The following is a 126,983-nucleotide window of genomic DNA, read 5'->3' as shown; positions in this document are numbered from 1 at the left end:
AATACCTCTGGGCGGTAGCACCCAATTCTCCTCCCTCAGCCCCTTGAAAATCCGAGGGTTATTATTATCACTAACTAGATCTTAATTAACATCAGCCTTCATAAATGACAGACTACATAATTTCTCTTACTAGAAAATTCGATTTGGACAACATAGCAGTTTAGCTTTAATAACCAACATTTCAAAATATGGAGCAATGCCCTTTTCAATGATTTTACAATGCACCATTTACTTTATACTGTTTGTAAATTTTCAACACTTAACATTATTTTTTTTCTTTTTATTCCATCTTACAGCGGCAGATCTAGGGGAGAAGTCTTCCCCCCCCCCTCCCCCCTTATTTTGGGTGTAAGAAGAAGAAATGACAGAAGGAAGAAAAGCCGGCAGGGCAAGTAAAACAAAACCGGGCCCCCTCTTAGCGCAAGGTCTGGATCCGCCACTGTCTTAAGAACAGTACACATTTGTACTTCGACCACCTCCCGAAATATCTCGGATGTAATTTGCATTCGTACAACCGGTACTCGTGTAACACTTTTCTCCACTTGTATTTCAGGAAAGCTGCACTGCACTGTCAGAATTCAAGATATATTTTTAAAAGCACATTTCATATACGGGTCATGCGGATGAAATAAACTTTACATTAAACATACATTGCTGGTGCGTTTGCTACAAAAACGTTTAGGACTCACTGCCACATTTCGCTTGACATTTCAATCAAAAACCTCTCGTATCTCCTAGTGTTTCTGAAGAATCAACCTTGGAAGTTGTACCGCAATCATATTAACACAACAGGGCGCGTAGATAGGATTTTCTGTTAAGCTCACCTCTCTTACACGATATGTGGTGTTACGGCACGTTCAAACAAAAATATCGGATGTGTCAGCTTTTTCAGATCTTTTCAAAAAACTCTCATAGTTACTTTCTGGTAGATTCTGGTATCAATCTTTAATACAACAGCTGGTCTCAAAGATAATGGAATTGAACTTCTTCAGATCTCCACTTGAAGGTCATGTGATCTATCGCGTGCACATGCTAAATTTAACAAAATGACGTCAGTTTTTTATGTGTCTGTCCTCCTATTGATGATAAATTGCGTCATAACATTGTCAAAGTGGCTGTGGAACCACGAGCCGCAGGCGAGTGGTTCTGCAGTAAGCTTTGACGATGTTATGAAGAAATTTATCATCAATAAGAGGACAGACGCATAAAAAAAACACTGACGTCAATTTGTTTCTTACAATAACAAGACCCCAAAGTGGTCAAATGTCGGGAATAAATGTGGGGAAAAGACGCCGTAAACTTGCCCTAAACAAAGATAAGTGAATTTTATTCAAAATGACGCGAACATTTTCAATAGCTTTTCTCGCTTTTTGATTGGCTACTTAAAAAAAGTCCATAAAATCTCATTGGTTAAAAAGCTGACAGTTTGACACCTGAAAGTTGAACTTAAAAGCTTGTGTAAATTAAAATTTTATCCGTCTGTACTCTTACTGACGATAAAAGTGAGCCAATCAGCGTGCGAATAATTGGACAGTTATTGTAAAAATACATTTTAAATTCTCATCCATTTCTAACTGAGCTCGAAACTGTCCAATACCTGATAAAGCGCACCCTTCTCTCCAGACCCCATCCTCGGAAACTCAGGGGCAGCTAGTTGGGACGACGCGATATTTTCCGAGGAAGATATTTTCGGGCGAAAGTTTATTACATCTTAATGTAAACTTTCACCCGAAATTATTGCTTTTCGCGACTAGCTGCCCCTGGGTCTCTGACGATGTCCAAACCCGAAACCTCGATTTAAATCCAACACATTTTGCTGAGTGCTACAAGTTTTACTCGCCTCAGCAAGATGGCAGATCGCAAAACTTATGACTTGTTCCCAGTACCCATTGATGCTTTCACAGGAATGTTCAGGCGTCGGCATAAGGCGATATAACGATGACGCCATCGCCTAGAAAAGTTGTTTATAATTAATGCGTGTAAATAATATTTATGCAATTATCCAAGAAAGATGACCTTATAGTTATTGAGCCTCAAACCGACTGATTTTTATTCCAGAAATGCTTTTAACACATTCAAAACTTGGTGGAAATGGGAGATTGTTCGCTACACTTCGTGTATGGAAAAAAGAAAATCTCGAATTGAAAATAACATCTTAATTTTGGGATAGACTGATACATTTACTTCAAGTGCTTATGAACTTGCCTTAACAAAATCAGAATGTTCAACTAGATAGATCAAGTCCCACTTTTTACCGCTACAAACGCGATGTTTACTTTTTGCACATGGATCAGAAAGTTGAAAGTTTATTTCTTTGTTGCCTTGTCAACAAAATGGCAAATACTAAATTATGCACAAAGCGGAAAACGGCACACAGCAGGCAGGACCGTTATTTTCAGTCCATGGGATGCCAATATGATGTTAATCTGTACTTTCATGCGGAGAAACTAATGAAGCAAGTAAAATTAATCTACAAACAGCTGTATGGAATGCAGAAATTTTACAGATTACCTTTACACTAATTAGTAAGAATCTCTAATACTAAAAGATCCTGATATAAAACTATAATTCATGAATGAGTAAGAATTTGTTCCTTGCTGTTAAGAAATGGCCGAAACAAATTATTTTCTGAATCAGTTTACATTCAAACGGAAACATTATTTCATCACACGTAAATCGAAATAGTGTTAATAACATTCTCTTGAGCAAACAAATTACCATACAAATTACTTTAGTTAATTTGAATTTTGTTCAGTGACATTCATATTACTTGTTATCTAAAGATTCAAAATTTAAAAAATAGAGAAACTTGGTCAGATACCTATTCTAGATATAGTAAACCAGAAAAAATAAAGCCTTTTGAAACGTTGTAAGCATGCATGGGAGCCATGCAGCTATCAGTGATGTTTGTCATGTTGAGAGAGCTGCTTCAACTAAGTGTCCCGAAAATGTTACCTAACGGCATGATAAAGGGAAATAGAGAGTCGACGAGATTTCACTATATACAAAGGTCAAACTCTTAGCTTCTTACTTTGATAACAATGTTATCAAGCTAGTGTTACCAGTTCTGACACAGTTTTAATTACGTGGGTCCTTTTTGGAAATTGAAACGTTCTAATGATGGCTTATTGTTTGAAACTGTTTTAAAAGTGAATAATAATAAGTGAGATCTTAAGAGGTACGATGTTCCACAAACCTTTCAATGATGTTACAATTGATGTATGATATCAGGCTTTTCCGGTCATCGCTGGTTTTCGTACAGAATTGAAAAAAAAATAATAAATAAACAAATACTCTCCTTCCAAACGACATTTGTTGTTACACGTTTGCCTGGGAAATTAATGCACCAAAACTCACACAAAGATTTCAAATATAACTCTTTTTCAAATGAAGAAAAACTTGCAGCAAGATCTTAGTTTTTCCACTTGCCAAATTCAAATTTAGTTGGGCTCCCTTGCTCAAAAATTGTGCTAGATTGTATCTCGATACATGTATACGCATGTATCTCGGGATGGTATTAACCCAGATTTCTACGTTGAATTATGGACAATTTTTTCAGGCTCTTAAATGGCTCATATTTTGAAACTTACCGTTTAATGACCTCTTGTTTGATGCTTGTGTTTCACCTCGTGGAACGGAAATTGGTCTTCTTCTGTCTTCGAATGACCCTCGCTAATTCACCCGAAGAGCGTATCGGTAGAAGGCGATTACCGCTTTGAAAGTCACAAAGCCAAAGTTTTTGTTTATCGCGAGAAGTCACCTGCCAACTTCACCCCTCTTGGCTCAACTCCATGAAAGGAATTAATATTTTATCGGAGAGCATGAAAATGAATATCATTTTACTTCTTTGAGATCCGAAATCACCAAAAGAGGAAGGTCCTCTTTTGGTGATTTGGATCTCAAAGAAGTAAAAGGGAAAACTGGTTTCTGAAAATTGAGTCACTAGGACTGGGAATCAGAAACCATCAAAAAACTGAGTAAAACGTGGGGTGTTAAATGAGATTTGGGAAAAATACAGGCTGGAAGATAGGATTTATAACCACTCCTATCCGCACCCTCACAAAAGAACAGATTTCTATGTTCAGTCTTGATTCCTTTGGCTATCACAAACATGGAATATGGGAAAGATGTCCTGCAGAAACCACTCAGAAGATATCTTCGCTATCAAAGATAAAGTTAACATGTCCTGGCCTTAATGTTTCTGCCGTTCTAGAACGTTGTCGCTAGGCTACGAACATGGCCTGTTATTATAACATAGGCCCCACAAAAAATTAAATGTCCTAGCTTGAGGTTCCAGCCAGGCCTTTTTGCAAGATGGGCATTACCTTTGAGGGAATGAGAGGGGTGCTGCCTTGAATGCACAATACAAGGGCCACATTTTTGGCCTTCTAAGAGCAAATGTCACCAAACATCGAGCAAAATTTAAATTTGGCGAAAGAAGTCGAAAAATCAATTTTATTCTTTTTTCGTCCACAAATAGTCTTAAGGTAGATATATATGAAATGTAATGTAGTTTTTTTTTTAGCTCGAAGCGCTTTAATTTGGAGAAAATCGAGAAAAACTATTTTCGCCCAAACGGTCGCCAAAATGACCGATCGCAAATACCGAAAATTAGAAATCTAAACTTAATTTGCGTTCGCGTATAAAGAAGAACCAAAACTTATCGATACTTTTTTCTTAAAAGACAAAGTATTATGCTATCAGGAACAAGTTATAACAAGACTTGAGCGCCATTCGAGGAAAAAAAAAAAACAGGCGTTGAAAAAGTCCCTTTCTTTACTTGGGTGATATTCCCAATTTAGGAATAAAATTCAGATATATTTTTCGACATGTGCTATTACTCCAAATTCCTTGAAACCTCGCCTTCGGAACACTTTTCTGTTTTGGTAACACATGTATTAAAATCAGCTTGGGTTATTAAAACATCACGACTGAGTAAACAATGGTTGCCGCGTGTTATTCCGGGGGCAAGCGGGTATAGACGTTTAAAGCTGTTGTACAATTAGTTCTTTGTACTAAACACTTTTATGTTATTTTAAAAACATGTATCAAAATCAGCTTGGGCTATTCTTCGCGTGGTTTTTCAGGCGCCGCTGAAATAAATGGATTTTAACGAAAATACCCCCAAAAAGTAAACAATAGACTGCTTGCGTGTTTTTCTGAAGCCAAGAGAGTTTGCTGAAACTCTGCAGTTCTGCAGATCAAGATGCTTCCTTTCAAAATAGAATGATAATGATATAACAGGAGGTGTCTTTTCATCGATTCAAAAGTACCCTCAGTCACAGGAAATATTTCAATATCAGATTACCGACAATGTGTAAATTTCATAGTCACGGCAACACAGTTTTAAACAATTTAACAATTTTTTGCAGCTGCAGAGTTGGAATTACTTCAGTTGAATATAGAAAACAGGCCTTCAAACTATTTGCGAACAGGCGCTGATTTTCTTACTTTCTAATGTAGAACGTGGCCATGTACAGTGTAGTAGGAAGGTAGAACGGAAGGTGAACTAACCTGCGCCGACAAAAACGACAACATTGGCAGGAAAAGATTTGCAGCGACAATCCCGACATGTCTTCGGATGTTTATTCGATTCTTCTGTCCTTCTATCACTCAACCTACATTTTCTCATCATTTACAGCTGCTCGCTGACCTCTGACGCCTTCCCTCCACCACCTCGTTTACTCGTCAATAATGAAATAATTTGGTCCACCCGCATTGCTTAGCGATTCTTCTGATCCGAAAGAACAGCTCTTATTTTTCAAACCAAGGAGGAACGACAGAAACCTTTGAAAACGATCCACATATTGTGAACTTCTGTCGTCTGACCTTTCATGTGACGTGTCACGCCTTCCGAAGCAAACGAAGTATCACAATAGCAGAAGTCTCCAAATTAATTTAGGGTAGAGCTTCGATCATTCTTAGTTTGTAGTTTGTTTTATACGACAGAAAGAAAAACAAAGACAGAAAAAAAAACTAAACAAAAACAAAAACAAAACAAAACAGAATATATTTCTTTTGTAACATGAACATTGTAGCGTGACTTCTAAAATAAAATTTCCAACCTACTTACTGGGTAAATTGGGCGAGTTTGAAATGTTTACATACTTAAATAATGAAATCGTTGCTTAAATATTCTATTCTGCCGACCAACTAACTATTGCAAGCGGGTCTTTCAGAGAATCATGGATTATAATCGAAGAAAGTCAAAACAAAGTGAAATTATTAGCAGAACTTCGCTTCTGACCGAAATTTTAATTGGACTTCGCGAGACCTCGAGACAATTGTTACTCCGATTGGTTTTAATAAAACTTAACATTAATAAAAGTACAAAAGACTATCGGAAACATGTTTTACTTCGGAAATAAACTGCCGGTCTTTTGTAAAACAAACCGCTCTGTGAGAATGGCTAAAATTTGGGTCACGTTCACTAACGATTCGGCGGCGATATTTGGCACACGGTGAAAAGCGAAAGCGTCTACTATATCTCAGTGAACTCTTAGTATATGTTATAGGACTACATGCTGTCCAATCTGGAAATAATTGGATGAAAAAAAATTCCGAGGACAGCCAAAACTGGACGAGGCCGCAGGCCAAGTCCAATTTGGCTGTCAGAGGAATTTTTTGAATCCAATTATTTTCAAATTGGACAAGCATGTAGTCCTGTTACTTATTAATTATATAGCTCGTGAGGTAATACAGATTTGCAAGGAAAACTACAGAACTGTCTCTGAAGAAAAACAGACTGGGCCCTCGATCTTCCGAAACTTGGGAAAGCTTCGAAAATATCCGGTGATCTTCGGTGATCGCCGGAGATTGTCTTCGGAAAAATCCTGGGAAGTGTTCGGGTGATCTTCGGAAATCTTCGGAAGTGTTCTGACGACCTTCGGAAGTACTCTAGTGATCTTTGGTAATCTTCGGAGATGTTCGGGTGATATTCGAAAATCTTCGGAAATATTCGGGTATTCTTCGGAAGTCTTTGGAATTGTTCGGGTGATCTTCGGAAATCTTCGGGAGTTTCGGGGGTCTTCGGAAATCTTCGGGAGTGTTCGGGCGATCTTCGGAAATCTTCGGAAGGTTTCGTGTGGCCTTCGATAATCTTCGGAAGGTTAAAAGCTTTTAAATTTCATTGGCTGAGACAAACTGTCCTATTTTTCCCAAAATTGGACAGTTTCTGCGTTTTTACTCAGTCCTTAATTATTGAAAACTGTCCAAATTAAATCCCAAATTGGACAGTTTTCAGAAATTAAAGGATAATAGCTGTGCTGACAATACTTGAAGTGAAGTGAAGTGAAAGACTTTATTTAATGAGGGTGACCCGTGACAGTAACTTAAGTTACTGATAAACTTGGGGCCCTCAGCTTAAAATAATTAGAGTGCTAAAAATATATTATTTACAATAAAATGCTAAAATACGATATTATTTACAATAAAATACTTAATTAAGTTACTATTAAAAATGGTTACAAATAATAATAATAATAATAATAATAATAATAATACTTGATTAACTGACTGCTACATAATTAAGAGGACAAATACCAACCTCAAAATATAATAGTTTCTAAGTCGTACGAAGTACGCTCAACCAAAGTGGACACATTGAAATTTGAGATCGCAAGAACCCGCAATACAAGAGGCTGTGCGGGAAGTGTCGTTGTAGCAACCAATAGTTTATGACTGTGTGAACTCATGATTACTCATCAGTCCCTCGAAGTTCCTCCCTTTTTTTCTATTGAAATGATGAAAGAAATTTGCAATTACTTCAAAATTGATACAAGCCAAGAAAAGGTGAGACGATCTTTAGGTTGATTTTTCTAAGGACTGTTCCCATCAGGAGTAAGACATGATTCAGTAATCTTGTATGACAGATCTAAATCTGACTCCTCTACTCATGCTCTCATTTTTACTTACCAGTGTATGGGACACCTTCCCTATGAAGCAAATTTAGGAATACATCGTCTTCCCGTGATAAGAGGCCAATAAAACAAGCACATACAGTAAACACCCGCATATAAGAACACATGGATTAAGAACATCAGGCTGAAATTTGGCAAATAAAGCACCACTTTTATAAGAACAATATCAGCCTGGAAAAAAAAATAATGTTCTTATAAAATGGGAAGGGTGTCAAAATTACACAAATTACCATAAACACACCTGCTGACCAATGGTATTAGCTAAGTTTTGGGCACCTTTGTTCTCTTCAGAATATCTAATATCTACTTTAGGCATTTCAAGGGTGGGGCAGCATATGGATCTGCCACAGAACTATACATACACCCTTCTTGTTACTGTTTTGTTACATTACTGATTACAGTAGACCTATTTGAACATTAGGTTTTTAATTATTGTTCCATCAATTTATGTAATTGTCCAAAAACATGATTAAAATTTCTAGCAACATTTTTTATGCTGTACAGCACTGAATTTAAAAAAATTTAAGAACATTTAAGAACATCCTGAGGCTGATTTTTCACTAAGCATCCGATAAATAAGAACACAATCAGTCTGACCTCTGAAATTGTGTGTTCTTATATGCGGGTGTTTACTGTAGTGTAAATTACACGGGAATTAAAGCGTGACTTGGAAATAAAATAAACGGTGAAACTTTTATAATATTTCTTAAGCTCATAAACGACTCAAAGCAACAAACCGAAGTACCGAAGCGCACTTAGTTCTTGAATTTGTTCTTGAAGATAAGATAACAATAGTTTTAGTTCTTTCCGGGCGAATTTTCATGTTTAAGAGTAACCTTTAATTTGTCGCCTCCTTTAATTTCACTGCTTCTCTGGTACTCTTTGATATTTTCAAAGCTAAAGGCCTTGTAATATTCTTTCTCATCTCCAAAGAATCCCACCTCGTCTCTTTGAAACCCTGTCACGGCATTCTTCAGCTTTGCAGATCTTCCACAACCGGGAAAAACTAGACAAAATTAAACCGTTTCCCTCCTGATGAAGACTTCATGGTGGTTTTTTTCTTTAAGTTACAATTGAGTTCATCTCCTAAAAATTACTCTTATGATAATAAAAAAATAACTTACTAAGAAGTGTAACAAACTGGCGGGAAACCGATCAACGCTGCAAATTTACATTTCAAATTAGCTCAAATTATTTCCAAAAGCGCACGCTGGCTTTGATAATTTATTCATCACAAGGTCAGTTTGCCATCACCTTCGTGGAGTTCTTGCTCCGTTTATGCCGCGAAACATAGAGAGTTTTGCCCCGCAAAGTTTATAAAAAAAAAAACAGAAAGTTACGATGTAATGAGAGACAAATACGCTTCCTAAACAAGAGGCGATATTTTGGACCGAAACAGCGATATGTTCAACCTGTACTGATGATTTAACGTACACAGAAGCTGCACGTGTTTAATCCTGGAGGTTCAGTCCGACTTGCTCTGTCCTTCTTCTGCTGTGAAGTCTTCCAGTGGAATACTTTCGGGTTGGTGGCAACTTTTATCACCACTATCGTTTAAGTTTGAACATTAGTTTTGTCAAGACTTTTTTCTATCTTTACCTTGAATATGGGCACAATCTTTTTTTGTGTTTATGCTAAAAGTCAGTAAGCGCTCGATCACTGAAACGCTTGCGGAACTTTTCATTTTCCTCGAGACGAACATGATCTAAATTTCGTTTTACGACTAACTCTGGGCTACGTAAAATTTAAAGCCGAGGTCCACAGTGGGTATTTTGAATTCCTCCAACAAGTTCGCAGCCCCCATTATTTAAACCATAAATTCTAGACTCGCGAGTGAACAATCAGTGTTTGATACAAATATAATTTGCGTGCTCTTTATTTTGAGGCTCACTGTGTTTTAAGTTTTATTTATATTTCAATGTATTTTTGCACTTTAGGCCTGCTATGCAAGAGGATCGAAAGAAATGGCTGCATTGTCACAACCCTTATTTTTGATAGGTCTTCACTTGCTGCCTTAACCAAAGACGTGTCGAACAGGTAAGCATAATTGTGTAGTTAGTTTAAGTGTGTTTGTTTGTCGTGGTTTTAAAACTTTTGTTTGTCAGTGTTATTTTTGTTGTCTATAACAAATAGGGCACCACTGATTTTAGTCATTAGGCTTATTTTCCGTTTTTTTGTTTTCCTTTTCAAGGCAAAACAAAGTTTGCAAAGAAACCTCCAATTGTCACTTGATAACTCAACATCACGCTTGAGCAGCAGGGCTTTTGATGCTATTTTATGGTAGGTATTTCGAGGAATGTTTTTGTTTGTACTGGTCAAAGTATGGCTTGGTAATACTTTTATAAGAACGCATGCTGACATAAACAAGAATCAAATCACGCTACAACGTCACGTGAAACATGACAGCCACGTGAAACATGATAGTCTGTTTACGACGAAAACATTTTCTCCCTGGTTAGATGGCTTCCCTCAATACCGCGATTCTTTCCCCTTCCCCCCTGCCCCCGGCGAGAAAGCTTTTCACACATTTCAATATAAATAGCAGCGAACTGTTTACACGAGAAGTGAGGTTGGTTTAAGGGGAGGGGCTCCCTGGCTGTAGGGGTCACACGCTTGAAGGCAGGGTGACCTTTGGAAGGCATACCAATTACCTCCATGTAATCTTACTCTCATGATATTTGCTTCACCTACCAGGGACAAACTGGGACACGTAGAAAATATGCGAGACTGGGGTACAGGGGCAATTTTTTTGTCTCTTTTCGCTATTATTGCTTCGTAAAAGATGCTAACTACGTTATTAAACAACAGCGATGCACATTTTACGTTTTGGAAGGCACAAGAAAGAAAAACTTCTTTTCTCTTTGTAACTTATAATATTTGATTCCCGCCTTTCAAAAATACTATGAAGTGTGCAGATAAATCAAAAACCAAAGATGCAAAATCCATGCGACTGGGCCAGAATTTTTTTGGCAAAAAAAATATTCAACTCAGTTTTTTTTTTTTTTTCTAGGAACCTATTTGCATGCTGATCGTGCAAAATCTCACGAGGCAGCAAAACGCATTGGAGGAGAGATGATTGGATTTGTAATGAGCTTGTCAGTTTTTGACATCGTGTTTTCAAAAGTAGCTGGCTGTCAACCGGAACCTTCCTTTTTATTTACACTGCTAAACAAGGACTACTGAAAAGGCGTTTCAATTTGCTAAAGATTTCCTGAAAAAAATGGAAGGTTTTTGTAGAACGCAGTACGCCAAATGTATTGTTTGCTTGTGGTTAATTTCACTCAGGTTTGCTTTCGGTCAGCAGTTAGTTATTGGAAAGGACAGCATTATATTGTATTTGGCTCACTCGCCAGAAAGAGTGTTAATTTTGCATTTCGCATTTCAATGGTGTAAGTGATGTAGGTACAATCTTGAAAAAAAGTTTTAGACTATAGCAAACTCAAAACTATTTTTCCGCATACTCGAATTGGCACGGAGAGAGCGGCAAGTTAAAATTACAGATCACTGATTACTGATGATTAGAATTTTGAGGAACTTACAGGACATGGTGTTTATTTTATCAAAAGAGCAATTTCAACTTCTACTGCGCTTTGACATTTTACGAACAAAATTTGTTACGTGCAATGGTATGATCGGAATGTAAACAAATCTTTAGCAAATGAAAGGGGATTCCCAGGGAAGACCAGCCAGACGGTTCATTAACTAATAGTGAACGTGATAAAAAGCTGAAAATTAGTCGTCAACGAATAATAAAAGTTTCGCAGGTTTTCTTTCCTATGAAATTTTTAAACCCAACGAAGTAATGAAAATAGTTTGTTGAAATATTTCGGTTTTAAAAGAAATATGCAAAATGCTAAAGAATGTAGAATTTTGACGCAACATTATGATAATTAGCACGCGTGTTTATGTGGCAGAAACCCGCCAAATTCAAACTCATAGAAAAGTTCAGACATTTTAATGAGGGCAGGGAAGGAAAGTTGAAAAAGTGTTAAGGGTTTATGTTGACAGTGGATATAGAATTTGCAAAAATACAATAATCTTAAAAAGGTCCTGTTTTCACGTGCTAAACTAAAATTCAAATTAGATGTCAAAGTTGATTTTAATAATTTTTGTTTTTCAAAACGTTTTCACCAACGACGGACAACATAAAGTCATGTGTAGAGTCTTTTGCTCTTCGCTTGCGGTAATTGTATTTGAAGCTTTTAAAGTTGTTTTCAGGTTTTTTTTTTTTTTTAATTTGTTTGTTCGTCTTTTTTGTTTTCAATTTTATTCGTTTCGCGCCTGATAGAGATGGGTGCGCAGTCGCGAAACCCTCGTTTGATTTCCAAATTATCCTGCTTCTTAGTTAACTTGTCTGTAATATGATCAAAATCTCACTTCTCCTCGCAATATCAATACATCAGTCAGTTTACCAGTGCGGAGAATAAGGAAGCTAATTTAACTAATGCAACAAAGAAGTGACAAAGTGTTGTTATCACACAACTTCCCTGCCTCCTTGGAAAGGCCAAACTTCAGTTTGAAGTTAATGACGAAAGTACCACAGATAGTAAATCAATTTCACGTAATTCCTGACAATCAATACAGAGACAAAGCAAATTGCCGCATGCTTTGCTACAGCTTCTCCAATTGTAAACAAGTTTCATTTCCTCAGATTTTAACACGCACATTTCCTCTCTTTCAGCGTGAATACTGATTGCTAAATGGTGTGGATCACAATCTAGGAGGGAAGACAGAAGTCTTTACGAACACAACTCGGGAGGACAGGGCAAGATAGTCAGAGATTAATACTAGAGGTAGTAACAGTAATTTAATGGCGGCTGGTACTGAACAATCATTCCGCCTTTGAGACTCCTCGTTAAACGGCAATCATCAGAAGTTTTCGCAAAACCATTGAACAAATTGAAATATCGAGGGACCAGAAATCAAAAGTAAACAAGAACCAAGATTAGTTTTCATCAGGAACTAATTGTCTAGAACCTTGCAAAATCATTAACAAGTGCTTCCGTCAATCTAAATTTTGCAAACTCTGCAAATTAGCAAGCATTTCGGAAGGAAAATACAAATGCTACTCCTTCAGCAAGGGAGGTCAAATTTCAGTGAAAAAGATTTGGTGAATCTTAAGCGTTTTAGAGAAAGTTTCCCATGAATCAATCAATTTCTTATTTCTTAAATTAATCAAGAAACTCCTACAACTTGCGTAATAGACCTTGCAATCAAAACATGCAAAGCGTGTTTTGTTGACATAGTTTATTACGCTGTTTTTTGACAGCAGCAATTGTCGTTACGATCGTCTTATTTTTTTGTTCCAAGTTTTGCATTCACGAATTATTCATTTCTCTTAGTTGGAAATTTCTAATTTGAAAAATGTCTTAAAATGCCAATGCTCATCGAAATGTTTTTTCACATTTTGTCTTAGTTTTTTTTGTATTGGTTAATCAAGAAAGTAGTTGTGATATCCACACTTAGTAATTTTAAGTGTTCTATGATCACTTGTGCCTCGCCCATTGTAAATAACTTTACTTCTTATCGAAGGTGTTGTAATTAGTGAAGGATATTGAATAAACAATAAAAACATTTACAACCACTATTGTTTCTTTTGTTTATTGTCTTTCATTGCATACAAATAAGTAAAAAAATATTTGCGCTTTTAAAAGGGGCCTGGAAACTAGTCGGAATGTAGGCTATCTCTTTTACTATTTTTTGACTATGTAGGGTTGCCAAAAAGAAAAAAAATTCTGCGATTTTGAACAGAGTCTAGCTAGAAAACAAACATATACTTTGAATTTTGATGGGACAAATCCGTTGCACAAGGCAAGATTTTTCCCGCCAAAAGACTTAGTATATTTTTGACTCAAAACCAGACACCATTTAAAAGCACAGACTTTTTTTCCTAAGGACAATTTTCCCGCCAAAAGACTTAGTTTATTTTTTTTTCGACTTTTTTTGGTTTCTTTTAAAAGCGCAGTATTTTAACCGAGAAAACTTTTCCCGCCAAAAGACTTAGTATATTTTTGACTCAGAACCAGACACCATTCAAATGCACAGACTTTCTTTCCTGAGGACAATTTTCCCGCCAAAAGACTTAGCCTTTTTCCGACTTTGTTTTGGTCCCCTTCAAAAGCGCAATAACCAAAAAATAATATTACGTAAAAGACTTACTAGTTTCTTTTTACGGTCGCTTTAAAAGCGCAACATTTTAATCCCAAGACAATTTTCGCGCCGATGGACTTAAATGTTTTAATTTTTTCGCTTTGAAAGAGCAAATTTTTATTTAAAATACACTTTTCCTGTTTTTTCCTCCTTTCTTGAACTCGTCACGTTTTATTTCAACCTGAAAGAAAAAAGGTCGAAAAACATGTTAATGGTACAAGCTTCAGAGTAATTTGTCCAGCTAAAATCTATTTCTATTTGCATCTAGCCATATGCTATTCAGTCCCAAGGTTAAAATATCAATTCTCCCAACGAGTTTCATACATTCCTTTGATGAAAGTTATCTATCAAGACAGTACAAGTATATTCTCTAAGATCATGCTTGTCCTTTATATAAGGACTGGCCGCTATGTACATGTACACCACTTTGATCAATCTCTACAAGTTGCCTTTCTTTTCCTTTCACAATTATTGTTCTGAGAACTTGGTGATAAATGAAGACAATTTCTCTAAAAGAATCATTCATATGCACTTGTACTAGTTGCCATTGTTACGTTAGCTGCATGAAACTGGTGACAGATAACCCCTTGATGAAAGATTTTTCTCCAACTGTATACTTTGTTGTTTGTAATCTGTGTGAAGTCTTTCCTTTCTTTTCTGGTGTATTTAATAAACTAGCATTTGACATTTCTGGTACATTAGCAAACTGACTGTCCCTTTATTGTTTAAAAGGTGCTAGTTGAAGTCTAAACTCGAGTGCAACTACCTGACAGTAAAGAATCCAACAGTCTTGAAAAATAATCACGACTTTTAGAATGCCCTTTTAACCATAACAAACAAGACAGAGTCATTTTTACATCCAGGTACTTTTCAACAGTCTTATGTCAAAAGCATAACAATTGATCAAATTATTTTGAGCAGAAAATATAGAACAGTTGTTTTCATTCTCTTAAGAATGGTGCCTACTAGATGCAAAGGTCTTTTGCCCGAAATAAAGCCACGAAAAAAAAAACTGAACAAGTAGAACTAGTGGAAATAGAAGATTCCAACAAGGGCTATAAGCCTATGGGAATCTCAGAAGAAAAGTGAAAAAAACAAAAGTGGGGAACAAAAATGCTGACATCAACATATTTTCTAAAAAGAAGAACAAAAATTTGTCTTCACAGATTTCCTTAGAATTCGCCTTTACGTACACAAAAGCAATAATGTTTATAGAAATCTTTAAAATGCATAGCAAGTGGTGACACAAAATCACCTTTCCTATGTAACTTTTAATAACAAAAAAATAATCGTAACAACAGCAACATTAATCTCTCTCTGTTTAGCAAAAAATACAGCCTACATAGCTCTTGCACACAACAAGTTAATCACATGTTCAATAGGCTTAAAAGTTAAACTAGTTGGTTTCATCTTTTTGAAATCGTTTTCATAGTCTGTGACATTTTTCCTGTCACCTGCCCAATAAATCAAAGACTTGCATCCCTCGCAATAATTGTGCAATATATGAAAGATCATATATTTGAACTGCGGAGAAAGATATGAAGGCGTGATCAATTATTGCAGTTATACACACAACTTAAGCAGTTGTGAAATTAAAACCTGAAAAAAATTCAGGCTTTAATTTCAAAACTGGTTAAGTTATGTGTATGACTGCAATGATCAATCATGCCTTCATATCTTTCTCTACAGTTCAAATGTATGACCTTTCATATACCGGTATTCACTTGTATTCTTCACCATCTACGGGTATATTACGAACTCACAATGTGATCAGCTCCCAGATGGCTTGATAGCTAAGTTGGTAGAGCACTGCACTGGTATCGCAGAGGTCACGGGTTTGAATCCCGTTCTGGCCTGAATTTTTCTCAGGCTTTAATTTACAACTGCTTAAGTTGTGTGTATAACTGCAATGATCCATCATGCCTTCATAGAGCTATGTAATGTATAAATTATGTATACTTTGTTAATAGCTCATTGCACCTGGGTGCCTTGTTTTCTTGTGCTGTACATTGGCATGAAATTAGCTGATTACAGCCTCAAGTTTAGCAGGCAATCGTTTTCTTCACTTCACAACAGTTTGCAATATACCAGCTGCTATCCTGGTGTTTCTTGTTTTAGCACATTTTCATTAAACTTGATTTGGTCACAGAAGGAAAATGTTTTCTGATATTTTAGTTGTACACTTGGTAGCTTACATGTAGTTGATTCCACCAGTTTCAACCCTAGCAAATGTGTGGCATGTAATCCATGCCTTGTGTGATGCGCAGAACGTGTGGGCACTAACATAAGTAGGCACTGTCCTTAAAAACATTCAAGCTTCTGTAACCAGCTGTTTGTTAAAATAATAACTTTTGCATACAGTTAATGTTGTGAGAAACAGTTATTGAGATTCTACATTTCTAACCGACAGCATTAACTCTAGAAGCGCCATACAGATCTATTCAAAATTACAAACTTATCTTGTAGAGAATCCAAAACGCCACCTACAACTGGTTTTATATCAATTTCAAAACGTTTTAAAATTCTTCTCAGTAATGAGAGCCAAACAGCTCTATCAAAACGTGTACTAGTTCTGAGAATTTGATGGTGGATCAAGACAAGACACTGTATCCATTAACTGATGATTTTCTTAGTTTATTCTTGTCACCAGCTTGCTTGATAATATATTATCGGTATTGTAACCAGAAATTGGGTTTTGATCAGTCCTGGGTTAACCAGGGATAGGGAAAGAGCTTTTTTAATATCAATAAATATAAAGTAAAAGCTGCCAAGCATTGCGACTTAATCTGAAATTTATCTTAACAATTTGGTATGCAAGACATTTCAAAATACTTCAATTATAGCGTAGGTTAAGTGTTATATTGTTGAAAACAGTGGTCATTAAATTATAAAATTTTATTTGATCGTTCTCTCCTGTGAGTTGGCGAGCTCACTGTCTGGGGCTTGGGTCTAACATGTACCTTGACTAGGTTTCAACTGGATATCATCATGAGAGATATTTTCTAATGGCAAATTTAGGAAACCTATCACATCATTTCCTTTCTTAGCTTTTCCTCTAGTATGACTGCAATAAATTATACTTAATCAATATTGAAAACAAACAGCTAAACAGCTATATAACAGCTCTCTCCAGAACTAGTTAGAGGTTTCAAAAAATGATTAGGAAGGCAATTTTACATTCAAAGTGTAGCTCTTTCATCTAAAAATACCACATGAACAATTTTTCTTACTACACTGACTCTACTTTAGTCTTATTCCAACTTGAGTAAGATTGAAGAAATTCTCGTTTATTAAAATTGATCCTGTACAAAAACAATGTGTTATCATGGTTGCTATGGTAAAATACTATTGCTGATGAAACAAAACTATTTTCAATTCACAAAAATCCAAGGCTCCCTTATGATGTACATGAAAAGTTTGGTTATGGAAAGCTATCCAGTTAGTCTGATTGGCATGACTGGTCATCATTTTAGAAAATACCTCAGTCCAAACTTTCCTTGAAGTAACTGACTCCACAATGACCACCTACTGTAACTTTGCTTTGAAACAACACAAATCTGCCCATCCCACCCTTACATTTCCCCCATTTGATGAAAAAGTAGTTCAAAAGTGCTTTTTAATGCTTATTGTGCTGTGCACTGATGAGACATCCAGGATAATGTTGTTTTGTGCTATTGTGTAAACAAAACCATAATTTTTATTGCAAATTATTACATTCAGACGAGCTCAAGTTTAGGGAGTGAGAGATGAGCACAAAGAAATCAAGGATAAGCATTATATTTATAGAAGTAATAGAAATTCTAGATATTCCCCATAGTGAATCTACTGAGCTGGAAATATCAATAAAACTGCCTTATTGACAAACTTTTTAATACATGTACATGTACTTTAGAAAAAAACGTCCATGACCAAGTGAGCAAAAGCAATCTATCAACCAATTATAAATTAAGGCAGTGCAGCCAATTGTATTGTATGTTTGCCAGTATGTAGCCAGCCACAGAGTACTGCTAACAAAGAATACAGTCATGTTTATTGCTAACAAGGAAAACTGAACTCACCAAACTATGATGCATAGAGTTTCTGTTCCATTCCTGCTTTTGTGACTTGTACCATCGATATAGTAATCTTCAGTAACATCAACCAAAAAAATGCAGAAGCTCTTGAGAAAACAAATAAAATAATTTGATAAATGCTCTTTTCCCTAGTATCAGAACATACTGAAATCTGTGCAGCACCAGAAATGATTCCCCGACCAGAAATGCATATATAGATATACTTGAATGATGTCCAATATATGTCAGGCCTTCCTCCTTTTCTCTTCCCCTCCCTAACCTATCCCCAAAGGAAGGCCTGGTGATACTCAGGCAGATTGTTCTAAGGAGCCCAATTCTTCTTGTTTTTCTGAGGATTCTTCCTTGCATTTGGCAGGGCTTGAAATTAAAAAAGAATATATGAAGTTGCAATGTTATGACCTCTTCTGAAAAGTTAGTTGCAAGTTTGAAAATTTTAGTCCCAAACAAACAGAATTTAATTATTAAAAATCAGATTTAATATTTAAAATGTAGACTTGCAAATGATTTTCAAGGCTCCACTTTAATTTTGTCAAGAGCTTCTATGCCATCTAGCATCATTTGCTGTCCAAATCAGGGATCATTTTGAAGTTTGAGATCACTCCATGTAATTTTGCCCTCCAATTTGGAAGTTATTAATTTTCTGCTCTGAGATCATTTCCAGTTGGGATCCTTTCTGGTGCCAATTTTTGGAGATATCTGGAATGTTTCCCACCAAATAGAAATAATTATTGTGCTTCAAATAAGGTTAAAAGTTTGCAAGCCAACCAAAATGGTCCACATTGCCTACTATATTATGCTCCTACAGCATGGGGTAAACAATAATATTACTCCTTCCCGCCCCTGCCCCCTCTCCCAACCCTGGATGGGAGACTCTTATAGTCTATCACAGCTTACGCCCTGAGTGAGTATTCTGTCTGGCTGCCCCCACAATTTACTGGTACACAAATATACCTTTGGTTGGACAGAGGCACTGTGAGAGTAAAATGACTTTATTGTTCACTTTGCAAGAACAGTGCACAATGGGTGATCAAATTGGTTTGCAATACTAGGCCACTGCTAGGGCTCCATGTATGTTTTCTATCAAGTTACAAGACTTTCATACTGGGAGCACCCTTAAGCCTGAAGCATCTTTCTTTTAGCCCACCCATTTTAGAGAACTGCTTAAGCAAGTGGCTCTCTCATGGTTTAATACTTTGGAACATTGGATCCTCAGTTCTGAGCGATACATCACACTGATAAAAGAAAAAGCACATCACAACTTACCTATGTGCTGTGGTGAGTGAAGTTGTTCCATTGTCAGTGAAATCACCCAAAAACTATTTAAGAAAGGAAATAAATAAATAAATAAACAAATAAATAATAAATAGAGTACTTCTCATAAATACATGATTTCTGCTCACAAATCAAAGAGTACAAAGGTAAAGGTCAAATAAGAAACAGTTTACAGTGATGTCATGTTTCAACGCACATTCTTACCTAGCACTGACGAAATATGCACACTAATGGAAAGTAAACTACATAAATTTATGGATAAAACTCTTTATGCCTAGAGGAATAAACTTTGCCCTTACCTGCTTTGTCCTGAAAGTAAAAAATTTCCAATATTATTGTTGCACTGTTTGTCAATTAGTTAAAAAGCTGCTGGGAAAATCAAAATAAATAAACAAACATTTTATCAATAAATCATATAAATATGGATTGTACTGGCAAAGAAATTAATTCAATGCCTAAATTTGGGGAATGGTCCAGATTATGCTTGATGATAAAACACTGACTCATAATTTACATATTAACCCATTGACTCCCAAGCCGCCCGTAACCGGCCGTGACAAGACTTGGGCTTTGATCCACCTCTTACGTCATCACATTTGACCAAAATTGGCATCATCTATACTCAAGTTCTGCAGGAGGAAAAGATCTTTCCAGTGATACCCAGATTACAGTAATCGGCTCAATGGAGCCTGAAATATGTACGAAAATGCTCAGAAATTTGAGTGAAAAACTCAGAGCAAAATTTCCTGCAACTACACGTGGCTGCTCCAAATGAAAAGCCTAAAGTCATAGGTCACTTTCTCATCTCAAAATTGATTTGTGCGCATGCCCAATCAAAAACGTCATAAAACGCGATGCTAGTGGAAGGAAAGGCATGCTGTCATGTTGCAAAGGCCTTTTTGACCAGATTGGAGCTAATTTGGCCCATATCCAGCCTGAAAATCTCCAAAATCTCCAAAAAATGCATTTTTGGCAAAAAGCTCCAGGAGTCGGTGGGTTAAGTAACAAAATATAAGCTTATGTTTTGATTCATACATCAGGAATTCACAAATTGACATCAGTTTTTCATGCACCAGTCATGAATTTTGTCATAACATTGTCAAAGTAGCTGTGGATCTACTTTGACAATGTTATGACGAAATTCATTGTCAATAACAGACCAGATGCATGAAAATCTGACGTCAATTTGTTTTTTACAATAAATTATAAATTCATGTGTCTGTCCGCTTATTGACAATGAAAATAGCCAATGAACAAGAGAGAATTTCGGCAGTTATGGAAGGATAAAAGCATGATTCAAAATTATTTCGTTCTCAGCAACTGTAATCAGTGATTTCAGCTTAAAATGAAGATTAAATTTAAAAGCTTGCTGATTCAAAAACGTCCAGTTCATAAATATTCACAGCTCCTCACAAAGCGATTAGTCCAACAAGGCTGCTCAAATGCTTTTATAAATTCAGTATTGCCATCTGCATCTTATATATGTTTGAGAGTCCAAAACGTTTCTTAAACTCACAAAGAACTATACACAACCGTCAAAATAAAACAGATATAACTTTTGCAGTCCATTACCATGCAAAGAGGCGAACCACGGACATCAGCATGGCTGATTCAATTTTCTTGGTGTGCTTAAATTCTCAACTTAAATCCATCTTGTTGACTTCATTTGACTTAAGTTGCGAAGCATTCTGTATCTGACCATCATGTACCTCGCATGTTAGTGCAAATTTCCAGTTCCGTATTCAGCAGTTCGAAGAGCCTTCCCATGTCAGCGACCAGGCAACCCGACGCAGAAGCTGCTCCACAAGTGGTGTTGACAAAATGCAAATTTTCCCGCTACCCCAGCGCATGAATGAAAAATAGGTACGCAATGCATACATGCGTTCATTGCGAGCAGTCTGGAATACTTAGAGTGGAAATTTATACGGCCACTCAAACCAGTTATGTTCGTATTTCCATGGTTAATATGCATGTACTGATTAAACTTTCAATCTTTTTTTAATTATACCTGCATTTCGGGAGCTTGTTAAAGAACAGCTGTTCAGATGTGCAATAGTCACTCTATTTAGACCAATCAAAAATTTGACACTACCCGGCTGTTTGATAATACGGACACCCTGTTAAAATGGCTATATTTTCATGGCTTGTTGGTGACTGTATTAGCGGAGTTCCACTGTATATTCATATTTCTAAAACAACAATCTATTTTGATTTTTCAACTGTCTCTTGAAGTACACGCTTAGTTTATCCTTTATCTATACTCGAAACACAACCCGCAGCAGTCTCTACCACCAATCCGTTTTGGTCAAGACATAATTCAGCCATCTCAATTTGCTAGAAACATCGGTGTGATATTTGACAGTACCATGACTATGCTTCCGCATATCAGTTCTATTTGTAAATCAGCCTCTTATCATCTGCGCAACATCTCCCGGATAAGGAAATTCTTATCTACGAAAACCACCGAGATCCTGGTCCATGCTTTTGTGTCTTCCAAACTCGACCACTGCAACTCTCTTTTGTACAATGTACCGAAGTGTGCTTTAAAAAAGCTCCAGTCTGTTCAGAACGCCGCTGCCCGACTTATCACCTGTTCCCGAAAGTACGACCACATCACTCCAATACTGAAAGAATTACACTGGCTTCCTATTTCTGAACGCATTAAATTCAAGATTATGTTACTTACCTTTAAGGCTCTTCATCAACAATCTCCTGTCTACATTCAAGATCTAGTAGCGTACTACCAACCTTCCAGAATCCTCCGATCATCACACTTATTACTTCTTAACCCCACGAATTTTCACCTGAAGACATATGGTTCTCGAGCTTTTGCTGTTTCCGCTCCTGAACTCTGGAACAGTCTACCTGTTTCTATCCGCTCATGTGACAATCTAAGTTCTTTTAAATCTAAACTCAAAACTCATCTTTTTAAGAAAACTTATTATTCTTAGCGATTTTTGCTTTCTATTACTTTCTTAAATGCACATTTTTAATTATTAAGATTAGTACAGATCATTTTGGCGAATTGTAGAGCGCCTAGAGCAGGCATGGATAGGCGCTATATAAATATTTATTTATTATTATTATTATTATTATTATTATTATTATTACTAATTAGCGTTTCGTAAATACATAATTAACCGTTTACGTCTCAGGCCATAGCCCATAGCGACTCTTAGAAATTTTCATGTTCTAGAAAACTACTAGACTTTCCAAAAGTCCTCTCCAATAATATTTCCATTTTGTTAGTTTCGCTTGGGTTCGCGACTTAGTCGCTGATCAAAGATCAGCCTCTCGCTACGCTCAAGGGCGATGATTGAGAGAAGATATTTCTACTGGACCCGAACCGGCAGGTTTCTTTCACAGGTCACAGGTCACAGGTCACAGGTCACAGGTCACAGGTCACAGGTCACAGGTCACAGGTCACAGGTCACAGGTCACAGGTCACAATCAAAAATCACTCAGTAAAACTCGCGATGTAAATTTTACCCGAGATTCCCAAGAGGTTTATCGATGTTTCCATGCAACAAACCCCGTACTAAAAATGTTTCACTGTATAATTTTAATGAAAAAAAATCTAGGGGTGATATATGTACGAAATGGGTTGAAATGTAGTTTTCAGACATGTAGTGTTACATATATTTTATCGTAATAAGATAATTCATTATGATAGCAAATTGAACTGTTTTATTTCTATCTTTTTTTGAAATCTTTACAACGAGTATGTACTAAACAGAAACAAGAGGGTCCCCTATACCTCTTCTGAAAGCAATTTCACGCATAAGTAGTAACTGGACTTTTCACGCATCACAAAAAATTCGAAAACAGCTTCTCGTTCACAGAAAAAAAGAAGCAATCACTTTCCACTTTAAAATGCAAAGGCTAAATCATGCGTCAAATAAAAATACAAATTCTATCCACCTTTTGCAAAACATACAGAACCCTCCATTTTGATGCATCAAAATGCCGTGTGTGACACATTGTGACAAACTAGGTTCTAGGGCCCCCTGGTTCACTGTCAACATCAGTGTAAGCCTCTTTCGTTTTCATATTATATTGAAAGGCTACAAACAATTTATGTTTTCAACAGAAATAACTCTTGGCTTTCTTTGGATCAGTTTTTTTTTTTATTTCAGTGCTACAGCTAATTTCCCCTATGCGTTTTTTTTTCCAGAAAAGAGCTGTTATAGTTACACTTGGGACGCACTTGTATGCATCTGTTGGCATATTTTTGTGACCTGTGACCTGTGACCTGTGACCTGTGACCTGTGACCTGTCAAAGAAACCTGTCAGACCCGGACATGGGTAAGGGATAAAAGAAGATTTTAAAAATTTAAAAACCACAGTCTGATGGTGCAAGAGAGCTCACCTTCCTGGAGCAAGCGTGGGGTCCATATTTCATAATACAAGCTATACTTTCTCTGGACTCCACTCACTTTTACATCTGTTACTATTTACTGTTACTTGTAATTTATGCGTCGTTCAATTCCACCCATTACCATCACCCCCGGGCAACTCCCGGGACAAGTCCAGCCCTTCGTGCCCGGGGGTGGAGGATTGTTTAAGGCCGTCTTATCCTGGGGGCAGAGGGGCGGTGCAAATCAAAAAATTGCTTCTTGCATTTGGTTTATCAAACACAATGGTAAAGCACCGCTTGCTGGACATAAAGAGATTTTTTGTAGGAAAGCCGATAGAGATTGTTTCGGCTTGGCTGGAACAAAACAATCTTTCTAAATTAAATTAAATTAATGCCCATATTTGAAGTTAAGTTTATTTAAAACAAATATGAACTGGCAAAAGAGTTATACATTATTTTAGAAATCTACTAGCGTTCTATCACGAATGCCGTTCCCTGATTGGCTACGCTACTCATTTTTGAGTTATTTTTTTGTAAAAGAAATACCTCTTAGTCGGCGCGTCGGGTATGTTATGGACGGGTCAGTGGATGAGTGAGTGAGTGAGTGAGTGAGACATGTATATATGTCACACCAATCAGATTGGATCTACTATAAACAGCCAATCAAATTTCTTGTTGTAAAGGTAAATTGTATGTGAGAAGATTTGATCACGATAGAGTTCAGAACGGCCATAATTATTCTTCTATAAAAGAGGAGGAAGTTTTCATATATTGGATTTACTTCGACATTGTCTGTGGGTTAGGCTGAGGATTTTAGTTATGAACGAGATGGGCCTTGAGGTTTGAAACAGTTCGTGAGTTAGTAGTATGCAAATGAAACGAGATATTTTCATTTTTAGTTACAAAGGTAACTTGATACTTTTGTTTTTCGCAAGGAATAAATTCAATTAGAGGTCACGAATCGTCGCTTCTAGTTCTTAGGACATGTTTTAGAGGAGACGAGACTATTTAGATTTGAAAGAGTTCTAACGTTTACAATAGTAAGTGCAGGATGACGATTGTTTTGTTCTTGTTGCATGCAAATATAACGAGATATTTTTATTCTTTAGTTACAAAGGGTAATTTGACACTCTTGTTTTTCACAAGGGAGTAAATTCAATTAGAGCTGACGAATCGTCACCACTTGTTCCCACGAGATGTTTGCTATCTTTAGTTACAAATGGTAACTTAACACTTGTTTTTATATGGGAGTAAATTCAATTAGAGCTCTCAAGTTATCGACTATTGTTTCCAGGATATTAAAGAAAAAAAGAAGCTTTCATATCTGGACGGTTTTAACGTCTCTGCAGTAGCAGTTTAATGGTTTTATTTGATGCCATTCATTCAGTCCGACATTTTTAAAGGTAAAAAGTATGAAAACTACTCAAATGTTCTTTGAAGACTGCATGGCACCAAGTTAAAGTGCAATTCAATTAAATCAGACTTTCAACGTGTTAGAGAGGTCTTTTTTTTCTCCTTCTTTCTATTTTCAGTGAAGTAGTGTTGTGTTGTGTTGTGTAAAAAGTGTAAACTTACGACTCGTGTAAAATGCGAAAAAGTCTCTTATTTAACTTGAGTATTTTTGGGCAAAAATTCCCCTTGGAGGTTAGAAGGGCTGTGTGATCAGTGAGTGAGGGAGTTATGCATGTGCGCGTGTCACACCAATCACAGTGTGGGTTGTATCAAAGAACGAATCCAATTGCCTGTTAGAAGATAAGATGGTATCCACATTAATCTGGAGACGTGTCAGATTACGGTAGTTTGTTCAGTCAAACATTTTATGGCTTACTATTTAGTTATCTTACCATGACCGATGTAACATCGAATGTACATCATAAATTCCCAGATTCTTTCTTGCTGTACATCGCAACCAAAAAACTTGTCAAATTAACCAAATCATTACTGTAAACAGCTCCATGAAAGCTCGTATCTCAGACACTTCACACAAAAAAAATAACTCTTGCACGCCTTGCGTGCCTATGTTTACAAGGGTGAACCATTTTTCCAAGTGTGACTTTTTTTCCAAGTGTGACCCCAAGTGTTACCCCTTTTTCCAAGTGTGAACCACTTTTCTAAGTGTGACCCAGTTTTTCAAGTGTGACCCTTTTTTCAAGTGTGATTCATTTTTTTCTATTGTGACCCATTTTACCAAGTGTGACTCTTTTTTCCAAGTGTGTACAGTTTTTCCAATTGTGACCCATTTTTCCAAATGTGACCAACTTTTCTAAGTGTGACCCATTTTTTCAAGTGTGACCCATTTTTTCAAGTGTGACCCATTTTTCCAAGTGTAACACATTTTTACAAGTGTGAGCCATTTTTGCATGTATGACTCCTTTGTACAAATGTGACCATTTTTTCCAAGTGTGACCCTTTTTCTTTACGTGATACCCACTTTTACAAGCGTGACCCATTTTCACAAGTGAGACCCATTTTTACAAGTGTGATCCATTTTTACAAGTGTGACCCATTTTTACAAGTGTGATCCATTTTTACTAGTGTGACCCCTTTTTACAAGTGTGACCCACTTTTACAAGTGTGACCCATTTTTACAAGTGTGACCCATTTTTACAGGTGTGATCCATTTTTACAAGTGTGACCCCTTTTTACAAGTGTGACCCAGTTTTGCATGTGTGACCCATTTTTACAAGTGTGACCCATTTTTTTTAAGCGTGATCCATTATTAACGGTTTCTTTCTCTCTCGAAGATTGAAACCATGATGACCACGATGGATCCACGAACCCGCCATTTGTATCAGACAGTTAAAAAAGTATAAACGTCTGCGATGTCAACTTTGAAAAACGGAAAGGAATCGCTTTCGATGAACTCTTGTGGTTTATGAAACAATTCGCTCGACACGGAGAATCAAATTTGGCTGGGATGGAGCGACGGTCCGCGAATTTGATTGATAGAGGCGAACAGAATATTAATTTGCCGCCACGCTCTAGTTCGCCTCACCTGTTCTTTTATCCAATTTCGGGTGATGCATATACAGCGAAGCCTCTGGTTGTAATATTTCAAACTGTTTACACTTTTTTTTACCAGGCCATATATGGTTGGTGATCTGGTTTACCGCATTAAATTACTCTGTCAAAAGCTAAACGGCTCATACACCACAAACACCCACAAATTTTGCAGTAATGACATATTTATAATCTGATTAGCACAAGCACCATGACGTCACCGAAAATTAGAACCCATGTCCCGCTGGGTATTTCAAAGTCTCAAGAATCTCGTCATGTAATAATAAAATAAAAAATATATTCCCGGTCTCCTGGCCATAGAGAAAAGAGTAGATTTCTACATTTACGCTTGGTCTTTGATGAGGTCGTAACTTTTAGTCTGAGATGCAGTCGTTCTATTGTTTAAAGTCATGTCATGTCTTGAGTGTGCAAAGCTAATAACAGATGATACAGTAGTTGAAGACAAAACTTAATTATGAATTTATATCCTTCGAGTATCTTATTCGGTAGCATGTCAGCATTTCCAAAACCCTACATTTGAAAACGAAATGTTGTTAAAACAGTTCTTTATTCTAATCATATTATTTTATTAGTTTATTTGATATATATAAGCTAAAGGATTTCCTTTGCCTTGTTTAAAAAAACTTATCTATCTTTATAAAATAGACACGAATGTTTTACTGGAAAATACATCACTCGTAAAATTCATACGAAAGCACATCCGGGACACGGATGGCTTTTTTTTCCATAGCCTCACTAGTGAAGATATCGATTACTTCACTGATATCATGTTTGGCCCTCAAACTGTACTTAAATTTGTTGGTATATAATCGAGACGTCTTCGGATCTTCCTCCAAAGTCTTTGGGTATCTTCGGAAATCTTCGGTAATCTTCGGAAACTGTTCGGAAACGTTCGTGTGGCCTTCGGAAAATTCTGGGTCGCTTGTTGCTTCTTCGATTGCTTGTAGATATGGAATTTCTCTTCTCGTGTTCAACTTTGTCTCACTCGTGCGCTGCGCTCACTCGTGAGATATCGAGTTGAACACTCGAAAAGATATTCCATATCTACGCGTGCCCCTGTATTGTCCTCTATACATGTATATTAGACCCCAGCAGCACGACCGACACAAACTTTTCTAAGGTTATTTATTTGTTTTCTATTAGTGGTTTTTCCTTTATTTTAGTTTAAAATTTTAACTTTATCAAATGTAAATCAGTTGCAAAAACGGAAAAACTACTGAATCACAAAAAGAACACTATAAACGTACTTACAATACACTACTCACAAGCTAAATAAATTCCTTATTAACATTTACAGACCAATGAGTCCTTTAATTACAGGGTTAATTTCTTATCTGCATTATAACAAAACTTGGATGCGAGGCAATTAAAGTCTCACATTCATGTTGAATTACCATTTTTTAAAAATCTTTTCCCCTTATTTATTTATTTATTTATTTATTTATTTATCTGTCTGTTTTTTTTTTTTGTTTTTTTTTACACTATTTCTAATAAGGTTATTTCGTTAAATTCCGGATGAACAGGGGGGGATTGGAGGTATGAGCGGTGTTGTTGTATTTATTGGGCTTCGTTAGGTTGGTTAATTTAGTTTCAGGGCGCGCAATTGAAGCAGCTCTCACAACATGACAAACATCACTGACAGCTGCATAGCTCCCACGCATGCTTACTGCATTAACATTGTAATTTTTACTTTTTTTCTGTTTTACCATATCTAGAATAGATACCTGACAAAGCGTCTCTATTTTGAAGTTTTACACTCGCAGTGACTTTCGCCACCCAGGAGCTAGTAACAATGGGTACCCTCCCATTAATTGTTTTGGTAACTGCACATGTTACTTAAGGTCTGGTCCAAACGGCGCTCCACTCATGTCCCGAACCATACTTGATTAAGTTCGACTTTAGAGCGACTTTGGAGCGACGGTTGGTTCAGACGGCGTACTTGCGTCGAACTTAATTCGGGAAGGTGGTGGTGACAATTTTCGACGAGAAAATATGCGTTCTGAATTCACGAACTCTGTCCAAATAGAAAAGCTGTGACTAACATTTCGCTGTTACAGCAATATTTAGGGAAGCAAATTCAAACTCAAGGTTCAGTGTTTGTATTTAGACAGGTTTTCTCCCGGTTAATTCGACTTGTTGAAGGGAAATCTCATAAGCTGGGCTATTATCACGAAGAAAAAGCAAAAAATGAATTTGCGCTTAACCCTTTGAATACCAAACTTTCGCCAAAAAATACCGTTTTTAACCGTTTAGTCAGGTTTTTTAGCTGCCACGACGCTAAATAAGTCTAATTTTTGCTAAAAAAAAAAGCTTTTTTTTTTTCTCAAAGGAGAGACTTTTCGAGGATTAGGTACAAAATTGAGGAAAACTTCAATTCCGGGCATGCGCATAAGCCAAGACTTTTTTTTTTTTGCCATTAACCGTTCTCAATAGGCCCTTTGCACGATCCGGTCACATGGTACAAAATCACACAAGCTGGTGAGCAAGTTCCGTAGTGGGACTTCCAAAACAAAGGCAGCTCCAGGTGGACTGGTACGAGTTGCATTGTTTTGGAAGTCCCACTGTGCAAATTGCTCACCAGCATGTGTGATTTTGTACCATGTGACCGGATCGTGCAAAGGGCCTATTTCGTTTGTTGGCCCTTTCCTTTCTGGTTTTCTCGGCCCTTTTACACTGGCTACCTTTAGCACTGTATGTTCTTTCTGGCTACAGTGAAAAGTTGGATGTTAATCACCGGCGAAGCCTAGAAATGGACCTTGATCAATCATAGGCGTTGTGGACCATTTTACCAACGTTTTTGCACCAAAACTGATAACGTTGTTTTTCGATTTGCGACGTCGGAATGTCCTCGATATCTAAACCTGACCATTGTGCGGAAAGGGCTAGCCTAGCACTACTATTTGCTTATCAAGAATATCTGATGACATTTAAATTGATGACGTCGCAAGTGGTACAAAGAGCACGACCATTAATTACGCGTATATTTGCGTAGTTGGTATTCAAAGGGTTAAGAAACGCGCTGAAACAGTCCCGTTTCTTACAAATCGAAGGGCAACCCTAAAACATGGAATCCGGAAACCGGAATCCGGAAACCAGAAACCGGAATTTTCGAAAATTTAAGGTGGCTCTGAACCCTAGCTAAAGAATTTTTTTAAAACTTTGCCAAAAGTTGTGTCTTATCATGCTTATCAAAAGTTGATAATATTAAAAAATTTCACCGTGCCGTTTTTGACTAATAAGCCCCTAAAGCTGTAATTAAGGATGTTTTTTTAGGTCATACTGTTGCTATGGTAACCTATTGCGTCACGAAAATGATAACAACGGGTTCACCAATAATTGGGCAGTCTTTTGATACCGTGATTGTAGCATCAAGTGATAAAAGAGGTTATTTATGACCCATCAAAATCTAAGTGTTGGAAACTGTGTTGAGCCACCTTAATAGAGGTATAAACAAAACAAAATCACCCTTGGGACGGCAAGAAGCTGACTGCGACCGCTCAATAGAGGTTTTTATTACAGTGTATAACTCACAATTCTTCTGCGATTTTGTCCGCTGGCTGCCAACATACTCGCACTGTTTAAATATGGAGCCGCGAATTTGATTGGCTCTCTCATCGCTAGCAAAGGCTCCTTATGATAGAAGATGATTGCGTGTAGGTTGAGAAAGGGAAAAATATTCCTGTGTTTGATCTGCGAAGAGCAGTGGTTCTACAGATCCATACAGACATATTCTATTGCAACGTTAAAATACTAAGTTTGGAGGATGTAGCTTGATTAGAAGACGCTCAATTAATTTTTCTAATTTTCCATACATTTGTTTGTAAATTTCACTTGGTAGACGCGGTTCGCGGGGAAAAAAATACAGACAAATGTATCGAAAATTAGAAAAATTAACTAAGCGTCTTCTAGCCAAGCTACATCCTTCAAACACGGTGAATACAATCTTCTACCTAGTATTTTAACGTTGCGATTCACAAATTATGTAATTTGTGAAAATCGGTATTGACATAAATTAATATTTTGCCGACACGGAACGGAGAACTGGGTGGAAGAGTAGTACGCGAAGGTTCATGGGTAGTACGTTTGTAAAAAGAGACGGTTGAGAAACTTGTGACATTCTACGGTCAGCCTTGCCACTAGCACTTTCCCATAAGGTTTATTTTTATTGTGTAATTAGCGTCATATGATTTGTTTTTTCATTCTGTTGTTTATAGATCAACCTTAAAACCCCAAAGGTGGCGCCACTGCATTTGGTCGGTCTAGCAAGAGGTTTTTGGGGTTTACGTGTCCGGCTTTGGCGCATGTAGGACGTTACTTGATATATCTCTTAACCACTTTGTTGTAAGCTAATTGTCGCAAATAAAACATATCTTGGGTCTGGCTGACCAACGCCCTCATGCCTCAACCTTTGAGTGTGTTCGGTTGTGTAGTGAAGGCAAAATGTGTAAAATTCGATTTTGCAAAAAGTTATTTGCCATCGGATTCCCATACAAACACTGTAATTTCTGACCGCTTTGCCCACCCGTCAAGATGGCGTCGAAAACCGTGATAAGGCCTATTCCCTTCAAGGATTAAAAAAAAGGCCAAAAAAGGAACTAAGGTAACTATGGAAAAATACGAAAACCAAGGAACACAAAAATTAAGACTATGAAAACGCATGAGGCCTACATTCATTTGACGATTTTTTGAATGGATACTGTGAGAAGAAATTAGACGAAGATTAACCGTGAGAATGAACTAAATATAAGAACACAGGATAGCTTATGGAAGACTGTTTATTTAGCAAACTATATTCTTCACCTTAAGATTTCGCAATAACTGACAATGATGAACGTGACCATTACATTTTAAATTTTACAGAAATGAATTCATTTAACAACCCATATCTGGTGCGCCATCATTACTAAAATTGAAATTCTTATTTATTTATCTTGTCATATTATCAACATGTTAAATAATTTTTTTCTTTTTTTTTTTAACGACTCCCAAGAACTGAGACGAACGAATTCGCGGAGTTGTCGTCGAAGGAAATAAAATGTCAACTAGAATAACTACTGACTATCAATGGTGCCTACATTCGGAGGTCACTCCATTTAGTACGGATGCATGAAATGCTCATGGAAATAAAATCCTTACAAACATAAGAGAATGAATTTTATCGCACTAGTATATATTACGTTATGAATGTAGTTAAATGTAATCTAAAGGTAGATTTCGACATGCCTTTGCTCCGATTTTCTTGTAATGTACGAAACTGGTGAAAATTGCAATAACCTATTTGTTTCTATTCGAACAATTCTTCCGCATCTAACTTAAATTTACCAATGTGGTAGCAGCTTAACACTGAATTTTACAAGTAAATCATAATTCACTTAATAACTGCTTTCAAGGGGTATATCTTAAAATCCCCAAGCGTTACTTAAAATGTCAGTGCACAAAAAAAAGCCTCTTGACAGCACGCGTCTGTAAATATCGAGAATTTTGCGCCAGGACCAAAAATTTAAACCAACTTATGTAACGCCTTCGAGAGGTTTATCATGAAATACCCCACGAGCCACTTGAATTTTTTTCTGTTTACACACGAACCTTTTAGCGAGTGTCCAAGAAATGCAAGTGACTAGAGGGATTTTCCATGGTGTAACACGAGAGAACGTTGCATAACTATTTTATACCACGCCATAGAAAATAACACAATCAAAGCGACATACGCGCGGACATGATGGGAAGGTTGGATGTAATACCGTCGAATATACAACGGCTTTTCTGTATTTTGATTGGCTGTGTTTTCTACGGCATGGTATAAAAATGAAGATGATACAGTTGCATGAAAAATATGACCAAAACGTAAGTGACAAACTGTGTTCAAACGATGGTATAAATAGTCATTATAGAGGAAAGATAGCTGTAATTGTCCTAAAACAACTGATTTCTCATATCTACTCGTAAGGCGTGACGGGTTAGGAGCGTTCGTACTTGGAAAGCCCGTCTCCATTTTTCCTTTCCATCGCCTTCTACTCGTTTCTTGTGGCACTCGAGTTCTTTTTTACGTGAAAGAGGTCCATCGATAAACATAACTGCTCCAACCTCCTGCCTCTTCACTTTCGTCATTTTCAGCTCCTAAAAACAAAAGTGATTTTCAGTTTGGAACACGGCAAAGAAGCTGTAAGGACCCCTCCACATTGATGTGCTTTTATTTTTCCCGTCGACATTAAAATAACTAAAAAACCTTTATCGTTTCCATCGAAAATGGAGACTTTTGGTAACTTTTCCGAAAGAGCAAACTATTTCAAATGTACCTTCATCATTCTGGTGTAGAAGAATGGAAACGAGGACTTAACAAAAAGACAATGCTGTGTATCTTGTGAGGAATCGATTAACCATCATCAGCTTCCCTTTTTACTCTCAGGTAATGCCAAATCCAAATTGCTTTCGGAGCAGATGAAAACGGGAGTAAATAAAAATACTTTGTCACGTTTCCGGTAGGAACGAAAACTGATTTTCAAAAAGGCTTTAAATATTACTTTTAGCATAAAGAATTTGCAACCGGAAATTCAAACCAACCTCGTGCTTGTTGTATCACCAGGTCCTTCTCGTCCTGACTGAGCTTCAACATGGTGGTGAGGACTGGAACCAAGTGTTCTCGTTCGCTTGGACGACACTTCAAGAACTGTAATATGACGTTCTTTAGGTACTCCAGGTTTGCAGACTCTTTCTCTCGCTCCTGGTTTCTTTCCAGTCTTTGAAAAAGCAAATAGATTAACATTTGAATCAGTTACGCTATTGATTGTATAAATGGATAGATGGGATATTCGCAAACTCTGAAAACGTCGACGGAATGTTGAAACCCACGATTCTGAAGCTGTATAACAAACTGTTTAATATGTGCGGATGTAAAATACATTGTTCAACCACGTTGCTACGGTTGCATACCTTCTTATCTCTTCCTTTAACACTTTCGCCTGCTCTGTCAGTCTCATAGAAGTCGCTTCACTTTCACGCAACAACTGAAGAAACAAACGGAAAAAACACTGTGTTGAGATGGTTCCTTTTTTCCAGACTGTACTAGGCGTTTCCTCGCGCTGCTCTCCGGCTTACTAGACGCCAATAGCTTCTTACAGGCGTTCAGTTAGTTAGGGGGCGCGGCGCGAAAAACGGCGAGCGACAGGGGAGACGCGCGGCGCGGGAAGTTCGCTCACCGTTTTTCGCGCTACGCCAGACTAACTGAACGCGTGGAAGAGGCTAAGTCAATGATCAACAAACTATTTCTCGACAGTTTTTTCCGCCCCAAACTAAGCAATTTTTCAGGTTCCGTAGTTGGTCCGGAGATATATGACCGATGTAAAAGTCTGCTTGAATCAACTTTACTATAAAATATTTGCCCTGGAGTTTATTTGTGTTAACCTGCATTAACATTCAACCAGTATCATGCACTCCCTTTCCCATTCTCAAAAACACAGCTTTACTACGTAATCACTATAATTATAATCAAAATAATAAACACACTAATAAGTAAGTACTCAACGAATTACCTCTGTTAGATGTTCTACTTTCTTGTTAGCCGTTGCGATATTTGAGAGAAGCAGGTTTTCGTCCAAGGGAGGACCTCGTAATGCTGAAGATAAAAACATCAATTGTTAACCCAGATCTTTTCTGCGCAAAACTTCGTTCGTATTTTGTGAAAAGACTTTTTCTGTATATCTCCTTTTTGTAGGCTGAACAACTGAGAACTTGTTGCAACTGTCTATACCTAACACACAAATTGAGAACTAGACGCAAGTTTTTCACAATTTTTCCAGCAATCAACACCATGAATTCAGAACGCTTAGAAAAAGCAGGATCCCCTATACTTGTCAACACCATCATATTCAATTGGAAACGGTTCATTTACGGCGCGAAAAATTACAGGATAACACGTGACAAATCTCAAAATAGCAGCCAAACTCACGCCTTCGATTTCTTACCTTCATCGCTTCCTGGGGTCAACGGACTTTTCGGAGATGTCGGTGAAAGTATTTTCTCAAGAGTCGAGGCGATGGACGGCGTTACTGGTGTAGTGGGAGGAGAACTGACCTGAAAAGACAGGAATCCTTTCATTACGAAGTGCTGTATACAAAAGGTCACGCAAGATTTGGGTTAGGCTGGGCTAGGTCACGCTACACTAGCTGGCGCACCACCAGGCTACCCTAACGCGTTTCACTTGAAGAAAACGCTAGATGTTTGAAAATGGACAGGTAAAATTTCGCCAAAAAATTGAGGTGATATGTGATTAAGTCACTCTGGTAGAGTACATTTTCTGGTACATTTTTTTTTTCCCACAACAAACAAAAATTAATTCCCATTTTTACGAAACCCGATAATATCAAGGGAAGGTAGGTCGACAAACTGAAGTCGTGATTGGTACTTTAAGTTTGTATCCTGTTTACCCAAGCAAACAACAGGTTTGTTGCCATTGGTTAAGGGCGGGGTGGGGGGGGGGGGGGGCACACGCCGGATTTAAGTCAAGGAGGGTTTTACCGGAAAATGTACAACTACTAAAATTTAAACGAATTTACATCCGGGACCACTGGGGCGTATTTTCCATATCCTCAATAGTGAGGGTATCGATGACGTCATTTCGCGCCATTGCATTGCACAGCTGCCAAAACTTTGCAAAAGCCGGTTGAAAGATGGCGAGCAATAGGAATGTCAAATTCACTGAAGCCTACATAAAATCGTTCACTGAGGAGCACGTAAATACCAAAGGTGCCAAATTGAAGAAAGAAACTTCCTGTGGCTAAGAACTATCCAAGGGGTCTCTTCGAAGTAAAGTAAAGGAGAGATATTCAAGATATTCCAGCCGCCGAGCTTCAGTCTCGTTGCAGACCAATATCTCACTCGTACATATTGTTTTTGCTACTATCTTACTGCCACCGTGTAACACCCTATATGTATGTGTCAAAAGGAATCTCTTACGAGATCAACTCACCATCGGCGCGGAGTCTGTTTCTGCTAATTCACTTTGATCCATGCCCTAAAGACGAAAAGGAATGAAAAACTCAATGTTTGTCGGGTACAATTACGAAATGTAAGTACGAATTGCAACTTACCTCTCCAGGCCTCCGCTCCTCTGTTGCCCTTTGCAGCGCGAGATCTGGTGGCGAACGAGATCTGACTATGGCCTGCTGGGACTGTTGTTGTTTTTCCTGCTGTAACTTGCTGTACTTGTTTTCAGCTTCTGTCAGTTTCTGTTGCACTCTTTCCAACTGTGCCCGGTGTTCTTCTTGAATGACGTCGAGTTTTTCCTTTGATACAACAATCAGAAATAATTCGTGTCACCGCGCAAAACTGACCAAGATGTTCACTCTCCCTACAATACTGATATACTGTTAAGCAGGCAGGTAAAGAGAATGAGAGAAATGATCACTGAACTAGGGTGAGATGCGGTCTTGATGTACCAACAAATGCGGAACTCACGCTATTAAATAACGACCTATCCAGATCTTCACAGGACTGACAACACACAATCCACGGAAAAGGGTAAGATTCAGTAGGTTAGCTTGTAAACCACTGGACAGTAATTTCTCACTTGAATAGCAATATCCACCTTATGAGCAACTGGAGTTCGGCTCTCCACATACGAGAAACCCTTTCCTTTGGGTATACTTTTCAGTCATTAATCTCGGCAATCTCCAACCCCTGCCATCTCGAACTATTTCGCGTTTTTCCTGAGAGTTCAAAATAGCGGAATTCAAGTGAACAATTATTTCACGTCAGTCATTGCTCCTCTGTGTAGTGTAACGCTTCTATATCCTCTTACCTTAAAAGTAGCGGCCACAGACTCATTCTGGAGTGTCATGTGTCTTATCGCCTCCAGATGTTCCTCGTTGGTAGCGGTTCTTTCTGACTTAAGTCGCTCAAATCTATAACACAAAAGAAATGCTTACAACACACAAAACCATAAAATTTGAGGCGTAATTACTGTTCAATCTGAAGTAAAGTGCAAGTGAAATTTCTTTTAACACGATTTAGATACTAATTATCAAATATTGATTATTATAATCCATCGAATATTTTCCGCTTGCACACGATTGGTCTGAACGCGCCACGTGATTGAAAATGCCACAGCCAAAACTGGCGAATATCCGAGTAACATTTCCTAATTTTTAAACCTGCGCGTGCCGCGAAAAAATAGTTGAAGGACAATGAACACCATGTTCTTTGATAAAATTCACGAACGAACGGCGGCGACAGCCTGCGTCCTACTGCTGTTTGTCTCAGGCAACGTCCACACTACAGCGGAGAAAGTTGAAAACGCAGCTTTATTTCTACGGTTAGGCCTACCGTCCACACTACATGTAATCCGTCACGAAAACAGAGCTTTACCAAAACGCTCTTCAAACCGGAGGAATTTGAAAACGCCGGCTTTGCGTTTTCGTGTGGAGGAAAAAAAATTTGAAAACAGACTGAGCTTTTTGAAAACGATGACGTCACGATAATCACGTGATTTCCCTGACCGAGTTTTCCTCAAACACAAATCCAAAATGACCGGTGATTGTAGCGTTTTAAAAATTCCTCCGGCGTAGTGTGGACTGAAAACATTTGATGCCTTTTCAGAGGGAAACCTCCGTTTTCAAATTCCTCCGGCGTAAAGTGGACGGGGTGTCACTGTATTCCACAGTGGTGTTACAAACTGTGGAGTGCTCATGAACACGTTTCAGAATGGCATTAACCCTGGTTTGGGAATGGGACCACAAAACACACAGAAAAAAATCTCTTCTGATTTAAACCACGACCTCTTGTGAATAGATCTTGTTTAAATTGATTACCTGTCTTTCCAGTGGGCTTCCTTGTTATCTATATCTTGTATCAGTTTACTGTGTCTGGCTGTTAGTCTCTCGTGTTCAGTCTCCAATTCATCATACTCGCTTTGAAGCATGCTGCATTTCTCACTTGAAGGAGATAATAAGACAGAAAATGAACATTAAGGGTCACGAAAACGACACCAGTACCCAATTTTCTCGAATAAAAGCGTGATCTTCCGGATAGATATATAAATTCATAATAATAATGATAATGATAATGATAGTGATAATGATAGTGACAGTGATAACGATAACGATAACGATAACGATAACGATAACGATAACGATAACGATAACGATAACGATAATAATACAGTATTTAAGAGAGGAAGCCACATCAGCCTAAGCTCCTTTTCATGGGGTTCCTCTATCCTGGTCGAATATAATAGGAATTTTGAGATGTTGCTTTCTGTGGACGAAGAAAAACTGGAGAAACCGGAGTAAAACCCTCGGAGCAAGGCGAGAACCAACCACAAACTCAACCCACACATGGCACCAGGCCGAAATCGAACCCGGGTCACATTGGTGGGAGAAGAGCACTCTCACCACTGCGCTATCCCGCTCCCCGAGATTGGTAAAAAGGACTCCTTGAGGAATTAATATTCCAGGAATAATAAACTTTAGATATAATCATAAGATCTTTAGCTCTAAAAAATAGTGAATAAAAATTCTAATAAACTCCAGCCTCGAAAACACTGCAAAAGTCAAATAAACCCCGGGTGCGTTTAATCGAGAAAATCCGGTATATCATATTGTTAATTTTACAACACTCGTAATATCTTCTATTAGAGAATCACTGTCGGACAATCTTGACTACGGAAGTGAAATTGCTCGTATTTGAGTTTCATGCTTGTTTGTCTTGACAAACCGTGATGTTTAAATAGTATAACAACCCGCAATCTATGATTTAACAATATAGTTTTTTTTTTTTTTTCAGGACCAAAGACCCAACATTACTTACTTCGCTTCTTGTAGTTTGCTCTTCATCTGTTCAATACCCTGCTCCAAACGCGTTCTACATATCCAGCGAAAAAAAAAAACATTTATTCAAATCCAAGCATAATTATAAATCAAACAAACCAGGTACATATTGGAACATTCTCCTTGAACTTAACTGAGCTGTGGTGACGATGTTATGAATTGTAATGTATACAAACCTTTCGGAGTTCTCCAGTTCAGGCGGCTGAGGGGTGGGTTTAGTCTTCTGTTGTTTGAGGACACTGTGGACACGAGTCTGAAAACACCAAGCAAGAAAAACACAATAAGATACAGACTCGCACAGAAGTCAATACTACATATATACTACATAATCTGCACTCTCAACGGGCTCTATACAAAAAAAAATCATATTGAACACCCTCCTAGAGAAGTGGAAGTCGACAACTATCTAAAAGCCAAGCTGTGCCTCGTTATTTTTGAAGAGCTTTTCAGAGGCACGGCACATGGTATCTTCAGTAGACCCGATAAGGGCAGAGTCCCCGTTTCCCAGAGCTAAATAAGCCCTAGTTTGGTCAGAGAAGTGTTGTGAAGTAACGAGACTGATATGTTCGTATGACGTCATAATGACGTGACAGAGTGCTTGCGGGTGTTCGCGCTATTTTTGTTGAATAACAAAAATTGAAAACTCTTCGGCACTGTAACCTACCTTGTAGCTTTCAAACTCGGCCCGCGTGGCTTCATGGGCCAGTTTGGAGCTTTCCCATTCTGCCTTCATTTTGGTTAGCTTAGCCTCCAGTGTCTCTACACTGCGTTTGTTGCTCTCTGTCGATGAACGAAGCTGCGAAGAGAAGACAATGATGCTTGAGGTTATTCTAAGCGTCTCTTTTTCGTGCGTTTTCCGTTTCCCTTCACTAATTGCCAACTAACACACTTCTGTTTAGCTACAAGTCTGCACACACAACTTCACTGGTTTCCCTAGCATGACGGGACTGAATGTATAAGAAACAACCTACTTACTTGTTGCTGGTAGCTTTGGCTTTCGGCCGTTAGAGAAGACAACTCCACCTAGAAGATTAAACAGGAAAATTCATCACATAACGGAGAAATTCCTCGATTAAAATATACATTGTTTGAATCGTAAATATGGGCTTTTCCACTCACACTTGCATCTATGCGTTAGGTGACGAATCGTCGTTGTATCTCACGGCAATTCTTATTACTCAATAAAGGGAAAGTAATTTCAATTCGTTCCTGAATACTGAGTCATTCTTCAAAGTCTCAGGAAAATCTGAATACTCTCGTTCATCGACTAATCAGAATGAGACCACTATTTCTGAATAATTATTTAAGTAAGTGCCTGTTCAGCAAAGTCTGAAAATACTACGAAAATCAAAAGTATTTAAGGGTAAAACAGCGCAGGAACCAGAATGAACATTCCGAGACTCTAACAAGAATTCACCTAAAATAAAGAAAAACGAAAATTAAAATTGGGGGGAGGAAGGCATTAAGAAGCACAAATGAAATAACCTTGTATTGCTCTGCCTGTTGAGTGGCGGATTCCAATTGTCCTTTCAACCTTGATTCGATTACATCCTGTTCCATTGTCTAGAAAAACAGTAGCAATAGACTTGTATTATTTCACCAAAGTCTAGAACGTTCCACGTAGGCTAAGTCACGCTATGTTACCTGACACTGCTGCGTCACGCAAAGCTTGGTCACTGTTTGGTTTATTCTAATCATGCACCTCACAGACTGATCTAAACTTGACTTATAATGGTCCGTCATATATAATCGTCGTTTGCCCAGAAATGATCACATCTCTTGGATTATGCTATACTGTTTTTAAATTATTCTACTGTTTGTGTAACTGGACAGGACAATGGATCAGGGGAGAGGTGCTTAGGGAGGAGGGTCCGGGGGGAAGCAAGTGAAGAGAAGCTTGTTAGGGAGGGAAGGGGAGGGAAATCTTCGTACCTGCTTCTTGGCTTCTGTGAGTTCTTTCTTTGTTTTCACCAGCATAGACTTCATTTTCAGCGCTCTCTCCTCAGCTTGTTGCCGTTGACTGTCAACCATTTCTAAACACAAGCAAAATGGAAATCCTCAGCCAGTTTCTAAGTATTCGCACTATTGTGTTCTTCGACTGGCTGATTTACAAAAACCAGTACTTGCTCACAAAATCAAACGCTCGCTTAAAGGAGATCAGTCACGTTATTTTGAGTTACTTTTTGGCCAAGTAAATAGAAGGAAACCTGAAAATGAAAGTTTTCTAGGATAGAAAAACACCAAAGAGAGAATGATAAATTATAAAGGGACAAGAATGGTTAAGGATGGAGAAGATTAACACGGATTACAAACGACGAACTTGAAAAATTGAGGCTAAACTTTTCAAGATGCGCAAACTGTGAATGAGCTCTTTTAAAGTGCGCTAAACGTATGCAATGATGCGTTTTCAATCTTCTTGGATTGCAAAGTTCAATCCTTTTTAACTGTCCTCACCGATCTGTGTTTTGAAGTCGTCTGCTCTCTTGTCCACTCTAGACACCTCGTCCTGTGAATCTTGTAATGCCTTCTCTTTCTCCGCAAGTTTGGTTTGAAGCGCCTCCAAGGATTTCTGATAATCCTCCATTTCCAAGCTCATCAAGCTGCTTTGATTTGCTACCTAGGAGTTTAATGGACAGAATGATTTGTCAGATGAGTGTTCGTATATCGAGTTAAACCTAGTATGCATTCCAGACGTTTTCTCTGAGTGGCCACCGAATTGGTCTCGTTTTAAGTTCTTCAGAAGAACATGGAGAGTGGAGGAGAGTTACAAAGTTAGTCTTAAAGTATAACTCTCTCTGCAATAAGTTTATATACGACCATTCTAATACATGATCGAATTCAGCGATCAAGCCTGTAATAGACAGGAGAAAGGAGACAGCCAGTTCAATAAAAGGCAAATCTTCTGCGTGTATGAATATTGACACTACTTAGTAGTCCTCCCGGACTCAGACCCTCGGCCAACCGTAAAGTATTTAGAAATGTACTAAGAGACGTGGACATCAGCTGCCATATGTAAAATTTTTTTGTTTTTCTTATTTTACTAATGCAAAGTTTTTATCTGTACAATTTATGTACATTTTTATATTCTTAAACATTCTTAGATATTTTACAGTAACCATGTATCCTTAGATAGTCGAGTTTAATATTTATACGCAATTGTGCATACATTTTTACTTTGTTATTTTGTTTTCTTGGCGTACCTGTAAACTAGCTGGTGCGTCCTGTAGACTCTGCTTATCAAGTCTATGGGACGCACCGTTTCCATAGCTAAGTGCGTTGTCCAAGTAAAATAAACTGTCTCTGTCTATGTACAATGTCAGCAGCGATGCAGACATCGTCCATATAAATAGAAATTTGCCAAGATAATTATTACCGGCGAAGAATTTAAGAATCATTTCCAAGAGGAATGAATTTGGCATGAAAGTAGCGCCACATTTGAGAAAGAGAAACTCACAAAGCCCTCTGTCAAAACCTTTCGCATGTTCAAGTCAAAGTCACAAACAGTTGTACCTTTTCAGCAGCTTCCAGTTGCCGTTTAGTTGTCTCCAGTTGATTTCTTGTCTCCTCGTGACGTCTTCGTTCTTCTTTCAAGTCTTCGTCCGCGTTTTCCAATTTACTCGAGAGCTGATAAACAGTAAACATAATTAAAATCAACGCAAAGATTACATACAGCTTCTTACACACGCATTGCGTGCCTATATTTGCTAGCAGAGAGGACTGGGGATGAACCAAGTTTCTGTACAAACCTCTGAATTTTCCTTGTGTATTTGTTCCAGATCCGTTGTTGTCCCAGAAAGTTCTTTTTCAAGTTCAGATCTTTCTTGTTTATTCCTGATACTCTCTGTTCTCAGTACCTGAGACGACAAAAATTAGAATCGAGGTTACAAACTAGTGCTCTCTCGAGGTACACCGTGGAATATCCAACGAGTCACTTGAATTTTCTCGGTATAGGGGAATCCTTGTTTACAATATTTGCCTCATTAGCATAAGCAATTCAGTTTCTGATGGAGCTACAAATAAATCAGTTCTGAATATTGAAAGATCATCGCACGATTAACTCTGCCAATGAATATGAGCCCGATGTATTGAATGCTTTTTGTGCAACACGGGTTTAAACACTCAAAATTTTACAAAGAACGTATGAGCTCATTAGCGCTTTTGCCAGCCAGAAATTTTGTAGTTTTTGAAAGACAATATCTCCTTCAATATCACACCCAAAGAGCTAAAAATTTCACCATGTATTAAGTTTCACTAGCTCTTTAGCTGCCTGGAGTCAATTCAGATCTAACATGTTTAAATATACATTCCCTCAGTTTTCCCTGAGTGACCATAGCAAAAAGCTAATTAACGCTTTAAAACTGATTTATTAGTAGTTTTTATTGACAATAATAAAACGGTCACTCGATATCAAAATTTACTGGCGATCAGCGCGCGAATGCAAGTGACAAATTTTAATAACTTTGGGCTTTGCGTTTGCCTGGTCGATAAAACATTTCTGTCGATAAAACATCACTGTGACTGACGTTGCACGAATTATTTTCCCGCGCTTTGCGCTGGTAGCGTATTTTCCCGCGCTCACCGTTCTTCTGCAAATGGCACTGAGATGTTTAAGGGGGACAAAAAAAAAAATAATTTGATGACTATCACCTCAACTTCTTTCAAAAATTCCTGAATCTGTGTGTTCAGTTTTTCTTGCTCAGCTTTTGAATCATTCCGCTCTCTCTCCACTACCTGTGAATTAGACGACAAACTCAAGTTAATTAAATTCATGTTACTGAAAGGCTAAAAGGATCCTATCAGATCTCAAACAAAAAAACCTAGTTACCTTGAGTAGCGATTCATAATTCTTGTTCAAACTTTCATTTTCTGTCGACAATTTTTCTGCTTCTTGGCGGATGTTTGCCAGTTCCTGTTCGACCTGTGACACATTACGGGTGGAGCTGGCTGAACTGCAAATAAAGTTTACCACATAAGAAAATATCTCTCTTCACGGACAAAAGTCATGTCAAAAATTATGAACGAAAGCTTAAGTTGATGTTCGCGGCCCTTACTTTGAAAGTCACGCAAAGATTGAATCCCTCTTGTGGTGTTAGTAGAAGAAGCGTTGCGTCAAGGAAACCGACGTATACAAAAAGTGACGAAGTCTTGGGTGTTCGAAATTTCAGACACACAATGGCATACCTTGATTTCAATCGGTATGGCAAAATCCTTATATCAATCTGCTTCAATTCACACAATACACACTTTTCTATAGCTTTCAAGACTAGGATTTCTGATTGGAGTTCAAACTCTGACTCCCTTTCGGCTGCCTACACTCGCGCGCTTTCATCAACTGTCTATTATTGTCACCGATTTGAACTTACTCAATTGTTCATGAGTATGGACACGAGTTTTCACTTACGCCCTGCCTCGTTTTTATCCTCGTTAGACCCGAGCTGGAAAGTTCTGTCAACTCTGAGCAAATTTGATCGTCGTTTAATTTAGACTTCTTGTTCTTTATTAAGACTAGCACGAAGAACAAGTATGGCCCTGCCAAATAGCAAATGGCCTCTAAACATGAACACAAGTCAATCGTCAAGTTCTGTTACTAGGACAACAAGGCAAGCATTTTACTTAACAATCCCTTCATTTTGTTGCCTCTCTATTTGGTCAACAAGGCAACTTACTTTGTCTTCTCTGCTTCCAGTTCCTCTTGCAGTCTGGTCAGTTGAGTTTGCATTTCCTATGAAGTTCAAGCACGGAAAATTGGATCTCATTTAAGAATTCTCACCAAACAAATTGCATTATGCACTAAGCCAGAGTTCAAAAAAAATTTCTCTTCTTATGCTTCACAGAAAAAAATCACGTAACTGTCACGCGAAAATCTTACTGTCATCAGCATTACACTTAATTAAGTGAACAACACAACGTCCTGGTCCATCACGTGACCCTCCTAGTAGTCACGCAACACTACTCCTGATCCGACCTGATATGACGCTAAGGGGTTACGTGACAAGCTAAACCAACTACTGCAAGAGAAGTCACTGGTTCAAACGCTGTTATACCTGATACTCATTGCCTTGTTTTAGAGTTTCTTCTTGCTGCTCAACAAACTTAGCGTTCAATGTTTGGGCGTCTTCTCTCAGTTCTTGAATTGTGGAAGTCAGTTCGTCCTTTTCATCCTTCCACTAGACATAAAAAGACAACAGAATAAATGATGCGATTTCATTTAATAACTTAATTGTCAAACTATCCGCGAGTAACATGTACAAAAGACAAACCTGTTTCTTGTGATTCTCCAGCTCTTTCTTCGCCTTTAACGCGACTTGTTTGAACTTGTTCATTTTATCATCTTTCTCTTTATTTTCTTTCTCCAATGCATCTGTACAATGTAAAGAAACGACAAGGTAAGTGAGGTAAACGATACTGGACGTAGAAGTTTGAGCTGCAATTCAAGACAAGCTAATAATGAAACCAATATGTGTCCAGTGAAGAAAACTATCCCAACCAAAAAGTTGCATCTTCGACTGATCACTGATGGGAAAGCGTGGAAAATCGCCACAGAAAGCGCGGTAAAATGGCCTACGCAACAGGTGTTACATCTGATCGGCTGAAAGAAAAGGAACCCTTATCTGTTTGGATAAATCTAAAGAAAAATAGTTAAGCCAGTCAGAGCACAATGCCCACTCAAAACCTAAGTCATTAGGAAAGAAACTCCTTCCCACTGCGCGAAATTTCTCGATATTTTCCTATTCGTTTTCCTTATTTCACTCATCAACATTTGATTACCCATACTTATAACAACTTCATAACTCACCTCTAGCCTCCGCGATGGTTTCCAGTTCTTTTTGTAGTTCCTCTATCCTGTTTGTAAACTCATAGACTTCTCGAGCGCCTGATTCCATCTCGCTACTCAAATTGGACATGGCATTTTGCACAGACTCCACTTCTGTTCGCTTTTCGCTCAGCTGAACCTCAAGATTTTTCACCTCCATTGCTTTCGCTTCGAGGGCTGCGTTCAGTGATTGAATACTCGTTTCAAGGGACGAGATTCGCGCAGCGTTTTCCTCCATTGCTTCTTTATGTTTCCGAAGTTCTTCGTCTTTGTATTCAATCGTTTGATTCTTATCGGAAATTTCATTTTGCAATTTGCTCAATTCCAGTTGCTGAGCTTCCATTCTTGATTCCGCGTCAGCGATACAATGTTCTTTTTCCTCATTCAACGCTCTCAGCTGCTGCACCTCTTCTTCTTTCAAAAGAATATCTTTATCTATAGAAGCAGTCTGCTGTTCAAACGACTCCAGCTTTTTCTTCAATTTTCGCAGCACCTCCTCCTTAGAAGCAATTGTTTCATTAAGAGAATGAACCTTGCTGCAAAGTTCTTTCCTCTCCAGCTGAAGTCTCTCATTCTCTTCTTCCCTTTCTAGGACGGACAGATTCAATTTTTCGTTAAATTCCTGTAAAGTCTTTATTTCGTTGTCCTTTGACGCGGCTTTTTCGTTAAAATCTGCTATATTTTTTGCTTGTAGCTCTACATCCTCCTTCAGCTTGTCGATGGTTTCGTCTCGTTGTTTACAAGTCTTGTCAAGCATCTCCCTCTCCTCGTTGTGACAATTAATCAATTCTTCCAGCGAACGTACTTTCGACCTCAAATCTTCCCCCACTTCTAACTGCTCCCGTAATTTCTCTTTAACATTGCTATTATTCTCTCCTTTTTCTTGCAAACTCGATTGCAGAGTTTCAACTTCGACTTTCAAATTTTGTACTTGCTTCGTGAGTTTGTCGTTCAACTCCTTTGAAGTCGCTAAGTCCATAGAGGTTCCTTCCACTTTAGCATTCAAACTGTTCACAACCTCTTGAAAGTTCTCCAACTCTTTGTCTTTTTGGTTAAGTCTTTCTTTACAATCTTCAATTTCAGCATCCTTGGCCTGAACGCTCTCGTTCCATTTTTCAACGCTCGATTTCAGGGCGGTGAATTCCTCCTCTTGTGCTGTTAACTTATCAGTGGATTTTCTTCCTTCTTGTTCTTTTTCCTCGAGTTTATCGCTCAATATTTTCACCTTTTCTTGCGATTTTAGTAAATTCTGCTTCAGTTGTTTCACAGCTTTAACAGCTTTCTTAAACTCTTCCTCTTTACTTCCCAACTTCTCGGAAACACCGTTAAAACTCTCCTTAAGCGTCTCCAGTTCATTTTTCTGCTGTTCAAGACTCGCTGATAACTCAGTTATTCGATTATCCTTCTCTTCCAAATTCTTGTTCAAACTCTCGATAGTCAAGGCTAGCTCTTCCTTCTCGCTGCTCAATCCCTGTAAGTTCTCGCTCAGTTGGCCCACAGACTGACTCATGGTCTCCTTTTCCACATGAAAGACGTTCAATCTCTCTCTCAATTCCGCAAGTTCTTTATCCTTTGACACAAGAGATTCTTTTAGCGCGTTAAGTTCGGAGTTCAGTTTTTCCGCTTCTTTCTTGCTTTCTTCAAGTTCACACAATGCCTCAGTAAGTTCGCTTCCTTTTTCCTCAAAAGATGTATTCAGTGTACTGACCGTTTCCTTCAAGTTTTGATTATCCTGCCAGGAAACAAACAAAAATTACAAAAGCAGAGAAAGTTTAGAAACAGCTTTTTTAACGTCGCAAGGGCAAAAATAGTAAGCCAATTTCATTTGGAAAGAAACGTCGCCCTTTCTTTGAGAAGCTTCAGTTGTTTATCAGTTACAGCAAAAGATAGGCTGTCGACTCTGTGACTCTTGGACACAAGATTCCTTACACGATCACCCCTCTCCGATTCACATGTACTGTATGATGTCAAACAAGAGACCATGATCGTCTCTTGTGTCACTGTAGTATTTTCAGAGTCCTTATCTTCCTTCAATGACGCTTCTGCTTATAAATTATTGGTTTGAAAGTATCACCATGCAATGTTCTCATATCCTGTTTAAATTTTCACATACAAATTCCCTTTCAAATAAAAGCACAGCAATTTTTTGAACCAAAACAAATACAAATACCTTACTTCCTTCCTGGAAACACATTCCTTTAATTTTACGTTGTTAATTTTTCATTTTCGTCTATTGCGTGACTCAAAAGACGTTCGTTACGTGATTCATTATGCTTCCACACCTGTAGTCTGTACAGATTCCTTTAGCTTTTCATTATTAATATTCATTTTCGTGTTCCATGACACACGTCTGTTGCGTGACGCATTATGCTTTAAAATCTGTAGTCTGTACAAACATTCCTTTCATTTTTCATTGTTTATTTTCATTTTCGTGTTCCGTGACATGCGTAAGTTGCGTGACTCACCTGCTGTAAGCCGGTATTAATTTCTTGGAGTTCAGAAAGCTGTTGATAATGTTGCGATTCAGTGGACAGTTGACCAGATTGGATTTCTGCTAGTCTTCCAGATAAATCCTAAACATCAAAAAGAAAAAAATATCTATGTTGTCACAATTTTGCTTCAGAATATTTTTTTACATCATTAAACAAAACGATATTTCAGTATCAATACATTAATAAGCAGACATGGGAATTCACTAAACAAATATACATGTACTGTTGTTTTCAACTAGGAGAAATTGACCTGATGGACTACATCACGGCAGCATCCTGAAAACTACCATTAAAATAATTCAGTAATGAGATTTAAAACTTTGAACATGTGTCAATAGAGCGACTTCCTACGCCATTTACTCAGCCGGAGCAACTTCAATGATTTACATTTAATCGTTGTGTGCAGTTCACAGGTAGCCAAACAATAAACCGGCACCATATGTATGGTAGCCTACCTGCAGACCTCAAAGGGATACAACTCCCTTGCATTTCACATAATCGTTCTACAGGAGCCGTATAGTGCGTACATGTATTAAGAGTAATTATTCTAAGTCATTCTTTCAAAATATACAGCATTACCTCAACACAGTCGACCAAGGTACAATATAAGAAACTTAAACCGACCAAAAAAATGTTTAAGAATTGGGAAGATTAAGACCGTGGGATTTCAAACAACGAACTAAATAGGCGACACTTTTTAAAGATGGGTCATTAGTTTATATAGTGCGTGTAATAGTCACGAACAATGAAATGGCTTGTTGGAAGCCGAGAAGAACTTCCGCTTTTATATTGAAATGGCTACACCGCTGTTGCTAAGACTTCATTATCAACCCTCAAAGACGGTAAGAAAACAAATACTCAAGGAATTAAGTCGTGAAGTATTCTACCACTAACCTTGTGTTCCTTCGACAATACATCAAACTGAACATGTACATCATCCAATTCTTCGTGAAGTTGTTCAATGTAATCATTCAGCTCCTACAATGACACAAACACTGAAGAAGTCAGGGCTTTACTAAAGGGTTGTTTGTAAATATTTTGAGATAGCGGAATACAACACTGGAACGGTGAACAAGTTACTCAGTTTAACAACGGCGGGAGGAAGGAAGATTTACAGATTCAGTGGATTTCAACGCTACCCCGCCATGCGGTTACTAATCGCACCAATGATCGAACTAGAAGGACACAATTGAGATACAGGAGTAAAAAGATGTTATTTCCTGATAGAATCGAATACTTGGGGCAGAAACGGCGGCTACATCTGCATAAACAAGTCAAACATACAAGCAGGCCAGTCACGAGAGCGTCAGATCGTCCCACATGGCACAGTAACATAAAACGACTGACGAAATCATTCTTACCTCAGGCATAAACAGTATTCACTGTTCAGTTTCCTGCACGCTTTCACCAAGTTTTTTAAGGATTGTATCTTACAGAGATCTTTGAACTTTTAGTCTTTGACATCTATTGATAAGTACATTCATTCCGTGGGACCTCAAAGAAGTGAAATTATATCCTACTCCGGACTGAATGGTCTAATTGCTTCGAAATATTCCCTTGACACTCGATGATAGCGTGAACAGGAAACTACTGCATACTTCAAAGGCCAAAGGTTAATTGAAAATTCATATTCCCTTACATAAATTTGGGGAGTTTGTTAAAAATAAAATTGCCCGCAAATCGAGTCACTACTCTAACTAAATCTTTGAAAGGTGGTTGGAAAAGCTATAAGAAAAAATACGATAAACAATTTAAATAAAATAAACTTATAGGCAAAAGGCATCAAGGTCTTTGAACATAACTGGGCTATACATAGGAAAATCTAAATAAAGCAATGTATTACTCCGTGAGACAAAAACCGTAAAACTCCAGTTTAAGCTCTGCACCCCGCTTATAGGACCATGTAAACTGAAAAAAACAAAACAAAACAACAACAACAAAAAAACTCTTCCGCTTTTAGGCCGCTTTTATAAGCCCACAAAAACCCTTATGAAGCTGTATAAACCCAAGGCTTATAACCGGAATTTTGCGGTACCACATAACAACCGCTGACAATAGGACCAATAGCGTGACCCATAATGGATTAGCATACCGACGCGACAATGCAAATTTAGGTACAACGTCACGCAATCTAAAAAATGACACTTTCATAACCTGAAATTCATCGGATAATATTTTACCTTTTTCTCTCTCAATTCATCGTTGTATTTAGCTTGTAAATCGTCCTGTGTTCTGAATAACTCTTCGATCTCGGCTTCTTGATGCTGAATAAGGGAAAAAAATCCAAAACAAGCAGTTAACAATGTGGTGCAATAAATGTTTTGCTGACGAAATGAGATACAAGTTGAAGTCGCTATTAGTGTCAATACTAAATCACAAAAAAATCGTAACACATTAATCTAAATTATCACAGATAACGCGGCATAACGCCGCTAGCACACACATAATTGACCGCATATTAAACGAACAGTCTGATATGTACATTTATATTGCTTTCATTTGCAATAACAGAAGTTCTGCAATTTTTTCCTCTCTGAGTTGTAATAAAAGATGGTTTGCTTTATAATTTGTTTCCCAACAACAAAAGTATGCATATCAAGGAAAGAGTTACCCTAAACTAAGCTGAAACGAGTGATAACCTCTTAAAAACAAAACATAATTTACATGAGTCCACAACACGGACAGAACATACGAGTTAACGAAACTCCGAACCAATCCGAAGTAGAAGTGCGAAAATGGCAGACTAAACAACACACTTTACCGCAATAAACCACCACTCGGTGAAAACTTTAAATACTCCGTGAAGTTCAAAGCTAAGAAGAGATATTTTCGTGAGCGAAGGCTTCGTTGTAAGCAAACAGAACCACGTAGGTCGCTTGAACAAATACTAGTATGCAAATTTCTTAGTGAAACTTTTTGTTTTACTTTTGTTTTACAACTAGACAGGGGTCTATTAACGCATCGCCAGGTGAAAAAAACTTATTACGCTCAAAAGTTTGCGCAACCGCTAACTAAATATTTAACACGGTATACAGCCGAATATCATTAAAAGTAAACTTTATTTTATTTCCCTGCAATAACCGCATTATAAAATGACGCGCTTGGTAGGGCACTTTGCAATTAGCAGATTATATTTTCACCTTAAGCTTATAAAGTGCCAATGTTTGCCAGACATGCTAAATTTACAGTTACATTATTTTGGTAAAACGAACGAACGCCAACGACTTGTCTAAACACCCTGAAGAAACATCGCACAAAGGTCCAACATAAATATGACTGCAAGGCAATGTCCCAGTTGGGTAGCACCAATACAAAAGTTTCAATTCGAACTCAGTAATCTGCGTCTTCTGTTTTTAAAGCTATAGGCATAACATTAGTGTTGCTTATATAAGCTTATATACTGTCTCGTCTTGCCAATTATAAAGAACATTGAAATGGTGCAGGTCTCCAGTATATGAAATGATGGTTTGGTCTGTCTAACAAACAAGACGGTGGCAAAATATAGAGCACTCGAAAATTTGTCATGCAAATGTGACCTGTGTTGCTTGGGCAACTACTCGAACGAGGACCGCGGGCTCATGTAGCTCTTCAAGATTGGATATTCCCCTGGTTGAGATGAAATGAAGTCAAGTCAGCAACACTTTGAGGTACTGAGTAACATTCACTGATGCGGAGAATAGGTGACCGGGTGACCAAACCTGTATTTCCAAAACAGTTCTCAAAAACAACGCCGGTCGTATTTCCAATAAAATATTAAAACACGCGAACAGCACATTCAGAGAACTGCGTTAGAATTAAATCTTCGTAAACGAATTTCCTCGCTTTTTTAATTTAATTCTACAAGTCGGTTCACACAATTGCGAACTGCCATTTCAGGGGAAATAGATAAATCGATAAATATTTATTACATCATTTGAATCATTTTGAAAGCGATAAACGAAAGTTGGAACTATTCTTTACCACAGAACTGCACTGTCCGCCCTCAAGCGATAATGAAAGTTTGCTTACGTAGACCGTAATTTAATTCAGATAAGAAAAATAACATTTCGCGCGAAAACTCAACCAACCAAACTTCTGGAAGATACTTCATTAAACCTAGTATAGCGGCCGCCATTTAACAGATTAAAGAAAACGAGGAAGCTATAAACCTTGAATTACCAACGATGAATAGCGCTGGAAGGTAGAGTATCCAAACAATGTCGTGGTTACCTGTAATAATAGTCCAATGAATTAATTTCAAGGAATACTTACAGCTTTTTCCTCATTCGCTTCCTTTAGATCCTTTGATAGTTGTTTAGCACTATTTTCCAATTCTTGAATTATTCGCCGAGATTCCTGCAAAAACGGAACGGCACAAGTTCTATACAGTTTACCGCAAGACGAAAAACAGATTATTCCTAATAATAAAAATAACACTTGAAACACACAGTCCACCGTTAACTTTCGATCGGCAGTACTGGATAAAAGCTGAGTCAATCCTTTTGCGTCGAGTAATTTAGTTAGAGGTGGTAACTTTGAATGTACAGTGGAGGATAACGAAATACAAACGCGACTTACAATTAAAAAGAGCCTTATAACAATCGAATTCTTCTGAAAACGTTTCACGCCGTTCCGTCACCAAGCAACTAGCCTCCCTAGCAGTCGTTTCCTGCCCAAACGCGCGACAGTGGCCTCTACCCTCTTCCTATTTTTGTGGGTGGGGGGGGGGGGGGGGCTTTCGCGCCCTAAGCCTTTGTGTGCCTCTCAAGCTTTTCGTTCACCTCTCGTGCGCTTGGGAAGGAAACGACTGCTAAACAGGATTAGCAGTACAATATGAAAGTACTCGACAGTTTTCATTTGAATGGTCACACACTATAGGGTATCATTTAAAGGCTTAAATGTGAGAACCCCCGTGTACAGCAAAGTAAGCAGTACCACACGAAAGTCCTGCTCGAAAGCGTTTATTTGAATGGTCACACATTAGGGTTTTATCCAAAGACTTAAATGTTAGAACCACCTTGTACAGCATTAAAAAACATTACCACATGAAAGTTCTGCTCAAAAGCTTTCATTTGAATGGTCACACACACTTGGTTTATGCGCAGATAAGAAAGAGCTAAATATATTGCGGTGAGGTTTGGCTCGGGGAATGAGAGGTGAAAATAAAAGGGTTGGTTGAAACGAAAAGCTGAAATAAGCTGAGTGGGCTTATGATGGCCGGAGAACAAAAAGGTGGTGATCGCGCGTGTAAATGCGTGACTTTCTCACACGTACGAAACACTGACACGTCACAAACCTCCAGCTTGTTGTTGAGTGTCGTTTGCTGTTCCTCAGTAAGAGACAGCGACTGCTGCAGTTTTTCTTTATCAGTCTGGGCAAAAATCAACTGCTGACGCAAATCCTGGGTGGAAGAGAAGGAAAAAAACTCAATTGAATTGAATCCCTCGTACCTTAACCCTGATATATTATACGATTTTGCACTTTCGTAATGAGCACCATAGAACTAAGCTCAAAGTACAATTGCCTAGTAAACCAATCAGAACTCAAAACAAAGCCAAGGAACTGTCGTCAAGCGCGGGAAATGATGTTCACGGTGTTTTGTGCGGGAAAACGTGTTCACGACGTCTTGCGCGGGAAAACAAGTTCACGGCGTTTTGCGCGGGAAAACATGTTCACGGTGTTTTGCGGGGGAAAACATGTTCACCGTGTTTTGCGCGGGAAAACATGTTCACGGTGTTTTGCGCGGGAAAATATGTTCATTGAGTTTTGCGCGGGAAGACACGCTCGGCAAAAGCGTAGAAAATACGTCACTGGTGTCAAGATCAGAAAAGCACAGTACAGGTGTTAAGTTCGGGGTAAACAAATTTAAGGTGTCAAACGTTGCTAACAAATCTAACTTACGTTGAACGCAGGAAAACCAACGTGAAACAAGTCACGTGCTTTGAGCAGCTTGCTAATTTCTCCGCACAATTACTATGGATGGTGGCTGAAAAACCGCTTTTGCGCTCAAATCAAACATGACATATACATTTCTAATTGTCTACATCAATAAACACAAACCCTTCGTTAAACAAACAAATACATTACTACCCGCAACACGGCAGCAACAATGGCAACACTACAACTCATACCGGAACGGAAGCCAAAGCCCCTTGTGTTTAACAGCCCAGGGCAGATTTCTACACCCTCATTACAAAGACCAAGAAGAAACCCATTAGTAAAAGAAAGAGCATGAATAGCACAAGAATGAAGAAACAAAACTTTCACAGTTTTAAACAGAGAAAGAAACTTGACTGGCAAATCTAGCAGAGAAAAAGGAAAAGCCCTTTTTCTAAGTTTAACTTTTACAGCAAGCAGGCAAACAGGTAGCAAATGAAAGTGTCAGCTTTTAAAATGAAACGAAATTTCCTACTTTGTGTGCGTATTTCGACTAATCTTTCCGATTAACGATAATCAGTGAGATAGGCAGGATCTGTGTGTCTCGTTAAATACTTCTTTCTCACTTTTGACACGATGGCTTTGCAATAGGCCATTTCCGAGTTGCCTCTTGTCTCTTGCCTTTCAAAACGAGTCCTCGTGCAAAACTTTTCTTATAAAAATGAGTTTGATTTGCATGAAAATGAACTTAAACGCATTTTCATAACAACAGTTTCGAACGAAGACTCGCTTTGAAACAGAGGAAAAGGGTAACTCAGAAAGTGACCGACCCTTAAACCAAGTACCCTGGAAAATCATGCACTTAAATAGACCAATTTCGATATATTAAAATTCAGCCTAAAACAATAGACCTCAGCACGAGGTTCTGGGGAATAAACCCCACAAAGTCTGTATTTATTCCCCGGAGCCTCGTGCTGAGGTCTATTGTTTTAGGCTGAATTTTAATATATCGAAATTGGTCTATTGCACGAGCGCTTGTGTCCTCATTACTTGGCTGAGAAGTTTCACACGTGCGGCGGGATTCAAAAATTAATCCAAAACGTTACGAGAGAATTGACTACGATATAGCCACATTTAAATCAATATGCATTCAGCAAAATTGTTTCACAAAAGCTTACAATATCCGGGCGAAGAATAGTACGTTTCACACAATAAAAGAAACTTGCAGCAAATTTGTGACACACTTTGTGTAAAGGCGGAACAGAAATAGACGAAACAAAGTTGTGGTTGTTAGTAGCGAAGCAAAACAATTTAGATATTAAAATAAAGCCAGAAGTTAGTGGTTAAATGGTTATGGCTTTTAGATGGAACGTTTTGATGTAGCAACCATTTGTGATAGGCCATTTCCGTGTTGCATTTTGCCTCTGTCTCGCGAAGAAATGTGTTCTGTCTACCGGTTATTTTCATGCAAAGTAAACTTATTTTCATTTGAAAGGTTTTGCACAAGGACTCGTTTAAAAACAGCGGCACAATAACTCGGAAATAACCTATTGTGAATGAAAGAAAGTACATTCTTCAAGATTCAAAATGGCCGCCACGCATCAAAACATTCCCAGATGAAGCGATGGAAAAGCCGGTAATTGAGCCGTAGCACGCATGCGTCGGTTAAAAAGATCAGTACCGTAGTCGTGCTTTGCTCCTGGATAAAGCTGTCTTGAAGAGTGATCAGCTCGGACAGAAGGGTGCTCTTTTCTTGAGAGATAGACAATAGCTGTGCATTCAGCCCCTGAAAAACGGCATGCAGTGTCACTGAAAGCCTGACTGTCAATCAAATTCAGGAAAGTAAATTTCAGCGCAAGTGCAGCAAGAGTACGAATGTTCGAGGCCATTCTCGACCCTAGTGCCCTCTCTTTCTCGAAGCACGAAAACCAGGGCACTGGGAAAATTCATTTATGCAGAGCCAAAATCTGGCTGGAAACAAGGCCTGCTCAACTTCCAGAACAAAAAAAAATTGCCAGAAAAGTTTCTTGGAGGAAGTCTTTAAGGTCTCCCCTTACATCTGTTTCACAACTTGCCATGTCTCCTGCTACAAGCCTGTAACATAGCAACACTTCGAGTGTGTGGCGAGCCAAAAGGTGTTCATTTGAAGGGGGGGTTGCTAATAGCAATCCAGCGTCCTTTTCTCCTTCCAGCAGAGTAAGAGAAGGCCTTAAGGGTCAAGAATGCGCCTGCGTAGGAGACTCGAGGGAGCACGCATGCGTTGTCTTACAGCAAAGAGTTATGAGGGTTAATGCAGGCAAGAACAAGTTGTAATGTAGTGTGTCACGTGGTACTGCGGGTTAGGCTACAGACCACAGGGCTTTGGCGTGGGAGATTTTTCTAACCTTCAACAATGGACTGGCAATTTTCAATTCAGTATATAGACAATTTGTTAGTGTTAGACTTCTGAAAAGCATTGCATGACAAAATTAGGAATATTGCTACTCCCAAAGCAGGCTCCGCCTTCCTCCACCCTCCCCCCCCCCCACCCCCCGACCCCATTACTCCATTTTGTTGTTGAGTTAGCCTAATATATATTTGGCACATGCAGGAAAGAACCAAGTGTCTCAGCCAAGAACACAACACAAACACTAACGACAAACGACCCCATAAACTTTTTAGCTTTACTTCTCATCGCTTTAAAATAAAGGCTATTTATTTATCTAACACCCGCCCAGGGCTCAAATCATCTCGTTCCAGTACACTGACCATAACTCTACAATACACACTTTGCATTAATGGCGCTTAGATTTGAATACAATACTTACACATCCTTAGCCTCGTACTTATTTTTCAATTCCAGACAAAGGATTTTTCACTGTCCATTGTCAGGGGTTAATTTAACTGTGGTTTAACTGTGGTTAAACTGTGTCCCGACAAAAATACAGAATGACTCTCTGGTGCAAAAGAACAATGTAAACTGTATGGTTACTATGGCGTAATAAAAACACACTCGCGAAATTGGTATGACTGTGACACAAAGAAAGTACGGTACAACTGTGGCGGGACTGTGGCACGAAAAGACTTCAAGAAAAGCTGTGGTGTGGCTGTGGTGCAACACAGCTACAATACGACAGTGGTAAGACTGTGGCCCAAATGCAATACAGCTCCCAGTATGTTTACTGCGATTACTTCCCTTAGTCAATACGGAGACCTTCGTTAAGCCCTAACATGACCTGATGAGACACTCGACCTTACCTCTTGAGTTTCCTCGGCACTTTCTAACTCTGTCCGTAGCTTTTTAGCGTGGCTTTCAAGAGAGATGTTTTCCTCTGACAAGGCTGTCAATTGACTCTTCAAATCCTTAACAAGGAAAAGAACAACGATAAATGGGATCATTCACAACAGTTAAAATATAACATGAAATGGCATTTTCACCTTGTGATTTTCTTCAGCTTTGTTCAGCTTCTCTTCCGATGCCTTGATCCTCTCTTCTAACGTCAACCTTTCCTTTGACGATGTCGCAAGGTTTTCTGTTAAATCCTTAAGCACAAAACCCAGATAACAACAATTTTTGTTTCAGTACTTCAGACATTAGAAAAGCGAAAGCACGCTACAGTAGAATTTTTCACACAGACACTTCTCCTTGTACGCTCAATTCACCCCTCACTCGAATTCCGCGCAAAAAAAAAAAAACAATTCATACTGATGACGTAACGGTACAAACTCTGAATGGTTGATAATGGACTTCGAATTTTCGCGCGAAAGTAACCAACAATCAGAGACACTTAGCGCAACCTCGTTTCCAGGGTACTCAGGACCCCGGGAACGAGGTTGCCCCTCACCGAAGGCTGTAAAGTCACGTTATCAATAAGGAATCGCTCGGGTCAAATCTTTAGTCTCACAAGTAGGAAAGCACTCTGCGTCCGAAGAGACCCGGCTACGAAGCTAAAGCAACAAATTATTAGGAATTCACAAAATTGACTTCATTCTCACCTTATTTTTCTGTTCATATGCCTTCGCTATCTCCTCAGAAGTCTGCACATTGTTTTCTACAGTGGTCGCCTGTTCTTGTAATGTTGTTAGCTTCACGTTAAGATCCTGAATGAGGAAAACAACACAGTTACTTTCTAACGTCCCATCGACCTACCTGCTTGGGATGCCCGTGATGTCACATGTGAGCCATCATTTCTTGAAGGAGCTGGGTCACTTATTTTTTATGTTACGTTTTTGTCATGTCCAATCGTACAAAAGGGAATAATCAAGTAATGCAATACAATCAATTTACGATTAAGCTCACCCAGTGAGCCTTTTGTCACGAGAGAACCGTTACCAAGAGGAACACAAAATATAGGATAGCGTGACCTGGCGTGATGTGGCGTGACCTAACGTGACCGAATCATTTGACTATTGTGACCGGCAGTGATATAGTCGTCAAAATCGCCAACAGCCGGCTAATTTGCACCACGCTTTTCTTAGTCTAACTGAAACTGAGCAAAACGTTTCATCACGACACTACAAGCTAAAATTCCTGCTCAGTAACAAGACTAAGAAAAAACCAATGACGACAGTCAGTACACAATCGATTAGTCTCTAAACGAAAGCAGTTCACTGACCTGTTTTTCTTGCAACGCTGTGTGGAGTTCCTGTTCCATCTCAGCAGTCTTGCTTTGTGCTACTCTCAACGCTTCCTCTTTCTCCAATAAGCACTGTTCTAGCTCCTGTGGATTCGAAATCACAACAAGCCATGACATACACACGTACGGACACAAAACAAGGTCTCCTGGTTAGCTCTGGTGTAAAAATACCAGTCAGGGCTCAAAGTTAAGAGTGCGATCCCTGTTGAACTTAGAGTTACTACGTGAACAAATGCCCCAAAAGTTTCGAAATCTCCAAAAGGTCGTCGTTCCAAATCTTCATTCTCGATCGTTCTTTAGTCTTTTCCCTAACAATATGTAACAAATATACTCACTAATGTAAACACTGTATATAGTACACAACAAAGACGTTGAAGTTGAAGTTGACTTAGTAAAATATTATTTTGTAAGGGTTTCTTTGATTTGAAGGCAATTTTGTGTATCACATAACTGAAGTGGCTTATTTTAGTGACTAAGCACCTCTATCCGGCACGACTGAGAAAGAAGGTGCTCCCTTGGTTCTTACAACAGCAAGCGGTCAGACCTCGTGATAGCTCGTATAGCTACGTCAATATGGCCTGCTTCACAAGTCTCCAACAAATTAATAATCTGATGAAAATGGGCTACCCATCGAGAGTGCACTAAAACCTATAACAGCGGCCAGCCTCAATGACAGTGGTGTAGTCATCGTGGAATGTTTGTTAAAAGAGCTGTTGTACGAACGCGAACACATCTTCAAAGTAAAAAAGCCAAGTGCTGTCGATGAATTTTCGCATTCGGCAAAGAAAATTCTCGAATGGCACTTAGACATGTTTTCTGTTGCATCCTGTCTCTATAGAAACAAATCAGCTTAAGAATATTAAGACGTTTTTGAGCCGGCATTTTACATGAAATCATGCGAGTGAAAAATATATTTCAACTAAGGTCCTTGCGATCTTGACACTGTTTCAAGGTTTAACATTCATAGCGTTTAGGAACTGTCGGTTATCTCGAATGAAATCCTTTGGTTATTACTTCTTGAAGCCAAAATACTGCTTAAAGATATAAGAGAGTTTGCTATTGATTTTCCTCTTGGTCTGGAGTTTCTTTGGAAGGCATTCGTCACCTTTACTGCGCGCGTTCCAGCCGGGGATGGAGGGGAGGGGGGGGGAGGGGGAGGGGGAGGGAGAGTGGGAAAAAAACAGTCGAAGATCTTCCGACTCTTATTATCCAGTCATAAAACGGTGCGAGCAACCGCAAGCACTCCGAAAATAGCCCTTTTCACGGTTAGTGTTTCTCATTTGTATTACAGCGTAATCCAACGTGCCCGCGAGGCAATTTCGGGCTGAAACTAACAAATAGCCCGAAATTGCCTCACATACATATTAGATTATATTGTAATGCAAATGAGGAAAGTTACCTGTCAAAAGCGCTATTATCGCGTCTACATGACGTAGTGAGAATACGGCAAGTTGCTGAACCATCCTCGGCGACAAATATCGCGAAAGGGAGGGGGGAGGAGGCTAAGGAAGATTCATTGCAAACATTTCTGGGGAAACATGATGCTCCCGACCGCCCTCCGCTCTCCCCAACCCCAACGTACTTGAAACCCCCTTGGAAAAAAAAATATTTTCCTCATTTAGTCTTTTCGTCGGCATTTTCCAACATTGATTAGGGAGGTGGTAGCCTGCGAACTCAGACTTATTTCCGGCTGTCATTTGGTTTCAGGCTAGGGGAATGGGGGATACGTCATCCAGTTGAAGTGTCCTAACTACTTTCGTCTGGGATTGTCGGCTTTATATAAACATAGGCACGCAAGACGTGCAAGAGTTATTTTTTTCTGTGAAGTTTTGTAGATAGAAGCATTCATGGTACAGTAATGATTTGGTTAATTTGACAAGTTTTTTTGGTTGCGATGTTACATCGGTCATGGTAAGATAGCTAAATAGTAAGCCATAAAATGTTTGACTGAACAAACTACAGTAATCTGACATGTCTCCAGATCAATGTAGTTATCATCTTATTTTCTAACGGGCAATTTGATTCGCTCTTTGATACAACCCGCACTGTGATTGCTGTGACACCCGCACATGCATAACTCCCTCGCTCACCGATCACATAACCCTTCCAACCCCCAAGAGAAATTTTTGCTCAAAAATACTCAAGTTAATTTAGAGACTTTTTCGCATTTTACACAAGTCGTAAGTTTACCTTTTTACACAACACAACACAACACAATTTCACCGAAAAAAGAAAGAAAGAGAAAAAAAAATCTCTGACACGTTGAAAGTCTGATTTAATTAAATGCACTTTAACTTGGTGCCACGCAGTCTTCAAAGAACATTTGAACAGTTTTCATACTTTTTCCCTTAAAAAATATCGGGCTGAAATGAATGTCATCAAATAAAACTATTAAACCGCTACTGCAGAGACGTAAAAACCGTCCAGAAACAAAACCTTCTTTTTTGTTTAATATCCTGGAAACAGTAGCCGATAACTTGTCAGCTCTAATTGAATTTACTCCCATATAAAAAACAAAAGTGTTAAGTTACCATTTGTTACTAAAGATAGCAAACATCTCGTGGGAAAGAGTGATGACGATTCGTCCGCTCTAATTGAATTTACTCCCTTGTGAAAAACAAGAGTGTCACATTACACTTTGCAACTAAAAACCAAAAATGTCTCGTTATATTTGCATGCAACAAGAACAAAACAATTGTTACCAGCACTTACTATTGTAAACGTTAGAACTGTTTCAAATCTAAAGTCTCGTCCCCTCTAAAGCAAGTCCTAAGAACTAGACGCGACGATTCGTGACCTCTAATTGAATTTACTCCTTGTGAAAAACAAAAGTATCAAGTTACCTTTGTAACTAAAAATAAAAATATCTCGTTGCATTTGCATACTACTAACTCACGAACTGTTTCAAACCTCAAGGCTCATCTCGTTCATTTAACTAAAATCCTCAGCCTAACCCACAGAAAATGTCGAAGTAAACCCAATATATGAATACTTCCTCCTCTTTTATAGAAGAATAAATATGGCCGTTCTGAACTCTATCGGGATCAAATCTTCTCACATACCATTTACCTTTACAACAAGAAATTTGATTGGCTGTTTATAGTAGATCCAATCTGATTGGTGTGACATACATACATCTCTCACTCACTCACTTACTCACTCACTCACTCACTCACTCACTCACCCATTGACCCGTCCATAACATACCCGACGCGCCGACTAAGAGGTATTTTTTTTACAAAAAAATAACTCAAAAATCACTCTTCTTCTTCGTGCCGACTTCCAACTGAGCGAACACCTGGAACTGACAAAATAACACAACAAAATTCTACCTTGTTCATGCTTTCTCCGTTTCTCGTCATTTCTTCCAAAGACTGAATCTTATTTTGCAGATGTTCCTGATTCTGTTGATTTTCCTGCAGGGCTCGACTTTGTTCCTAGTAGACAGGAAATTTCGTTAATTCAACAATAGCTTTCTCAAAGACAGGCCAGCTATCTCAATGCGAAAACAAGTTTATTTTTTCATATCAATTTTGTTCGTTACGGGTTATAGGCATGTTTTTAAAATTCTGAGAAATTAACTTCTCAAACTCATTAATAATTCATCAAGTTTAAACACAGGAAATCATGTCCGTGACGGTGTTTGGATATCTGATCTTAATAGGACATGTTTGATATATCAATATTCTAACATGGCTCCGAGGACAAACCTCTATATTTGGCGGTGTTTTCTTTGTATCCAAATCTCTTTCGGGAATTGTGAGACAAAAAAAAAATTTGCAATTTTGACCTGAAACCTTCGGATTCATGAATATTGATCTATCGAACGTGGCCTATTGGCACAGATTTTACGATTTTATTTCTCCATTTTCTCCTTAGTTTTAGTTTCGATTGAGAAGATATCTCAAACACTCAAGACAGTTTTTGACCACATTTCCAAACACCTTAAAATTCGTCAAAGATACTCCCCTGCGCATCGTATTTTCAACTCTCTTAACGGTGTTTGGAAATGTGGTCAAACACGGTCTTTCGTGTTTGACATATTACTTAAACATGAAGACGAAGGGGTATTGGAAACGCTGTCTTACTCCATTGATCTTATTCAAACGCAAGCATCGCTCCTCGCGTAGAATATCAGTTATAGCAGCCAAGATCATATCTCTCGTCATTTTACTTACCTGATTTCTACTCTCAGAATCACGAAGCATTTTTTCCAAGCTCTCGACCATCTCCTGTAGCTTGCTATCCTCAGAAGAAGAGCTCTTAATCTGATCAAAAAGTTCCTGAAATGAAGACATCCGATGTCAATTGTGCCTGAATCTTCACAAAACGTGACTAGTGTTACTACTTCCCTATATAACAGTATAAACCTAGTGGTCTAATGCCCAAAAAATATAAGAAACTGTTAAGCAAAGCAAGACCAAGCAGGTTCTTATATGTGGGTTAGATTTAAATTATGACAAAAATTTTAACCAAGAAGTGTGCCTTTGAGATTGCAAATTTGTATTACATGACAATACAGTTGCAATACAAAATACAGTTGTGAATAAATAACGAAACCCAAGTTTATTTATTTTCCTGATAATCACCAGCTATATCTCCCTAATAGGAAATTAAGGACCTAATTAAGAACTTACTTAGCCTAAATTGCCAGTAACTACCCCAAAACACAAGAACATATTTTGCCAGACTTCAAATAATGTAGGTTCTTACACGCGGGTTTTGTACTGTATTACGTCACGCTGGCGAGGTTTTTACTGTTACAAACCTGCTTTTCTTTTTCTGCAGTTTGTAATGTCTCCCGTAACAGTGTCATTTGATTTTCAATTCCAGCTTTTTCCTCCGTAAGCGATATTAATTTCCCTTGCAACACATTGCTTTCATTTTCAGCTGATAAAATCCTCTCCTCCAAGGTTGACAGATTGCTGAGTAAATCGTTCCTTTCCTGCGCGGCTCTGTCCAACCTGCTGCTTAACTCCTGCATGAAAAGCGACAATAAAGATTAAGGGGAAGCAAAGAAAGCCTCTTTTGGTCTTAACTCTAGTGCTATCATACCCAACCAGTTTTTGGAGCAGAAAAATAAGAATAAAAGGAGATTTGTAAATGATTACAGAACTTTGTAAAATAGACCATATTCGTATTCTCGGTTTTGGACTAGAACTAGCTTGCAATGGAGGTTCATGCGGGAGAATATCATTAAAGAGGGATAAATGTCATTTGACTCAGCGCATTAGCCGCAGTTAAAAGCTAGCTCCAGTCCATACCAAGAATACGAATATGGTCTATTCTCATTCTCGAACTAGAATCAAACAAGAACGAACTTTGACGAGTGTGTACAAGATTTAAAACTCCGCTGTGGTCTTACCGCAAACTCTCATATAGCCTGCGTAACAAGTCACGGTGTTCTGTTCTTCGATTTTGTGCTCTCGCCCCAATTCCGCGCGACCAGCAGACAAGAAACTCTTCCCTCGTACGGGACGTTTGTTACGCAGACTTGCTCTCATACGCACTGTCTGGTATTCTCATCAAATCAAACCCGCCGAGATTTTCACAGAGTAGACGGGAGTTTCTGCTGGTTTGACTGGCACCCGAGAGTACCATGAGATTTTATGGCAATGACAATGACATCCTCGCAACGATGCCGTTTCCTCGCGGTACCATTCAGGATCAAATATCACACATTCTCGGCTCGTTAGACCAGACTGATGAAAGTCAATGTGTGATTTCCAAGAAAATTCCTTGTCCAACAATCATTCCTCGATTGCCAATCTCTCTAGTTATCCTTTCATTGATGGCTACCACATGGCTTATCAAAATTCCCATACATTTCCCTGATAAAAATACAATTTCCCTGACCAAATATGTACAAAATGTCGGATTTAGTAGCGGCTTCTAGCGTAAACTTACAGCCCTCCGCGTTTTCACTCGTACAGAAAGACGATAAGTTTTCAATGAATCTTTTCCTTCATAACGTAAAAATAACGATGAGATCATAGTGACCCTAAATGTTTCTTCCAGCCGTCAATGGTATTAAATCAGTCGCGTTAAATTATTTCGATTTTCCCTGACTTTTCGCTGACCTCGAAGAACTTTTTTCCCTGACCATTTTCTGACCTGTGGCAACCCTGTGATTTAGTCTTCAGTTCACTTTTAGTTTCTAAAAAGAGAAAGACCACATCGACTTCATCCCCAGAGTCAACGAGCCGACACTCAAATTCCTAACACGACAAACCTGCTTTTCTGTTTCTAAACTCTTCGTCACCGACGCCAGTTTCTTTTCAACTTCATCCTTTCCCTCTGTAAGCGCATTCATCTTATCTTCCAATATTTTTCTATCTTGATCAGCTGATGAAATACTCTCATCCAAACTCGAGACTTTGCTGAGCAAATTACTCTTTTCTTGAGTGACGTCATCCAATCTGTGGCTTAATTCCTGCACGAAAAAAAAACAGACAAACACGGTTGTCTTCTATGATTGCAAGCATCCTGCACTGTCGTCGCTTGATTTGCTCACGCGGGTTTGGAATACAATATGGCTAACTCCGTGAGCGGACAAGATGAACCCAATCCTACGCTGTGATTGGCTATCCCAGCGGGCAACATGGCGCTATCTTGTCCGCTCAGGATTACGCGTCGTGTCTCGCAAGAAAAATTTTCCAGAAGCCGAAGCAGAAGCCATATTAATAAATCCTTTATTGACCAAGCTTCTTCGGTCAAGATGGCTGGATATTGGCCTCGTTCTTATTTTGAGTGTTAATGGACATCAAATCCGTACTTGGTCCATAAACACGCAAAAAAAAGAACGACGCCACTATCCAGCCATCTTGACCGAACAACCTTGGTGGTCAATAACCCATTTTTATATTATCCCAGAATGCAACAGCGGTAGGTAGCCCTTGTGTTGTTAATCCGCATGTTGATAGTACCACATACATATTCCCTTGTTGACGGGACCCCTCCCTACTGTAGACAGTCACCCTTTTGCTGATCCCTTGATAAGCAGTCAGTCCTTAGATTTTTCCCTTTAATATAGATCACCTACATATAGCCCCCTGGGATATAGTTCCCCTTAGCATAGTCCCTGTGTTGATAACCCCCAATAGATATTCCCCTGTCCATGGTACCCAGGTACAATATCCCTCTTAATATAACACCCACCTGTAGCCTCCGCTCCCTGAAGACAGTCTGCCCACCTTGTGGACAGTTAAGCTATAATTTATTGTACTGTCAATTTCTTTGTAGAAAGCACCATTTTGTTTTCTTTTTTCAGTGGTACAGTGCATACACATTTTGTCAGCACATAGTTAATAGAGGATAATGGTTAGGAAGGCCGTTAAACATCAGAGAAGCAAACAAACAGACTAAGGTTTATGTTGGAAGGTCCTTGACCCTGCACATATTTTGTTTTATACTCATTGCCTATGCATGAATCACATAATCGCAATGCTTCTATTGGTTAGTTGTATGAGCACACATAACCACTCTTTGTATTTTGCCAGGTTTTGTGCAGGCCAGGGTCAACCCACAAAATAGCCAACAAAAACATACAACAAAGAACTTTTCCAAGTTTCCTAACTACTTCAGTAATTCCATACTAACCTCTTTTTCCTTCTGTTCCACTTGAAGATTCTCTTTCAGCTCTGACAACTGATCCATCACAGATTGAAAATCCTTGTAAAGAGCAGCTTTTTCTACTGCCACTGCATTCAGTTGGTTTTCGAACGATTTCACTTCGCTCCTAAGCTCATCTCTGTCTTGTGACATGGTCTTTAACTCTGCTTGCAGATTCTTCAAGAAAAATACCATCCTGCAGTTATAGCTTTAATAATTGATTTACAAACAAGCGTGATTTCTGAAGGGGACATGACATAAGGTATTTATTACAAGGAAAAAAATCAGTCATGAAACATGATCCTGTGAATTAAACAAAAATGTTTTTAAAAAGTCAACACTCAATAACAAGGCACACCCATTCCTAGCTTTGATGCTAATTAGTGGATGCAATTTAATTGCAATTTCTGTAGTGCTGTTATTTCTCCTGGAAAGGGAGGGAAGTTTATTGCAGGCTGGCTACCCCCAGGTTTTTCTCTGGTTGACTTAGTAATTCATGTAAAAAATCATAATCAAGAAACGACCAAACACAGGCAAGACTACTTTCCAATGGAAGATGATCGAGAAACTGCAAATTACTTTTAATTACTAGATGAGGCTTTACAATGTATTTCGGCAATCCCATACCTGGTTTTGCTCTGATATTTGACTGTGTTCTTCTTTCGCAGATTCCAAAGCTTTTTGTAACTTCTCCCTTTCAGCGACTAGTTTCTCGGTCTTCTTAAGATTTTCCTGCAATTAAAGAAAGGCAACCAAGTTGAGTTAAGTAGACGGCACTGAACCCCTAAGCCCCTCAAGCCAGTTAACGAGCATTCTTTTTTCTTTTTTTTTTTTCATCTGTGGATAAACTTCCAAGTTACACAATGTGGTTCAAACTTTTACGTCCATGGATGAAAACCCTAGTGGGTGACCGTGAAAAAGAAAGCTACTGAGCAGTACTTTCATTTGGTTCTGTTTGTTGTGTTGTACAACGTGGCTTTGACATTTCGTCTCTGAACGAAACTAAAGTATGTGACCACCTGAATAAAAGCTTACAAGCAGTACGTAGGTCATAGAAAAGCTGGAAAATTGCCCTTATCACAGTTATCAGCCTCATTAGTGAAGCATCTACAAATTATAGAACTTCCTTTCTCCATTTGAAAAGTAACCCCTGCACATTCTAGCAAGTTCAGTTATTTATGGGAAAGTTCATGTTTGCCTTTGCTGGGCTGCAGAACATCAAATGTACACATAACTCAAAGTCTAGTACCTTATTGCCTTTACCACACGTCGTGAAATGTTCTTCCCACTGTTTCTTCAGTGCATCATATGCACTCTGTACTTTATTTCTTTCACTCTGTGCGAACTGAAGTTGTTTCTGACCATCCTTCAAGATAATTATGAGACATGAGCACGGTTTTCAATTTAGTGCTGTAAGACCAAAAGCAAAGTAATCACTCCAGCCAATCACAAAGGAATCAATCAGCCAATCACAATCCAGTGAACCAATCAAAACCTCGAAGTAATTGAATGTAGCTGACGTAAAGCGCGGGAAAACGAGTGCGAGCGAACCACGATTGGTTTTGGTTTTACTTCTGATTGGATGAAAAAGTGGTGCGAGTTTTTTTAAGCCAATCATGTAGCGTAGTTGATGCAAAACCAATTACTTTTCAAATCTCAAATGGAAACTACTCTATTACTATACCACAGTATTGCGCTTAGAATCAAAATTTACATCCACAGTGTTGGAAATTTATCATGGCATTCATACACAAATCGGGGGGGGGGGGTAGGAACGTATATTTCAGGTCGTATCAGGCAGTGCTAATTACTTGTCTCCTCTGCAGCTGGCGTTTAAGGTCGTCAGGTAACGTTACATGAGCAAACAATGGCCTCCAGTCTTCAAGTCCAGCACGCTAACGGACGGACGATTGCCCAACCCCAACCCGGGGGGGGGGATTTGGGCAATTTTACTGGACATGAAAGTTTTTTCTCACCTTAATTATAAGGTTTTACATGATTGTTTTGGTGGGCAACAGCTTGAGCAAGAACTTTTTAAAAGTCCAATACAGGACCTGAATATCAGAAAGCAATTGCTCGATTGTTTTTTGTTCAAGGCTCCTCCTTGCACGATATTTTTCAGCCGTTTTTGCTGTGCAGGATTGTGTTTTTGGAAATTGTCCAACCTCTCCTCAAAAAAATAATGGTTCGTCCCTAAACACACAATGCACGCTACCTCCTTAAAAATATTAATGAACATACAAGTAAGTGTCTGGAAGTGGATGCAATTTTTTAAAAAAAAAATTCTAAGGAGACTTTTAAAGCTGGACATACTTTACTGTTTTCCAGTTCTGTTTTGAGATCCTGTTCTTTCTTCTTTAGCTCTGATTTTAGTTTTTTCTCTCGTTCAATAACTGTCTCAACTTGCTTCTTGAGCTCCTGAAAAACAGAACTCAACAACATCACTCATGTACTTTTCCTCATATACAATTCCTTGCATCCTGCATTAACTAAGCCTGGTTTTCAGCACAAGTGTAATGGTAGTGTAGACGCTCACAACACAAGCATAACCACGTACGCATGCGCAGAATTGATAATTGCCTTATATTCGATTTCATACCTCCCCGATACTTCAAAACAATATGGCAGACTTATGCTTATGCTTATGCTTATGCTTACAGCAGCGCGTTCTCACTTGACATAAGCACAAGCACAAGAAGAACAAAAACGTTAGTTCTGCTTACAAGTGCCTATGTCTGTGTTGTGGGCACTCTTACTGCAGCTATGCTTATGCTTGTACTAGTGCTTACGTGTATGTTGCAATGAAAACCAAGCTTGAAATCTGCGCAAACCTAACATTGCTGACCTTTGATCACCAGTCACGACACATAAACTGTACATTCAAGCATTATTTAATTGGGCCAATCAACTGTCAAGTTCTAAGCAGTGAATTCACCTTGTTCTCCAGAATTAAAGGGTTGTAAAATTACACCAGTTGGTCCAATTCAATGAAGTGGTTACCATGTATAGTGTACCTGGTTTTCAAGGAAATTAACTTTGACTTCTTCCTTTAAGTCTTGAATAAGATTTTCTCTCTTTGCATTCTCCGCAACAGCTGTATCAAACTTCTCCCTCAGTTCAGTGAGTGACTTCACCAGTTTCTTCCTTTCTGCTGTCAATTCTTCTATCTGTTTGGTGAGCTACAAAGGAAAAGAAATATCATCTATCCGTGTTAATAAAATTCATGTAAGCTTGCTTTTCATCTGTTCCCTTATTTAGTACAAAACTGTGTCAAAACATTGTCAAATCAGTAGTGGATGACACAGGGAACGTATAAAAATGAATCTACAGGTACATGCATTTGATTTAATTCAATTTTAATTTTTTTAAAACTTCCTGTCATTTCAGAAACCAAACGTTAACGACGCGCTTTTGGACCAACTGAAACTTGCATTATAGTCTATACATCTGGCCCACGCTAATTAATTCAGACTCGGTTATTTCGAATTTCCCATTATTTCGAAGTCAAAACAATTTTCCTTTGATAGTCCCTCCAGTCATTTACTCTCGGCTACGTTGAACTCCCGTTTTTTTCGACCTATTTCTTCATTTCTCCTGAGAGTTCGAAATAGCGGGGTTGAACTGTATTTTAGGGGTTTTGGATCTTGCTGTCACATCAATACATAGAAAATATTACATGACCACGCGGAGATACGAAATTTCTCTTCGAAGATTTCCGAAGATTTCCGACCACTTTCCGAAGATTACCTAAGGATCTCGAAATAAAGTTGTACAAAGGCCACACGAACGTTTCCGAACATTTTCCAAAAATTTCCGAAGATACATGTAACCGAAGATTGCCGAAGACTTCCAGGGAAGATTCGAAAATATTTCGATAATACACAAACAGATTTAAGTACAAAAATGATATCAAATTTATGATATCACACATGTGTGGATAAAAACGATCTCGTCACGTGGGAAAGCGTTTTTATTGATTTCGTACCACTCAGTATACAACTAAATTGTATATAATAAAAAACTTCATTTCCTTATCACATACCTTTGTTTGCTCTTCGTCATTCTCATTTGATGATTCTGAATTCTTCTTTGTACTCTCCATAGCTGAAGTCAAATCCTCAAGTTGACCTTTCAGCCCCTTGACAAAACAAACAACAAATGTTACAATTCAAAGTATAATTATATAATTTTATAATCTCTCTCTAATTTCTGCAAGTGTTGCTGGTCAAGAATCAGAGGTAGTGCATAGAAGTAGTTGCTTAAGTTAAGAACAAACAGTTTTATGGGATCACAGTGAAAACAACTGAACTTCACTTAGTATGATTTAGGGATTAATGTGCCCACAGACCAATGATTTTACTGGAAAAGCTTCATGATAGCCTAAGAATCTCTACTTAAACATATTCAGATGGCTTTATGTCTGCATACGACCTAAGTGGCCCATCAGGCCAGTGCTTATCTTTAGTTTCTGTAGCATGAAACAAGTAAGAGTATTTCTACTCCCCCCTAGATGGGAGCTTGTCCATCGCAGGGTTACCCCCCAGCATTAAATTCGCTGGTACTCATTTATACACCTAAGTCGAGAGAGGCACTGTGAGAGTAAAGTTTCTTGCACAAGAACACAACACAATGACCCCGGCCAGGGCTCAAACCTGGAACACTCAATCCAGAGACAAGTACACCAACCATGACGCCTCTGCACCTCCACAAGATGACCTTAATCTTCCTGTATTTACACAGGCAGTTTTGGTACATTATAAAAATTCAGGTTTTCTATTTCTTTAAATTACCTCATTTTCTTTCACTATCTTGTTATGTTCCTCTTGTAGAGACTTGAGTGAGAGACTAAGCTCATCCTTTTCGAAGACAACACATTCCAATTGTTTCTTTGTTGCCTGATATTGTGAAGCAAATCATAGATAAACAAAAATGTAACAACAGTAAGAGACATACCGATTACTGAAAAAAAAATGTCGAAAGCATTGAAAGCTATTGGAGAAAATTAGCCCCTGGTTAATGACAAAGAAAACAAGGAAATAAGCCACCACGGGGATGTAGCTAAGGGACGACTGTTGGCTTGTTTCATTGACTGAAAGATAGCTTATCACTAGCTGACATTACCTTCATTGCAAAAGGTAAAAAAAAAAGTTAAGTCTGCATACCAGCCAAGTGGCTCATCAAGCCAGTGCTTATCTGTTTTCTGTGGCAAGAAGCGACTGGGAACATTTCTACTCCCCACTGGATGGGATGCTAAATGTACTCCATCAAATGGTTACCCCCAGCATTACAATTATACACCTGGGTGGAGAGAGGCACTGTGAGAGTACAGTGTCTTGCCTAAGAGCAAAACAAACTGTTCCTGGCCAGGGCTCGAAACCAGGCCACTCAATCCGGAGGCGAACACACTAACCATGCGGTCACCATGCTTCCACACTTTCATTTAAGAAATAAAGACTGATAATAGGTAATGTTTTGGATGCAAACAGGTCACAAAAAACCAGCTGGGCTTTTTAATGAGCCTGCTTACATGTAGTTTTCTCTTGGCTACATCCCTGCCGCTTGCACTCATAACTATGACACCATGTAGTATTTAATAAATTAACATGTTAGAAGAGGTAAGGTGTTTTCCCAAGAACAAAAAATAGCAGAGACTCAGTTGCTGAATGTATCCAGTGGGTTTGAATGCTGGCTCAGGTCATTGCTTTGTGTTCTATAACAAGACACTGAAATATTCTGCTCACCTCATTGCTTTCTGCGGTACTTCTATACTGTTGCTGGAGACCAGTGACAGAGTCTTTCAACACTTCATTTTCCACAAACAGTTTCTGAAATTCCTCCACTGTTTCCTTTAAATACAAATACAATGAAGAAACATGATTATGGTATGGCAGTATGCCTTGAGATCAAAACTTACTTCAGTGTTCATGTATGGTTGTATTCTTTGAAAACTCAGCCTCACCCCCTATGCTAGTCAAAAGAGGCATTGCTTCAAAACAAGTCAACCATAATTTATCTCTACATGCATCATGTCTCTTAAATAAATTTGAGTGCAGTGAGTTATTCAAAATGAATCTGCAAGTAACCTGTTCATTTTCACTAGAATTCTCCAACACTAAAAAATGATAACTTTAAATGTCAATTGTGGGAGCTTCTAAGTGTCTTAGAAAGTCTAAGGTACCCAACTTCTATTTTGTATGGCAGTTGTTAAAGGTAAATTTAGAAACCAACACTACCCAGAAACATACCTTGTTTTTCTCTTCCAGTAGCTGTAATTCTCTCCTGCTGTCATTTAAGGCTGTTTCAATGTCTTCTTTCTCTATCTTAACAACTGAAAGCGTCTTTCTTAATTCCTATAATAACAGACAAAGAACCATGATTCGCTTGCCCACTAGACTACCTAAAATATCACTACAAGCAGGTTCATCTATGGCTGCTTTACAAGTACATGTACAGTAAAATATTAATAATGCTGCAAAGCAAACAAGAATATTGGAAAATGCATGTGAATGCGAAAAAGGATAGTCATGGATTTGAAACCAATTAAAGTCAGGGAATTTAACTGTTGTTGTTGCTCTTGCTGTTTTTCTTTTCAGGGGAGAGGAAGCTTTCTTTATGACTTTGGTATAATTTTGCAAACACTAATACAAATGGTAAGTTAAGTACCTTAACTGACATCTTGCTCAAGTCTTCCTGAGAGGAGCTCATTTCTTTTAACTTGTTCTTCAGTCTCTACACATTTTCACAAAACAAGAAGGAAAGCATACATATTAAATTCACTTGCAAGGTACCGGTAAGTAACGTCAAACTTACGTTAACATGAACACAGTGATTTACAGACAAACATATTTCAGGAATATGTATATAAGGAGAGGGTATGTGTCTTTTTAACCAAGTATGATAGCTGTACTGATTGAAAACCAGCCCAGGGCCAGTATGGCCCTGAGGCTGACCCAAAAAATTGAAAATGTACCCATGGATTGTCATCATTTCAGTGGTGCAATAAATGATTTGCTTGCAGGAGAAATAAAAAGAGGAAACAAATCTCTTGCAAATGTCCAGGTTCTTAATTTTTTATTGACCCTTACCGGTGCATAATAAGATTTTAATAAACAAGTTTTACTTTAATCTGACAACCACACAGAATACTTACATCGTGACTAACTTTGAGTGTTTTAAGAGATTTCAGAGCTTTCTCTTTCTCTGCCCTCAGTTTGTTCAGTTGATCACCAAGTTCCTGATTTCAAATGAAAATGTTGTTAGTTTATGTGGGTACATGTAAATACAAATAACTTAATATTATGTTTTTAGTTAACAATTAGACTCCAAACCTGGGTTTTATATGGGTGAACAGTCAACAAGGCATAGCAGAGTTGACAATCACTCATAGAAAACAAGGTGAGTAGTCCGATCACTTTAGTAGACACAGCAAAAATCCTACAAACTTTCGTATTTATAAGCCAAAAATTACGAATAATGTTCAGTTTCGTCACATGATCATTGTCTATCAGAGAATAGAAAACAATGACAACACCAATCAGATTCACAGATTTCTAATAGAAAACAGCCAAGTGCCTACTAATTAACATTATAGAATGAAGTTTGGCTCATAAAATGGAGGGGTCTGCAGGACTTGAAAAAACCTGAGTTCCAACTTGCCCTTTGAACAAGCGGCTCTTAAATTTTGCTCGGGCTGGGTAAGTCTTAGTTAACTTTCTTTTTCATTTAGTTGGTAGACATCTCGCCTGGGTCCTTGCCGAGTGGGAAAGCGATAAATGACATGTTACTTGCCTGCCAGGAAAATCAACAAGTCCCAGATGACTGTACAGCACTGGTCTAACTGTCAGGCCACTGTGACACTCACCAGAAAACTCACCTTGACATAAAACTTGTTCTCCTCACACTCCTTGACAGCAGTCTCTAAATTTTCCTCAACATCCTACAAGACAGATTATCCAATCAGTTCCCTTTTGTACACAACAAATTTGACTGTTACTTGGCAAATAAATAAAATCCCAAATAAATAAATAAATTTATATTCAGGATTTTATATTAGTTTCTGAGAAAATAAGCACAAATAATAATAATAGTTGCTCTTATCAATCTTAGTATCTGGAGTTATCCCGGAATGTCATGCAGAACTGACAAACAATAATACAATAACAATTATTGTTATTTATTAATGATCCCCTAGTAAGAACAAGAAGATCTTTTAGATCTTATAACCACGCTTTTAAAATTTAACTGTTTGCTTAGCACTACCGTCGGAACGCAGTGCACATTCCAAAGCAGTCATTGATGATTCTTTTCTTACTGTAGACATCACATCACTTGATCAACACAAACTGTATTATAGCACCATCAGTGGTAGCCGTTGACAAATCTCCGATGACGTAATGGTCTTAATCTAGAACTTTCTTCAGGATATGTATGGGCATGAATGATATGAACTACACGATAATAACACTATTAACAACAGCTTTCTTTCTTAAAAGTTATGATTAAATTTAATTAGTGTTTTCCAGGAGTAAAGGGCTACTAAAGTAGTCACACAAGTCATATAATTTAATAATAAAACTCTATCCCGACCGATGTATCAATTTTGGTCACTCCAGTGACCACAGATTGAAAACATGACAGAAAATTGGCGTTACTTTCGATTCTCACCAAATTTGGACAGTGGGATGATCTCATTATTAGCCAATTACAGGCCATTTTTCAGCTCTTTTCATCATATCCCCCCCTCGGGAGAATTTTGTCAAGTTAGCTAATTTAGTATGCAAGCCACCGTAATGGCGGTCGCCGTCGGCGAAATGTTAATTTGCTTAAAATTGGGGCAAAATCTTTTGGAGATGGAAGTCAGGACATTTGTAAGGATACAGAAAGTAATTTGGGACCGGTTGCTGGCTTCTAACACTGAATTTATCCAGAAGTAAGCTGTATTTTCATTTTCGCGCCAAAAGCCATGCAATGAAATATTATCAGCTTGTTCTGTTTTTTCTCTTGGTCTTTTTTGTAGCCTGCCAAGGCCAGTCTTTCGTCTGAATCAAAAAAGTTCGAAAAAGATGTTCCCATTCAAGTTTAAGCTCTCAGGCGATAATTCTGGAGTTTTTTGGCTGAAACGTCGGCTTTGTTATGTTCGTGTTTTTCGGTTGCTATGGGCGACCGTGGCTTCCTTTGTTAGGTCAAGTCTGGGGAGTGAGGTCACAAAAAAATTCTAATTAATTCTGGTTTTGTTCGATTTCGCTGAAATTTCAACACGATAAAGCTGGATTGTTGAGGAATAGATTTACCGTCTGCCGATGTGTGGTAGCTATTAACGCTAAAGTGATATATCACTTCAAAGTCAGGGTTTTGAAGAGATTTTTTTGCAACGTGTGGGTTCAGCGTGATTTTGTAATTAGAGGTTTTTGTTGACCCCAAAGGAAAAAATATCCAGAAAAGGTCATTTCATCGACGATTCAAACGAATATAAATATGTATATGTTCCGAGCTAAATTTCTGGTGAAAAAATATAATTTTTGACGAACGCTGGGTTTTTAATTTTTTCCCACGAAAGTCAGTATCGGAGATGAGATTTATTAATGTTTCAACAGCTTTTGGTGAGTAAACATTACAGGTTGCGTGACTCAAAATTTGGCCAAGTGGAAGCTTGGGTCTGGTCGCCAACAAATCTAAAAAAAAAAAAAAAAATCACGGGTAAACCATGAACCGCGCTCGGCCCATGGCCGCACAGTTAATATTATATTACTGAAAGTGTTAATTAACATACTTTAAGGTGATTGTTAGTTAGTTAGGCATTGTTTATGTCAGAGTTATTAACCAGCTTATGTTAGAAGCACCATGCACAGGTTCAAAGGTTGTCAGAATCACTACACAAAATTTATTTCCTCACAAACCATGCAGTACAGAAGGTAGGTATGGCAGCTGAGGATTAATTGTTACACAAATTCAGAAAAAAATAACAAAACACAACATAATGGTTATAGGGCTATGAAATATGGAGCAAAATAGTTCTAGCAGACCTACAGCTGCACATCTCTTAAATTTTAATAGAAAACATTCATGATTTCCATCAGCTGCCAAACTACTGTGAAGTTCCAAAAGTAGCACCACCCTTCCGCATCCCACCAAAAAGTAAAGATCCTCCAAAAGTGGAATTAAAGCTACATGGTTGGCATCCAAGAGGTAGCAAAACCCTAAGTCAGAATAACAACTCTTGCTACTTTTGGGAACTTTACAGCAGCCTACCATCAGTAATATGAAGCGACAGCTGCATACCCTTACAGCCGTCTCCCGCCCCTCATACTCTGTACGCATGGTCTCCAGTGCATTCCTAAGGTGCTCCACTTCTATTCTAGAAAGCTCCAGATCGCTTCTCAACAGCTGCAGCAAGTTAAAAGTGATAAACATCAAGAAAGCACACAGTCAAGAGAGATGGATTTACAGTGCATACTGAAAAGAAAGCTTTAAAACCGTGTGCAGTGGAGCATGCAAATCTACAAAATAATTCAATATTCTAACAAGTATTTTTGGAGGCATGTGGGCTCCCTGACTCAGCTGCCCAGAGAAAAGCTGTTTTACACATGAATTTTAGTAGTGGGACTGGGTGGCAAGCCACCCCTCCTTAATCCATCCTTAATTCATCCAAAATAAACATTAAATTTCTGTTGTTCTTGTTCTTGTTCTTGTTCTTGTTCTTTGTTTTTCTGTACCTTGGTCTTCCCACCCCAGACAAACTTGTTACTTTATGGGTAAATTGCATCAACAAAAGGCAGTTCACACATTAACCTGTACTCAGCCATAACAGCTGACATTATGGATTACAGCCCTTAAATGCAAACCTGTAATAGTAGGGATGGTACACACAATAACGTAAAATCTAACCTCGTTCCTGTCTTTAAGCTCCTCATTTTCCATAACAAAATGTTCCCTAATAACTTGACCCATGCCAGGCTCACTTCTAACTTCAGCTCCTCCCTCCTGTGCAAGGCGATCAAATCTACATTGGAGTTCATTTCTTTCCAGAAGTAGCTTCTCTATTTGATCCTTAAGATCCTGCAAAAGACCAAATAATAGACTCCTGTGTATGATCAGTTGCCACATAACATTACAGCATTCTTGGCATCACCAATCCAATCAACATGAACTGGCTACTAAATGTACATTGCGATCATGTGGGAGCCACTTTGTGTTCAGAGCAATTTTTGTTACCTTAACCTCTTGTTCCTCTTTCTCATTACAGGAATCACTAGATAACTCCACAGCCTTCATGAGCTCCTCCTTTTCAACCATGAGCTTTGCTAATTTGGCTTGAAGCTATAAAATAAAATTGAAGAATATAATTAATACAACCCTATGCGCTAAAAAATATTAACATAGTAAATGGTTTGAACCCAGGAGTATCAGTAGTTTAGATACATGTAGTGTGATCATCCCAGTGCAGGACTGGTACATGTTGGTGATTGACATTTCAGCAACCTGAGTGGAAGTCATCTTCAGATTCTCACTTGATGATGTGTGTTACAAGTCTGGTCCATTGAAAGTGATTGGTCAGTTTAGCCATTACATGTATGTTATTGGCTGACAGGCTCATGTAAAGTTTGTCAACAACCATTGGTCCATTCGGTAGTATGTTTTGATCCATATTACAGTATGTCTGTCTGTTTGATATCTGTTTGTCATAATTTGTCATCTGTAAGCTGCCGGTAGTGGTGAGTCCATTGTAAGTCTTTCAGGCATTAACATCACAGCTAAACTGACTAGTCACTTTCAACAGACCAGACTTATAACATCATTGACTGACTAACACTATTCACTTGACTCTGAAGATGACTTCCACCCAGGTTGTTGAAACATCAGTCACCAACAACAGTTCTTTTCAGAAGTACTGTAGAAGTACCCTCATCTGGACTATCACACTAAAAAATATTAAGTTCACTACTCCCACAAAATACAGTAGTACAAGTAGGTGTCTTGCAAGAACTCAGGAACATGAGGTTGCATACAAGTTAGAGGGGATGAGGTTAAAATTAAATTCAGTTCTGTCTACAGTCTGCTGGCTCCACTAACTATTAGGGAGCTTAAGAAAACCGTGACAGCAACAACAACAGCAATGTCACTAAACAAAAGGTTTAATGAGGAGAACAATGGCTGTGCACATGTAATATAATTTTTGGTACATTTCTTTGCCATCCTCCGCAAAACAACAACATGAAATGACCAAATTCTGCATTGTCTGGAGAACATGAACCATGACAGCTAATTTTTTAAACGTTTATTTTGCATTTAACGATAGGTCCTAAATTCAGTTCTGCAATAGCTTTGACAGTGATCAAATAGAGTAAATGACTTTAGGGTACCATGAGATTTGTAGGTAAAATATAAAATCATATTTTAATTGATGTTGTCCTTGGCGTTGCTGTTGTAGTTTCTTAAGCTCCCTATTCTTCTAGTTAATGTGCAACTGTGGGCTGGGAAGAGAGTAGTCTGTCTGCATGATTTTTTCTCAGTACTAACTATTGGTGAACTTGGTTACATATAAAGGCCTGCAAAATCATGTGATGTCCATCCATAGCATGGCCACAGCCGTTTTTACTTCCATGAGGCAGTTACAATTTATATTTTTGCTCAGAAAAATAGAAGATGAAATTCTGCTGAAGAAATTGGTGCGAAGGATGTCACAAATCAAGCAGTGGATTAAAAAAGTGCTTTCCTTACACAGCTGTTAATTACTGAAATGCATCAATCTGATGACAACTACTTTACCAGATACGTGAACAAGAACCAGTATGTGCACCTACCGTAAGAAATTTCCAAGATAAATGGATTACTTAATATTATAATTGAAGGGGTGAGTGCAAAACCATGCTAAGTGACGATTTGGGTGAAAAAAAAAAAATTTTCGCGAAAGGGCTTGAATTTTTGCATGTGGTCTTCAATGTAATAGAAAAACGCGGCCCTGTATTTTTGTTGCTGGATTTTGCTTCGTTTTCGAGTTATAACGTATGCAAAAATACTTGGCTTTTCCCAGCCATGTCTTTAGGAGTTTATTTGTTGAACAGCAAACAGGCAGACTGTTTATAGTGTATGAAGTCAAAATCAAATCTCACAGCATATATAGAGCGGAAATCTGGGAACAGATTGTTTACATCGGCTATTGTGACGTGAGCACAACACGTGAATCGATCGAGCGGCAAACGAAATACCATCGAACTAAAAAGAGATGTGCCGCATTAGAGCTCTGTCAACTAATATCTTAAGCATTGTGTTAAAGTACCTTGTGTGCCTGCCTGGTGGTTGAGAGGCATCATAAAGCCTCGATAAACCCGTAAGTCATCAGCACGTTTTAAAGAATCAAAATGTGTTCTGAAACTTCGAAGGTAGCTGATATACCGTAATCGTGTTATCGGCGTTCGAAGTCAGATCGAGCCAGGCAGCAAAGTCCAAGAGCAGTTCTTGCCCAAGAAAAATACCCTCTCGTGAGTTGTGGCCCATTTGCCAAGCGTTGCTAGTGTCAAAGTTTGGAAAGCGAGAACTGGTTTTTGACTTATAAAATTTGTCTTGTATCGACCGCCATGTTTTCCCGCGCATGAGGTGTAAAGACCCTTCCCGGCATGCATTGCGATCACGTTCTGCTCGCGTTTCTCGAACTGGTAACTAGACTGTTTCGGCTTTTTTCATTTAAAGATAATAATGGCCAACAAGTAGCGATCGATTGTAACATAGATCTGTGATCCAGGTTGCTTTGATTTTATTTCATATCGGCATGATTTGTAGTGTTTTGAACTTCTGGGATCAGCGGACATGCAGATGTATGGAGACCCGTACGTTGCGCAGAAGGGTTAATTTGTTAAACTGTTAGGCGGTGCGTGACATAAAGCTAGATCGCGTTTGTCGAAAAATATGTATTATCTCGTGATTTTTAGCCATTTAAGACGTTGCTGTATTTGGAAAAGTGCTTATTTGATGTTTATTTGTTCAGTGCAGATAGTCATTGTCCCAGATAACCAAAGTAAGTTCCAGATGTTAACACTATTTTCCGGCCGCCATATTTTACCTATTTAAACCTGAAATCAACATTTTTGAGCTTATACGTTGCGTGAAATTAACATTTTGCTGCTTTCTAAGTGAAATCAACATCCTTGCCGTCACGCGTTAACGTGAAATCAGCATTTTGACCTATTTAGAGCTGAAATCGACATTTTTGAGCTTATACGCTGCGTGAAATCAACATTTTGCTGTTTTCTAAGTGAAATCAACATCCTTGCCGTCAAGCGCTACCGTGAAATCAGCATTTTGACCTATTTAGAGCTGAAATCAACATTTTTGAGCTTATACGCTGCGTGAAATTAACATTTTGCTGTTTTCTAAGTGAAATCAACATCCTTGCCGTCATGCGTTAATGTGAAATCAGCATTTTGACCTATTTAGAGCTGAAATCGACATTTTTGAGCTTATACGCTGCGTGAAATCAACATTTTGCTGTTTTCTAAGTGAAATCAACATCCTTGCCGTCAAGCGCTACCGTGAAATCAGCATTTTGACCTATTTAGAGCTGAAATCGACATTTTTGAGCTTATACGCTGCGTGAAATCAACATTTTGCTGTTTTCTAAGTGAAATCAACATCCTTGCCGTCACGCGTTAACGTGAAATCAGCATTTTGACCTATTTAGACCTGAAATCAACATTTTTGAGCTTATACGTTGCGTGAAATCAACATTTTGCTGTTTTCTAAGTGAAATCAACAACCTTTCCGTCACGGGTTAACATGAAATCAACATTTAAACCTTTTTTGACCTGAAATCGACATTTTTGAGCTTTTACGTTGTGTGAAATTGACATTTTGCTGCTCTCTAAGTGAAATCAACATCCTTGCCGTCAAGCGCTACCGTGAAATCAGCATTTTGACCTATTTAGAGCTGAAATCAACGTTTTTGAGCTTATACGCTGCGTGAAATTAACATTTTGCTGTTTTCTAAGTGAAATCAACATCCTTGCCATCACGCGTTAACGTGAAATCAGCATTTTGACCTATTTAGACCTGAAATCAACATTTTTGAGCTTATACGTTGCGTGAAATCAACATTTTGCTGTTTTCTAAGTGAAATCAACAACCTTTCCGTCACGGGTTAACATGAAATCAACATTTAAACCTTTTTTGACCTGAAATCGACATTTTTGAGCTTTTACGTTGCGTGAAATTGACATTTTGCTGCTCTCTAAGAGAAATCAACATCCTTGCCGTCGCGCGTTAACATGAGTCAACGTTTTAACCACTTTTGACCTGAAATCAATAAATTTGAGCTTATATAAGTTGCGTGAAATTGACATTTTGCTGGTTTCTAAGTAAAATCAAAGTCCTTGCGGTCGCGGCGGGCCGATCCTTTGTTATAATAAACCGAGGCGAGACTTCGACTTATAACAAAGGCTTGGCTTGGCTATGATAACAAAGGGTCGGCTCTGTTTATCATAACAAAGGTCCGGCTTCGTTTATTTGAAGACCTCGGCGGGAAAAGGGCGCTAGGTATTTTAATCAAAAGTGAACTTTGTCGAAAACGCTCCAAATTTCCCATACAGTTTTGTGTAGGTATGTTTAACAATGTCCCGTAGTTTTTCCGCTAAGCTTCGCTTCGTTTTCGAGATATTGCGTATGCAGAAAAACCACTCGGTTTTCCTAGCGGCGTCTTTATAAACGAAGCAAAAACCAGCGACAAAAATACAGGACCACGTTTTTCTATTACATTGAAGACCGCATGCAAAAATTCAAGCCCTTTCGCGAAATTTTTTTTTTTCACCCAAATCGTCACTTAGCATGGTTTTGCACTCACCCCTTCAATTAATACTCTCACCTCCTCTGTCAATGCCAAGGATTCAGAGTTCTCAATTGTTGCAGACCGCTTATCATTGTTCTGTGATTCAATGTTAACTTCCAGTTCCTGCAAAAACAAAATGCAGTTCTCAGAACTAGTTCAAAGAAAGATACTTACATCATACATGTCCTACCCAGCAAATAAAGTGCTGTCTTTTGCCAGAAAATTGCCAGTTATATTGAATTGACTAATAACAGCATAATTTGATCAACACACCACCAACAAGTGGAAATTTCACGACAAAGCATTTTAGGCCCCAGCTGCACGTACAACTAAGAACTTCTGTACTAACACTGAATGGCTAAACAGCAGCCCAAATGTTCTTGCATGTGCAAAGAAGTTGCCAGAGAAAATCATGTCAGTACCACAGGCTGATTCCCATGGGTGCTCTGATGACTTCAGAAGCGTAGTCAAATGATTAAAAACCTTGCAACAATTTGCATACAATTAATCCTTTTGATCTCATTTAAACTGAATGCAAATCATTGGATGATCAGTTACACCAAAGATCTATCTCCAGCAGTTATTCCATTGGGCCATGCTATTTAATGTCTTGAACAGGTTGTAGTTTTTGTGAAAAAATCCAAACCACTGCATAAAAAATCTTACCTTGCACTTGTCTAGAAGTTGGTAATTCTCTTGTTCAAATTTAGTTAATGTCTCCAGGGTCTGCTCTTTCTCCAGTTGGAGGGCCTAATATGATCACAACAAACCATAGAGTGACATTTAATCTCTAGCAAAGAATCCAGAGATTGTCCTATAAACCTTGTAAGCTCAGTGGTGAGAGCAATCCCCCCCCCCCTCCCTACCAAGTACATGGGAGATCAATGGTTCAAATCCCATTGGGACTCAGAATTTTTCCTTATAAGTCCCAAGTTTACATCAAGCTGAATGTTTCATCTTTTGCAATGTCCTTGTTGTTGTTGGATTTAGTTTTGGGAAACATCAATATCACTCACTTGTATTTTCTGAAGCAATTCTCGATTGTCTTTCTGTAGCTGTTCTTGTACTCTGTCTTCTTGGAGAGCTTGTGTTTCCAAAGCATTTTTGTATTCCTTAAGTACACAATCAACTGATTTAGATACATGAATGTTATACATAGAACCATTAAAATACTAACCTCTTCCCAACTGAACACCAGGGCCGTACTCAGGAATATTCGCCCAAGATCCGCCCAAAAAATGACTAAGGGTTAATATTCCCTAGTACAGCTAAAGCAAGCTACATGTAGGTTGGTAACTAATGACAGTCAAAAGTTTATAACATAAGGCGCAAGGGCCATGCTTGATTTTAAAATACATGGTTTATGATCATTTCCATGGAAACCGTCCATGTGGCAAAATCCCAACTAAGAAAGAACCATCTGGACTGGGATGTTTGAAGGCCAGTTAACGCTAACCCAAGATTAAAAGTTAAACAAAGTATTCACGTATCTTGTATAATTATGTTTTTTCACTGCTAATGTTTTGTGTTGTTTGAGATTACTCATACTCAAAACTGAAGGACAAACAAATATATTATATTAAATAGAAAACCTTATCGAAGAGTTACAAAACTGAAGTCAAAATTCCTGCTTATCCTGGGTTAACCTAAGTTGAGCTTTGAACAACCTGGGCCAGAATGCTTGGAATTAGCTCCAGACTACCTTGCCATATAGCATTTAAAGCACAATTAATTTCCAAACTTGCTTCACTTACATTAAGATTTTTTTCTAAAATAATAGTGTGAGCTCTTTAATGAACATAGTTTTATTTGGAATTCTTGTGAATAGGAGAACATCCATTATCTTATAAGAATATTTAAAATAATATGGATGTTCTGATGCCCAGCCAGTCCCATACAACTGTGCCTCAAGTGTCCAATGCATTTTATATATTGAGCAGTCATGTCAGGTGCAGTTGATTTAGATCATGTTTATCTATAGTACAGAACTCCATAAAATTGCTTTCTGCAACTCACTATGAATTTCACGCCTCCAATTCTCAATTCTTTGCAGGGAGTATAGACCCTTTTCATAAATAGCTACCAATTTAAGATTCTTTTGTCTGCATTTAAATTAGCCCCACTAAACTCGTTTGGGAGTAAAAATTCTTTTGAATTATCAACTGAAGAACGAGGTTAGTCAGGCTAATTTTAATACTTACAAAAGAATTTATAATTGGCAGCCAATTATGAAAAGGGTCTATGAGATGCAAGATTCACAGTGAGTTACTGAAGGCAAAAGTTACGAGCTACTGTACAACAGAATACCTTTGCCTCCTTAGCAACGCTTTGATATTCTTCCTGCAAAACTTTAAGAGACTTTTGAAGTCCATCTCTCTCCATGACAACAGTTGATAATTCCTCTTCAAGTTCCTAGAAAATGAGTTTGAACACAAACATACAAGAATTAATACTTACTGTTACCACGTGCCTTTCACAAATAAGGGATTCTATACTCACTTCCTATATTATGTACCACAAATATGACAACAATATTCCAGTTTACTGAACAAATAAAGAAGCCTAAGCCACGTGTTACACTGTGATAAAACATGACGGGCATTTAAGAACACGAGGGAAATGTAGAAAACATGAGCCACAGGTGAGAATTTTCTACATTTCTTGAGTGTTCTCAAATGTCCGGAGTGTTTTATCAGAGTGCAATACACGGCTTAGGCTTCTTCATTTGCTTTATGATAGAGGTACATGTGATGTGGCGAAAGACAATAAAACACACTTTTTCTATGTATTATACTCTAATAAAACATGGGTTTTTGACCAACCAGAGTGTGCGCAGGGTCCTATCTATATTATATCATATAATAACACAATCATTATAAATATCTTATTTCCCCAAACATTTGCCAAAAACAGTTTAGAAACTTTTACCTCATGTTTCTCCTTAATAATATCAGACCTGTCATTTTAAATTTTTCAAGGGCATTTCAATGTTTATAGCCACGATTTTAAGTTTAGAATTCCTGAGTTACTTGAAAAAATAACCGGTCATTCAAACAAGCTTTTAACTATTATGAAAACTTGTAATTATATTTAACACCATTTGTATCATTTAATCCTGCTGTCACAATGTGCTGCAAGTTGTTATAGTGATCGAAATGTTTTATATTGATTGTTCAGCCATTGGAGTAGTTCAATGAGCCCACGTAGTGTACAGCGGTTGCATGTATTACCATGTGCTCTTATCAATACAATCTTGTTGTTGGACCTGCCATCTTGTGTGTGTATGTTCACTCTTCTAACTCACTAATGGAGACAATAATTATTAGCCTACAAGAACCATTGCATCCACCTCACATCCAAAGCTGAAAGGCATGGTATTATTTGCAGGGTATTGAATGAAACGGGGTCAGTGTTTTAATTTAGCTTTGATCCGAAAAACTTTTGTTTAATCATCGTTAGTTAATTTTCTGACATTAATAATCTATTGAATGTCAAATTACTGCCTGTAATAATGATTAATTGGATCCTCATGGTTAATCAATAACATGGTCCTATTATTAAAGACTGGATCATTGGATAATGCAATTCAAGAGTTTTTATTGGCTTAGCCATCATGGTCATGAGCCATTATACCATGCCCTACAAATGCAGCTGTACATGTATGGTTAAGCAACATGTAATTTTTGGGCGCATCTTCATTGTCTATTTTATTTTAGTTTTCTATATGTTGGGAGTGTTTTTAATAAAACAATTATTCCACTCACACTTTTTGGATATAAGATGATTACAGCCAACTTGGCACTATGCACCTTGTTGGCTAACTACCATCTCATTTTCAATTCACGTGCATGGAATAATTCTGATTAAGTGTTCTTTAATTTAAAACTTACAACGCATAGTTATTTAAATAAATTAAATAAGGGTACTTAAATTTTGAATTTAAATTTAAGCCAGTTTTCTTACTTTAACTGTCTTTTCATGCTCATGCTCCAGCTCATTGTACATTCCCCGCAAACCATCATTTTCCTCAAGCATCTTTCTTCCAAGTTCAGCAGCCATTTTTAACTCTCTATTTTTCTTTAAAATCTGATTAATGAAAGGGTGGCAATAATAACATTTACATCCTACATGTTTAGATCTTTTTTTAGTTTTATGATTCACTAGTTCAACAATGCTTAAAAAATGGAAGGATTTTAGATATATAATTTTAGAAAACACAAATGTTTGGCAAAGGTGTCCTCAACCAGTTACAAATTATTTTTTAAAGTATACCATGTGTTTAAATATAATAATTGCCCATCTGTTTATGCACTACAGCCATTACTTAATGCAATACCCCAGTCAACTCAAAGATAAAGTTCCATTTTTGCAACAAGTTAATACAACAATATTAACTCTAGTTAATAGATAAGCAAACGAAAGCTTGCAAAAAATTTTCAGACATGAGTTTTTCTGAGGGTGTGTTTTTCAGATGCCAAAACAAAGAAACACTTTTGCAATATGGCCAGGAGATATAACATCCTTGAAATACATAGCTAACAGGTTATGAATCCCTTGGATGAAGTCACGTCTCAAAAGAAATAACAGAAGATCAGTAAATTATTTTAAACCACTAAATTATATATCTGTGATACATGTAACTCTAGAATGTCTAAGACAAAAATGAACCGAACCAAGCATTTGCAGTTACCTCAGAGTAAAAAGAAGTAATATATCAAACAAGAAAGACTGTGTCTGACCACATTTCCAAACACCGAGAAGAGAGTTGACGAACTTCGAGGTGTTTGGAAATGAGGTAAAACACTGTCTTGAGTGTTTGATATATCTTCTAAGTCGAAACTAAAACTAAGATGAAAATGGAGAAATAAAATCGTAAAAATCTATGCGAATTAAGATCAGATATCCAAACACCATCACAGTCATGATTTCCTTTGTTCAAACATGATGAATTATTAATGAGTTTGAGAAAAATACATTCTATACATGTAATACATGTACCTTGTCTTTCTTCTCAAATTCTGCATGCACCCCTCTTGAGAGCCACTCTCTTTTTTCATTTTCCAATCTTTGAACTTCATTCTTTTCTTCTTCCAGTTGGGATGACAATTCTAAATATCAAAAATCACACAAAGCTTTTAATTAATACTTCACAGTACTGGATGGACAGTGTACAGCTGAAATATCACAGCAGAACTACAATTTAAGTTGTACATGTACCTTCACATTTTCCTTTAGTTTGCTTTAACACAGCAAGCTGTTTCCTGACGTACTTGATGAGCTCTTCTTTAGGAAGTGACTCAAGCTGTGAACACAAGATCACACCAAGAAATCAATATTATCATATTGATGTTACACAGAAGTACTACTAACATGTAAGTTCTCTCATGAACGTAGGTCAATTGCAATGCTGTTAAAAAACTATAACTGGGAAAATAAAGGGGTACTGACGCAAGTCAAAACTATGAGCACCAGAGTGTAGCAGTGGTTAGAAAGTAAAGAAAGGACAGAGACAAAGAGAGCTAGCTAAACGAACCAGTCATGCATATTGTATTCCTCTTCATTTCAGGGCTGCAAATAATTTTTTCTCTTAAAAGGACATATGTCCTACTAAGACACCATCTTAGTTGGACAAGACAAATTGTGGTTGGAGTCATCACCAAAAAAAGTAAGATTTACTCAAGGTAAATTTTTATTCATCCTTAGTATTATGTGATTTAGCACAAAAAAAATTGTTGTAGCATGGCTAGTCCCTTAGCAGGACACCTTCTATCGTCAAGTTGACTTACCAATTCATCAGTATTCAATAATTGGCAATTTTCCAACAACACCAACAACAATGCTTTATTTACTCTAGACACTTAATAAACATTCCAAGGACTTTGCAAGAACTGTGTGGACCATTGTAAATTATGTAGCTCTAACAACCCAATGTATTACAGTATATGGTTTGAACCCAAGAGTATCAGTAGTTCATACAGTGTGATTGCCCGGGTGAGTGTAGTTCTGAAAAGAACTGTTGTTGGTGACTGACGTTTCGACAACCTGAGCGGAAGTCATCTTCAGACTGACCAATCACATTCAACGGACCAGACTTGAAACATCATCGACTGACAAACACTATTCACTTGACTCTAAAGATGACTTCCGTTCAGGTTGTCGAAAGGTCAGTCACCAACAACAGTTCTTTTCAGAACTACACTCACCCGGACGATCACACTATACGAACAACCCAATATATTCTTTGCAAGTTACAAGGTACAATTTCAGCTATCCAGTAACGGTCCCAAATGCATCTGTTTTATGTGTTCTCGTAACTTAAAGATAAAAGAATAATGCCACTTTACCTTTCCTTGTGATTTCACAGGGGTTGTGCTTGATGGGGATTCCTTTTTTAAACCATTTGTTACACCAAGAGGGTCAGGACCATTCTGTCACAAGAATTGAGAAAAAACATTATTGCTACCAAAGCCAATGACACTTGTTAACTAGGCAGAAGCAATACAAGAACGGTAAGAATTAAAAAACAAATTGAAAAAGATTAAAATTGACCAATCAGGGGATACAATAGAGTCTGGTATACCGGAAAGAGCTTTTTTTTACAAATGATCCTTGAAGAAGTTATTTCACTCCTTGTTCCTCACTTTGGATGCCTGGAACAGGATTTTTCCACCAGGCATAATACACCTACATGCACAATGTACACAGTACAGTACATGTGTTCTTGATGAGAAAATCTCTTCAAGTCTGTATAATTTTTTTTCTCATTGAATCACTGCATCACTGAGTATGAAAAACTGATTTAAAGATTTGCATTTATGCTCAGCCTCCTGGTAATACCCCACCCCGCCCCCCTCTCTCTCCCACCCTCAGAAGCTCAGAGTTACATAAAAATGTTACGATAATACGCACCATTGAATATGAGCCTATGGATTGCTGTTTCAAACTTCTCTTGATTATATACATTTTCAGGGTGCAAAAAAAAAATTTCAAGCCAGCCATTTGGGCAAGCCAAAAGTAATTCTCGCACTAGCTCCTAAAACATTTCTTACTGAAGCATGATTAATTATTAATGAAAGTTACAATAATTTCATTTCTTAGTGCATTTTAATCTGTAATTTGAACTTCCTCATGTATTTTCCCCAAAAAAGTTCTCTTGCCCAGTGGGCAAGCAAAAGACAAAATCTGCCCATCAGACTGCAAAATTCACGAGCTCTAGTCTATCAGACATGACTTCCTTTGCTCGCTGCATCTTACATGTACTTAGAGTTTGATATGTATATTTATAGATACTGATCATCGGTTTATACCAGCGTCTTCCTTCCAGACTTCGCTAATCGGTCTTTCAGTTTTAAATAAAGCTTTTATTATTATTATTATTATTATTATTATTATTATTATTATTATTATTATTATTATTATTATTACATAATTATCTACACTGTTACAGAAACTAGACTGTGTGCTATTAGAGACTAGCTTTTTGTTTCATATCAGTTTGGTACAGTACAGAGTTTTATTGAAATTAAACCTTGTTATGCATCTAACATTGTTTAGACCAAAATCCATTCAAAACCCTACCTGTTTTTGAGACACAAACTTCCATCAATGTGAAAAATAAGTCCTGTCTCCTCCATCCCTCCAAAATAATAGTAACTTTGAGGTACACGAGTTTTTTTAATAAGATACAGAAAACATGTCCTGTGTACCTATCGAGGTATAGAAACAAGAGTGGAAGTTTGGGAGAACGAGAGATGCTGTGGAAACACAAGCCTACACATACAAGTGTTTCCACAGCTTTTTCAAGTTCTCCCAAACTTCCACTAGTGTTTTTTACATGTATAACTCGATACATTGTAGAAACACGGAGAACATGTTTTCTATTTCTTTTAGAAAACAACCTGTTTACTTTGATCATCAAAATGTAAATTCTCTTTGCTTGTGCCATTATTACGTCAACAGCTCATGCTAGTTGTGTTTCTATCAAGTTTTAGTACAAATCTACGTCTAGTGTTCTATCACGAATGTCATCCTCTGATTACACTGCAGCTACACTACTCATGTTTTATTCTGTTGTAGATAGTGAGTAGCATAGCAGCCTGCACTGGGGGCCGCTTCTTTGTGTTTTCAAAGTGTCTTTGAAGAGGATTTAGATGAAAGTTTTGAACGACTACTAGATTATTAGATTATTCGCTCTCGAGTGATAGTTGAAAAGGGCGCAGCCCGAGTCAACTATCACGCAATAGAAATCTCGAGCTCATAAACTAATTGTTTCAGAGAAACACAATTTTAAACCGATCAGTGCAGGTAATTTCTTTGGTCTATTTTCTAAGTGGGGATAAAATATAAAGTAACACAATTTTGTCACAGGTGTAAAAGTTAACATTGTTAGACCTTGACATGACTGTTCAGGGACTGGTTCTCAACAGAACATACTGCAATCTTTTATTTTCCCTTCCAAATTCAGAATACTGCAAGAATTTTTATTTTGTGCCCCAAATATCTCGTACCATAATATTGGCTTGAATATTTCTCTGAGCTAAATATCATTTAATAATTTCTTGGGAATTAGCCTACAAAAATTCATCCATGCTGTTTATGGCACAATTCCTAACCCAACATGATTGAGAATAATTATTACAGTGGTATCTATTTTCTGACCAACATGTTTTACTAATTTCACTGAATTGATCAAAATGGATTATGGTACGTTTTGCAAAGTCAAACTGATATAATTATTCACTGTGCCTGTTATCCATTCACATTTTTATCATTGGAAACTGTTTAAGATTTTAAACAGATCATCCACGGAGACTTAAACAAAACAATCATCAACTTTCCCTCCCTCAGTTTCCACAGAGAACATTGTAGTCTCATTTACAATCCCGTCATTAGTCTTTGTCTAGTTGACCGTTATACCAGATCGGATAAATCCACGTGAAAAAATTGACTCCACATATACAGTAGAACTCTCGAAAGTGGAGTATAAATATTGTGGAAAAGCAAACTCAAATAGTACGTGGAGGCAAATATTTGTCACAGCAAGGTACACAAGATCTATAATAATTCTTCGCTATCAACAAGGCAAGACGCCGTTCACAGCCGACAACAAATTAGATGTTTATTAATTAGTAAAAGTACGAACGGATAAACAACATTTTAGACCTTGGATGTACTTAGAGGGCTTTAAGAGGATTAGGGTGTGCGTCTGAAAGGCACGAAGTCAAGCATGTAAATACACGCGACCGCTTTTCAAAGCGATCAATGAACTTCACATAACGTCATCTCTTGTCACAAGAGCCTTGAAATATTCTAGAGCCCCAGCTTCTTGCTAAAGGCCACTGAATAGCGCGATTAATTTCAAAATGCCTGCACAAAGCAAAGAAATTCTCAGCATGAATTTCTACTGAGAAACCACACGAATAAAAAATATTAGTTTAATAAACTCGGCTATGAACTTACAATTGCAGCCATATCTTGCTCTCAATCGCTGTACGTTTCGCGGTAGAAGACTCCTAACTTTAGCAATCCAAGCTAAACATGGCCATCATGAAGAGCACTCTTTACCCTTGTTTCCACAAAAGCTGCACCCCAATCTCAGGGCCAGGGATCTAAAAGTTCTGTCTCTTTATGTTCGGGAAATTTCGCACTTGTTCTCTTCGCTTCCTCCTGGTGTTTTTGCATTAGAGCGAACTCCACGTCAAAACTGCGCCGCGGAACTCAGCTGATTCAGCGTATATCCGCCAGACTGTATGCGACTTGAAAGATTGCGCATGGCTACGTGTCTAGCCTCGTTATGAGGCTAAGATCGTAAGTGCACTGGATCCAATGAGGCGGGAAATTTCCTTTCAGTGAAGTATGTTTCTTGTCGGCGTTAGGAAATTTTCATGTCATTTACTGCAGATCTTTCCATCTAAGCTATCCAAGACAACGATGATCGGCGATTCACAGTTTTCCACATTCATTTTCCTTGATCTAGAAACCACTGGATTAAGAAAACCCGTGGAAATCACAGAGCTCAGCTTGATTGCTGTTGAACGAGCTCACATCATCAACAGCTCGAAAACGAAAAGGATTCCTCGTTTACTCGACAAATTGACCACTTGCGTTCGACCAACAAAGGAGATTGAATCACAGGCTTCTATGGTGACTTGTATATCGAACGAAGATCTTGAGAGGAAGAAAGAATTCGACATCGAGTTAGGAGGAACTGTAAAATCATTTATCATGAGGCAACAGCCGCCGGCCTGTCTAGTAGCGCACAATGGCGACAATTTCGACTTCAAGATACTTGTTTCTCATCTAGATGCTGTGGGAATAACATTGCCTGAGACTGTTTACGCCACTGATTCGCTCAAAGCCTTTAGAAAACAACACAAAGAAGCTAAAAATGAGTCACACAATGGAGAAACTACAGAACAAACAGGAAATGGAAAACCAAAGCGGTTTTCTTGTTCTTTGAAAAATTTGTACAACACTTTTGTTGTTGGAGAATTTGAGAACGCTCATAGTGCAGAAGGAGATGCCTTGGCTTTGTTAAAACTCGTTGTACACAAACCAGATGTGCTGGAGTATTTAGAAAAAGGCGCGTATGAACTTTGTTGTCAGGGCAGTACAAAGCACTCTTCAAAGAAACCACAAGTTTCTTTGGAGGAAAAGGATGAAAGCCAAGTGCAGGATGAATATTTTTCACAGTTAGAAAAGGAAGGACTATTATGACAATAGGTAACTGTTAAAACTAGGATCATGCTAGAGCAGCCTGAAAAAACGGTGTACAGGTAGTTTTTTAACCTGCAATCAGGCATTCTTTTTTCAGCGAACAGGGGAAGGTTAAAAAAAAGAATGCCTTATCACAGGTTAACGGATAGTTCACCCTGAGCGTTAATCAGCTACAGCTTTGCAAAACTGAAACCAAAGCAGTCAATCACAAAGGACATAACAGTTTTCAATAAAGTGTCATAAAACCTAAACCAAACCAATTACTTACCAATTAGACTACTCAGCCAATCGCAAACCATAACAAACCAAAACCAAAGTAATCGCCTGATTACTTTCGACACTCAATTGAAAACCACTCTCTAATCTAATGAACAGAGTTCCCATTAATGCACAGTTGTTCGTCCTTTTCACACAAAAATTAAAAAAGACGCACAGTTTTAGGGCAAAGCGCATCCCTGGAGCGCAGGGAAAAAGTTCTCAAAATTGTAATATGCAAAAGACCCCTGAAAAGCAAAAAGAACCCCCAACTCTTTGGAACTGGAGGTTTCAAGGACCCTTAGCTATCAAAATTAGTGGGAACTCTGAATGAACCAATCAAAAATTGATGTAAATACACTTAACAACGTGTTTGCAAATTAGCCACAATTCATTTTGGTTTTACTGCTAATTAGAAAAAAAGTGGCACAAATTTGTTGAGGCAGTCATGTAGTACGGTAAAACCGAAGCAAATGCCAATTACCTTTGACACTCAAATGAAAATGCTTGAGGTAACCGTTAATTGTATCCCTATAATGTGAGACATAAGTCCTTGTACCAAGTGACAATACATCTGTGATGACAAGTCAGCTTTTTTTATTTCTAGACACCCCATCACCCCAGTGGAAAAGTGGTCATCAGTGCATTGGGAGTGCTCACAAAACTGTTAAGTGTCCAAAGACTTTTGTTTGGGTTTGGAGCTTGGAAACATTCTATGCTACGAAATTTTTAATGAGAATTTCAGGAAATTTCCAGTGGTATGAGGATGTCAACCCTATACAATATACGGTAACCCTAATTTCGAAAATTTCCCTATCATGATCTGTCATGATAATTAGTCGTGTTCTGGCAACTTCAGGTTGGGTGGCAGAGAGAGATTCAGGACTAGATGATAATTGCATCAATATGCAATAAAATTCTGGTTATAAGCACCCCCAATTATAGGCTCATTCACTACTCTAGAAAAGGACAGGGGTGCCAGTCATACCTTTAAAAGGTTAAAAAAAAAGTGGTTTTGGTAACTCCGAGGGGTGTTCAGCCTCAAAAGGTTTTGACAGCGGGAACTTCAGAAGTACCTTTTAGGGGGTACTGAGCCAAAACAAATATCATGGGAGATGTTTTGTTTTAGAATTGGTAGTGTCTTAGGGGTGAAAAAATTCCAACCATGCCTACAAAACAGGATCTTCATACCTCATAGGGGTTCTTTTCAAAATTTGCTCCTTTGATTTTTCTTGTGTCATCAGTAACAATCACACTCAGTGAACCAGTAGTCAAGAGTATTTTTGTAGTACATACCTCAATGTGTTCAGTCTGTATTCACAACCTTGGCCAAGATTCTCCCATACAGACCTCCTGCTTGGTTAATAAGAGCTAATTAAATGCAATGTTCTTAATTAAGCATTGTTTCCTTTCAGTAAGTATTGTAAGTAATACAAATATATATTTTTGCCTTCTATCCAGGTCAAATAGAGATATGGCATTTGATACTTTACTGCTTCCATCACTTTTAATACAGTAAATAATTTTAAATTTTATCAGTAACAAGCCTTATAATCAAAAGTGATGAGGAGTATGTAGAAAAGAGGAAATGTTTTAAGTAGTAAACCCCCTTTAACAAGGGGCCTAAAGGAGTAAAAAGGTAACTGGAATATGTCTACTTTTTCACTGGGAAAATAGGGTTTGAGTCACTGGGACTAGAAATCATAAGCAAAAAACAGGGCTTGGATTTGGGCAAAACATAGGTTACACAGGTAGCTTAAATTTCACAGTTTTGCTTTTGCTTTAATCACCCAAATTCTGATTAAAGTACCTTGTTTCAGTACGAGCCTACAAATGAAAAGTTTGTGACTGCACTAAAGAGTTTTTAAGGCCCACACACAGACTAGACATTTACTTGTTGACAACTACTTGTCCCAGAGGGGGGAGCTCCCATCCTGGGGGGTGGGGGTACTTTGGGAATTTCTGGGTGGGGATGTGCCGCTGCGACTTTGGAACCCTCAGCCTATACCAGAGCTACTTCAGCTGAATTTTGCTACCCTATACTAGAGTAAACTCCCTAAATCCCCCCATCTATTGACACTGTTAAGGTTGATTTGCATAAATTTAAACTTGCCGATTTGATCTTTTTATATTTTTGAGTGGCAATTCCTGGTTTCCTTAGTCTAGATAAAATCTTCAACCAACTAGTCAGTTTTGTGAAAAATTATACCCTATTCTAGACCCAAACGCTCTGATTTATATACCCTATCCTAGAGTAAACTGCTTGAAAACCATACCCTTCACAGCAGCACATACCTATATAGCCCATATATGGCTGTCCCTCCCCTGGGGCTCCCATATATAAGGACAGGGTGCTCATCATACCTTTTAGGGGTTAAAAGAGCACTTTTGATACCTCTTAGGGTACTCATCCTCAACAGGTCCACCTTAGGAGCTTTTGCAGGACCTTTTAGGGTATTGAGCTGAAAAAATATGACTGGGACATAATGTTTTGTTTTAGAATTGGTACCTCATCGGGGTGAAAAAAATTTCAAGCCACACCCACAAAACATGGCCAGCAACTATGAAAACTGTGTTCTCAGTGGACAGTGGTTTGAGCACGCATATTGTGTTTTGAGCATGTGTAATGGACGTTAGTTTCCAAGGTCTTGTTTTGCTGACTTGACTTAGACATGTATCTACAACTAATAACACTCCAATGTGTGAAATGCTCGCATTGGGCACAATGTTAAGTTGTCGATAACAACAAAAACATTGACGACAACTGAAGCAGTTTTCCTTTTCAAAAGGGAAACTGCTTAGTTGTCGATGACTAAAAATTTAGCACTAAGTTGTCAACAAGTCGTCTCACCCACTACTTTTTTATTATTATTACAGTCGAAGCTCTCTTAACGGACACTCGTAAGCGGACAGCCCTACATACGGCCGCCTTGTTTGAAACCTCGTTTTAACTCCCATACAAACTCTGTATTTTTACATTCTCGTAAGCGGACATTCCCGTAAGCGGCCGCGGACACTTTCAGAGATTACGACTTAGACTTTTTCTATGTTTTTAAGCTCCCGTAAGCGGACACCCCAGAGAAAATCCTATTAACAACCTCTGAATCTTGTTTTTATCAATCAACTTCACATCACCATTCGTCAAAGATGCCTTGATGGACTTGCAACTTAAAACATTGAAGCAGTCTTCCATCCGCAATTACCTATCGTAACTAACCAGACTAATATAACCTGCAGCCTGACTGAAAGACACACAGGTCGTAAACATTTTAAACTGTATCACTACTTTTTGTTGAGGCTGTATTTATTGTATACACGTTGATGTTGCTTGCAATTATGATTTGTTGTTTTCAAAAATCACTGAGGGAAAGTCCTAGTACTGCAGTATACACTGTAATACTGTTCAGTTATCGTCATTACATCATAGGTTTGTAGAGTATAGGGCGCAATAAAACAAAAATATCATTTAATACGGCGGTATTTTTTTGTATTTCCAATACGGTACTGTATTTATTGTTAGCTGGGCAAGCTCCCGCAAGCGGCCATCTATCCCTTACACCTCTAGTGGCTGCTTACGAGAACCATTCTCGTAAGTGGCCAGCTCCAGTTACGGACACTCTTTTCGTGTCCCGAGGGTGTCCACTTACGAGTGCTTCGACTGTATTTCTAGATACAGAGGCGGATCCAGGGGAGGGGGTTTAGGGGGTTGCAGCCTCCCTTTGAGTAGCATTTTATTTGTTATTTGTTTGACTCACCATAGAAATAATATGATCAGATAGTTTTATATAGTTTGTTTCACTTCCACCCCCTGACTGACTGTCAAGTTAAAAAGGATAATTTACATTTGGCAACCACATTATTACTTTTGATTTACTGGTTGATAAAAGGGAAACTCTAAATCTCATATCATGCCTTCACAAACTTTTTTCAAGTGTCAGAGATGCTGGAAATGGTGTTTTAGAGGGTAAAATCGGAAACTTTTTTCAGGCGCATGGTCCCGGACACCCTCTAGAAGCTCACCTGCAGTGCTCGCCATTCATGTAGTGGCGTCGAACGTTAAGGTGTACAAACCCCCTTTAAGGAGTTCCTGCATCTGCCCCTGACATAACATTTAGTTATCGTCAATTGCATGTCTAAATTGTGGAAGCCCTTAGGCTTATTAACAAGCTGAAGAGAACAGGTAAGTAGAGAAAGAGTGCTAAACAGCTGAAAATTAAAACTAGACCATAAACCCATATATTTTTTTACAAGGACGGTAACTCAACAGTTACCAATGAACCCATGACTCAGAACATTTAAAATTTCATACATTGCCTGGTATGGCTAGCAGATAAGTGAGCACAAATAATTATAACGTTTCTTTCTGTTAACAGTTTGTCGTTTTGTTTTCTTTTGTCCACGTATCAGTGAAAGAAAATGATTGTTCATTCCCATATCGAAGACATGGCCTGTGAACACAATTAACAGTTTCTTTAAAAGCTTTCAGCGTCCTCACTTTCCTTGACATCTGGGCTCAGAACTTTTCTTTACGAATGAAGGCATTCCTACTCGCGCATCCTTTTCGTAATATATGGTGACGCAATGTCGTAATGTCGCATACTTCGTTCGGTAAACCACTATCAGCGCCATTCGGTGAGGCCATCCTGCCCAAAACAAGCCAAGCGCTCTGGAAAAGGTTGAAAGACTAGAAAAACTAGAAAGGATAGGGGGCCCCCAAGATTACAGACGCAAGTGTCGAAAATGTCGCAAACGGACAGATGTCATTGATGTCGGCGGAGGTCAACACAAATGATTGCAATAGGACTCAAAGACCTCATACAGTCTCATGATACTAACGTAGTCAAACGATAATGGATACGTTTGACCGAACCTGACAGGGTGGAAAGCCGTTGCTCTTCGTTACTTGAAGCCTGACACAGCTATATGCACAAAAGGTTCGTTTCTGCCAGCTTGTGGCTTTTGCGCTGGTCAATAACTAACCCTAACCCTATGTGGTCATGTAAGAATTGAAATCCCGTATCCCGCTCTGTTCCCCTTGCGAATCCCCCATCCCAACCCCATAAAAACACGAAATCCCGCTTCAGCTCGTCATTGTAATTCCCGCTTCCCGCCCCTGTTTTCAGCTCAAATCCCAAATATCACGGCAAAAAAAAAGCGAAATCCCGCATCCCGCCAAACCTACTGGGGACCCTCGATTTAGCGGTTGGCAAATACATAATGTTATCCGCCAGACTCCGATCAGGGGCAGACTGTATTTGGAAGATTGCCTATGGCTACAATCATGGACAGAAGTCTTGGGACAAATTTGCACTTTTGGCGCGTTTGCGTACACGCCAGGCGCGAATACAACTTCACCTGCCTAACCTCGCCCCCCACCCCCCATACAATGTTGAAAACTAGTACGTGCAATTTCAGCTGATTTTCAACATTGTGTTAGGGGGGAGGCGGGGACAGCAACCCGTTTATAAAGGATATAGCAGCGTTTTCTTCATACTTCAGTTCTAAAACACAGATAATCCGTTACATTACGTAAGTGTCCCATGGACTTTTGTCCACGATTGTAGGTGTCTAGCCTCGTTATGAGGCTAAGATCGTGAGTGCACTGGATCCAACGAGGCGGGAAATTTCCCTTCGAGAGGTAATTTATATGGTTGTTGGTGTTCAGAAACTTACATGTCATTTACCGCAGATCTTTCCATCTAAGCTATCCAAGACAACGATGATCTCTGATTCACAATTTTCCACATTCATTTTCTTTGATCTAGAAACCACTGGATTAGGAGAACCCGTGGAAATAACAGAGCTCAGCATGATTGCTGTAGAACGAGCTCACATCATCGACAGCTCGAAAACGAAAATGGTTCCTCGTTTACTCGACAAATTGACCACTTGCGTTCGACCAACAAAGGAGATTGAATCAGAGGCTTCTGTGGTGACTTGTATATCGAACGAAGATCTCGAGAAGAAGAAAGAATTCGACACCGAGTTAGGAGGAACTGTAAGATCATTTATCATGAGGCAACAGCCGCCGGCCTGTTTAGTAGCTCACAATGGCGACAATTACGACTTCAAGATACTTGTTTCTCATCTAAATGCTGTGGGAATAACGTTGCCTGAAACTGTTTACGCCACTGATTCGCGCACAGCCTTTGAAAAACAGAACAAAGAAACTAAAAACGAGTCACACAATGCAGAGACTACAGAACAAACAGGAAATGGAAGACCATTTTCTTTGAAAAATTTGTACAGCAGTTTTGTTGGTGGAGAATTTGAGAACGCTCATAGTGCAGAAGGAGATGCCTTGGCTTTGTTAAAACTCGCTGTACACAAACCAGATGTTCTGGAGTATTTAGAAAAAGGAGCGCATAAACTTTGAAACGCACTCTTCCAAGAAACCAGTAGGCTTTTGTACATTATGCCTGCAATTTTTTGAGCATTGTACTTGATTTTAGTGAGGCAGAAGCATTAAGCATTATTCGAGCATTTTAGTGGCATTTTCTCGGAGAATTGACATATTTTCCGTAGAAAATAGAAATTAAAATTATTATCTACAAGAAAATGAAGACTAAACTTAGCCTCTTCACTTAGGTATCACTGAAAGGGGACAAAGGATTAACGGAACAACAGACCATTTAGAGAATTATCTTTTGGTGTATTAAAACTACTACACTCGTTGTTGTTAACTTGTTATACTAAGTATACGTTTTTTTTTTTGTTTTTTTTTTAAGCACTCTGAACTGTTAACTGTGCTGAAATGTCAAAATTATTAAAATTTGAAAAAACCCATGTATGAGCATTAACTGAGCATTTTAGTGACTTTTTGGGGGGAAACCAAGCATTTTAGTAGAAAAATGGAGCATTAACAAAGGTGGAGCATTTTAGTGGGGAAATTAAAGCATAATGTACAAAAGACTAGAAACCAGGGGTGTCTGAGTGAAAAGGATGCAATCCAAGTGCAAGATGAATATTTTTCACAGTTAGAAAAAGGACTCTTATGGGTAGAGGGGTAATTTCCTATAACTGGGTACGTGCTTGAGTAACCTGAAAATACTGTGTAGTTCAACTGTCAATTTTTGGAAATTTTCAGTGGTAAATATATAGAACAGCATTTCCTCTAGTAATAACTGCGTCAAGCCAATTGTAGATGTAGATGTAGAATCAAAGGAGAACTATGAAGAAGTCGTGGATACAAATGGAGAGTTCTGCTTCAATCAACTGCTGTATGCTTGAACAGGTTTTGAAGATAATTAACAAGATCACAAATTTTCTAGGACACCTCACCCTTCTGGGTATTTTTGCATTACCCTACTGTAGATAATTTTGTGTACATCTAGTTTTCTAACTGCATTTCGTACTTTGGCTACATTAGCATTTTGTTCGGATGAACTGATAAGTTGTACTTTGGACATTTCCAACAGCTTTGTGTATGTTTGATTCAAAGACTCTTTTCGCTTCACAATCAATCTCTACACACAAAGTTAAACTTTTTAGTCTTTCAAACAGCTACTAGCAATGACTCAGTTACATATGTGCTGACTACAACAAGTGTTAATCAATGGAAAGCTGAAGTGTATTTCGACATATTACTTTGCAGCATTACAACAGATAAATGTATATTGGTGGTTGACATATTGATTTGTTTACATCTGAAAGAGTCACAAATTTGCATATTCTGACCCCTAACAATAGTCGTTTGTACACTTCGTGTATCCATGACTAATAAAAAGGTATCTATTCAGTGTACCCAAATTTCAAAAGTTTCATTTCATTTGCTTTTTCTCTCCTATTGGCAAAATGCATTCATTTGTATTTCTGAACATAATCTCATGCTGTTCTGAGTTCTACCTAGGTTTCCCATTATCATACCTCATGATGATAATAGTCAGGTTCAGGCTGGACAGAATGAGATCTAGGACTGGATGAACATTGCTGGCTATAACCAAACTTTCTGGTTATAGGCACCCCTCGTCATAGGCCCATCCAAGTAGAAATGAAAAACTACCCTGGTAAAAACGCTGGAATTATCTTTAGAGTTCCCCCTCCCACATGAATTTTAGGCCTTCCTTCCTAATAAAGCCACTCTAGGTAACTGGTTTTATACATTAAACATTAAAAACCTTGTGGTAGCTTTTCAAATAAAAAGCAGAGTTAGTGTTTTCAGTTTTTTTGATGAAATTTCAAATCCATACAAACTCCCATAGAGCTCCACAGAAACTCTTCTGTTTAGTACCCTCCCCTTCACTTCTCAAATCTTTGATCTGTCACTTTTAGTAACAACTCTAGTTTGAGTACTTGTTTCACAATTCAGACATTAATTTGGTGATCATGCCTTTGCCCACTCTGGACCATTTCTGTGGAACAAACTGCTGCTTGAAATATGATCCAGTTCAAGTGATACTGTTTTTAAATCAACGTTGAAGACACACCTTTTCAAGCTAGCTTACAATTTGTTTCAATGTTTTCAATATTTTATTGTTTAATAGTTAATCGTTTTAATATTTTATAAATTTTAACTATTCTGTAAAAGCGCTTTAGAATATTTGCATAGTTTTATATATGGCATCCTCGTCTCGGAGAGGCGATGGTCAGCGCGTCACTGTCGACAGGCTCTTAAGTGACTCAAAAGCCCGATTCTTGAGTGGCAGTCTTTGTTGCAGCTGGTACAGATGTAGTTGGTGGCCTCACGAACTGATACTGATGCATAGTTTTAGCGCTATAGAAATGTAATTATTGTTAATTATCATTAATGATAGACACACTGCAGAAGCAAATTATATAGAGTTTAAAAAATTATTATTGGAGAATAATTCAGTTGCCACTATTGTCAGCACCCTATTTTTATAGAATTTTTTTACTTGATACATTTTTGTAAGAGAAAGTTGAGCTTGACCTTTTGACCCTGTTATTTCCCATCGATCTTCTGCTTCATTTTGGCTTTTTGTTTTCTTTTTGTTTGTTTGTTGTTTCTTTGTTTCTTTATTTCTTTGTTTCTTTGTTTCCTTTTGCTGTTGTTGCAATATGCTTACTTATTTTCCTGCATACTGGTAGCTGATTTTGCAAAAGTGTTAATTTTTGTTATTCTAGGATAAAACTGTGCACAAGTAGATTTAATTTCACAGTTTTGCAGTAGCTTTAATCACCCGAATCCTGATCCAAGGACCCTGTGTCATCACAAAGAACCTTAGCAAGTGTACTACAGATTGAGCTTTTGGTGGGTTTACAAGGTAAAGATATCAGTGAATTGCACGAAGAGTATTCACTAGATAAAAACAACACCATAAAGACTGTATAATTTCAAGGAAAAAAGTTGAGCAATTAGCCATGGATAGTTTTCTTCCATATTTATCTGATATTAAATTTCACATCAAAATTTCGTTATATTAGCGAGTAATTTTTGTGCGAGAAATTTTTCTTAGTAGGAAGTCCGCGAGAAAATTAGTAAAAATAACAGAGGTATTTCATTTTTTTTAGGTTTTTTCCTCATCTTTATTATTATCATTATTTTTTTCCTGGTCATCTCAGTGGAAACTGGGACGAGTTATCTGCTCATCTGATCCTCATGTGGACGTCAGCAGTATTTTCGATCTGTAGGGGATTCCCCTTTCTCCCTTCAAAGGCTCTGAGACGCGCCACGCAGCACATTTCGGCCATTTTGACGGAAGTGATTTGCCTCTCCCAGCAGTTTCGTTTTCGATACACGACTAGCAGAAGGGACTAGACTCTTAACTAGGGTTGCTAGAAGATGGCTTCGTCTTATTCTACGATCGAATTTGTCGCTGGAGAACTCGAAGCGCGTTACAAATGTATAGATTGTCATCAAGTCTTGTTCGATCCTGCTCAGTCGTCCTGTGGCCATCGGTAAGTATAGAGCGGAAGTTGTCTACGTGGTAACTTATCTGTATTCAGTAGAAAGTTTTCTAGACATTTCTCATCATTCTGTTGTTTGAATCGCAGAGCATTTTGTGATCCAAAACTGTCATGTTGGCGTCACGAGTTACGAAGTAATTTGGGTATTTCCCCATTCGATGGCCAGAGATGTTATGCTTGTTACGAAATGGTTTCTGTAGACAACTCTGAAAACTGATTAAAGGGCGAGTTCAATGTAAAGGCAAAACTTCGAACGTCGTGTTATCCTTGATTAACATAATTTCATACGTATATATTGTTTTGCTTCAAGCAATAATTCTACCAAGTGATTGTGATTTTGCGAATGAGAAGAAGTAAGCTTTTGGTGAGGGCTGAAGTGAAGGAATCAGCTTAACGTTTTATTGAAATCATGTGAAACTAGACTTGCCACGAGTCGACCCTTGCTCAATCCTTCGATCGCTTATTCGTCTCCCTCGATCGAAGCGAGATGGCATACAATTTTCTAGCGACGGAGAGCGACGTAATTCGCGAAAGGTCGACTTGTTTCAATAACCAAGAGGCCAGGGAAGAATTATTGGAAATGAATCGGTTTAGAGAGTCTAGGCAAAACGAGAGTAAGAAACCAAGAGATAGTATTGGAATTTAAGCTCGACAAATTATTAACTACCCATCAATCAAGCAACGTATTGCACAATCTCCTTTGTACTCGGCAGTTATCTCAAATTTCTGTGCAAGTTAGCACCAATTCCGAAGCGATAAAAAAACCCACATCAAAATAAAGCATATCACATGGATTTTGATCAACCCACATCGCTACATATATTTCTCCTCCAGTTGCGTGAAACCCGTCTAGTTGAATTGAAATATTTCAAATTACTAAGTGCCTAGGCTTATTGAAGCAACACTGTGAAATGCTTAGATCATCACTTTTAATATAAATAATCCTGTTTGGTGTAGTGACGTTATAACTAGAGATAACACTCTCAATGGAAATAACATCATGTGCGGATAAGAAGCTACCTCAGACAGACAGTAAAAAGTATGGCTTTTACAAAAGTTACATGTATAACACTCAATGACTGCTGATCGATAGAAAACCAGCAGAGCTACTGATGCAGAACTGCTACATGTGGTTGAAATGCTAATGAACAAAACGAACGAAGTATCTTTGACAGCTTGAGTTTTGTGTTATTGATTGCCTGTGGATAATATTAAGGTTATCTTGCCGAGTCAGTTTTCTTAGAATTCGAAATACGTCGATGTATTCCGGAATTTCTCAAAACAACATCGAAAGTTTTCCTTGTTGAGCCATGCACTGGCAGGTTTTATTACTTGACCAAGGGTACGCACTTCGTTTGACCAGTGCAGTTTACTTGTCGGAGATACTTACCATTTTGTTTTGAACACGACCAATTAAGAATTGTACCTGTTACTGAAAAAATACCCAATTCAAGACTAGAGAGCAACAACTCTACCAAATGTATGACCAGAATGGCCAAAATCGATACCCTATTTTAATATGACCAAAACGCCTGAAAAACCATACCCTTTGTAGCCGCACATACCTTTTTAGCCCATGTAAGTGAGTACCCCCTCCCCCCCCCTCCCCCCACGCCAACAGGGCTTATACAGAGCTTACTAACAATGATTTGTTTCAATCGTCAAGCTTATAAATGACGATGACGCTGACAACGAGGGTCTTCAAGGCCATTTGTTATTAGCCGGTGGCGGCGCCGGGCCTAGGAACAAGGAAATGGAAGCTCTCATTTGATTGGCTAGATTCTCATGACTTTCTTTTTTTTGTACTTTCCGGCTTTCCGAAAATATCCACTGACAAAAGAGAAGAACATTTTTACAACTTCCTGAAGCTCTGTCACTAAGAGATTTGATCAAAAAATTTAGATCAAGGTAACCTTGTTAAATTAGTGAAAATCTTAGCCCCGCTGGATCTATCCAGTCAAATCGTACGTGTCTCCAGTTGAGTTTCCATTTCCTCGTGCTAAGCGGAACAGGCGGCTCTGGGAATAGTTGCAGATGATGTTTTCAAAGACGTTGAAGAAGAAGTCGACACAGAAGGAACCGCCCACCGTAAATCCTAGCCAGCCACCAACATCTGGGCTTGATAACGAGGCTGCTGTGCTTCTGCAGCAGATTAAAAGGATTTCAAAATCGGAGGGAACGATGTACCAAACGGGACGAGGGGGCCTGGAATACTTAGTTGCAAAATACGCTTGGCAAAACAATTTATCAAAATGCTAATAATCACAAAAAGAAGCAATATCGTCGTTCGGCTGAAAATACGACGAACCTAAACTTCTCTTTTGTTTCCTTATATTTTGTTTCCTTATTTTCCTTACATTTTCCTTATATTTTGTTTCTGTTTCTTGGTGTGTGTGTGGTGCTTTCTAGGTATTTTTCTTCTTACTTTACACGTATAGTTTTGCGTCTTTCATTAATCAGTTAATAGCAGAGTAAATGTAACTGAACATAGTACTAACACATCTCTCGTATTGCAGATTTTGTTGGCGATGTGTGGAAGATATTTTTAAAAAGGATCCAACAAATCCCAAATGCCCGGATGATAAGGAGCCACTTGAAAGGCGTCTCATTTTCAGGGATAAATGCGCTCAGAAGGAAATCCTGGCGCTCGAGTGTTATTGTCCTAAGAAATCACTGGGATGTCCATGGTGCGGAAAATTAGGTCAGCTGCAAGCCCACGAAGCAGAATGTTCTTTTTCGGAAGTGAAATGCCTGTATCATCACCTTGGCTGTAACGTTGTTGTCTTGAGGTACCAGTTAGCGAAACACGTGGAGAATGATTGTCTCTACAAAGTCGTGGATTGTCCCTACTGCCTGGGTGGTTTCCCTGGGGTTAAAATGAGGGAGCATTTGGAGGAGTGTGGGAAGTTCCCTGTCAAATGTCCTCACGGTTGCAATAAGAGTGACATTCCCAGGGAAGGCCTCCTGGAGCACTCAAAAACATGTCCTCGAGCTCCGGCAAAGTGTAGCTTTAGTTCCATGGGTTGCAGTTTTCAAGGTTCTAGGGATTCCTTGGATGAGCATCTACGAAGTCATGCCTCGGAGCACTTGACACTATCGGTAAAATTCATAGTGGACGTGTCAGAGCAAATGAAAAGTTTACAGCTACAACTGAAAGATGCTCAAGAATTGAACCAAACCTACGAAGCACGGTTAGCGCTGCAAAATGAAGCACTAGCGTTGAACAAACAGACGCTTTCCACGCACCAGGTCAAGCTGATGAGAGTTGAAGAGAACGTGGAAGCGCAGCGCAAGGGCATGGATGAACTTCGAAAGAGTGTCGAAACCTTCATGAATTCTAAACAAAGCAAACAGGCCAGTGATGAAGTTAAACAGCGTTTAGATTTGCAGGACGAAAGGCTAGCGGTACTTGGAAACGAGATAGCAAGATTCGGCGACGCTGCGGGGGGCCCTCGCGCTCTCTCGCGGGACTTCGAGCGGGCATCCTCGCCGAGTCATCATCGATTTGACCGTGTGGAACATTCCTTAAGTTTGCACGAAATTCAACTTGCTGATCAAGATCTTAAGCTTCAAATACTAGAAACGACGTCCTATGACGGAACGTTTCTATGGAAGATCGACGAATTTCAGCGAAGATTTCGTGAATCCGTTGACGGGAAAACTATCTCTATATACAGCCCTCCTTTTTACACCGCTCGCTACGGTTATAAGCTCTGCGCACGAGCGTATCTCAACGGGGATGGCCCGATGGCGAAAGGAAAATATATTTCTCTGTTTATAGTGTTAATGCGAGGAGAATATGACGGTTTGCTGTCTTGGCCTTTTCAGCAAAAAATCACCATGAAGCTGTTGGATCAGGAGCGCATCACTCACGTCACCGAGACGTTCCGACCGGATCCGAACAGCTCGAGTTTCCAACGACCGCGCTCGGAGATGAACATCGCTTCGGGCTGTCCCCTGTTCTGCTCGCACGGCCAGTTAAGATCGAGAGGGTATATTCGCGATGATACCATGTTTATTAAGATAGTCGTGGATGGCACTGACTTGCCGATGATTTGAAATTTACCGAGGGATTCAGGAAGGGAAGCCTCTGCTCTGAGGAAACAGATCTGAGAAAATGAAGAATCCCAGGAAAGCCAAGCTACGCAGTTAAGGTCGTCTGCATCATGTACTGCGCGGTCGTGTACACTGCCAGGTAACAGCTATCCTCCCCAGGGCGGCCATCAAGCAAATAACGAAAGCAATCAAACCAAGCAGGGCACGGGATCGCAAGGAGTAAAGGAAAGAGAACCGAGATAGTATGTTGGTTCGAAAGGCATGATGGGCCCTGCAATTAACAGTGCATACCGAGTTTAAAGTGTCGCGTGGTTCCTTTGTTATTGAATCAACACGTTCGTTTGGTTGGAATCAAAATAAAGTTATGATATTCGCGCTTGTACCAGCCATGAAAAATGATGCTCGTTAGTGTGAGGCGGTGTGATTGACTGCTTTGTGATCACAAGATACAATGTTAAAGTGTGCTGCATGTATTTATCAAATCGATCTGCTTTCGCTGGCCACTTATCATGGAATCGACTTTGTGCTGTGTTCAAAGTCCGTTGAAAATCTCGTGTCGCTTGTTTCAATTGATAAACGTTTCAACAACTTTTGTCTTCGATTCTGTTTCGATACTTTAAATATATATTTTGACACAGCATAACGCTAGAAATCGCTTTTGATTGTTTTTTTATGAAAAATTATTTAATTGGAGTTCAGATTTGGTTTTGTGTTTGCTATGGAGCACTTCGTCCTTCGGTCAAGGTTAGTGAATGGTTGTCATGGTAACACAGACAATGTTTCTATATGCGAGCAAGGAAATCACGTTCGTAGAAGAATTTCAGAATAGACATCCGGAGAAACATCATCAAAAGGCTCGAATACTTTGATACCTTGACACATTGTTGTTTTACATGAAGCCGGCTACGTGATGTCTAAAAGGCTGTGATTTGATGACCTTCGCTTTCTAAGATTTATTGAATTACCATTGTGATGTATTGTTGAATAAAGTGAATTAAATTATTTTTGCTTTGGAGTCTGTTTCAGCTGCAATTTTCCAGTCTCATACGCACTAGCGGCTTTTCAGCAAAGTGAACCAGCTCTATCAGACAGACAAATTTGAGAGGGGCCTGGGGCATGAAGAGAGGTACCCGCCATGCAGTGACTGTATATCGTCTAGCGGTTATTCAACTCTTACATAAGACCATTAGTTTAAAAATCCCCCTTTTCATGTACTAAAGACCACCTTGTGCTTTAATTCCTAAAATAGGTAGAACTGACTGAGCCCCATGCCCTCAAGCGTGATATCAAAACTAATTCGTGGTTAAATACTCCAACATCAATTTACCATATGGGTTAATTTTAGCCTAAAATAAACTGTCGGTACCTTAATGATGGGCTCATATTGCGCCCCTCTAGGCAACAAAACGAACGAGAAAACCGTCTAACCGGCTGGGTTTCGATTTGTACAGCGAATTTTCTCAGGAGTCAATATCCAAGAACATTTCCGAGAAAAGCGGTAATAGAATAAACGTGTTAAGTTGATTTTTGTTTAATTTTCAGGATAATCATCACTTCTCCAAGGCAGTATTAAAACTTCGACCCCATCAAAGAGCTGAAGGGGAACTTCCTGCCACTAGCCGGAAATGATCTAGGTAAATAATCCAATTCAACCTATTGAACAGGAAATATCATGCTTGACCCCAAGCTACCGGCAACTGCGCACGTATTAAACGTAGCGGACACGCGGTTCTGTGGGAGTTCTACTGGAAGCGCGCGTGGCATTCGCGAACTACTTTCCAGTCAGCCACGCGTATTAAAATCGCGCGCGCGCGATTCAGAATAGCGAAGTTGCTGAGGAGGGGGACTGGAATAGACTATCCTGCGCAAATCGAAGACAGAAATCCCACAAGTAAGAAAAGATACGAGAATATGTCATGGATATATCTCCTAATGGGAAAATTGTCTTATATTTTGGTGTCATCATAAGCATCCAAATTTCTTGGCTGTTACTATAGCTATAGCGTTTCTCGAACTCTTCTTGGAAGAATTTCCATCTAGGTCAGTGAGAGGCTGATCAGTTACTTAGAGGGCAATATAGAGAAAAGTTAGCATTTTATCACCACTGGAGAGAAGGGTTTATGACCGAGCTGTACGGAAAAGAGAACTCGTTATTCCTGAGTCTGGTGTTGGTAACTGGGTAATCATTGACTATATCAGATCACAAGTTAGGTTAATAGCATTCTAAGTTAATTACAAGAGAGAAGCCGATTTTAGTAGCTTACAATCTTTATCATCAAGTTGGAATGTTTCGGTTCCTGTGTTCCTTTCCTTGTCTGTAAACAATCCGAGCAGCTCTATTGATAATATTGATATCAGACTCAAAACTGCATGGACGAATTCCAGCTCTGCAGGTATTGGTGACCTTCTTACAGCTCAGAACAAATTCTTGCTGCAATGATCGCTGGCTTCAGACCACTAACTCGGAACAACGATCACTCTCAGGACCTGTAAGCAGTGAAGCACGCTCTTCTTTCCCGACCAGCAACGATCCACATCCTGTCAAGAGATAAAAGACAACCAAAAATATAGATGGTCCTTGTAAAGGGCACTGATTGCTAATTCTTGAATTCCCCGCACTCAAAAAACTTACAACAATAATGCGGTGCGGGATAGGCAGACACAAGTCTTAGCCCAGGAACAGCATTTGTTCAGAACAACTTTCAGTAGAACAAAAACTAAGTAAGAAAACTACGCTGAGGTAAGTAGCGCCCAGAAAATAATCTGAACACACCAAATCGGAACTACTGTGTGAATGAACAACCAGTAGGAAGCTGAAACTATGAAAGAACAATGGCCGAGGCCAGGCAAGACAAACTCCCGTAAGACTTACAGGAAAAAGTAAAAAATCGCGAAGGTTCCAGCATTAATATACAGAAAAAGGAAATTAAAGTAAACAGAACAAAATTAAACTGTCTGCTTCGAACACAAATGCACAATGAATCTCAATTACTGAACCGCCAATTTATACTTGCTACTTCAGATAACACACCTACATTGCATAATCTTAAACCAGCACATGCATATGTGCTTAGGAATTCAAGAAACCATTTATCTTTTGTTTCATTCCACTTCGCTGCATTCAGACAAAGATAAATGAACAAACTGTACAATGTACTTAGGGCCTCCCTTCACCAGTAGGAAGACAATGTAACCGCTATACATCGCCCGCCTTTCGTGTGTTTTGTCTTGCTAGTCAGTTTACCGGCGTCTGAAATGGAGCATCCAACGGTGCATGACATTTCGTTCTCGTTGAGTACGAAACGTTTGTTTTTAACACATTTATGACCTTTCTATGAATATTTTAATTTTTTTCTTTTACCTTGTTATAATTCTTTTTAAACATATTTTCGTATTTTACAAGTCACGTATCCATCTTCTGTTTTTGTGAATAGACAGTTCCAGCTTCTTTTCAAAATCAATGTCTGATTGACAACTCGGTTGTGAGGCAAACCAAACTGACGCCCAGGCCGTTCAGGAGCAATAAGTGTTTACTTTGAAATTTTCGCACGTAACAAATAGAATGATGATATTGAAAGAGTAAGCACGCTGCAATGTAGTCGCGTCCTATTGCTAGCCCCAAACCTGGGCCTTAAATGGAGCAGATTGTCAATGCCCCAATAAAGTACTTTCACGAAACGAAAATGACTTTAGAAGCAAATGACAAAATTGCCCATTACTGGGATTCCATTTGAGCTGAATGGCATTTAAAAAAAAAATTAGCCAGTTGATTCCCCAGATAAACAAGTTACCCTCTCCATTACAGGTTCCGCTGCGCGCTGACTAGACAGAAAGAAAGCAAATCCCGATCACGCAGTTGACTGAAAATGATTTTTTTTTTTTTTCGGACAAACTTCATCACTCGTTACTCATTGTCACGAAAGTCCATTAGGATTCCAGGCTCTTCCTAATATGAAAATCACAGGACACTAGACGTAGAATACGCACATGGCAGTAAAACCAAAGGCCAAACTTGATTACTGTATTTAACTTTCCACGCCCCTCGTTGCAAATTAAACCACCCCTAAAGAAAGCGAATCTGGGAGTGGCTAATGGTTCACTTGGCCCTTCTAAACCGTGCAAAATAAGACCAGAAATGATGGACCAGTGTATATCGATCTAAATCATGAGTACAGTATGTCGGCGTTCATCATTTTTTTGCGCGTGGGCTGTCCTGATCCTTACTGTTATGAACACCCAGAATGAGACCAAAAGTCCTAAATTGACTTCCCTCCCTATAAAACGAGACGACGAGAATCCCCCCAGGGCCAGGGTGGATGTACATGAGGCTCCCGCGCTGTACCGCACGCTGTTTTTGAACGCAATTGTATCTCTTACTGGCCTCTTTCGGCCGTTCAGTTAGTTGGTGCGCAGCGCGAAGAATGGCGCACGAAAAAAATAGGAGAGAAGCGCAGTTCCCGCTTGGGATCGCTCCTCGCACCAAGTCCCTCTCTTCCTTTTTCGCTTACATGCCGTTGCTCGCGTTACGCCTCAACTACGCCTCAACTCATGGAAGAGTCTAAACTCTTACATAATGTAAGCGGGTAAAACGCTAATTGCTGATACAGCAAGTGATAAGTGCGATCCAGACGAAGGTAAGCGCTTTATGTAGCTTGACCCTACTTTGGACCACTCTGTCCATTTACACCATTTATAAAAGTTACGTGATATGTACGACAACCTGTGCGCGCACACGAGCGCTGGGGTCTTTAGTTATCATTTTTTCGTTCCACGTTTTCTGCTCTGAATTTCTCTATCTGAATTGATATATCCTATTTCCCAGGGGAGGGAGGGAGGGAGGGAGGGGAGGAGAGTACTCCCATATAAATAGGTCGGGGATGCTCGTCATCTACAATCTTGGACAGAATAAAATGGAACAATTATCCCCCACCCCCCCACCCCCCCCCCCACACACACACACACACTACCAAAGCAATGATGAAGGCGCGAAGGAGCAAAACCGCGCCATTTTGGCATCATTGAAATGGGGGGGAGGGGTGGTCCAGATGTTCCATTTATTTTGTCCAAGATTGTAGCTTAGCTTAGTGGTATAAATCAATGATTCTGGTCTCACTTGGGGTGTTGATAGCGAAACGCATTTTTAACTGTTACAGTATCTTTAAGGCTCGATTTCTGCCGGTATCTCGAGTCCGATCCGACCAGCGAGGGCTCCTTTCCTGAACGTAAGCTGGTAAATCTAATCCGTTTAAAGTGGTATCTTTTAGGGGTCAATTAGAGTTCGAACCACGCCCAGAGTGGTCTCCTTTAGGGGTTTAATTCAAATTTTCCGACGAGCATTCCCGACCTTTTCGTGTGGAAGTCCCCCCCTGGCCTATTTCTCGCAGACCAAAAAGACGAAATCTATGCTACATTGTAGACCAAAATAGTTCAAATCCCACAAAGTGTAGCAGCAATAATACCTGTTGCCGAGTGAGAGTAGAAAAGAAGTCCACCCCTGGGCATGCAAAATAAGACAAAAAATTCGCGAAGTCCTAAAAATAGCGGATCGTGTACGTATCATGTACTCTTGCAACAATGATTCTGTTTTCCTTCTAAAAACAAAGCCGGTCCTAAACGTAGCGTAAACCTTTGTTGTTTTTATCAGCTCTGCAATGAAAAAACAAACAGCATCAACAACAATGTCGTGCAGAATGTTCATTGGACAAAAAAGGTCACCTCAGCCAGCTCACCACCAGGACACCACGTGATACGTTCAAAAATAAACACGTCAATTGTCGCACGACATTCCCCGGTATCTAACTTACTTATCTAGGCTCGTCGCTTTGCAGGCGTCACACATGCTAATAGGATCACACACTTAAATTACATCTCCAAGGGGGGCGGGGAAGGGGAAATGTAATCGAAGCCGCACAAATCTCAGTGTTCGACGGCGATCAGGATGGAAGCTGCAAAGTGTTCCGAAAACGATCTACAATAAGACATGTAGGCACTGATTTATGTCAGGATCTAAAGTGACTTCAGCAATTTTTTTTTCCTGGGATTCAATCACATGCGACGTTGGTTTGAATCCCGGGGTCTGAATGAACTTTCTTGGTGAATCAAGGTAACCAAAGTGGAATTGTTTCTCTTCGGGTACTTCTACCTAACTCCTCTGAAAAACACGCTGTTTACAAATCTCCAACTTTGTTCAAATTTTAGCCATAGAAAAGCAATCACTGTGCGGGTTCACTGGAAGCTGGGCCAGGCTTACCCTACCCTAGGACCCAGACAAGGCTTTTTGTAGGGGGGCGTGATCTGTGATCACGGTGAATCGAACCGTCGTCGTGGCGAAGAATAAAACAACCAGATTCTTCTTATGTTTCGTGTCTCCGCTCGCCGCGTTTGACACTTAAGCGGGTTCATCGCTCTTCGCGAGAAAGGAAAATAAAAACCTATATATGACACCGACACGGTAGGCTAAGCAAATGGGCAGGGAAAATGGCCACGGGCCAGGCGCATGTTATAGTGTGACCCACTTGACCTACGTACGTGGATGGGAAGGTGCGCCGTAGCAAACTTTGGCTTTTGCATGTTTCAGTGAAAGAACAGGAAAATATCTGAAAATGTCGACCAGAAATTTGTAAGAAGAGATACACAGGTACGCAAGGAATTTTCATCGATCAACTAACTGAATCAGGTGCAGTTGATTTAATTCTATTGTTGTTTAGTGGGATTTATACACGCACTCCTCGTTTTTGTTTATTAATATTTATGCGTTGCATTATAAATGAAATCTTCAGAAACAGATTTGTCTCAAATAAACTATTTAAAGATTCCTCAGCTTCACGGCACCCCTCATAAAAACCACAAAAAGCCCCCTTCTCTAACAGAAACGACAAAGCACACACCAAGGCATGAATTACGCAAACGACTAAAGAAAAACTTCGATTCTATTCAAACTCGTTTTTCAAGTCCAGTTAGTTCTTCCTCATTTTGCTGATGATTATTTTGCGGTATAAAAACTGCGAGAAATTGGTCTCATTCCGGTAGCACCAACGCCCCCACCCCATCCCCGAGGGTCGCGCCTTTGGCCTTAACCTTGGCCTTGGTTATAGCGCATTTCTGAAAATTAAATTAAGGAATTCAAAATCAAACATTCCGCAACGATTCAGCTTCTTGCACGACGAGGAAACCCTACGGCCACCCTCAGCGTCAGCTTTGGCAAACGAAAGCGCAGGTCCGAACTGCGAGTCGTCTTCGCACGCGAGCAGAAAGCACGCTATAATCGTTTTTTACAGGAAATGCCTGGAAAGTCCCGTGACATCTCGCCACATAAAATCCAAACTTGTGACTTAGTATATTAGCTCGGGATACCAAGAAACGTGCAGCGATGACAACATATTAGAGAGACTTACGAATGACGTGTGCGACAACCAGAAAATACTGTACAAATACAAATATTCTCACTTTGCTGTACAAGAGGCTGAATAAGGAACGGCAAAAGGTTGCCTTTAACGTCATTCTCAACCTTAGCTTAACCTCTAGTAGTAGAATATTCCTGGGAGTATTATATTGTAACAATTAAAGACAAGGACATGTTTCCTGCGATTGACGAACACTGCATTACAACGATAACCTGGTAAGAGTCTGTCGAGTGAAAAAAGACTCTTGAAATTTTTCAAGGTATTATCCGTGTAAAGTTTTTCGAACTTAAACAAACAACTCTGCATAAAATCACTCATTCTGACAACGTGGACAAAGCCTCCAAAACATTTTTTGATGATAAGCTCTTTGACCTTTCAAAGCTACTTTTCCATTTCGAACCCTTCTTCCATTTCTTGGGCTTCCTTCCCCTCGTCTCGTGCCAGCCTGGTATAAAAACCTAACTAGGGGACCCCTCACGGCAACCACACTACACGCACAATATTGAAAGGCCTTTGAAATTCAAACAAACCGCGAACTGCATGAATGATTTCAACGACTTCCAGCGAGTTTGTGCTAATTCTGCGAAATTCTTTATTTTTTTTTTTTTAGAAATTACGACCCCGCGTCGGCGGTACCCGGGGGCCCGGGCGGCGTTCGGAGCATCAAGACGGCTTATTATAAATTTGCGAAATATTGCGCCATAGCTACTGTAACAGCGTGTTTCGACGTTGAGAATCAATTTGAAAGCAGGAAACTTTATTATTTTTTTGTACATTACGTTTTAATGAGAAGTGTACTCGAAATTTGCAATAGCTGAACGTGAAAATTCGCGTGGGCGGTGAAACCGTTCAGTTATATAACACTCGGATCACAAAACGATTCGCTTCAGTTCCTTCAGCTGAAGCTAGCTGAGCTAAGGTAGAAAATTTTAATTAACGAAAGAACTAGAAAGTATTTCCTTGTTCTCTGCGAACAAGTTCGAACAAACTCATATGAATTTAGGGTCTCCAAATCTTCTTCGAAACTTGAACACAGGAAAAGTAAATAGGGATATTTTGACAATAAATCGTGTCGTCCGAGATTTGTTTTCATTATTATTCTGTTTCAAACAAGCACGTTATCTCCTGTTAAATAGTTCAAGTGTCTCTTTGTGCAAAGCAAAAACTAAACGTTCCCCCAGGTGTTTTTGTAGAACCGTTAAAAAGCGCACGATTTATCGATCAGCGATCTACAATCTGGCTGCGCGCTATAAAAATTTGAAATCACAAATCAAGGAACACTAAAACAAGGGCAGAAAATTTGAATGTTTATACAGGTCGAAACCTCAGTAAATGAGTAAGTGGTCATCACTAAAAATAGAAAAGGACGAAGAATTTGATCTACCGGTACGAAGCGCTCTCAAACATACATACTTTTTACTCTATGTGAGCTGCATAACCCCTGGATAACCGAAACACCGGGTTTGAATTCTGCAATTCAACAATTTTAAACTCAGCATAACATGTTTTGTGTTGAGAGATTTGTCAATCTGCGCCGACCATCGCCCAGTAAAATCTGACCTGCACATTAAATAATTGGATCAGAACTGGGTTAGGTCAGAAAACATTGATTTGGAAAGGGCAGCAAAGTGATGTCCCTTGCATGACTTTAGTATATTTACATGGGTGAAAAAACAATTTTCTAAGCACAAAAGACTTAAAACCTCAAAAGGATCCTTTCTTCAGAATCGAAATTAAAGGCTAAAGGTCACTACATACCATGTTCTTTTCACGTGCCGGAAATGGAAAATCTGATATGGAACGTTAGACGTGGTTAGATGGTATTTATTTATACACATTCTTACCCCCAATGAACTACAAGAAAGAGTTCCCCGACCTACAGCTAAGTTCGCGATGCAGAACGAGCAAGCATTTTTTTTTTAAACACGGTCTTGTCATGCAAATCACTAGTCACATGAGTCTCGTAAGTCACGCCGTAACAGCTGACAATCTGTTGTTTTTTTAGGTGAGGAGAATACACTCGTGATCAGCGCTAGAACATCCAGCTTAGCGGCAAACATGTGTTATTAACCAATCAGCGCCAGGAAATGCCAGCTTGATACAAAGACGTCACTTCCCTAAATAAAGAACCCATCAACCCGCAGCAGAAGTCGTTCGGCTTGCAATTGTCACTCGATTCCAAGCCTGGGTCAAGGTAACATCTCTTGTAAGGACACCGCTTGGTGGAACAGCGCAAAACCAGTGCGCAGAGAGCTAGAACCTCAAGCAAACATCCAAAGCAGTTGGAGGTCTAACAAAATACCAGCAATCGAGCAAAAAAATCTTCGAAGAAAATGGCCTGCTGCAAGAAGAAACCAATGGACGAAAAACCCGAAGTTATTGTTCCCTTTCCCGATGGTGGCTGGGGCTGGCTGGTTTGCCTGGCAACTTTCTCCACGCAGTTTATCGTCCTTGGCACCATGAACAACTTCGGCGTCATGTATGTGGAGCTGCTTAACGAGTTCAACACCGGCAAGGCTGACGCAGGTAACGCCGATATCGTTTTCTCTCCTCTTTCTAAAAACAAGATGCAAATGAGCTTGCTTGTATTGTGTTGTATTTTTAATCTCTTGCTGAACGCTAATTGCTTCTAGCTGCTGCCTGTACAATCCAGCAATTTGGGCGCAGAAAATAATCACTTACATTAATCCTGGAGCAATGTTTCTTGATATGTTGCAAGTGGATTTCCTCTCTCCGGCCGGCGCGCGATCGAAGGTTCATATAATTCTGAAAGCCGAGAGGCCGGCTATCATTGAAAATCTACGGCAACTCGCTTGTCGAATCGATATATAAACCAGCGAAGAAAAAACGAAACCTGGACCAAGGAAATTTTAAGATCAGCTGTTCAAACGATATCAAGCATCGACTTTCGAGTCACGGCCTACAGTGGAAAGGAAAACCCGACGCCGGTCATGTAGGAGGTAGCTGAAATAATTTTTGCTCTCGTATCTCTGCACAAAGCAAGGCGCTATACGACTCTGGAATATTTTCATAGTAACACAAGATTCCCGAGTGATTGTTACTTCTTCATGTGGGACATGCTTATGTTATTTTTAAGGCTAAGAGATTTCACATTGAGGAGTTCATTTGCTCGAAGAAAATTTTCTTCTTCGATCGAATTCGCTCGTCATTGTCACATATGACAAGAACTGTCAAATTGTCAAAAACCTGTTTTTCTTGATTTTCGGCCAATAGCAACATTGGATTGAGACTGCGTGAATTTTAGGGGTTTTCCATTGCATTCGACCAATACCCCCAAACACACCCCCAATTCACGTACTAGCTTGAATTTCGTGACGAAAAGCTTTAGTTTTTAGCCATCCTGAGCTAATTCCCTACCTTGCTGACACTCTCTTTACGTTTTGGTTGCCAAAAATAAAGAAAAAAATTACTGTAAATATTGCCATTGTATTAGCCAGGTTTAAAAGAGCTCATTTGCATTCGAAAGGTTATGTCATTTACAAGATAACAACTGCAGATAACTGTGCCATTGTTTTATTTATACTTGGGCAAATAATTCTTGAATTTACCTTATCTTTCGCAGAACGTCTTTCGTTACGAAAACATCAACTGACAGATTAGTTAACTTTTTAATAACAAATTCAAAGTTCTTTTTATCTTCTTTCGCTCTCTGTGGTCGCTTAAAACTCGTTAACAAGCACTGGTGAAATTTCATGCAAATTTTATGGCAGCTCAGCTAAATGAACTTTAAAGGTAGATGCTTGACCGCATGGATTAAGCGTTCCGAAACAACGCTAAATTTGGAGATTTCTACATTAACAGACCCTCTGTTTAGATGTCATAAAATATCGAAATTTGCCTGTTTCGTCCCAACTGGAAGATCGGATTCCTTCTCTATAAATAACGAAACACCGGTACGTGCGAAATGGCACAAATGGGAACGAGAAACGAGGTGTAATTTTCAATATAAAAATAATAATTATGCACACTATCTAATGTATATCTCTCCTCGGTATTATAAACACTTCAAATCAAAACCTAAGTCCGGCTCGGATTTAAGCTACAATGTAGCTAGGAGTAAAAATACCAAAGACTGAGTTTCCGTTTTACGAGCTAGTAAGGACAGTGGGAAATGACCTACAGAGGAAGGATTTATGAAAACTCTTTCGCAACAACTATGACGCAGAAAATATCCCTGCAGGAGATTTTAAATTGCCACACACCAGAAGCTTTCAAAATTATGCATGGATAAAAATGAAACACGACACTGAATTTAAAAGCTTCCTCCGTTTGTTGTTCTAAGAAGTTATAAAAACAAAGCCATTTAATTGCGCAGTTTAGTTTACCACTGCAGTTAGACCGCGGCAATTTCATCGTCGGAAGCGGGGATTTCGTTTCGTTATTTTCTAGAGCAATTTGTCACGGAATGTTCGGTTTCAGACCTAATCTCGTTGCATGTTTTTCCTTCGACAAATAATTTATTTGTCTGAGTAGGAAAACAACACGCTGTTTTTACTGAGATGAAAATCTGCATGTAATTGCAACAAAAGATTCACGCAAGCGGAATTAACAAAACTTTTTATGACAGATTTCATATAAGAAGCAGCCTCAGTCAATATATCAAAATATGTTAAATCTCCGTTATAATTCTTTAATTCTATCTTATCGGCCTGTAAGTAAAGTTACTGAATATCTTTTAATTAGAATACTGAATTGTGTGCAGATTCAAGCATAGCGATAGGCAAACAACACGTTTAGTGAAAAACGACCTTGGCGTTGAGAAGGATGCAAACTGCAGTCCTGTTACGAGAAATCGGGTTGTACAGTTATCCCCTTGCATGCGATTAAGTTTATTCCTTACACGCTTTGGCCAAAATTTTCCCATATTCTCGCAAATTTAAATGCAATTAAGCCATTTATCGTCTGCTTTTCCAAGTGGCATAATTGTTAGGGATGATATCTGATGCGGTTCTTCACCTTTTTCTGCTACAATATCCCCAATCATGTGATTTCCAAAAAATTTGAGATGACCCGTGGGTGGAAAGTTTCACTTCCCTAATTATCCAATATTTCAACATTTTAAACGAGTAAAGCACCTTCAAAAATCATTAGACTTCTGAAATTTGCGATTTCAAAACAATACATTATAGCGACGCCACAAACAAGAATATTTCCTTGACCTGAAAACCACACGCGCGGTTTCGTGGGGTGGTCTTTGAAAAGCGCGTAGTGGGAAAAGAAAAGCGCGAGAGCTCACGCGCGATTTAAAAGTGAATCTTCCTCTTGCACGCGCTTCCCTCCCCTTTTTTTTGCATTCATGGCCTAAAACCATCTCAGACTTGTCTCTGTAGTGGTTCTTCTCGCGAGTCACTCTTTCCTTCTGCTCTAGGTCTTCACTTTTTTAATCTCCCTAAATTTATCGGTTGACTTGTTGCCAGTATACACAACCAACAAAACCACTTTATTCAAGGGACGCTATGTTTTTGTTGAAAATCAATATCTGTTTTTTTGTAACATGGACGCGTAAAGATAACACAGAACTGTTAACACTTCGAAAGATAAGTCATCGTTATTGACATCCATCATTGTTTCCATTTCGCCTCATCACCCTCTGCTCTATTTTCACAAAAAAAAAACTAATCTGTTCCGGGCTGCTTCTCAGAAAATGGTACAACCTTTTTTTTTATCTGGGTACAAGTAACGAGTCCGTGCTTATTTTTAAACTTTAATGCCGTCTTCAGTGGCTTGATGCTGGTCCGAAAAATAAACTGGTGGTCAGTTCAAACTGGTTGTTACAACACAATACTCCTTTGTTGTATGCGCAAAGAGGGGACATTTTGTACCCGTAAAATAAATTAAACCAAACCAAATGAAAGACTAAAAATTTCGTACCAAAACACGTCTGTGAATGTAAGCACCAGTTAGACTTCCTAACGATTTCAGTAGACAACGAAGAAATATTCACCATTTTATTGAGTGCAACTGAGAAAATGTGTTAAAAAGTTCTTTGGGATATTCAATTTCCCAATCATAGTAGACAAAAAAATATTCTATGCTATCTCCCTTAATTAAAGAGGAAAATAATTGCAGGTGGTAGTCGCTGCTGAAAACTACAAAGAAATTGCTAACTTCTTATATCATGCAAATTGCATCAATGATGAAAGAAAGACCTTTTCCGTGGCAAAAATTTGAGCAGCATAAAATTATGCCTCAGGCTTTGTTCATGTGTAAAATTACACATCAACTTATTAACACCAGATGGCAGTGGGATGATATTTTTTCTTAGCTGCATCCCTGCTTTATAATCAAAATCTCCTTAATGGCAGGATAAGAAACTTATCAAGACAATTAAAGAGAACATATATGTTGATATCAAGGCACAAAGTGTCTTTACAAGGTTGCTCAACTCACCTGAACAAATTGTTTATTTTCTCTTCAGCATGGGTTGGTTCCATAACTTACGGTATGATGTTCCTTCTCGGGCCTCTAGCGACCACCCTGTGCCAAAAGTTTGGCTGCCGTGCGACAACAATGATTGGCTGTATGGTGGCTGCAGGTGGTTGTCTCTTAGGGTCAATATCTACCAATATTTACTTGATGGACTTGACCTATGGATTAATGTTTGGAGTCGGAGCAAGCATGTGTTATTTTCCATCTGTAGTCATATTGGGACAGTACTTCTCAAAGCGCCTCTCATTAGCCAATGGAATCACTTCCTCAGGCAGCGGCGTTGGAACTTTGTGTATGGGACCTGTCATGCAGAAACTGATTCAGCACCTCGGAATGCGTAACACAATGAGGATCTCTGCAGGAATGCTTGCTTGTGTGGTTTTCTGTGCGCTTGTCTACAGACCCATAAACACTGGCTTTCTTCAACCAGCAAAGCAGGTTGAAGGGGAAAAGAAATCGCGATTTGCAATTCTGAAGAGTTTCAAGGAATTGTTTAAAAACAAGGCATACATTTTGTGGTGTTCATCATTAGCACTTTGGATGCTGGGGTACTTTGTACCATTTGTTCACTTGGTAAGTCCCTTTAATTTTTCCCTCTGAAATGACACACTCATTGCCACTGTAAAGCAACATCAGATTCATTTAAACCCAAAAAGAAACATAATAAAACCTGACCTTTATGAATACTAAGAGTAAATGCCCCACCAGCAGTGATACTATAAATGTATATAACTCAAAACAAAGCATTTAATATCACACCCTCGTCTAACATGCCAATTATAAATAGAACTCACTAGTGGCCCTCTCCCAAAGGCTTTTCAGCTCAGCTGGAAGTTTGAGCATTTGCGGAAGCTGGCATCAGCAGAGGTCATGGGTTCGAATCCCACTGAAGCTTCAGACTTTGAACTCTAGATTTTTGGTATTGCTTTCCAAATGTGAAGGTCTTTTTCATTTTGATAATAGAGCAAGGTCTTTATTTGTTCTTCCCCCCTTCTCTCCAAAGCAAGAAGAGATGAGTCAAATAAAGTCTCTACATTCTTTGCAAGTTGTGAAAAAATTTGTTTTAATATGGTTGAAACCATCATCAACAACCTGGTTATTGCAGAGAGTTGGAATAACTGCATGGAATCAGCATCTGGTCACAAACAGACCTGTCCATTGTAAAGAAGAAACTCTGAGCGGAGATTCAACTGCAACTGCATGTACTCAGTGGTTGTTAAACTAATTTACTATTTCTTTCTCAAACCTTTTTTCAGGTGCGTCTTGCCACTGAAGAAGGAATTGACCCATTCAAAGCAACACTTCTCATCGGTATCATGTCAGTTGGATCAACCCTCGGACGCCTCCTCTTTGGCAAGATGGCAGACCACCCAAAGGTGAACAGGCTGTATCTCTACCAGATCTCATTTCTCATGATCGGAATCAGTAACACACTTTGCCCTGTTCTAACTTCGTATTCTGGCCTTGTTATCTATGCCACGGTTTTTGGCTTCTTCGAAGGGTGCTATGTGCTTTTGGCTCCTGTCCTGACTGGTGACATTGTAGGAAGAGACAAGATGGCGCATGGTGTTGGCGTTCTGTTTGCCCTCAAGTCTGTGCCTCTTACACTTGGGCCCCCAATTGCTGGTGAGTTGAAAAGAGTGAAACAAGGATTGATTTCTATCCTTTCACTAAAATCAATTATCAATGCACTTGGAGGCCATAAAATTAAATGGTCAATCCCAACAAACAAGAACTACAATAAAACATGTAACTGGTGCTAAGTACAGAAAATATGGATAAAACAAAACCAGAACAGATCTGTGTTGATCACCCTTAACAGTGGCTTAAAATCCAATCTTACTTCCAGCTAATCTAAAATGTGAATATTTTTGGCTGCCCTTTCAGGTTTTATCTATGATGCCTCAAACTCGTATCAAGTGGCCTTCTACATTGCTGGTGCTGTACCGACTGCTGCTGCCTGCATGATGTTCGGCATTCCATTTCTGATGCCAGAGAGAGAAGAGGACAAAAAATGCAGAGTTGTTCTTGCAGAGGAAAGTGGCTATAATGAAAAGCCTACATACTTTGACGAAAAAAGAGCCTTGGCCGAGAAAGAACAACAGATGTACAGAAATCGCTACAGTGGTATTCCTGAGGTCATCATTGAAGAACCAGAGACAGAAGATAATTTTAGACCAGCATCTTTCTACAGTGTGGCAAGCAATGATAATGCTCTCTCCACTTTGAGTATCAACAACAAGAGAAACACTATTGGACTTAGCACAAACAGCATTTCAACAGTGCGAGAGACATGTCTTGTGTCGATGGACACCATAAATGTTAGACGAAGTCGGCTGCTCCAGCTCAGAGGGGAACTGAGCAGCTCTGTGTTCTCACTTGTAAGGAGATACATGGACATGCCCAAGGAGATTGCAGCCAGTGAATGTGGTAGCATTGCATGCATTCCCCAGCACATCGCAAACAATCCTCAACAGCCTCCTCCACCCCAAGCAGAAAAAGTAGTTGTCGTAGGCTTGGAGACAGTTGTATAGGTGCAACTGATGACTAGTCAGTATGCCTCATAAGAGGTGCAAAGTAACAAAGTTATTCATGAAAATCAATACTGAGTTTTGGTGTTTTAAAAAAATTACCCCATGGTAATGGAGACCATATTACGGAAGTGAGAGTCAAATCTTATTAGTTCCAAGATGGAAATAGCAGTTCTCCTAACCGATTGCCATACAATTTGTTTCATATTCATTGTGCGAATATGGTAGTACATCAAGATGATAGATTCCATAGGTGTATGATTTTCTACTTTCTCCTCACCTGGCTGCTTCAATATGCTTCAATATGTCAGGTCAGAAAATAAGTGTTTTCACTCTTGGATGAAAAAGGATCTTTTTAATTGACCAGATTAATCAGCGTCAGGGTGAATGTTTGTGAATTAAAAGTACCACATGTGAGGGTGGAATAATTTAATGCACTTGATGAAACAACCAATTTCAATATTTAAGGAGGAGCTATGTTAGATTCCGTCATTAACATATATCATTATATAACATTGTCAGAGTTAATTTAACAATACTATCCAGTCACTAAGAACTCAGGGGCACCCAATAGATCGGTTTGGTAAATTATCTGTTTAATCACCTCTGATTTTCTTCAGAGAATTGTCATCTCCGACATTTGTGATATCAAAAATTTAATGCCTATTGTTTTAGAAGTGATAGAAATGTCATTTTGGGGTACCTAAAAAAATTCAGCTATGATTTTTGGAAAGGCAATGGCACCCAAGATTTTCTTGAAATGGAAAAAAAAATAATAACTTCCTCTAGAATATTCAAAAAGGTAAACATTTTATAGGACAGCCTAACAGCAACTTACCGAGTTTTACAAGCATTCTAGATAACCTAAAACAGCATTTTAAAGCACTTGAGAGAAAACCATCATCAGGTGCCCCCAAGAATTGAAGAGTGAAAACAAGAGATGTGTTCGAGTGACTTGCCAATTTAACCACAATGACCAAAAATCAAGAAAAAGATTAAATATTTTGCATCTCACTGAGAGTGTATTGGTACTAACTGAAGCCATGAATTCAAAATTTCTCAAAGACAGCAAGCAAAAAACATGAACTGACATTTCAGATGTAGCTCATTGTGAAATTTGCATTCATTTTAGGGATACCCCGTCAAGCAACATGGCACTTTTGAAGGAAAAGCCTTTTTTAGCCATCAGTACAGTTGTTAAAAACAGTTTTAACAATCAAATGAAAAATAAGAAAAAACACAGACCAAAGCCTTATATTCTAAAAATCTTTTACAGTTAAAATCTTTTGCTATAAATTAACATTGCATCAATTAAACTGAAGATATGTTGTGCTTATCAAAGATTATCCTACAGTGTGTGCAAATTTATTCACATCAGTGATAGTAGCTGAGTGAAAGCAGAAAGAGCCACATCTAAACTAAATTATATTGATTCAAGATTATACAACTCAGTTGTTCACGAAGAAATGCTACAGTAGTTCTCTAAAAATACAGTTAACCAAACCTCCACGAGTGTCATAACTTTGGAAAGAACTATTTATGTTGACCACTGGTTCAATATTTTAAGATTATTTGTCTACAATACAATAATATATTTTATTCTTCTTGGGGGGTTACAATAGGGACTTGGTTTAACACAGAATTTACGAGTGATTTTTATCCTGAAGTTTGCAAGAAATACTTTACACTTACACTATTCCGTTGTTTGTTGTTGTTTCTACTGTTTTGGCATTATTCATGTACCCTAGGGCCTATTTGTTGTTGTTGTTGTTGCTATTATTAATTATAGAGATGGGTGGACAGACACAGTTCGAAGACAAATAACATGACACGCAGATGTTGTAGCAAGGAAAATATCATTCCACAAGGATCACATTTTAAACAGAAAGACTGAACACATTTGTGATCTCGCAACAACTTGCAAAATTAGCCAACAAGCTGTTCCTTTGCTACATAGAGCACTAGGGTTTGAAATGTGTGTAAAAATGTTTTTAAAAGATGTAAGTTTACATTTGTTTTATAAGTGCTATTAATTTGTCATTACCACAGTGTAGCTGGTCTTGCAGTCAATGAATTGTAAGTTTACACTGCTACATAGACCACTCAATTAGGGTGTCAATGTACCTCAGGTTTTATTTTAAACTAGTTTTAGAAGTTGTGTCACTTAGTTCACATGTTTGTGTATTACATAGTGTGAAGGATTCTGTAGAACTCGTTTGTACAATCAACTCATTTTAGAGTTGCTTTACCCTAAAAAAAATAAATGCAACTTGTTCTAAAGTTGGAAAAATTAAACACAGTTGTCTGGACAGTTGTCTGGAGGTATTTACTTGAGCAACTGTATTGATGGTATGGTCTTCTTCATATGAAATTATTGTTATGGCTATTGCTACTCTTTCCGATGCAAGTCCATCACCAGTTAGTCGGTTACACACCAGTATATTTTTCAGCCGTTTTGTAGGGTCTCCCAACAAATGCAACTTGTCGAAAAGAGAAGAGGAGAGATAACGAAAAAAAAAAAGAAAGCATCAACTGATGTGGTGTTGAACCAACCTCTAGTCAAAAACTGCAAGGCTTGCAGCGCAACGCATTAATCACTTGTGCCAACAAAGCACCGTTTGCAATATGGTTCAATTATTTGTTTATAATACTTGTTTTGGCTCCATCAACTGGCAGTTAAAGTGATGCTTCGCTGGTTTCATTGTTCAGCAAAACAAAAGACTTCATTTTTTTTTCTCATGCAGCAAAAGATCTCCAAAAGATGCCACAGGAAAACAGAGTTTTTTTTGCATACGTTATTTATCAAAAATGAAGAGCGAACCAGGGGGAAAAATACAGGGTGATGTTTTTCTATTCAATTAAAAACCACATGCAAAAATTCAGGCACTTTTGAGGAAAAAAAAACACAAAATCATCAGTTAGCATGGTTTTGCACGCACCCCTTCAATTATGAGGAACTTTAAGGTCAATTAGTGCTTTGTGGATGTAACTGAGAGCTAGCTAACAGCATAATTCACAAAGGGAAGTTAATTCACTCACAGGTTGCAATTTCACTAGCAAACAAAGGCTTTTGGAAATTCTTGGAGCACAGGCCAGAGAGCTTGAGAATGAGCCTTCATTGTTTTTCCTTAGTTAAAATTCTAAAACAAGGTTGTAAATTACTTGGCTGGCACTTAAATGCTGCTAACTTGGGTTTTCAAACTAGCTTCCACAATTCTGCAGTAGGCCAGTAAACATGGTTGTAATTCACATTTCATTGTGTCCTTTTACAATCTCTGCAATCTCTGGTGTAATTACTGCCAAGTCCCTGGAGGGGGGGGTATTTGCAGTATACATGACGGGGGGTCTGACATTGTTTTTGGATTGAAAATTTACACCCTCAGTATTTTTTTGGGTCAAGAGATCTGTAACATGATGGGCTCCTATTTTTCGGTAGGGCATTTTGTTGCCAGGTATTTTTTTGGGAGTAAAATTTCAGGCTCGTGTATTTTTTTTGGGTTTGCGATATCAAGCTCCATCAGACCTCCCCTCCCCCCCACCCATCATGTATACTGTGAGTACCCCCTGGGGCCGAGCCTTCAACAAGCCAAGACACTTGTGACAAAAACAAGTGTCCCCTTAGGAGCGGGCTTTGCTAATGGGAGATTAAAAACATAGTGTTTGGTGTGGATGAGGACCATGACTAAGTGTCAGGAGGTAAGTGCACGCAGATGTTCAACACTGTACTTGTCGATGTAAACTTCATACTTGTACTCAGGCAAATCACAGCTCATGGCTATCCAGTAGATCACATTTCAAATGCAAAAGCGACAATTGTTTAAGGCCTGTTTATCTTATAGCTACCTAGCTTTCAACATAACCTAAACAGAAAATTTAGTATAGTATGAT

The 126,983-nt window shown here is 38.7% G+C and overlaps 6 protein-coding genes and 2 long non-coding RNA genes across 14 annotated transcripts; 6 read left to right on the top strand and 2 right to left on the bottom strand.

Moving 5' to 3' along the window:
- Nucleotides 1–9,078: 9,078 nt before the first annotated feature.
- On the top strand, nt 9,079–13,506 carry LOC145493893 (uncharacterized). 2 transcript variants are annotated; one of them, XR_014050200.1, is made up of 4 exons: nt 9,079–9,443; nt 9,857–9,956; nt 10,111–10,199; nt 12,601–13,506. It is a non-coding gene; the product is annotated as an uncharacterized LOC145493893 (long non-coding RNA). The 2 variants fall into 2 exon arrangements; XR_014050199.1 differs by lacking the exon at nt 12,601–13,506 and adding an exon at nt 10,930–11,108 and having other exon boundaries at nt 9,081–9,443.
- A 99-nt stretch (nt 13,507–13,605) lies between these two features.
- On the bottom strand, nt 13,606–19,778 carry LOC145493894 (uncharacterized). Its single transcript, XR_014050201.1, has 4 exons — nt 19,714–19,778; nt 19,406–19,458; nt 18,128–18,228; nt 13,606–14,250 (listed from the first exon to the last, which is right to left on the bottom strand). It is a non-coding gene; the product is annotated as an uncharacterized LOC145493894 (long non-coding RNA).
- Nucleotides 19,779–21,016: 1,238 nt separating this feature from the next.
- On the top strand, nt 21,017–22,367 carry LOC145492707 (uncharacterized). The gene is made up of 2 exons (XM_081472107.1): nt 21,017–21,037; nt 21,658–22,367. Exons 1-2 carry the CDS (start codon nt 21,017–21,019, stop codon nt 22,363–22,365), a joined length of 729 nt encoding a protein of 242 aa, XP_081328233.1. The 3' UTR covers nt 22,366–22,367.
- Nucleotides 22,368–30,236: 7,869 nt separating this feature from the next.
- On the bottom strand, nt 30,237–91,513 carry LOC145493864 (uncharacterized). Of its 5 annotated transcripts, XR_014050190.1 has the most exons (63): nt 91,277–91,513; nt 88,162–88,245; nt 87,035–87,119; nt 86,816–86,925; nt 85,781–85,903; nt 84,125–84,229; nt 82,834–82,929; nt 82,484–82,567; nt 81,854–81,940; nt 77,215–77,319; nt 76,888–77,058; nt 76,282–76,386; nt 73,877–73,939; nt 73,154–73,237; nt 72,667–72,732; nt 72,249–72,353; nt 71,745–71,849; nt 70,794–70,898; nt 70,046–70,141; nt 69,018–69,182; nt 68,317–68,421; nt 67,253–67,369; nt 66,631–66,735; nt 65,992–66,180; nt 64,625–64,825; nt 63,161–63,370; nt 62,571–62,675; nt 61,725–61,829; nt 58,372–58,476; nt 57,752–57,856; nt 57,194–57,298; nt 57,014–57,118; nt 55,458–55,562; nt 53,196–53,300; nt 52,172–52,255; nt 50,101–50,184; nt 48,815–48,898; nt 47,894–48,001; nt 45,411–47,160; nt 44,875–44,975; nt 44,659–44,781; nt 44,281–44,336; nt 43,440–43,563; nt 43,262–43,345; nt 42,361–42,468; nt 42,125–42,238; nt 41,069–41,231; nt 40,547–40,647; nt 40,100–40,177; nt 39,590–39,637; nt 39,279–39,410; nt 38,791–38,867; nt 38,595–38,648; nt 37,598–37,720; nt 36,589–36,691; nt 35,879–36,073; nt 35,758–35,802; nt 34,754–34,862; nt 34,322–34,404; nt 33,723–33,796; nt 33,354–33,529; nt 31,389–32,909; nt 30,238–30,409 (listed from the first exon to the last, which is right to left on the bottom strand). XR_014050190.1 is itself a non-coding variant. In XM_081473338.1 (62 exons), the coding sequence occupies exons 1-62, from the start codon at nt 91,286–91,288 to the stop codon at nt 32,836–32,838; spliced, it is 8,178 nt and encodes a 2,725-aa protein (XP_081329464.1). In that variant the 5' UTR covers nt 91,289–91,513; the 3' UTR covers nt 30,697–32,835. The 5 variants fall into 5 exon arrangements, 1 of the variants encoding a protein (XP_081329464.1); XR_014050192.1 differs by lacking the exon at nt 76,282–76,386 and having other exon boundaries at nt 30,237–30,409; XR_014050191.1 differs by lacking the exon at nt 55,458–55,562 and having other exon boundaries at nt 30,239–30,409; nt 91,277–91,512.
- A 144-nt stretch (nt 91,514–91,657) lies between these two features.
- On the top strand, nt 91,658–94,515 carry LOC145493885 (three prime repair exonuclease 2-like). The gene has a single exon (XM_081473365.1). The coding sequence runs from the start codon at nt 91,673–91,675 to the stop codon at nt 92,531–92,533; it is 861 nt and encodes a 286-aa protein (XP_081329491.1). The 5' UTR covers nt 91,658–91,672; the 3' UTR covers nt 92,534–94,515.
- A 2,992-nt stretch (nt 94,516–97,507) lies between these two features.
- Nucleotides 97,508–99,574, top strand: LOC145492119 (three prime repair exonuclease 2-like). Of its 2 annotated transcripts, XM_081471455.1 has the most exons (2): nt 97,508–98,426; nt 98,554–99,574. In XM_081471455.1, exon 2 carries the CDS (start codon nt 98,598–98,600, stop codon nt 99,162–99,164), a length of 567 nt encoding a protein of 188 aa, XP_081327581.1. In that variant the 5' UTR covers nt 97,508–98,426; nt 98,554–98,597; the 3' UTR covers nt 99,165–99,574. The 2 variants fall into 2 exon arrangements, with proteins under 2 accessions (XP_081327581.1, XP_081327580.1); XM_081471454.1 differs by lacking the exon at nt 97,508–98,426 and having other exon boundaries at nt 98,441–99,574.
- A 2,771-nt stretch (nt 99,575–102,345) lies between these two features.
- Nucleotides 102,346–109,252, top strand: LOC145493876 (TNF receptor-associated factor 3-like). The gene is made up of 2 exons (XM_081473353.1): nt 102,346–102,646; nt 105,172–109,252. Exons 1-2 carry the CDS (start codon nt 102,531–102,533, stop codon nt 106,712–106,714), a joined length of 1,659 nt encoding a protein of 552 aa, XP_081329479.1. The 5' UTR covers nt 102,346–102,530; the 3' UTR covers nt 106,715–109,252.
- A 2,327-nt stretch (nt 109,253–111,579) lies between these two features.
- LOC145493872 (monocarboxylate transporter 10-like) lies at nt 111,580–126,626 on the top strand. Its single transcript, XM_081473348.1, has 4 exons — nt 111,580–116,640; nt 120,554–121,137; nt 121,821–122,190; nt 122,452–126,626. The coding sequence occupies exons 1-4, from the start codon at nt 116,448–116,450 to the stop codon at nt 123,096–123,098; spliced, it is 1,794 nt and encodes a 597-aa protein (XP_081329474.1). The 5' UTR covers nt 111,580–116,447; the 3' UTR covers nt 123,099–126,626.
- Nucleotides 126,627–126,983: the final 357 nt, after the last annotated feature.

This window comes from Orbicella franksi, chromosome 7 (genome assembly GCF_964199315.1).
Source record: "Orbicella franksi chromosome 7, jaOrbFran1.1, whole genome shotgun sequence".
Taxonomy (NCBI): domain Eukaryota; kingdom Metazoa; phylum Cnidaria; class Anthozoa; order Scleractinia; family Merulinidae; genus Orbicella; species Orbicella franksi.
Note: the sequence above shows the minus strand (reverse complement) of the source record. Positions and strands in the feature narration are given on the sequence as shown.

Bases quoted from the DNA above. Each gene is read 5' to 3' on its own strand.
- LOC145493872 (XM_081473348.1), top strand. From the start codon at position 116,448: ATGGCCTGCTGCAAGAAGAAACCAATGGACGAAAAACCCGAAGTTATT. The intron at 116,641-120,553 runs GTAACGCCGATA...TTTTCTCTTCAG, and splicing joins CACCGGCAAGGCTGACGCAG to CATGGGTTGGTTCCATAACT. The intron at 122,191-122,451 runs GTGAGTTGAAAA...CTGCCCTTTCAG, and splicing joins ACTTGGGCCCCCAATTGCTG to GTTTTATCTATGATGCCTCA.
- LOC145493876 (XM_081473353.1), top strand. From the start codon at position 102,531: ATGGCTTCGTCTTATTCTACGATCGAATTTGTCGCTGGAGAACTCGAA. The intron at 102,647-105,171 runs GTAAGTATAGAG...CTCGTATTGCAG, and splicing joins CAGTCGTCCTGTGGCCATCG to ATTTTGTTGGCGATGTGTGG.
- LOC145493864 (XM_081473338.1), bottom strand. The intron at 69,183-70,045 runs GTATGTGATAAG...TTTCCTTTGTAG, and splicing joins ATGACGAAGAGCAAACAAAG to CTCACCAAACAGATAGAAGA. The intron at 40,178-40,546 runs GTACGAAGATTT...CTGTTTTTCTAG, and splicing joins TCACAGAAGCCAAGAAGCAG to ACAATGGAACAGGATGTAAT.
- LOC145492707 (XM_081472107.1), top strand. From the start codon at position 21,017: ATGGCTGATTCAATTTTCTTG. The intron at 21,038-21,657 runs GTGTGCTTAAAT...GTACACGCTTAG, and splicing joins TGGCTGATTCAATTTTCTTG to TTTATCCTTTATCTATACTC.
- LOC145493885 (XM_081473365.1), top strand. From the start codon at position 91,673: ATGTTTCTTGTCGGCGTTAGGAAATTTTCATGTCATTTACTGCAGATC.
- LOC145492119 (XM_081471454.1), top strand. From the start codon at position 98,508: ATGATCTCTGATTCACAATTTTCCACATTCATTTTCTTTGATCTAGAA.